Source organism: Notolabrus celidotus, chromosome 11, assembly GCF_009762535.1.
Source record: "Notolabrus celidotus isolate fNotCel1 chromosome 11, fNotCel1.pri, whole genome shotgun sequence".
NCBI classification, from domain to species: domain Eukaryota; kingdom Metazoa; phylum Chordata; class Actinopteri; order Labriformes; family Labridae; genus Notolabrus; species Notolabrus celidotus.
Window position 1 is genome coordinate 4938271 of NC_048282.1, and position 119606 is coordinate 5057876.

The 119606-nt window shown below is 40.3% G+C and overlaps 4 protein-coding genes across 4 annotated transcripts; 3 read left to right on the top strand and 1 right to left on the bottom strand.

Annotated features, from left to right (window-relative positions):
- The first annotated feature begins 3171 nt into the window (after positions 1-3171).
- On the top strand, positions 3172-18792 carry nsfl1c (NSFL1 (p97) cofactor (p47)). Its single transcript, XM_034695873.1, has 9 exons — positions 3172-3339; positions 5500-5600; positions 7596-7673; positions 12063-12222; positions 12321-12416; positions 12595-12704; positions 14025-14162; positions 15520-15690; positions 17559-18792. Exons 1-9 carry the CDS (start codon positions 3229-3231, stop codon positions 17719-17721), a joined length of 1128 nt encoding a protein of 375 aa, XP_034551764.1. The 5' UTR covers positions 3172-3228; the 3' UTR covers positions 17722-18792.
- A 3059-nt stretch (positions 18793-21851) lies between these two features.
- Positions 21852-39241, top strand: fkbp1ab (FKBP prolyl isomerase 1Ab). The gene is made up of 5 exons (XM_034696765.1): positions 21852-22015; positions 22184-22231; positions 29606-29718; positions 31367-31525; positions 37823-39241. Exons 1-4 carry the CDS (start codon positions 21979-21981, stop codon positions 31493-31495), a joined length of 327 nt encoding a protein of 108 aa, XP_034552656.1. The 5' UTR covers positions 21852-21978; the 3' UTR covers positions 31496-31525; positions 37823-39241.
- An 8090-nt stretch (positions 39242-47331) lies between these two features.
- sdcbp2 (syndecan binding protein (syntenin) 2) lies at positions 47332-77639 on the top strand. Its single transcript, XM_034695723.1, has 9 exons — positions 47332-47531; positions 56505-56556; positions 57825-57921; positions 63347-63447; positions 66099-66263; positions 69347-69522; positions 69956-70127; positions 72786-72877; positions 75906-77639. The coding sequence occupies exons 2-9, from the start codon at positions 56506-56508 to the stop codon at positions 75958-75960; spliced, it is 909 nt and encodes a 302-aa protein (XP_034551614.1). The 5' UTR covers positions 47332-47531; position 56505; the 3' UTR covers positions 75961-77639.
- A 7760-nt stretch (positions 77640-85399) lies between these two features.
- On the bottom strand, positions 85400-115513 carry snphb (syntaphilin b). The gene is made up of 5 exons (XM_034696308.1): positions 115413-115513; positions 104706-104837; positions 89880-89987; positions 88216-88365; positions 85400-88048 (listed from the first exon to the last, which is right to left on the bottom strand). The coding sequence occupies exons 2-5, from the start codon at positions 104753-104755 to the stop codon at positions 85996-85998; spliced, it is 2361 nt and encodes a 786-aa protein (XP_034552199.1). The 5' UTR covers positions 104756-104837; positions 115413-115513; the 3' UTR covers positions 85400-85995.
- Positions 115514-119606: the final 4093 nt, after the last annotated feature.

The window sequence follows — 119606 nt, forward strand, 5'->3', positions numbered from 1 at the left end:
TATACTTTCAAGTGTTTTATTTGTCTAATTCCCTTCTTGCTTTATGAATACACAGATTTTCTTGCTCATAATGCATCAATCTCAACGTTTAAACATCTCTCACATTTTGCCTTCTTTGTCTCTTCCTCTCTGTTGCCCTGTAAGTGGGTGCTGTTGCCTCATCGTACAGGCCCTAAAGGTAAAAACATCCAAAGGGGAGAGCAGTACAAGATTAAACCTCTTCAATGTGTTGCACTGTGTTTTCTGGTTTTTGTTAATCTCGTTCTTTGTTTGCGTCTGAGGAGAGGAGGGGGCTGTGCGCACGAGGTGTCGTGACAACACGGTTTTCTCACTTTTCTGCAGATTAATTAGCCTTGGAGATCAAACAACCAGCAGCATATCACGAAAACCTCATCAACCCTTTCCCCCCTAGAAACAATTAAGATGCTCCCATTCTGTCTTATTACGGTGTGCCATCTGACCGACCCACTATCAGACACCTAAACAGGGGTACAAAGGTATGTCCTGTGGGAAAACTCTCTCCATCTGCTCATCACACTTAAAAAGGCACATGTTTACTGGAATATTTTTTGTCTGAGGTGAAGGAACACACACTTCAATCAGCACGTGTTTCATGTTGGTTTTGCACAATGAGACAAACAAGAGCGGGAGCTGAAAGTGTGATAAGAATCTAATTAAGAAGCTCTGTGGTTTCACACTGAGGTGTCATATCTTGATGAGCTGGGTGGGATGATATTAATGAGAGGGGACAAGATAATATCTTAATGTCTCTAAAGAGCATAACACCTTTTTTTACTAATAGAATAACCTAGAAATTGAAATGCATTAGTGGTAAGAGACCCTGTTTATCCCAACAGTAATCTATAAAACAAGTGAATCATTTTTAACATGTGGATTAGCAGCCTTCTCATGTATAACAATCTTGAGACATTGGAGAATATGAGACATTTTAACGGCACATGGCCTAATCAAAGGTTCTTAATAGTGTTTGTAACATATTTTGTAAATATTAAAAAGCCGTAAGTTATAATCAGAGGTGGACAAAGTACATGTCTTCATGGCTTAAGTCAGAGTATAGATCCTCCTGGTCAAACATTACTCCAATACAAGTGAAAGTTGTTCAGTCAGATTCTGACTTGAGTTAAAGTCCTGGAGTACTTGCTTTTAAAAATACTGAAGTATTCAAAGTACTTTTTAAAATATCTCTAATCGTATTTTCACAAAGCATGAGGTCAATCAAGGATACATGGGTGAACATTCTGCTCCGTTCTGTTTATCTAGAAAACATGATTTCATATCTAAAAAGTCTACCATGAAATATAAACTAAGTTACTACAAGCACAGACAAGTTTACAATGTTCCTCTGGAATCAAAGCAGTGTGTTAGCTCCAGACCTCCACATGCTTTCTCAGGTTAGATGCTGATGTTTTGGAGGCTGTGATGAAGTTTGTGTGGTAAACAGATCAGAGATTTACAACAATACAAACAATCATTCTTTATTTCAAAACCTCAAACGTTGGTTTAAAATATGGCCGTGGTGCTCAGGTAGACAATCATCATCCTTCTCAGTCATAGCCATCATCACCACGACTAAATGAACGACTGATCTGAAGAACGTTTGATCTACGCTCAACACAGGTACGGCTACACCACTGAGACAAACCAAACACAAGGACACCAACAGTTTACGTCTTTGGGATCTGATTTCAGAAAAGAAGATTCATCAGCTGACTTCAAAGATAAAGTAGTGAGTAACTAGAGCACTGATAGAAATGTAGAGGAGTCAAAAGTAGGATGTTTGTCTTTCAGATGGAGTAAAAGTAATAAGTTCCCCAAAAAAATAATACTCAAGTAAAGTACAGATACTCAAAACATGTACTTGAGTAACTGCTTACAGATTACAGCTTATTGTTGTCTCTTGATCATCCCTTGTGTGAACTAACTCACAGGACAGGATGTACAGATTCGTTTTTTTAAATTATGTAAGAAAAATTCATGCACGTTTTCCTCCTACAATCATGGATCAGCCCATGAGACTTTTGTTCCAAACCTGTTCAACACTGACAGTCAGTCAGTTTAGTTCTGTGTAACCCAGGGGTGTCAAACATGCGGCCCGCATGCCAAAACCGGCCCGCCAGAGGTTCAAATCCAGCCCGTGGAACAACTTTGCAAAGTAATAAAATTACAGAGAAGACATTAACTGAAATTTTTTAGTAAAAGTAACTACTATTTCAAATTTGTCCTCTGGGGGTAGCATACAATCATAGTGCTGACGGAGCACACTTGAGAAAATAGATTACTTGCTGTTTGCATAATCGGGTTGAGATTCATAAAGACTTTTTAGAGCACCATAAGATGATCCAATTAGCACTACAGTTTACATATACTGTATGTAAATTTGTCACACTAGGAACGGTGGATCCACAATCTTTGAAAGGAGCCACATATTGTACGTGTGCTTACCATACATGTGCATGCGTTACAGGTGAGCTCCGTCACTACTAACACTAGCACTACACCCCTGCATACAACACTGTCCAGCAAGCAAACTGTTCATGCTGGAGCTGAGGGGTCCAAAATAATCAACTTTACCTTCCTCATTATTATAATCTCTCTGTTCTTTTGCAGTAAACATTTCACCCTGTGTCAGGTGACTGAGAAACCTGTGTGTTCGCAGCAGGTTTCAGGGCTTAAAGAATATCATATTCGGCCCACTATGAGACACATCATGTTGAAAAATACAACTGCTGTTTTTGTAGAAAGATAGTTCATGTAATGTGAACATTTAAAGAATGTACTTGTACTTTTTTGCACTAAAATAAAGGGAAACATTTGGAGTTGTCCTTCTCTATCAGTTATTATGTTATGATTTAACGGGTCAGGCCTACTTCAGATCAACTTGGGCTGTATGTGGCCCCTGAACTGAAAAGAGTTTGACACCCCTGGTGTAACCTGTGGAAACGTTTCCACCTAGTGGTCGAAACGATATCAACAGTGCAGCAGATATTTTATTATTTTGAGATTTCAAATATTAAAAACAGATCTAAATTTTTTTTTTAAGTTTATTCATTGAAGCATAATAAAACAAAATGCAAGGATAAGATAACTTTGATTAATTCAAATTGGTACTTATGTCTTTGTCCCCGGGCTGAAACTAGATAGGAACCATAGTGTGTTGCTTGTTTCCTCAGGTGGAGGCGGACCGAGTTGTTGAGGGCGCAAATCAAAATGGCGAGCCAAGAAGAGTCTGTGGAGTCTGTGAGGGAATTCGTCGCTGTTACTGATGTGGACGAGGAGAGGGCCCGGTTTTTCCTGGAGTCCGCCGGTTGGAATTTGCAGGTAGGTGTCCTCGGTGGTTCTCCTTTAGTACCGGCTCTGTTACCGGTTAAAAACCCCGTGATACCGGTGACAGGGCAGGGGACAGGCGCAGAGCTCGCCGGCTAACGTTAGCCTGTGTTGCCGGTAATTTGTGCAAGTCACTCTTTGACAATGGCCCTAACGCTTTCTGTCACCGACTACAGCTCCTTTCATACTCATTAAACTGACTCAGCTCCCGGTAACGGAACATTCACTCCCGGTGTTGGATTTTAAAGCTAATAAAACCGGAACTTTGGGCTAACGCGAATGTTAGTGTACGTTATGTTCAATGAGCTGAGCTAGCTAGTGTTAGCTAAGCTATCGATGGTTCTGTGAAGTTAATCCAGAAAAAGAGAGCTGGAGCTGGGTGTGCTGTTGCTGGGTCAGGTGTCGCTTTAATGAACATTAAATATCTTGAAGTGATTTGTTGTCCTTTTTAGAGTTCAGCACAAAATAAAAGTGAAACTGGAGGAGTGTTGTGGTCGGGTAGTCATTCACAAAGGGCCTTTAGGAGGGCAGTGGAATAAACACTGAACGTGATATATATATATAAAGGTCTACTATGGCCTTAATATTTAAATGTATTGATCTTTCAGACTCATACAAGGTTGGGGACTCTTTTGTATGCAGATCAGTTATCTAGAATCAGATCAAGATAGGGTTGCCAACTTTCTCACTTCTAAACAAGGGACATGTGCACGGTATCATTATGTAACCTCATATGAATACACCTGAAAGAAACCACAGTTTGTCTCTTTACATCTAAAAAACAGGCAAAAGAAAAATGTAATGCAAATAGGAGTCTGACTCACCAAATGTACTTTTTCCATGGATACTTTTTGCTGCTCTTGACTGACTCAAGCAGTCTTTTGTCCTTTTGCACAGAGAGAAGTCCTTACATGACAAGTCACTGTTAACAGATATTTGAAGCTCAATTTTGATCAGCTCTGCATCTGTTTCTTGAGTCTGACCATTTAATGGCCTTCAGAGAGATAATCCTCTCCACTTTTTTTTTGTAGGACTTGGGTATATTTGCTGTATACAGCTGATGTGCGTTAGGGGGCCTGTGATTGGATGACAGGCGGTGTGATCGGCACATAATCTGCCACTGCTGCTTTATCTGATCTAGGATCTGTAGAGCGCAGTCTGCTGTATTTACAAGAGTTGAACAAACCAATTTAGCCCAATATACGTGATGTCCCGGCTAATATGGGACAGTTATCAACCCTAGATCAAGCACTGCTTCAAAGTCAACAGCAACTAATTAGATTTGATTTGATGTCTTTATTTTGAACATATAAAATACACAATCAACAGACAAGTAAAAAGAAAAGATAACAAAAAAGATCAGTTCCATCAGCAAGCACTGAAACTTTTCCATTTACATGCTCGAAAAGGATCTAATCCTACCCTTTATTCACTATTTTCTGGAACTATATGAATACATTCTCTTAAAACACATCTTAATAACTTATCTTAGTATTTACACAAACAATCAAAGCAAACCCTGCATGATTGTCATCGCTTTTCTTCCTCCCTGTACCTAAAGAACTTCATTTCATTATGCTTTTTTTAGTCTGTTCCTCAGTTTTACTCCACAGATTGAAATACAAAACCCCCCTCTCCTTCAAAAACACATTGTTTGGATGTGTCCAGGCAGCAGGTTTTGAAGGTTTTGAAGTTGAGGCACAATGAATTTGTTCTAACAGCGGCTACAGAGAGCTTTTATATGTGTTTCCCCAAACCTCAGCACAGTAGCTTGGATCCGGTGAAATAAGTGAGCAGTAGAGGATGAAGAGTGAGTTATGATCCAGAATGTTCTTTGCTTTGGTCAACACTGAAATGCTTCTAGACAGCTTGGATTGGACGTGTTTTATGTGAGGTTTGTTAGTGTCCTGTCCTGACTCTTGTTAGTTATTCAGATTTTGTTCTTATGGAAATATATTGATTAAAGAAGTGAAAAGCAAATCAAGAAAAATATAAAATGTGTGGGATGTGGTAGAAACCTGTAAGTTGCTACTCTGAAAACTACACTTAAAATAAATTAAATATCAGTTCAGTTATGAAGGGCAGAAATGTAGATATGTGTCAGAAGTTTGTTGTGACATTGCGCCACATTGACTCTGTTTCTCCCTCCCTCAGCTTGCTCTGGCCAGCTTCTTTGAGGATGGAGCTGATGACGACATAGTGACGCTTCCCCAGCCTGAGGGGGGCTCCTCAGTGTCGAGGTCTGCCGGGCCGAGGTAATGTTTGTTTGGTCTTAAGGTTTTAAAAGCCTCAGATGTTTGTTTGTTTTTACATTTACAGCAATGATAACTTGTGGTATTAAAAGTTTGAGAGGGTACTTCGCTGAGAACCAAAGTCTCTGTTTTAAGTGGGGATGTCCCGATCAACTTTTTTGACCCCGATCAGATTTTTACAATATTGAATATTTGCCGATTCCGAGTCCCGATCCGATCCTTGTGTTTGCAGAGATAATAGCTGCACAAGAGATAAGAGAGTTGAGCTGCACGCTGTTTTTGTCCTTTAACACAAATAAGGAATTAAAAAAAAACTAAAATATGTCATTTTATTATTTTCTCATGATGTAAACACAGTTAAGTGAACTCTGAACGCTCAGTGACACTCGCGTGTTAGCCTTCAGCTGCAAATTGTGAGCAGTGACAGCGGACGCAAATGATCGGCTCAAATGTGATCAATTAAAAAACGTCCAGATCGGTGCCGATCCGATAGTTGAGTTTGGGATCAGGACATCCCTAGTTTTCAGTGTATTGGCTTTGTAAGGTAATATATCTCATGACAACAAGAACACTTTTAAAAAGCTCTGGTGATGGGAAATGGAGCAGCTAGGGACCTGATAAAGATGTTCTAGTGGGAAGTTAGTTTTCATGTGCTGCATTTTGTCTGTTATAACTGGATCTTCATGACCCCTCTGAAGAGCCGGAGATCAAATGTTCCTGCAGTCCGCCTCCTCTTCCATCCTTGAGTGCATTTATTGTAGAGCTGGCAGTTTTCAGCTTCACTGAACATGTAACCTATGCAGATGACTTGCAGAGCAAACGTGTTAAATAATGTATATTTTAAGCATCTGAACCTGCAGCACATATAACCCAGCAATGCCCTGGACAGGCTCCAATATGTACAGAACTCAGCTGCCAGGGTTCTCACGCACACTAAGCCCTGGCAGCACATCAACCCCACTCTCATGCACCTCCACTGGCTCCCTGTAAAGTACCGCATCTCCTATAAACTCCTCCTCCTCACTTACAATCCCTGCATGCCCTTGCCCCCCAATACCTGGCTGACCTCCTCCACTGACACACTCCATCCCGGAACCTACGGTCTTCAGACCTGGGTCTCCTCTCCATCCCCCGGATTAAGCTGTGGACTTTTGGAGACAGAACCTTCAGTGTGGCAGCCCCTACTCGGTGGGACTCTCTCCTCCGACATCTGCAGCGCCCCAACCCCGGACAGTTTTAAAAAGGCAGTCAAAACGCACCTTTTCCTCAAGGCCTTTCTCCATTAGATAGTGTTGTCTCCACCTACCCCCCAGACCCCCTACCTGACCCTGTGAAGCAACCTTGGGGTTCTTGAAAGGCGCTATATAAATCCTGGTTGTTATTATTATTAGTATTATTATTATTATTATTAATATGATGTATAGTGCAGGGTTGTGTGAGTCACAGGCAAAGCTTTCTGTTATGGAGTGTTGTGCCAGGTTTTGCATCCATTACAGCTCAGTGAAAGTTCATGTTTGTTATTCTTTGTTTACGTATTAGCATCTTGCTGTAGGGTATGCATGCTGCTCCCAGTGAAATACTTCTAATAATAGAAACTTTAAGTAGTATTTGCCAGTTCGACTAATGTTCCCTGAGTCTACCAGTGAAAGTAAAGACCTACATGATGACTGTACGGTTGGACAGCTTGTGTTGTTGTCTAACCCTCTAATTGCTGCTACAGTAATTGCTGATACCAAAGCCGTTGTCTTTATCTGGAGTAGTAGTAGTAACTGTACTGTATTATCTGTGTATTCCTAGATCATGCACCAAGCAGCACTGCACTTTAATTTACTGGCTCACTTATCAGCCGCTCATTAATCTGAGCAATGTCCAAAAGTCCAGTTTAGTAAACAATCTATAACAATAATTCTGTGAGGTGTGTTTGTAAACTTGGCTCATGTTCATTGTCATTATGATTTCGTGTTATATAACTCAATGCATTATTTTATTTATGAACAGCACCCAGCCCAGAGTGACCTCCTTCAGAGATCTGATGCACGAGGCAGAGGAGGAGAGCGATGAAGAGGATGGCCAAAGGTAGGTTTGATTTCCAGTGTTGTATTCACTGATTGGGTTTAAAGTGCCTGCATTTATCTGCTGATCTGCTGTGATTTAATTGATCAGTCAAAAAAAAGTTCACAGATCAAGACAAAGAGAATTTTTAAAAAATAGTCCCGTTAAAAAAGTACTTCAGAACACGAAAGGTCTTAAAGAGGACTCGTAGATAAGTGAATGAACATGGTCCCTCCCCAGTTGTTTGTCTCATAATGTGTGACCGTTATTGATCCTCATTAATGTTAATGACAGCTGAAATAATCAGTTGACTGGCTGCTTGTCTGAGCTCAGGGTGCTTGGGTGGTAGGGTCACACCTATGAGGTGTTTCCACAATGCACCAAACTATTTTTGGTTTCTCCTCTTTCACTGTGAGCTGTCAGGCTGTTCTGCAGCATCGACACATTCTGCTCTCTGGCTGTGCAGTGGGCGGTTAGTTGAGGGACTGTGTGAGACTGCAAACGTCCTTTTCAGTATGTTTTTATTTCATTCATTGATCTAATGAAAGAATATGGATTGTGTTAGTGTCAGTCAATGTCAAGGCCTTCTTTGTTTAACTTCCTGGTTCAGTTGTGAATGGATGATTTGGTATCCTAGTATTGAGTCATCAATGTTAGATGAATGGAGAAACTAAAGCAAAGAAAAATGTTGAGAGAATACGTTGAGCTGGATCATGATCTAAAGGTAGTTTTCGACACAGTGTTAATTGCTTTTCGAGATGTTCTCAGCCAAATTCCACCAGATCCGTGTCCGGTCCGTCTCTGATCCGTCACAGCACTGGATCTGATAGGTTTCTATTCTAGTCAATTGTTAACTTCCACTGGATCCCCTCCGTTGCGTTCCGGCTGCGTCACTGATCTGGCAGGTCGGAGTCCTCCAGATCAGATACACAAGACTTCTATTTTTGCCGGATGCAGGAGCACGACGCATCAATCTCAACAGAGCAGATGGAGCGGGACAGGAAGTCAAGCACCAAAACAAAATGAAAACATCCGGTTAATTTTCAGAATAAAACACTCGGTGTTATCACCAGATCGTATTTCACTTAACTACAACAACAAACCGTCATGATGAGCGGAGCCAGGCCTGGAGGAGAGGTTAGGAGAATCCTTGATTCAGTGATTACAGCGGGAAAACCTCGGTACCAGGACTACAGTTGTCCGGCAGTCCTGCTCCGTGCTGCGTCCTGAAAACACAACCTGTGGGTGTTTACGGACTGCAGTGGATCTGAGACAGATCGGACACGGATTTGGTGGAAGTCCCGCGTCATACTGTGCTAAACACACAACTTTAATCATTTTACACCTGGACACCTGGCAGAGCTGCTGCAACGTGTCCTTCATCTGACAATGATGTTAACAGGAAATGATTCAAATCTTTGCATTGGCTAACATTAAAAACTATCAAGATGAATTTAAATCGGTGTTATGTTCTCATTTAGAGGACGACTTCTGATTTTGAGTAGAGGTTGAACAAACTAAAAGGTTCATTGTTGTTGAAACTATTGTTAAATGTCAGAACCTGACGAGCGCTTTCCAAAATATCTGACATTTAGCAAACCTGAGGAAGGTTCCCGACAGTTACAGTGAAATAATTTGACATAAATAGACAAAGAAATGATATTTCTGGTGTGCTACATACCAGAACTGTTGTAGTTATCAGAAGGCATTGAGATGTGGAAGAACACATCATCTGTGGTGACACAGCTTAGATAACTGATATATATAAGGCGTAACACCTCAAGCAGATGTACACATTAAGTTTACTCAAACATGAGCAGTAGAAAGGTTAACTGACTTGACTAAAGACCCGTCTACTCTGCAGTGGTGTGCACGCTCTGATGAATGACAAGTTTGAGTAACATGGTCAAATGCTCGGTCGTCAATCAGAAATGTTGGACTGTGAGACGTGAACACCGGCGACTAATCAAAGGCTTCAGTGAGCAAAGGTAGCCAAACTCTGACAGAAAATTAGGACCTAAAATCCAAAACGTCTCCACTGTTACAACCCCTGTTTACAAATCAGCCAATCAGAATGCTTCGTGGTGGGATGCAGATGGAACCAGCGAGCAAGCAGCTGGTCTCTCTTTTCATTTACCTTTTCAAAGACAGCGGCCCAGTCTACCTGGCCCCCCTTTATGCATTTCATTTAATGTATCTATTTGTCTTGGAATAAGGTTGTCAAAATTTTCACTACATCATGCTTTAAAAAGTTACTATGTCTGTCATTTTATAGTGCAATAAAATAAAAAAACCTTTGGAAATAAATCGGACCTCCAGTCGTCCTCTCACCAGGAGCTGCTGAGAGCAAATAAAAGAGAGTGAGCTAACAGCCTCGAACAAAATAAGGATGAGATCGCTGGCAAGTTAAACCAGGGGTTCCCAAGCTTTTTAGGCCACGACCCCCAAAATATAGGTCCCAAAGACTCATGACCCCCACTATCCCTTCATGTAATTAAAGGCGTTCTTCCACCAGATGAACGTTACCCCAGAACTAGGTACGTCTCGACCATAGACTGTATTTAAAATGGACAGCATTGCTCCGCCTCTTCCCGTTGTACGATTATGAAGCCAAAAAACCCTGTTCCAATGTGCAGCCATTGTGCAGCCAGAGTCTGCGCTGTAGAGAATTTCTGTGGTTGCCACGGTAATTTCTGTGTTGCCACGGTAACGAACTCCGCCCTACAGCGTAGCGTCACGAGATCCTATGGAGATTTTCTCTACGGCAGCTGTCAATCAAAGCAAACCCGGAAGTAAAACCCTGTTTTTTAACCTCTAATAACTAATGACAAAGAAACTCTTCAGAAAAAAGAGGCCTTGAACAAAACAGTCAAATAATAACTACATATCACCACAGCATGCGGATGTGAGAAACATTCGTACACCGTGTATTTGTTTTTTAAAGTTTGACCGCAGCCCCATTCAAATGAATGGGGGAGACAGAGTTTTTTACCTATACTGCAGCCAGCCACTAGGGGGAGCAGTTTTTGTGGGAGCTTTACCTCCAGCCAAGCGAGCTGCACCCCTGGTTTCGACCAGTGGACCCAGGGTCTTAATTTAGTTCAGGGGTAGATAATCTCCCACCTAAAAAGCCCCTGCTAGGGGGGTAGTAGTTTTCAAAGGTCCCGGGACTTTCGGGGGGCAGGGCCTGCAATGCTGAATGTGTCTGATTGGTAGATTAACCGCAGTGTTTTTATTCCTCCTGCCATCCACAATATCATCACACACATCTGTGATTCACTTGATTTCTCTTTCTTTCATTAGTTTTTATTTGTTCTATCTTTTTTGTATGCGTGTGTACTTTTCAAAAGAAGAAGCTGTGATTCTCTTGATTTAGCAGCTTGTAACAGTAGTCTTCTCTCAGCCCACTGTGAATGCGTCTCTCCCGGTGTTACGGTTTTAAAAGTGACCCTGTAAACTGGAGACCTTCAGCTGAACATGTCAGTGTTTGTGGAGTTTGACACAGCTGTTGAAACACAGAGGGAGTTCCTGGGAATGCAAACTAGTTTAGTTTTTATTAAGATTTCAAAATATCCTCATCAGATATTTAATGATCGTCTAAAGACGTTTATGAGGGATGCATCTGGCTGAAAGTCTCCAGTTAACAGGGTCGCTGTTTAAACCAAAACACCGGCCGATCTCTGCCACGGCTTTTTGAGTTCAGAAGGATTTTAAAGCTGTGTTGAAACGTCTTTGCTACTAATCCATCTGTGATGAAATATAGCACCATCTAAAACAGCGCCAGCTGAGTCTCTTCATGCTAACAGGCTAACTGTTGTGTTGCTCATAATGATACCTGCCTGTCCGTCTGCTTCTATGGTGTCATCTGTGATGAATGGCATTCCTCTTTGTTTTACTGCCCTCTACTGGTCTGGTGGTGTAGTGCATTTACTTTTTGTTTCCTCCATACGTCACTGGTCTGATTTGCATCTACCCGAGACATCTGCCCGCGGTCGCAACGCATACAACAATGGGGGCAAAGGAACCTTTTAGTTCAGGGTAAAGTAGTTCTGGGGGCTAAAAGACCCCGGAACTCTTGGTCGAAATGCACCTTATGTCCTGCCTTGTGTGTTTCTCTGTTCTTCCCTCTGTCACAGCCACCACACTGCTAACTCTGTTCTTTCTTAGCTCTGCAAATACCAACGCTTTTCTTGGTCCTTTTAACGTTAATTAAAGAGACGGGTTGTAAATGTCCAAAATATGAGACATGCTATCTGTTGTAAGGAAGATGGAGCTCAACTTATCATATTGTGTTAAATTGAGCTCATGTACTGTTGTTTTGTACTCTTATGTGTCTGTTTGTTGTGTTTTTGTGTGCATTTTAATTGTATTAAACGAGAGTTTCATACCATCATTTAAATCACACCCTGTTAGGTTTTTCGCCGGTGGATCACAGCACAGTGGGCAGCAGATAGTTGGACCTCCCAAGAAGAAGAGTCCCAATGAAGTGGTGGAGGATTTGTTCAAGGGAGCCAGAGAACATGGAGCTGTGCCTCTGGACAAAAGTGGTAGAGGACCTGGAGAGCCAAGCAAAGTCAGCGTAGCATCCAACTCACAAGGACAAAGTTCTGTTTTTTCAATATCCTGTTTTTGGATTTCCTCATTTGTTTTTTATTGTCTCCTCTCATATAGCCCTTCCATGGCGGAGGCTACAGGCTAGGCGCAGCTCCTGAGGAGGAGTCAGCCTATGTGGCCGGAGAGAGACGAGCCTCTAACAGCCAACAGGATGTGAGTCCTCGTCAAACACAGCAATGATTAGCATCTCTCTGTGTTCACGCTGAATTTAAATGTTGTGTAACTGGAGCTCAGGAACAGCCTTGTTGGGTTTCTGAAGCAGCACATATTCAGGTCTGTGATATTGTTGCACTAAACTGCATGTCGATAATCATAATCCATATTGTGTTAGGTACACGTGGTGCTGAAGTTGTGGAAATCAGGCTTCAGTCTGGATGAGGGTGAACTCAGAAACTACAATGACCCGGGCAATGCCAACTTCCTCGAGGCAATCAGAAGGGGGTGAGCTTATTCTGTAACATAAATAATCATCCTGGATCCTTTGAATTCATCTAGACGTCACTGTTTATATATGAATACATAAGGTGCATTTCGACCAAGAGTTCCGGGGTCTTTTAGCCCCCAGAACTACTTTCCCCTGAACTAAAAGGTTCCTGTGCCCCCATTGTTGTCTGCGTTTCAACCGCGGGCTGAAGTCCCGGGTAGATTGTGCAAATCAGGCCAGTGACATGGAGAAAAAAAAGTCAATGCACTACACCACCAGACCAGTAGAGGGCAGTAAAACAAAGAGGAATGTCATTCATCACAGATGACACCATAGAAGCAGACAGACAGGCAGGTATCATTATGAGCAACACAACAGTTAGCCTGTTAGCATGAAGAGACTCAGCTGGTGCTGTTTTAGATGGTGCTATATTTCATCACAGATGGATTCACTGAATCAACACGTGAGTGGAGATAAGCGCGAGTAGCAAAGACGTTTCAACACGGCTTTAAAATCCTTTTGAACTCAAAAAGCCGTGGCAGAGATCGGCCAGTGTTTTGGTTTAAACAGCGACCCTGTTAACTGGAGACTTTCAGCCGGATGCATCCCTCATAAACGTCTTTAGACCATCATTAAATATCTGATGAGGATATTTTGAAATCTTAATAAAAACTAAACTAGTTTACATTCCCAGGAACTCCCTCTGTGTTTCAACAGCTGTGGAAACTCCACAAACACTGACACGTTCAACTGAAGGTCTCCAGTTTACAGGGTCACTTTTAAAACCGTAACACCGGGAGAGACGCATTCACGGTGGGCTGAGAGAAGACTACTGTTACAAGCTGTTAAATCAAGAGAATCACAGCTTCTTCTTTTGAAAAGTACACACACATACAAAAAAGACAGAACAAATAAAAACTAATGAAAGAAAGAGAAATCAAGTGAATCACAGATGTGTGTGATGATATTGTGGACGGCAGGAGGAATAAAAACACTGCAGTTAATCTACCAATCAGACACGTTCAGCAGTGCAGGCCCTGCCCCCCGAAAGTCCCAGGACCCTTTGAAAAGTCTTACCCCCCTAGCAGGGGCTTTTTAGGAGGGAGATTAACTACCCCTGAACTAAATTTAGACCCTGCTAGGTCCACCGGTCGAAACACACATACAGTAGTTCAGGGGTAAAGTTCCTCTGGTCGAGAAACACCGTTATGTTGTCATTAAGAGCTCATTTTAGTCCTCTTCATCCTCACACTGTCTACTCGTTAAGCACACAGTAGGAGCACTGACAGCATGTTATTAATGCCCTCTATGTTCTCATGTCGACTCTCTCCTTGCAGGGAGATTCCTCTGGAATTGAGGCAGCGGTCTCGAGGAGGCCAGGTCAACTTGGACATGGAGGATCACAGGGATGAAGACTTCTCTAAACCTAAGGTGGCCTTCAGAGCTTTTGGAGGAGAAGGACAGAAGTTGGGAAGGTGAGACTCATTGTTTCATCTAATGACGTCATTTTCCGTTCAGCACTTTATAACAGATGAAAAGCAGCAGCTGGGAGGCTGGTAAAACAAGTCTCACTTGTTTTCAATGGGAGTGAATCATAGTCTGTGAATGGACTCCGCACAGGGTCAAATGAAATGTTTCCATCAGTCATGTGACACACTGTAATAGATGTGCATTTATAAATTAAAATGTGTCCTCTGCTCTTCAAGGAAAAACTGAGGAATTTGTCAACACTAACCTTTTATTAAAATGACACAAAACTGAACATTCTCTGCAGCTGAATAATCCGATTTCATTAGAATTAAATATTTAAAATATGGAGTGATCCATATTTATGAAGTACCAAAGATTTACACTTAGGAATGCTCTAATGAGCACCGATAAGTTCTGTGCTTGATGTGTAGAATAAAGCACTGTTATTACACTAATGACTCCTACTTAAAGCTAACTGGGGGATTAATCTCAAAGAGCAGCTTAAGATTGATTACATGTTCACCACAGTCAGGAGACGTGGACTTGAAAGACTGAAAAGCAGCTGAATTCAGTTCTACTCAGGACCAAATGGTGGGCCGCAGGCTGTGATGTTGTCCTACACAGACCCGGATCTGATGTTTAATTTTGATGGTTACATCTTTATTTTTATACGACTGAACCCCATCACTGGGGTCTGATTCAATGGGGCAGCTTTTTATCATAATTGAACCCTACTAGCGATATTCGAATATTCATTCACTTTGTAAAAATCGAACAGTAACTTTGAATATTTTCTCATTTTAAAAGTACAATTTTCCATCATTTTCACTGGTGTCTGGTTGTAATAGAGTATTCCTGCCAGACGGTGGCTATAGAGCGTCTTAAAGCTGTTTGCTAACCGCATTAAATAATAGAAGAAGAAGAATTCTAACTGCATTAAATAGCAAAAGAAGAAGAAAATATTAGCGACAGTCACAGTGATTTTCTCACTGAGTTTCTGAATCTCACACTAGATTTCAACAAAGAAGAGAAAGGGAAAATCAAACTGCACCTCACACCTTTTTTTAAAGTGTGTAATATTTATTTTAATTTCCTTCCTCAAAAAGGCTTTTTATGCATTTCACCGTGTTTATGTATGCCTTATTTTACCTTGGTATATCAATCAGTCAGTCCATCTGAATAAATGAAATGTCACAAACTCAAATAAGTTGTTTTTCTTAGATCATGAGGCTCAACATTTTGGATATACAAAAATCAAACTATTTGTATACATGTTGTTACTGCGACATATTTATGACCACAGTTTGGCCAAGAACCATCTCAGAGAAGTGCCTGATCTTTGTTCCTTCTTCCCCCCTCCAGTGCCACTCCAGAGCTGACCACACCTCCAGCCACCTCCCAGCAAGACCAGGCCGCTAACGAGGCCCAGGCCAGCACCTCCGTGAACCTGGACTCCTCTCAGCCCGTCACCAACATTCAGATCAGACTGGCCGACGGCGGCAGGCTGGTTCAAAGGTTTAACCATACCCACAGGTGACTGATTAGACAGCGACGCTTACACAAAGCGACATGTTTGAGACTGAACACTACATACCTACCAGTCTGTGTTTACAGGTTTCTAATCCAAAAAGCATCAAAGATTTAAACACAGTGAGGGAGAAGGTTTCATTTCAAAGTCTCATTTACCAGATTTTATGGTTTATCAAAAGAGACGTATATTTTCTTTCACATTTTGAAGACTCACCTGTTTTGCTCGGTTAGATAGTTGTTTATTTGCCTTTGTTGTTATAGTTCACAGTTGTTAGGCCTTGTTTCAAAGTCAGCTGTAGACTCTTCAACCAAACCACAGACTACTGGATGTGGCAGAGCAAGGTATCCTGTGTTGCATTGTTCTGCAAACAGAGGTTCTTATAGACAAGTTGTTCGTTTGCAGTAATTGACTTCAGCCTTTTAGTTTAACCTCGGCTTGTATGCGATCTCGATTGAGTATCAGATACTGTCAGATGAAAACAGAACTGTTCCAGTCGAGCCCTGCTCTACCAAGCAGTGAAAATGAGGTTAAGAAGTCTTTTACTCTAAGGTAACATCAAGTTTGTCAAAGAAATTCAATATTTGGATACTTTCTGGTACCATGTTCTTTTAGACGATTTGATGTTCATTATTTTTATGTTCAGTTTCATCAAAAAGCACCGAAGCCACTGAAGGAAATCACATCTACATTTATTTATTTATTTATTTATTTATCAGAATCAGAATCAGAATCAGCTTTATTGGCCAGGTATGCTTGAACACACAAGGAATTTGACTTAGGTAAACTGTGCTCTCTTTGTACAAGGCATAAGAATAAGAAATACAAAATAATAATTTTAAAAAATGTAATAACAATAACATCAGCTATAAATACAAAATTTTATTATTTTTATATATATATATTTTGGTGCTTTTACACCTTTTTTTTAATATATATATTGTTGGGGCTTTTACATCTTTTATTATATATATATATATATATATATATATATATATATATAAATATATATATAAATAATAAAAGGTGTGAAAGCCCCAACAATATATATATATATATATATATATATATATATATATATATATATATACACATGTATTGTTGGGGCTTTTACACCTTTATTATTTTTATATGTATTTTGGGGGCTTTTACACCTTTTACTGATAGAGGGAGAGGATAGTGGGTTGTGTAGGAAACTGGGAGACAGTGGGGGACTGACATGCGGGAAAGAAGCCGAAAGAAGTGAGTGCAGATAGTGCAGAGAAGTAATGAATGCAACAAAATGTGAAGTTATGTTCTGATTTTATGGCTCGCTCTTAAGAACTTAGGAACACTTCCATACCTCTGAACAAACTGACAGGAAGTGGCCAGATTTGATTTGCTTGCAGCAGATGTTGCGCTTCTTCCTGCCTGCTGTGTGTCTCTTCTCCTCCTTAAGTTACAGTCACTACTTTACAACCCAAAAACTGTTATCATTCACTAGGATGGGTATTTCAAGTTGAAACTTTTGTAATTGTGACAACCCTTTATTATACATACTGTACATAGGATCTTATTTATATTAACCTTAAGTTATACAAGAACTCAGTAACAAAATGTGGAGCCTGATTATCTGTTTAGTTATCTAGTATAATAACCAGAGATATTAAATTAGATTATATTTATTATTTATTATGTAATCAGTCACTTCATCAACTAAATCGTAAATATATAAACTCAGATCATGTTTTATTTTTCTAGTAACAAACAAGTTAATGATTATACACTCTTGATGTCTTCCTGTAAGCTATATTTATTTTGTATTTTTAATTAAAGGGAATGTTTTTATTATAGAGTAAGTAAACCCATATCTGGTGTCACTTGTCTCCCTCAGGGTGTCCGACCTGCGTCAGTTCTTGGTCGCAGCTCGTCCCACCATGGCTGCCAGAGAGTTTGTTCTCATGACAACCTTCCCCAACAAGGAGCTGTCAGACGAGAGCCAGACGCTGCAGCAGGCCAACCTCCTCAACGCTGTCATCGTCCAGCGACTACAGTGAAGGGGGAGAGTGAGAGCAACCCCCCCCCCCCCGGTGGTGTGGCTGAGTAACTTCAGCCCTGTGAAACCTGCTGCCCCTTCTGAGGGAGGAGAAAACAGACTTATGTATGGACTTCTAATTTCTGATTTTTTGTTTTTCTAAAGTGAATAACATCCTGTTCCCCAGACCCCTATTCCCCCCCTCCCCCCTCTGAGGTCTGTGACGGGCAGTTATGAGGGGGAAACTAAAAATCTTCCAGAATGGAAAAGAGATAAAGAGCTGTTGAAGGCCTAGAGAGATGATTCTGTTGGGCTTCTGATGGGGAAGTTAATCTGACAGCAGCAGATGGTTGAACCCAATAAACACAGCAGCAGTCCAGCTTTCTGAAAACATGTTGAGTCGCAGAGATGTTCCCTGAACCTGGCTCTTTTATCCATTACCGTGCCCCCCACTTTCCTTCTTTATCGTTTTCATTTGGCCCTTCAGCCGTGTTTACTATCGATGCTGAAACCACATCAGAGACACACAGCGGCAGTCCCCCCCCGTTTGTTTCTGTCTCGACAGCACAAACCAGAACCACGTAAAGATTACCAGTTTCATTGAGGTCAAAGTTCTCATTCACAGAGTGGTTTTGTACCGTTGTCCATTTCTCTCCACGTCATCTTTATGAAGAGAGAAGTGTCATAATGTTACAAAACACAGGGTTTCCTTTCTCCAAATCAATCAATACCAGTAGCCTTACGCTCCTTTCTTCACCCCCACACCTCCACCTGTCCCTTTCTTTAAATAAAGATGGAATTATTTTTTTAAACTGCCTTTTTTCCCTTTCTTATTTCCTTTACAGATTGTAGAATCGTCCCAGTGACACAGTTGCATTTTGATATTGTGTAAAATGACAGAAGCAGTTACGTATGGCTTTATTATCGAACCAATGGTTGAGCAGACGAACATATAGATTGTAAACACTGGTTTGTAGTAGTGGAAGTGGATTTCCAATGACACACTGACATCTTCTATGCATCCTGGGACAACACAGAAACATGTTTGGACCTCTGGTAAAATAAATCCATTTTATGGTTGATGTATAAAGAACCTGATGTGTTGTGTTTTTATTGGTGGTGGGGAAAAGGGGGATTTTGCACTTTGAATAAAGCCAGAGCCATGAATTCTAGCTAAACAGTAAAAAGATAACTTTATAATGCGTCTTAGAATAAAATGTGGTTATATTTACATTTGAATGGCTTTCTAAATGTTAATTTCTGACATTAGATTGTATCAGCAGATCTGTTTCCATGTTTCAGTGCTGTAACAAATTGCTGTGCAGTCTTAACATTTCAGTTTTTTTCATCTTCTTACTACAGAAATGTGACGATTATAACAACCCGGTGAATAGTTGTATCAGCTTATATTAGCTGTATCTGTCAGCAGCCACAAGGCTTACAGAAAAGTTGTGCAGTTGTAGAATTACACAACTTTAAGTTCCTGTTTTTCAAAATGAGAACTCAAAAGTTAGTCTTCAAAGCAAAAGAGTTTTAAATTAAGCATTTCTCTCTTTTTATTTTTTTTACAAACCGTATTTGAAACACTCTTTAGTATCTATTATAAAAGAGGTGATATAACACAGAGAGACTAATACATGTTTTTATAACCAGCAGGCTGGACTACTGTAAAGCTCTCCTTTCTGGTCTTCCAAAGAACACAATTAACAAACTGCAATCAATACAAATTGCAGCAGCAAGAGTTTTAATGAAGACCAGGAGGAGAGCACACATTACACCTATTTCAAAATCCTTACATTGGCTACCTGTTTCTTTTTGTATTGACTTTAAAATTATTTTACTTGTTTTTAAGGCACTGCATGGCCTCGCACCAGACTACATATCAGAGATGCTTTTAGTGTATGAACCAGGAAGGCCTCTCAGATCCTGCAGCTCCTCTCTTTTAGCTGTTCCTCAGAGGAGAACAGAAACTTTCAGTGACGCTGCTTTCAGCCACGATGCTCAGAGACGATGGAACAGCCTGCCAGAGGATCTGAGAGGAGCGGATGGAGATATTCAGACTTTTCAACTTCTTTAAAAACAGATTTATTCAGTCTGGATTGTCAAACCGATTTTATGTACGGTTTGACAATTTTTTTCATATATCATTTTATTTTATTGAGTGTGCAAGGGTCTAAATATGTCAGTACATTCTGTCATTCAAATAACTAGTCATCTTAATCCCCCCCCCCAAAAAAAAATATAAAAACACAACAAACAAACAAGAAAAACATAAAGAAAATCTAATTTCATTTCAGAAATCCTGTTTGTGTTATTCATTCATATTACAGTTACATTAAATTGAACTCACAGGTAGTTTGTATCCTTTACTCCCACTCTGACACACAGGGTTTAACAATTATATAACTTTACTTTTTTCTGTTTTATTGTTTTTGATGTTTTATTATTTTATTATAGCTATTTGTTTTCAATGTATCTACTCAGTTGTATTGATATTTCTAGCCTTCATTTTATTTTCAACTCTTATCCTTACCCTTTTTTAATTATTTATTTGAACTATTTATATTATTAATATTAATTTGATGCTTTCACTTATTTTAATTACACATTTTATTATTGTCATGTGCATTAGTCTCTACTTTAAAATCCCTTTCTTTTTTTATGTCTTGCCATTGTTTTATTTCTGCTTCTTTCTTGTTTTAAATCTCTGTAAAGCTCTTTGGGATGCATTTGATTTGCATGAAAGGTGCTCTATAAATAAAGATTGATTGATTGATATTTTTCCAGAAGAAAATTAAAAGTCTTTACGTTTTTATAAATGAATGTGTAATAAAGATAACATGATTTCACTTATGCTAAATCCACATACACTACCAGTCAAAAGTTTGGACACACCTTCTCATTGAAGGGTTTGTATTTATTTTAATGATTGTAAACACTGTAGATTAATACTGAAGACATCAAAACTATGAAAGAACATATGTGGAATTATTGAATGAACAAAAAAGTGTTAAACAAAGCAGAATCTGTTTTATATTTCAGATTCTGTAAAGTAGCCCCCTTTTTCCTTCATGACAGCTTTGCACACTCTTGGTATTCTCTCAGTCTGCTTCATGAAGTGGTCTCCTGGAATGGTTTCTAATGAACATGAGCCTTGTCAAGAGTTCATTTGTAGAATGACTTGCCTTCTTAATGTGTTTGAGACCATCAGTTGTGTTGTTCAGAGGTAGGGTTAGTAAACAATGGATAGTCCTATTTGACTACTGTTGTAATCCAGATTGTGACAAAACCAGATTATTTCATAGTTTTGATGTCTTCAGTATTAAAGCTGCTGTTGGTAGTCATGGAGTAAACATCTTTTCAGAGAGAGAGACTTCGAATGTCAACACTATCCCTCCCAACCAGATTTCCTCTTAGCCCCCAACATAGATAAGGCTAAGTTGATTCTTGAGCCTTGTGGGACAGCTCAGGCAGTTTTAACCCTTTTCTGTCCATTGTTGATCTGTGCTGGAAGGAGGAGAAGGGAGCAGAGGACTCAAGAGGTTACAGGATACTGTGGACCAAGGCACCAAAATAAATACATAAAGAAATAAGAAAGTAGAGAAATAAGGACTGCACACAGATCGGTGTGTGCAGTCATGATAGTGCCAGACTCATAACCAATCGGATGACGTAGTAGGGGCCGCCCATTAACCAATCAGGACAGAGGATTGGAGATTAGCTCTGATTGGTCCGTCATAATGGGAATGAGGGGAATAATAACATTGCTTGATACAAAGGCATTGGAAAACACAGATATTTAGCAATAGTCTCGAATTACTTCACTTACCGATGAGTACCGATGGGTATGATGACCTTTTCTCAAAACCCAGCAAAAAAAGTAACCTTTTTTACACCATTCCTACCAACAGCAGCTTTAATCTACAATGTTGAAAATAATGAAATTAAATAAAAACCATTGAATAAGAATGTGTGTCCAAACTTTTGACAGGTAGTGTAAATATAATATATAAAAATGTCTATTTATTTGTATTTATCGTCTTATTTTATTTTGTTACTTGAGTCCTGTGTGAAGCTGCCCTGTAACTCAGCCCGCTTTTATTTTGAAAGTCCCGGGCGGAAGTGCTGTCTCTGATATGAGTAACTGACGTTGGTCTGCGCGCAGAGATCCAGAGAGCGAGACAGACAGACAGCTGAGAACATCCGCCGGAGGAGCAGACAGACAGACTGCGGGAAGGGAAGAGTGTTGCCGGGTGCAGCTCCAGAAAACACCGCTACAATGGGAGTCGAAATCGAGACCATAACCCCGGGTGACGGTGAGTCGACTCCACGGAGACCACATATGTTTGTGTTTTTGGACCAAGTGCTGGATTGCTCTAATGTGTGTGTGTGTGTGTGTGCACATATCCAACAGAGCCGCAGAAACACCGCCTTAATTGCGTAGTATGCCCGTTATATGAAGCGCCTCTCTGGTTTCTCCACAGGAAGGACTTTCCCCAAAAAAGGACAGACGTGTGTGGTGCATTATGTTGGTGAGTTCAACATGAAACTTATTATCCTGCATGCGTGGACATAATCCTGCACATACAGCGACTCTAGTGGGTTATTTGTACTCATGAAGGCCGTACAAGTGGAGTGATGACTGTAGGCAACTGTCTACTACACCCGTTTGAAAAACAGCCAAGCATTGTAATCCTGTAAGTATCAGACCCTGCAGACCCTCACAGCAGCGGTGTTATCCCCACTATAGTGAGCTCTTTAAAGTGCATGAAACCACGCACAGCAGACATGTTTTCAACCAAAATCTCCCAGGCAATGAATGATTTCTCAGTAGGGCAAAGAGGCATGACTGTCACCGACTGCGCAGCATGAAAATTTAACCCCTTCACTGCATCTTCGCTCCCTGGAAGCACATCCTAACACTCGCATATGATTCTGTTGATATGAGGAGCAGTGGAAGTATGTCCTGGTGACAACATCTTCCAATGCGTAAAATAATGCTCGCTCCAGTTTGGCCCGAGTGGTCCGTGTAAGTCCCCATCGCCATCAGTGCGTAATGTAGTATTTGGCTTGTCGGGGGAATTATCAAAAAAAATCAAAGGAGACGCAGACGGATTCCGCCGCAGGGTTCACACAGAGGCCCAGACAGAGCGAGCAGACAGCGGGGTTTAAATACCGTCTGATTCCAGCGCTTTTAGGTCTTTGTTGGAGTTTTTTGGGGGGGTTGGTGGCGTTTCGTTGAGCCGATTATAACCGTCTGTGCGACTGCAGTAATGGCTTGTAGCCTATTATAACATGTTCCTCACACGCGACACTAAATATGCTTACTCCATCACGGCTATGTTTGGGGATCACTTCATTAATAATGTAGCATAATGTTAATATAACATCCATGTTTCTGAGCATATAGTATCATACCTAAGACTTCAACTTGTGGATGTTTTCATTATAAATTCACATAATGATGCAAAGTAGAACCAATGGTTTCAACAAAACTGATTAACATCCCAAAATGTCTTTTTCTCTGACCAACAGTCAAAAAGAGATAAGAGAAGATATTACTTTATTGATGCCCGGGGGGAGATTCAGTTGTTGCAGCACAATCAAGAAAAAGTTTCAATTAGTAAGATAGAATAAGTAAAAATAAAAATGGATAGAATACAAATTTAGATGTATACAAATGTTACAAATAACCCAACATGCATGTAAAGATCCAACAGTATTCAAATCAGTATCATAAAAGTACAGATACATGTGCCCTGGGGAGTCAGAATCAGTGAGTTTTTCATGACAAAATCGTTGAAATGATTGAATTTGTCACCAAAGTAGTCGCATATCTTTCAGTGAAGGAGTGGTGGATTAAGAGGCTAATCATTTCAGCTGTCTTTTTTCCTCATAAGTCTAAGTTAGGCAGTCACACTGAAGTTCTTAGGCACAGTGGAGCTCTAAGCCAAACACTTATGTCAGTATGCTAACATGTGCACATGGAAATGTGCTTTTCAGCAGTTTTAAGGTGAAGCAGGTTCACTATTTTACTTCAGCAGGTCTGAATGATTATATCTGATAAATGTCTTTAAACACAAAGCAGCAGAGTGATTGTAAACCTGATGATGAAACATTACAGGATTACTTAGTGAGAAATAATCATGTTGGATGTTTCAAATCCAACAGTCTGAAACTCTTGACTCACTAACCCATTCATTTCAGCCTACTGTAAAAATATTCAAAGCATCACCATCTGGATTTATCCTCTGAGGAGCATAAATGTCAGGACTTAATATAATGGCAGCCAGTCTAGTAGTTGTTTTTGGGGTATTTATTTCTGGTGTATGATGGTACAGATGTCGTTGCCAGTCACACTTCGGCTGCTCGTCGGCTTGTGATTGTGCTCAAAGAAGTTACGAATGAAAAACAGCACAAACGATAAAACATTTAGAATCTGCTGCAAAACAGGATATCAGACGGATTTGCCTCCCAGCGTGCTAGACTGCGAATTTGTTTGCACCTGTTCTTGGTTTAGCAGAGCTGCTCTCAGTCTTTCTGCCTGGTAAGACAGACATAACTCACCCTGTAATACAAGCCTCTTTGCTTCAAGATTACGTAACTTGAAGTAAGACCCGATTTGGGCCTTGCACAGTGAAGTATTTTTTTTAGGCATGAGCCTGCATCTTTCTCTTTTTTTTTCTTTTTTCCTCTCACTCAAACTACAGGGTTTTCTCTCTGGGCGGTCCCCTTTCCTGTCAGCCTACAAAGCAGCCTTGAGATGTGACTTGAAACAGGATATTCCATTACACAAGCCTTTTTAAATGTAGACATCCGAGTGAAGATCAAAACATGGATATGCTGCTCTCGGCTTGCAGGAAATGGCTGGCGTGTGAAAATGTCAACACAGTGTTGTTTGGTAGTGCTGGGAAATTCTGTTTATTGGCTGTGATACTTTGATTGGACCATTCAGCGAACAGATCATTTCATTAGTGTGCTTTCTGAATGTCCAGGAGAGGACGAGACACCCACACCACTGCCTGCATCAGAGGCTGCGTTTTGGCAGCCGCCCCCTGATGTGCCCAACAATAAGTGCAATGTTGCACATTCTCCCACAGAACACACACACACCTCACAACAAACCATCACACACAATGCATTGCTAGTGCTAATAACAGTTGTATATATATAGTCTTGCAGGGGTGGTATTGTACTAATGCAAATGTTTTTCCTAATTGTCACACTTAAACCCACTCTGCATTTTCTTAGATATCTGGAATCCCTTTATCGCCAAAATAACAAATCCATACGACAACACAAACTTTATTTAAGCAGAGTTAATCTTTTCTAATAGAAATAATAATAAATTACCTTGTTGTGTCCTAAAATATTGAATTGTCCGTCACTTCAGGAAATTTAAACTCTCCTCCATTAACATCCAGAACACAATAAAAAGCTATAAAAAAAACAAGCTGCAACCTCCAGTCTGAAAAAATGAAGCCCATGCCGAAGTTTTATAAACTGCAGTTCATCGAGAGTCCATTTGAGGCTGGCTGCAGAAACACTGGAAACCACATACACACCCATTCAAAGAAGATGATCTTTACAGCAGAAATAAACATGTTTACAGCCTGGTTCAAAAAACGGCTTGGGTCTATGTACTGTAGCTAATCTCTCTATCGGTACAAACTGTACAGTGGTGAATTTTTTTCTAACGCGACAGTTCAGAAGATATTAAGATTACGAGTTTTGCCCAAATAAGGACATGACAGACTTGATTGACAGGCAGGAACACATAGCTGTTGGCTAGGAGGCTCAAACCCCGCCTCTTTACCTCACACTAAGTTTGGTTGAGTTCAGCATTTCCAATATGGCTGCCACCGCCGATTGGCTTCAACACAGCGCTCAGGAACAGATGGGTGACGTCATGGATACTACTTCCATTATTTATACAGTCTATGTAAAAAACAGACTTTTTGCTTGATTTTTTTTAAAGGTATCAGTTCTGGTCTTAAGCCAGGCGTACAGAGGTGAAAACTTTTAGCACATCATGTTATCTTGGAAAGAAGTGAACAGCTGTCGAGTCAAAACACAACAGAATACTATGTGTATGATAATGATCCTGATAACTGTTGTTCACCATCCAAATTCCACATCAGTCTGTATAAGTCTGGCTTTAGAGCTTATCTCAGCTCATCTGTCAATAAAGGATTTAGTAACTAGACAGTAGCTGAAATTGTATGCCAACATTTACAGATTACACAAAAAACACACAGTTTAAAACCTCAGTGTGTGCAGAGAGGAGGGACTGCCTGAGGTGTGCCACAGGGATCTCTCCTAGGACCCTATCCTGTTTACTGTATATCTGTGTAATTGTCTCTTACCTGCATGAGAGTTATTATTTTCTGTAGAAAGAGGATCATGTTTTATACAGCATTGCTCCTATTCTTACTGTGACATTCTAGCTTTTAACTAGGACTTAGCATGTTTAGTCAAAGTCCAGGACGGGTTTAGATACCGGAAGAGTTCAAGAGAATCAGAATCAGAATCAGAATCATAAATACTTTATTTTTCCCAGGGGGGAAATTCAGTCATTACAGTTGCTCTATACACAATAAGTTATACAAATACAATAATAAGCTCTGTAGAAAATAAATACATGGTTGAAGTCCCCGGAGATGAGGAAGAGGGCACTCTGGTGGTCTGTCTGGAGATGAGGAAGAGGGCACTCTGGTGGTCTGTCTGGAGATGAGGAAGAGGGCACTCTGGTGGTCTGTCTGGAGATGAGGAAGAGGGCACTCTGGTGGTCTGTCTGGAGATCAGGAAGAGGGCACTCTGGTGGTCTGTCTGGAGATCAGGAAGAGGGCACTCTGGTGGTCTGTCTGGAGGTCAAGAAGAGGGCACTCTGGTGGTCTGTCTGGAGATCAGGAAGAGGGCACTCTGGAGGTCAAGAAGAGGGCACTCTGTAGGTCTGTCTGGAGATGAGGAAGAGGGCACTCTGGTGGTCTGTCTGGAGATTAGGAAGAGGGCACTCTGGTGGTCTGTCTGGAGGTCAAGAAGAGGGCACTCTGGTGGTCTGTCTGGAGATGAGGAAGAGGGCACTCTGGTGATCTGTCTGGAGATGAGGAAGAGGGCACTCTGGTGGTCTGTCTGGAGATTAGGAAGAGGGCACTCTGGTGGTCTGTCTGGAGATGAGGAAGAGGGCACTCTGGTGGTCTGTCTGGAGGTCAAGAAGAGGGCACTCTGGTGGTCTGTCTGGAGATCAGGAAGAGGGCACTCTGTTGGTCTGTCTGGAGTCTGGCTATTGCAGCGTTGAGAACGTTGGACGCCGTAGTCGGGTTGGCAGAGGGGGGATGTAAACAGCTACCAGTATGACATGTGAGATCTCCCTGTGCAGATAATATGGTCGGAGGCCCACATTGCTCTTGGTGCTATCCCAGGCTGCTCGGACAGTCTGGAAGCCGTCAATTCGAGACGTTGTGGTCGGGAATATCCTGATGCAGCCACGTTTCTGTGAAACACACCATGCTACATTCCTGAAACTCCGTCTGACTCCTGGCTGGTCCTGTTAGCTCATCCATTTTATTATCCAGAGATCTCACGTTGCCCATGATGAGAGAGGAGAGACACGGCTTCTATCTCCTCTCCATAAACCTCTGTCTTCTTGAACCAGCTCTCCTCCTCGTAGCGTTATGCCTCCTCTGCCTCCATGAGTCCTAAATCTCCAGAGCTCTGCAGGAATATCCAGCGGTTCAGCCGAAGAACCTTCCAACCAGCTGAGCATGAGTAAAAACAAAAATAATCCATAACATCCATCTTATTATGTGACTCAACATGTTCCTGTTTGAGTGCCATAACAGGAGCCACCCAACAATTGTTCGACTTGATTGTTATTTTATTCAATCCAGAAAAACACATTTCTTTTTATTTTTAAGAAGTAGAAGAGCCCATCGTCTACCTGTCACCTCTTAACCAAACTTGGAACCCTTTGTCTGTCATTGTTATCATCTGAAACAAGAGGCGACACACGCCTGTAGCGAACGCTTGCCAACTTTTCAGTAATTGTGGTGTCGTCGGCAGATAGAAAACGACCTTCAGCCAAGACTTCCTTTTCCATGCCGCATTTAAATCTGCAAGGACAGAGCCTGTTCGTCTCTTTCAAGTACCAGTGGTTCTCAGCTCGGCAGTAAACACACGGGCGCTTCACTGTGGCTTAAATCAGCGCTGTGAATCTGAAAAGGAAAACTATTTTCTTGTGGTTTAGTTTAACAGTTTTAACTGGTCTTAAAGCTAGGATTAGTAGTCACAGAAAACTAGCATGAATTTGAATGTAGCATTTCCTCAGGACTCCGTCTAACCCCTCCCCCCTCCCCTCAGAGTTCCTCCAAAACAACACCCCGCTCACATGCACGAGCGCCACTGATTCACAACCATATGATCATGACTGATTCATGATTCATCGTTTGTGTTTTCAACTCATGTCTCAGTCAGCGGTAAGAAAACACCAAAACATTCTCATAGTGAAAGTTAAAAACACAAACAAACATGAAATGTACGCTTTGCAGGAGGCGGGCAGAACGGCAGGACAGGATTTGATTGGTTTCATCATTTGGCTCCTGATGGCAGGGATTGGTTGGTGTTTTCCCAGGTTTACTCCGGCTGTAGATAGCAGCTTATTTTACCTCTTTTTTAAGAACACATTATGTATTGATTACCATCAGGACATAAAGATCATTTTAACCAGTCTAACAAAAAGTGAATCTAAATCTAACTACCAACCCCAGCTTTAAGTTAACAACATCATGCAAACTTTGTCAGGTATTTCCTCAAGAGGAGAAAGAAACACTGTTTAACAAGTGTGTTTGGTGAAGGGAGGTCAGAACGATTGTGCCTGGTACCTTCCAGGTAGTCGTAAATCTAAGTGCTGGTGGGCTTTTCCAACACAGTCGAGCAGATCTGTCGCAGAAGTTGAAATTTGATATAGAATGGATATCTGTTTTTAAGATGAATAAATCTTCATCAGACTACTGCCCATGGGCCAGGAAGTCATCACAGCTGTTTGCGTTCTGCCTGCTTTTGCTCTTCATGCACACCGTTGTGCTGTTGCGGAAACACGATTGGTCAACACCTCTCAGGCTACGAACGTACTACAAATGGAAACGATAACACCTCCACCTACTGAAAATCCACACCCCCATTTGAGATCACTACCTAACTGAATTTGCTTTGTGTAGTTGCACATTCAGTGGTTTAGTAGTAGTTTTATTTAGTCATCATACATTACACAATACTTTCAATAAAGCAACAGTAGTGCATCTAGTGATGACTGAAAAGGCCTTGGCAGAAGCATAATGCTTATTTCAGCCAGGCCTACATTTTCTCAAATGAAGGTAACTGCTTCACAAGTTTAAAGAAACTAAACTAAACTAAACAAAACAGGTAAATCATGAACACTTAAAGCCTTCAAAAACTGCTATGCGAACCATTTTTTTGAAAACTAAAAGTGAATCAAAACTAAGTTTTTAATTTTATACTTGCATCATTCCAAAATGTAACCCCAACAACAGAAACATTTCTTTTTTTTATATCTTTTGTAGCTATTTGTACAGTCAACTTACAGACACCTCCCAAATTGAAAATAACTTTTGTACTGTGTGTGGAAGTGAGTTCGATTTTTCTTTGAACATTATTTGCATTATTTTGTAAAAGAATAAGAACTTGAATTTCAGAATATGAGAGTTTAAAAATAGCGGGTCAGTGTGGGCATATTGTTTGCTCTCGGTTGTGATTTTTATCATCTGTCGTTTAAATCATAATTATTGTAAATGAACGTCACCCTCAGTGGCTGTTTTTAACCTCCATGAAAAGGTCTCTCCTTCCCTTTATGTCTAACTTTGGGCCTCTCTCCATCCTCTTGTTTGCAGGCTCCCTTACAGATGGACGTAAGTTCGACTCATCTCGTGACAGGGACAAGCCTTTCAGATTCAAGATTGGCAAGCAGGAGGTTATCCGAGGCTGGGAGGAGGGTGTGGTGCAGGTAAGCTTCTCAACTTGAAGTATACTTGGCGTATAGAATAACTTTATGTAAGTCAGTGCTTTGCAGAGTGTGTAACTGATACTTATCCTCCTGGTTGCTCTCATTCATTCTTTAATAAAAGAGTCCTCTTGACATGACTCAGCTTCTTAGAGAACACCAAACAACTGAGAAGCTTCAACAGTCATGATTCAGTCAAGTGATTCAGACTAAGAAAGGAAACACACATCGCTGCTGACAATGACAGCAGTTCATCTGCTGAAATACACTATGTTCATTTATTGATATGGTGCCGTTATCAGGCCTTCACTCTCCACAGTTCACATTACCACCACAGACAGTGGAGAATCCTGAGCAGACACACCTCTGTATCTCATCCACCCTGCTGTGCAGCGTTTAGATGAGGTGGCTGGTGAATGGTGATGACTGTGAGCAGGTCTTATGGACTCATTGCACTGTAGTTTAGCATCATGTACACTACCAGTCAAAAGTTTGGAAACACAACCAGAATCTGTTTTATATTTTAGATTCTGTAAAGTAGCCCCCTTTTTCCTTCATGACAGCTTTGCACACTTGATATTCTCTCAGTCTGCTTCATGAAGTGGTCTCCTGGAATGGTTTCTAATGAACATGAGCCTTGTCAAGAGTTCATTTGTAGAACGACTTGCCTTCTTAATGTGTTTGAGACCATCAGTTGTGTTGTTCAGAGGTAGGGTTAGTACACAATGGATAGCCCTATTTGACTACTGTTGTAATCCAGATTATGGTAAAACCAGATTATTTCATAGTTTTGATGTCTTCAGTATTAATCTACAATGTTGAAAATAATTAAAATAAATAAAAACCACTGAATGAGAAGGTGTGTCCAAACTTTTGACTGGTAGTGTATGTGGCTGGGAACATCAGTGTTTGGTATCTCATAAACTTTAATGACTTGAGCTCTGAGCTGATATTTGATTGGCCATGTCTTCACGCAATAACAGCTGAAGTCAGTATTTCCCCCTGAACATGGGAATCAAAAATGGTCAAATTCTGTCCACAAGGTTGAAAAATAAATGCTTTGGCAATGAAAGGAAACTCTTTGAATTGGTTCCTTTTTACTTTTTGCTTGGCACACTTATTTCCAACAAAGGAGTGAAGAAATCTGCCAAGGTTGATGATAAATGGACAAATGGTCTGTGAGTTATGGCCACATTTCTCTCCTAAGCATGACTTTACATTTTCTGATTAATGATAACCAACAATGCCCAGTGCTAATATGATTTTGGACGTCATTCCCACAGAGCTGTTTATCACATTTTCATTGATTTATTTTAAATCCAAAAAGGCTCTTATTGAAGTCTGGTTGTTTTAAAGTGTTCAAAGTGTCTGTAGCTCATTTCAGCTCACAGCAAAATGAGAGATGTCATAAAATTACGAGTAATGAACCGGCACAAACTTGGTTTTTCACAATCAGGGTCTGGGGCCCTCCTAATGAAGCTTTAATGGTAAGAGGGATGTTTTCACTCCCCTGTGCTTTATTATCCAACGTAGACTGCAGACACTGCATTATGGTCTAATTATCTCTCTCTTAGATAAGCACTTCTAAATGACCCTTGTTGTTCCTGTGTCCCTCCTCTGGTTGTATCATCTGTCTTCTCGTTCTTCTCAGATGAGTGTCGGTCAAAGGGCCAAGCTGACCTGCTCACCCGACTTCGCTTACGGAAACAAAGGCCACCCGGGCATCATTCCTCCAAACGCCACCCTCATCTTTGACGTAGAGCTGCTCGGTTTGGAATGAAACATATTCACGGACATTTTTTTGTTTTGTGTAAGTATCCTGCAGTAATTAACAAACAGCCCGTTATCAGTACTGTAGCTTACAATAAGGACCAACATGCTAGGAAGATGCAAACTTACCTGTAGGTCACAAAGGCTCCACAAACATTTTTCTCCACCATGTTTCTGGTGTTTGAGTTGCCTCTGAAACTTCATGTGACAGAGCCATGCCAGACACAATTGGAACCATGTAGCTTAAACCCCTTTCACACACATACACCGCACCCCTGAAAACATCTCGACATTAGCTCAATGGGCTGCATATGTGAGTGCAACTAGCTGAATTTTTTACCCTGACATTATCTGGACTTTTTTCTGCCAGCCTCCCGAGTACAAAGTGCACAAGAAGTTATGTGTGGGCTCAGCAGGTAATAACTTGGAATATGACGCGATGACGTCTGATGGCGTTCAAGCTGATTTTTGCTGCTTCATGCCTTTACAACTCACCTGAACAAACCTCCACCAGCATTATACCTTCTTACTTTGCACCTTGAAACAGTGTAACATAGGCGTTTTTGACCAGAGGAACTTTACCCCGGAACTAGGTGCGTTTCGACCGGTGGACCCAGGGTCTAAATTTAGTTCAGGGGTAGTTAATCTCCCCCCTAAAAAGCCCCTGCTAGGGGGGTAGTACTTTTCAAAGGTCCTGGGATTTTCGGGGGGGCAGGGCCTGCACTGCTGAACGTGTCTGATTGGTGGATTAACAGCAGTGTTTTTATTCCGCCCGCCGTCCACAATAACATCACACACATCTGTGATTCACTTGATTTCTCTTTCTTTCATTAGTTTTTATTTGTTCTATCTTTTTTGTATGTGTGTGTACTTTTCAAAAGAAGAAGCTGTGATTCTCTTGATTTAGCAGCTTGTAACAGTAGTCTTCTCTCAGCCCACCGTGAATGCGTCTCTCCTGGTATTACGGTTTTAAAAGTGACCCTGTAAACTGGAGACCTTCAGCTGAACGTGTCAGTGTTTGTGGAGTTTACACAGCTGTTGAAACACAGAGGGAGTTCCTGGGAATGAAAACTAGTTTAGTTTTTATTAAGATTTCAAAATATACTCATAAGATATCTAATGATCGTCTAAAGACGTTTATGAGGGATGCATCCGGCCGAAAGTCTCCAGTTAACAGGGTCGCTGTTTAAACCAAAACACCGGTCGATCTCTGCCACGGCTTTTTGAGTTCAAAAGGATTTTAAAGCCGTGTTGAAACGTCTTTGCTACTCGCGCTTATCTCCTCTCACGTGTTGATTCAGTGAATCCATCTGTGATGAAATATAACACCATCTAAAACAGCACCAGCTGAGTCTCTTCATGCTAACAGGCTAACTGTTGTGTTGCTCATAATGATACCAGCCTGTCCGTCTGCTTCTATGGGGTCATCTGTGATGAATTGCATGCCTCTTTGTTTTACTGCCCTCTACTGGTCTGGTGGTGTAGTGCATTTACTTTTTTATTCTCCATACGTCACTGGCCTGATTTGCACAATTTACCCAGAACTCGAAACGCAGACAACAATGGGGGCACAGAACCTTTTAGTTAAGGGTAAAGTAGTTCTGGGGGCTAAAAGACCCCGGAACTCTTAGTCGAAATGCACCTATTGGTGTCCCTGTGAGGGATTTTTCATTGCATTACAGTGTTGTGAAAGCGCAAGAGGCCCAGCTTGTAAATACACGGCAGGAGCGCTATATAAACACAGTCAAACATGCACACACATGTAGCGCTGTTCCGCCCTGCCCGCCCGATGCCACACATCCCCACCTTCTTCCACCCTTTTCCACTTCTGTTACTTCCTCAGAGGGAGAACTCTGCCCCACTATTACACCTCTGTACGTTACACACTGCAGACAAGGAGTAACAGCAGCGTAAATATCCCGCCTTGAAATAGCAGAATGTGAGAGCCAACAGGAGCAGTCACTATTACAGGAGACTCCTGTTCCTGCCCAGCTCCCCCCCACCTAAAACAAGAAAAGTATGTCTGCTGAACACAAATAATCTGCTGTGGTTTATATGGGAAGGCAAATTCATGCAGACATCAGAGCCTAGGAGTCCTGATATAATCCAGGAGATGCTCAAAGTGCATGTGTGAAAAAACTCTACCCAGTAATGTTAGGTAGATGGGTCTAATGGACAGGAAGCGTGCATCTATTTCTGGCCTGATGTTTATGTATGTGTAGAAACAAAATACATACACTGGTCAGTCTTATCCCTACCTTTCCATGCTTTCCATGTTATTTTGATATCTCTGTTTGCTTGCTTGTTTGTCAGGTATACGCAGTAGTGGACAAAGTCCAAGTCTTCATTGCTTAAGTCAGAGTATAGATCCTCCTGGTCAAACATTACTCCAATACAAGTGAAAGTTGTTCAGTCAGATTCTGACTTGAGTTAAAGTCCTGGAGTACTTGCTTTTAAAAATACTGAAGTATTCAAAGTACTTTTTAAAATATCTCTAAACGTATTTTCACAAAGCATGAGGTCAATCAAGAATGCATGGGTGAACATTCTGCTCAGCTCTGTTTATCTAGAAAACATGATTTCATATTTAAAAAGTCTACCATGAAATATAAACTAAGTTACTACAAGCACAGACAAGTTTACAATGTTCCTCTGGAATCAAAGCAGTGTGTTAGCTCCAGACCTCCACATGCTCTCTCAGGTTAGATGCTGATGTTTTGGAGGCTGTGATGAAGTTTGTGTGGTAAACAGATCAGAGATTTACAACAATACAAACAATCATTCTTTATTTCTAAACCTCAAACGTGGGTTTAAAATATGGCCGTGGTGCTCAGGTAGAGAATCATCATCCTTCTCAGTCATAGCCATCATCACCACGACTAAATGAACGCACTGATCTGAAGAACGTTTGATCTACGCTCAACCCAGGTACGGCTACACCACTGAGACAAACCAAACACAAGGACACCGACAGTTTACGGTCCTTGGGATCTGATTTCAGAAAAGACGATTCATCAGCTGACTTCAAAGATAAAGTAGAGAGTAACTAGAGCACTGATAGAAATGTAGAGGAGTCAAAAGGATGATATTTGTTTTTAAATCAGCTGAATGCAAACTTTATCTTTTGCCGTGCTAGTGGCCCAGCCTTTAATACTGTCAGCTTGTTTCTAAGCATACAGTGTTTGTTAAATAGTTGCCTTTAGGGAGCCAATGAAGACTACACATGATGTTCAAGCAGAAGCCTTTTTGAAACCTGTCCTTGAAAGATTTGAATTAAAGTCCAAACCTTTTATCGGAGTCTGTCAGCCGTGACCACTGGACCCAAACTTTAAAATAGTCATGTTAGAACATTTAATGGAGTTAACCTGATAAATGTTTTAATCTGGCAAGTTCAAATGATGGTTCAGCTCAGCACTATGTTCTGATATTAGACTCCTGGTGTTGTACCTCCCCTCTTCTGTCCACAGTAAACGCTGACTCACTCCCATTAGAGTTAAGTGGACATGAGAGCAGTGCTTGTTGTGTGTCAGTTTTGGGATTGTGGGGCTGAACTGCCTCTGACTTGGACAGCCAAAAAGAGAAGTCTACAGGTTCTATGAGTCACATCGGCTCCTACTTAACAAGGACACGTCCAGAGGGGGGATAAGTGGGGGCATTAGCCCTACTGAAATCTGATTGGCCAACCCTGGTGCCACTCCAAAACTTTTAGGCGTGATTGGATATCTGTTTCGTTAGAGGCGGGACTTGTGTTTAAGCAACTATTTTAGCTTTGCTGCAGGAGGCTGCTTATAGCTAGAGTATATCCTTAGTTAGTACTTTAATAATAATACGCTACTTTGGCCCTGAAAGGCACTGAGAGGAGTCTTTAACTGATCGTGAAATAGCCTCACTCTTACACTGATTCCTATTCATGATCTACATAGTTAAATTTGATTATCAGCATCAAGATTTTGAATTTTAATATAATGCGTTTACTTGTAACTGGTACTGGAGCAGGATTAGTGAAAAGACACGTTCTCTGTTGAAGGTTTGTTGTAGGCAGATAAACTCTAAACCAGGGTGTTTCCACGTTAAAGAGCAGGAACAGGATTTCATGTTTATGGGGGCACATGAATCCGTCACTGCTCTTTTAGGACTAAAGAGTTAGACCGTGTACATAATCATGTTATTCTGACGTTCATTAGGACAGCAGAGCACACATAATGACACTAGGGCTGTGACGGGTAAAGCCTGGTTTACACTACCGACCGATGTGCGGCTGATGAACGGGGATCCCAGAAGTGCTGTAAATGCGGGAAATACAATCCCGCCGAGCGGACCAATCACAGGGCTTGCGGTCCACGTCGATTCTAAGGGTAGTTACATTTTGAAGGAGGTGCACGTCAGCTACATGTGTAGGCCTCTGCGTAGGTATGGGAGCTACGCAGACCTCCAGCGTAGGCTACTAGAAGTATAAATCAGGCTTAACTACACATCGAATCGAAAGGATATATCCTGACCTGCATTAACAGCAATTACAGATTGTCTGACATCAGCCGTGTATTTCATCTCCTCCTCTGTATTCCTCATGTAATCATGTCTGTATGATAAACAGCAACATGTATCAGCTGTAGATTAGCATAACACGCTCTGAATCTCTGGAAAAGTAAACAGATCGTAGCGGGGCCGGAAGGAGGCGACCAACTATCAGAGAGACCACACTGAATATTGCTGTGTGACACGGACACATCGTCGCACAAGTATGTAGTGCTCACTTCCGGGTCGACCACTGTTCTGTAGGGTCCATGCAGAAGTGTAAACCAGTCACCGTTTGAAAGCTAACACAATAATAAATCAGAGTTAAGTGTTAAAAGCTGCAGATCATCCAGGATCCGCTTGAGGCTGGCTCCGGAAGTACCGGAAGTCACATACACATGAATGGGAAAAAGACGATCTTTGCAGCATTAATAAACATGTTTACAGCCTGGTACAAAAGATGAGTGTAGTCTGAATAGTTCATTTCTCGATGTCCTCTCACTGTGAGTGGGGTGAATTTTTTTCTAATTCAGCAATTTTGAAGATATTGAGATTACTAGTCTTCCAATGAGAGACACAGCTGCCTGCAGGAACACTGTAGCTGTTGGCTAGGAGGCTCAAAGCCCGCCTCTTTACGTCACACTGGCTCGACAGAAGCAATATGGCTGCCGCAGCCGATTGGTCTCAAAACAGCGTTCAGAAACAGATGGGTGACGTCACGGATACTACGTCCATATTTTTTACAGTCTATGGTTACTGCTAATAATTTTGCAAAGCTACAAATCAGTACATGACCTCATCACTCTGTGCCCTGTAAAAAGTTGTCTACAACAAAGAAAAGTAGTATTAAAAGGAAGATCTGGGCTGTTTCCGAAATCGCCTACTATACTAGCAGTACGTACTGATATGTCCAGAATTCAGTATGTAGTAAGTAGTATGTGAACAAGAGCAAAATCTGCAGTAAGCCAAAACTCCCCGGATGTCTACTGATTCGGGAAAATATCTCAGTGTGCATCAGACCAGTCTTCCTCGCGTACTGTTTCCCATAATGCACAGCGTTCGTTCCGCTTTTTCTTTTTCCTTCTTTTTTGACGGGAGGAAATCCGTTTTTGGGTGCTGATAAAGTTATCAAATTACATATAAACCACTTCCTAACTTTTTAAATCATAAATGGATGCTAAATAAGCATTTTATTTATCGGCTTCGCCATTGTTTACTTCCGCTTTCCGAAACGGGAAATCCAGCGAAGTCTGGCTCAGCATGCTGCATGACAGATCGAACAGAACAGTCAGACTACATACTAAATTCAAACGCAGTATATAGTAGGCAATACCTACTGCCTACTACATTAGTAAGTAGTATGTAGCAGGCCGTTTCGGAAACAGCCCTGGTTTCCACTCATTTGCTTCCTCAACAAATGCACGCTTTGTCAGGAGCTACATCTTCACACAGTGGGTGATTGTGCTCATGGGAAATTAAGTCTTAATCTCAGAAAAACACAACAAATGTCATCCAAACAGGTCACCAGAACCAACACATGAAATCTCCTCACAGCGTCTTTAAAGATTTGACCTTCGAAGATTAATACGTCGTTTCTCCGTTGTTTTACTTTTTAAAGTTGGGGAGTGGAGACAGAAAGTTAAAATAAGTGCTATTCATTTTTCACAAACTTCATGCCACCCTTGCATAAATCAGCCCCCTTCAGTTATAAAGATCTGAACACTCCCCTGCTTCTTTAATAAACAAACATAAACATTCAGTGTTTTTTAGTTCACTGTGATTTTCTCTTAACCCTACCTTTCCCTTCTCGATGTCTTCACAGGTGACTTCCTACCTGGGTGACCTGGAGAGAAGCTAGGAGAGTCTGCACTTGATTCTATAAGAGGCTTGAGTCTATAGTTCCACTACTTATTTCATCAGACTATGACAGTTTGTGTTATTTTGTCTCTGTGACTGAGTGAATTATATTTTTCCATCATATTCTTCCTCTAAGACTATGGGCCATAACCTTACAAACCTCCATGTTCTTAATCTTGAGTTTATTTTTGCTCTTTACTTCTCTCTTTACTTACTTTTGATTTGTGTTTTTTGAAGTGTTGGTTGTGCATGGTTTTGCTGAAAAGTACAAAATACCAATGAAACCACTAGCAGGGACATTTATCTCATATGAGTCCATGTGTACTAACATTATGATTTTTGAGACTTGGTGCTTGTTATATTACAGAAACAAAAAAGTGTAGAAAAGAAAATGAAAAGCACACATTTGTATCCCTATAAGGCTTAAAATCATCACATATGAAATGAGTTTCTGTTTTAGAGATGAGGTAGTGTTACATTTAGTGGCTTCCTGCTGTGAAACATCGAGTCATGAAAGGCCTTAATGGTGTTACACAGGAAGTGGGTTCGCTATATGATATATATAGAACTGCTGTGTTTTCTTTTTCCTTTAAACTGTAAAAAGCAGAGTGAGCTGGGCAGAGGTAAAGAGAACCAATCACAGTCACAGATAGTTCTGATGTGTGCCTCAGTAATCGAACCAGACACATGGTTACTACCTTGCACTGTCTGCATGCTCCTGGCCCGATGGAAACCCTAGTATGTACATGTTGAAAGCTTTGCAACGGTTTGTGTTTTATTATGTTCTTTTCTCGCAGTCTTTAAACGCCATTTAAAGCCATACACAGGTCAAACAGTGCAAAGACAGGATTTGTGTCTACACACAGCGATTGGAGTATTTTCTTTCTCTGAAAAACAAACAAACATGGGAAGTGCTTGAAAATTAGAAAAGGGGGCTGAGGAACCAATCAAATTGTGACCTCCCCCTAACCTTATTTTGTGTAACAACTACAATCATGTATTTTCAGATGCCAACTTTCTAACTCTGAGAGTCAACAAAGCTAATGTATAATCTATGATGACTTTTGTTGTTTGTTTTGCTATAGTGTCAGTAAAGTACCACACTGCCTAACTGAAGTCTGTGCTGTGGTAGATAACACCCGGACACACAGGTGTCCTGGTGATTTTGTATCTCAAATAAATAGTTTTAAATGGAGTTTAAATGAAGGAATATGCTGGCCTGGCTGTCAGACATTGACCATGGCTGTTGATGTTACATACTGGCAAAGCTGCAAACTGGTGTGGCAGCAGTCCACCTTTGTACTGTGTAGTAATTTGCTGATACTTTACTGTATGCAGGCTAAACCAATGATGACATATTTAAATAAAGCAAGTGCTCTCCAAACGTTGACTGAAGTTTTTTGTATTTTGATACCACAGCTACGTTAAAGCTGGGGTTGGTAGTCAGATTGAGATACACTTTTTGTTATACTGGTTAAAATGATCTTTTTTAAATGGGTGTGTATGTGGTTTCCGGTACTTCCAGAGCCAACCTCAAGCGGACCCTTGTTGAACTGCAGTTTTTATCACTTCTGCATTGGACTCATGTTTTTAGATCGGAGGTTGCCGCTTGTGCAAAACACAAAAAATGTCCTGAAGACCGGTTTTGAATCAGTCACGATCATATGGTCACGAATCAGCGGCGCTCGTGCATGTGAGCGGGGACATCATTCTGGAGGAGCTCCGAGGGTAAGGGGGGAGGGATTAGACAGAGTCCTGAGGAAACGCTGCATTCAAATTCATGCTAGTTTTCCATGAATACTAACCCTAGCTTTAAATTTGTTTAATGCTTTTAACCTTCTTTCTTCTGCCTCAGTCTTTGGTGTCACGTTGGGGGAAAGACTGAAGGAGGACCCAAGTGCAGCTTTAAGATAAAAAGGTTTTAATAAACAAAAGGTACCAACAAAACGTCCAAGAATAAATCCAAATAATACAGGGATCACAATAAGAGAAACACAGAGAGAACACAGGAAAGACGAACAATATTCCAACAAGGGACAGGGGAAACAGAGGAACTAAATACACAGAGTCATCAACACGTGTGAACACAGGACACAGGTGAAACTAATGGGGGGGGATCACAAGTGGAGGGAAACATACAGGGGCATGACGTAAAACTAAACTGGAGACACAAGGATTCAGAAGTACAAAATTAAAACAGGAAATGAAAGACTAGACTAAGAAAACACAACAAGAGGCATGGATCACTAAACCCTCAAGAGAGACAAAGGAGAACTAATACAGAATAAACACTGGGAGGAACCAAGGCATGAAACACAAGGAACAAACTAAACAAAATAACTCATGACATTTGAACCTTTAATTTATCTCCCTGCGTTGAAATCAATAATCTCTCTTACACGAGTGTCCCGGCCAAGATCAGCAGCAGCACATTCCTGTAAAGTTACAGACATATAACACATAACAATTTCAAACACGTCAACATATTCTAGATCACATAACAGATAGTCATTAATCAAAGCATCTGCAGCCTGATGCCTCTGATTCCCCGTATGCCTTGACCCTGTCCCCTGGGAGGTGTACCTCACCAGGGGACAGGAGACATCAAAGTCAGAAACAAAACAGTGGTCAAACGTATGTAGGGTATATATAATTCAGATTACTTTTTTTCTAATTTATTTTTATGCAAGAAGAATGTAAACTCTGAAAGTAAAAATATCTTTTATACCCAGGAAAGAGAGGGAAAGCTAAGTAGAAGAAATAATGAATGTACTAAAAATACTTGTATAGAGATATGGCTTCACTGGGACGCTGGTTTGGCCGAGTGGTTAAATCACTCTCCTCATGTGCAGAGGCTGTAGTCCTCGAGGCGGGCAGCTCAGGTTCAATTACAACCTGTGGCCCTTTGCCACATGTCATTCCCCGCTCTCTGCTCACTCTATCCGCTGCCCTTTTAAAAAAATAAGACATAAAGGCTGAAAAATAATCTTGATAAAGAAGAAGAAGAAGAAACTATGGCTTCACATATTTTTGAAGCTAATGTTATGAATTTGGACACTTCATTTATTACAGGAGGACAAAATAAACATCTATGTGCTTTCAACCCACAGTATCTTACGAAAATGGGATTTGAAGGGTTGATGTGTTGTACCTATTTTTTCATCTTGGGGGTCCCAAGATGTTTATTTTTTTTTAAGTAATTTTGTCCATTACCTTAAATATATTGTGGAAAAAAGTTATCAAATTTGAAATGAAACACATTTTTTAATCAGCTTTCTGCCTTTCTTTGATCCCACATGACTCTTAAGGTTAGAGTTAGGGTTATTTGAAGATAACAAAGCATCAGTAGCAGCAGTTACTTCATAACAGCACAGGTAACATCCACAAGCTTATGTAGGTGTAGTTTCTGCAAACCAGCTAAATGAAGTATTTATTACCAGTCAAAAGTCTGGACACACCCTCTCATTCAATGGTTTTTATTTATTTAAAAAAAATGTCAACATTGTAGATTAATACTGACGACATCAAAACTATGAAATAATCTGGTTTTACCATAATCTGGATTACAACAGTAGTCAAATAGGGCTATCCATTGTGTACTAACCCTACCTCTGAACAACACAACTGATGGTCTCAAACACATTAAGAAGGCAAGTCATTCTACAAATGAACTCTTGACAAGGCTCATGTTAATTAGAAACCATTCCAGGAGACCACTTCATGAAGCAGACTGAGAGAATACCAAGAGTGTGCAAAGCTGTCATGAAGGAAAAAGGGGGCTACTTTACAGAATCTAAAATATAAAACATATTCTGCTTTGTTTAACACTTTTTTGTTCATTAAATAATTCCATATATGTTCTTTCATGGTTTTGATGTCTTCAGTATTAATCTACAGTGTTTACAATCATTACAATAAATACAAACCCTTGAATGAGAAGGTGTTTCTAAACTGTTAACTGGTAGTGTATATTTTGTGGGTCACAGGCCGAAAAGTTTGGGAACCCCTGATCTATATCATCTGGAGATTGAAATCATTGCAGCTCTACCTTATTTACCTGTTGGTGGAGGGAAACGTTTGTTGATGTAACAAACTGCATCTTCACTCAGTTTGCCAAAGACAGCAGAAAGCCAACTCTGCTCCTCTCCATGAATAATAAACGGCCTCTGGATTTCTGTTTTGTGACCTACCACAGCATGAAGACACTGCTCAGTTGCCTGTTATTAACACTTGGATCTAGTTCTAGTTAAGACATGAGTGTTAGCATTTCTTCCCCGTTGCTGATTAAAGTTATGAGGTTTTCAAGAATGTGCTGTATAATCTTCAAAGTAAGCCCAGTCCACCTAGCACCCTGTTGTTTAAAGGGCCCCAACTGCTTGAGAAATCCAGGTCAGAGTACCCGGCATGATAAGAACTTAAGTTTGTGAAAGCAGTAGCGTAATGTCTTCTGAGGCTCGGGAGGAGTATTTCCCAAGTTAGATAACCTTGATGACATCATAGGCTGGTTGTACAATGTTGAAAGCTGAATCCAGTATTAGTGTTCAGTGTTACAGATGTTAAATCAGGATGTTTCTGCTGTTGGGGCTTCAGTTTTGATCATCCTCTCTCTCTCCCAAGTTTCCCAGAGCTGAACTTCTGGAGTGTAACTCTAAAATGAAAACTTAATAATAATATGATTTATTCTAAGTAACCTAAATCCTGAGATTTTAGTTTAAAGAAAACAATGGGATTAAAGGAGAACATAACTCCCAATAATCCACTGTGAATGGTTCCCACTGTACATGATTTCAGTGATGAAACAAGTAGGACTTCAGATTTTGTATTAAGCTCAGTGCCATCTGATGTTGCACACTGGTATAGGCAGACCTCACTGCTCCACTTTACCCTAGTTTACTCAGGCTGCATGCATCAGCAGTAAAGTGGGCAATTGAAAGGGCAATTTGTGCGAGCCATGTCTTCTCAAGCAGAGATATGATTGCCCAAACAAAAGGCTTCAAGAATTTTTCATCCAGCTCAGCATCGCTGTGCACCAATGATTCCCTCATGAATGACAAGCGGGCCTAAACCATGCAAGCAAGAAGTCCCCAACAGCAGAACAGTCACCTCACTGTCAGGGTCACACAGTGCAGTTATTCCATTAAACATCTCCCTATCTGAACTACAGGGGACAACTACACATTTTGTAATAAGTTATTGATTTATTATTACCTACTTTGGGTTGTGCAGTGGGTAGCCCTTTGCCTCATAGCAAGAAGGTTCCTGGTTTGAATCCCCGGTCAGGCAGGTGCCTTTCTGTGTGAGTTTGCATGTTCTCCGCATGCATGAGTGGGTTCTCTCTGGGTACTCTGGCTTCCTTCCACAGTCCAAAAACATGCTCAACTGGTCACTGTAAATTGCCCGTAGGTGTGAGTGTATGTGGGTGGTTGTCTGTCTCTCTGTGTGATTGGTTGGCGACCTGTCCAGGATGTACCCGGCCTTCCGCCGGATGTCATCTGGGATAGGCTCCAGCTCCCCAACCCAATCCCAAACAGGATGAGTGGTTAAGATACTGGATGGATGGATTACCTACTTATTTATTTTCAGTTGACATTTTAAAGTAACACCCTGCACTCACACACCTAAGCTTTTTGCTGTATACTTATTCAGATTTCTGCTTCATTCTTTAGTTTATTTCGATTCAATGTGCAATATTTCAGTCAATCAATCAATCAATCAATCAATCAATCAATCAATCAATCAATCTTTATTTGTATAGCGCCAAATCACAACAAACGTTATCTCAAGACGCTTTTACAAACATAGGAGGTCTAGACCACTCTATGTCAAATTATGAACAGAGACCCAACACCAAGACAGGGTAAGACTCAGTCTGACCCCACCTTAATCCACCATAAGCATTGCACATCGCAGTATTTAGCTAGTTACAGTGGAGAGGAAAAACTTCCTTTTAACAGGCAGAAACCTCAGGCAGAACCAGACTCATGTTAGACAGCCATCATGCCTCGACCGAGTTGAGTCTGGAAAGACAGATAGAGGGGAGTAAGAGAGAGAAGTGATAGTGATGAGACGAGTAGTAGAAGCTATTGCCTCTGGAGTCAGCACGTCCGTATCAGCTGGAGTCCAGATCGTCCGCAGCAGGAGGACGTCTACGGCAGCTCAGAGGAACCTACGAGACAAGGGAGCTCAGGGACTCTAGAAAGGTCTATGGTTAGTAACTTAAATGGGACAGGCAGAGTTAAAGTAAGTGATGAAGGGGTTGGGGGGAAAGGGGGTGAGCTAGGATCCCAGTGTGTCAGTGTGCCAGTTCCCCCGGCAGTCTAGGCCTATAGCAGCATGACAAAAGCTGGTCCAAGCCTGATCCAGCTCTAACTATAAGCTTTGTCAAAAAGGAAAGTTTTAAGCCTACTCTTAAAAGTAGAGAGGGTGTCTGCCTCCTGGACCCTGACTGGTAGATGATTCCAAAGGAGAGGGGCCTGATAACTGAAGGTTCTACCTCCCATACTACTTTTAGAGATTTTAGGTACAACTAGCAAGCCTGCATGTTGGGAGCGTAGAGTTCTAGAGGGGTAATAGGGCACTATGGGCTCTTTAAGATACGAGGGTGCCTGATTTTTAAGGGCTTTGTAGGTTAAAAGAAGGATTTTAAATTCTATTCTACATTTTATTGGGAGCCAGTGTAGAGAAGCTAGCACTGGAGAAATGTGCTCCTCTTCCTAGTTTTAGTCAATACTCAAGCTTCGGTGTTTTGAACTAGCTGTATACCTAGACTGTTTTTCACCCATTGACCTTCCTGAACTGGTTTCAACAGTTTCTTCAGCTAAACCATCGACCTGTCTTTTAGACCCAATCCCAACTAAGCTGCTAAAAGAAGTAATTCCACTAGTTAGCAGTTCCTTACTAAGTATGATTAATATGTCTTTACTGACAGGCTATGTACCTCAATCATTTAAAGTAGCTGTAATTAAACCTCTCCTTAAAAAGCCCACTCTTGATTCAGGCTCCTTATCTAACTATAGACCAATATCTAACCTCCCCTTTATCTCTAAAATCCTGGAGACAGTCCCATGTATATATTCAGTGCATACTGTATTCATACAACATATGTCCTATAACTATTTAAACCCGTAGACACATGCTGCACCCTGCAATCCTGTTGTATGTTATTTTATTTGCACTACTTCTCTTCTTTTTATCTGTTACTTGATAATTTGCACTACAGCACCTGGTCTGATAGAAATGGCATTTTAGTCAGTTGAGTTAAAACTAAAAGTAATATCACTTACACTTTATAATAAAAGACAAAAACTCATGACACAGAGAACACATGTAAAACACTGTTTTTAAATGTTTTTTTGTTTTTGTTTTCTTCTTTGTTACTACTTCATGCACCTCAACACTTACATATAATACTAAGAAAAAGGTAAGTAGGCCCTCAATACTGCATCAGGACCTATCCACTGAGAGACTCCAGCACTCTGACATTATGGATAAATTCAAGTTCAGTAGTTGATGTGTGAATGGACTTTAAAAATATATCATTAAAGTTAACTTACTGGCACATTTCGCCTTTAAAACCACAGGTTTGCACTTTGGCACACATTAAAAGCTCCACTGCATTAAAACGATGGCTAGCTCTTTGTACACCCGCTGCTAAGATGACTCATAGTACCAGAAGTCCACTGATGACGGCATTTTCCATTCACCACGGTTAGACTTGTTTTACAGTCAATGAACTGGGAGGCATGGGTGTTGTGGTGGAGAGGGAAATGTGACTGACTTATTAGGGCCTTAGGTGTTTTTTTTAAAGACAGTAGCCTACTGAAAGCATGTTTTTAATGTCAAAAGAGATGATTCACTACAGATTCCTGTGTGAAAAAGAAGGAAAGAAAAACTGTAAACTGAGGCAAATTACTCAAATTTTAAGTCAAGACAAGTGTGGCTGAATCAGATGAAGTTATATAAGTGGTAGGTGATTCATTAGTGTCAGGGTTTTTTTATTTGTAAGAATCTAATAAATCCTATCACATGTTAATTTAGTCTTTATGAGTTTTTTTCTTACCTAACTTTTTAGGTATTTTGTCAACATTAAAGTAAACAGAGTCACTCGGCTGTAATAACTTGCTTACATGTAAAGACAGTGTTCAAGTAACATTAGTTAAGGGGACAGGTTAAAAAAAGAGAGAGTTTGAAACAGTCTCTATATTTCACTGAAAAAAGAAGAGTGTGTACTTCTCTATACCTCTAGGTATGTTAATGTGTTAAGTCATTGGTGTATGTAAAACATGTTTGTTTTCAGGGTTACATACAATGTTATAGTTATTAAAAGCTTTAATGGGTCATGAATGTCATAGTGACGGCAGTTGCACAGGGTCAGCTTTGGTGAGGTGGCTGATGCCCACTGTGATATCTTTTCATTGGGCTCAGAATTCCTGATGACGCCCCTGTCCATGGGAGTTTCCAACCCCATGGCTGTTCAGCTCCGAGTTGAGGGTTAAGTTCAGAGTATGTTTTGCATCTTTCTGAAATAAGACTCATCAGAGCACACTAACATAAAAGCAGAATCTAATTTTTATGTCACAATTTCCTCATTTGTTTAGTTAAATCAGAATCAGAATCAGAAATACTTTATTTATCCCGGGGGGGAATTCAGTTGTTACAGAATGCTCTTAAACACAGGATGAAAAAGTCAAAATATTAATTGAAAGAAGGAATAAAATAAGATATAAATACGAATGAAATAATATAAATTGGGTTAATGATAAGTATATAAACGCAGAATAGTTACAGTTTGCTATCTACAAAAGCACTGGGAATAAAGGTATTATATACAGGATGTTGAAGTGGCAGGGATATTGCACAGTGTATTGCACGTTATTGCACAGAGTACAGAATATAATTCAGTGATCAGAGGGAGGAGTTGTACAGTCTGATGGCCACAGGCAGGAATGACTTCCTGTGGCGTTCTGTGGTGCATTTAGGGGGGATCAGTCTTGCACTGAATGTGCTCCTGTGATTCACCAGCACATTGGAGAGAGGGTGGTGGATGTTGTCCATGATGGCATGGAGCTTTCACAGTCTGATTCTAACTAGTCTGTATGGAAGCCCTAAAAGGACATAATTAAATGCACAATTATCTCTGTTTTCTTGGGGTAACGAGAAAAATAAGTTGGAATCTTGAGAAAACTAATAGGAAAAATAGAATGTATTAATCATGTTTTTCTGTATATACTTAATTATTATTTTATTTTATTCTATCTTTATTTGACTTTAATTTACTCACATTTATATCTTATTTCATTCCTTCTTTTTTAATAATATTTTGACTGTCTTACATACTGTGTATTAGAGCAAAGCATGCTGTAATGACAGAATTTCCCCCAGGATAAATAAAGTAATTCTGCTTCTGACGGTCCCGAGCATAATGACGTATGTGTACATTGATCACGTGGTCGTCGATGGGCGTGGCTTACGGCGTCAATATTGATTGACGTCGGATGCTCGACCAGGAAGAAGAAGCCAGCAGTGAGATCACTCTCCAGAAATCCCCTCCAGTGCTGTCTCCACCACGAAGAAGGAGAGCGACGTACACAGACTAAACAACACAGACCACGGGAGTTTGTTGCTGCCTGACATTACGAAGAGTTTGAGCTGATTTTACATCAAAGACATTAAAGGTAAGACTGACCGTTACCGTATTATACACCAAGAGGAACGTTAGGTTTCGTTTACCCGACCAGCTAACGGAATGGCTAGCTGGGTCAACACGACGTGCTCAGAGACAAAAGACACAACTTCTGTGTTTATACCACTTTATATCAGTCTGTGAATGTTACATTAACTTGAACTCGTCTACTCGGATGCTACAACCAGCTAACAGAGGCTGGTACATATTTAATGACCGTGCAGTAAGGCACCGTAACACTAGCTAACGTTGATTTATCTCATATTATGAGCAGTCATGATACTACAGCAGCTGTATTCCTTAACCAAATGTAATCAAACATATCCCTCAGCTGCAGAATTTAGGGAACACCTAATCCAGTATAATTAAGCAATCGTTGTAGTTAAGCCTCCGCATTATCTAGTCTGAGCCGTGTGTAGCTCCAGTGTTGTTACATAGTGTTTATAAAGGATCATGTTAACGCGAGGACATCAATCTAACATTATGTAATGTTTTAATCAAATCAAAATAATAAAGAACCAATATATGTAACATGGTGGACTCAAGGAGTACAGTAAAGAGGGTGTTGGTCAGTCCAGACCTCTGTTCCTCTTCACCGTGGTCAGCCCTCCTCCCTCCTCCTCCTCGTCGTCTTCCTCCTCCTCCTCTGTTTCTTTCCCAGCCATGTCAATAGACCAAAATAAGCTGCCAAGAAGACCACATTCTTTTGGGCAACCGATTAGTTCAAGCTATCTGAAGTTAGTTCTCTTCACCCTCTCCAATTTCCAGCACCGTGCTTTTAGTTTGCTGGCTACATACGAGCCCAACAGAGATGTGAAGGCTGCTCCTGGACAGCTCTCTGTAAGGACACCACTATATACAGTCAATATACAGATACACTCTGTCACACTCAGCTGAGGAAGCACAGAGCGAGTCATCAGTTCTTACCAAGAGCGTTGATCGATACAGGTTGTATTGATCTATACCCCAGGCCTTCTAGTTCTTCATATGTATACAAGTTTGCACACACCTTCTCATTCAATGGTTTTTATTTATTAAAAAAAAATGTCAACATTGTAGATTAATACTGAAGACATCAAAACTATGAAATAATCTGGTTTTGCCATAATCTGGATTACAACAGTAGTCAAATAGGGCTATCCATTGTGTACTAACCCTACCTCTGAACAACACAACTGATGGTCTCAAACACATTAAGAAGGCAAGTCATTCTACAAATGAACTCTTGACAAGGCTCATGTTCATTAGAAACCATTCCATGAGACCACTTCATGAAGCAGACTGAGAGAATACCAAGAGTGTGCAAAGCTGTCATGAAGGAAAAAGGGGGCTACTTTACAGAATCTAAAATATAAAACAGATTCTGCTTTGTTTAACACTTTTTTGTTCATTCAATAATTCCATATATGTTCTTTCATAGTTTTGATGTCTTCAGTATTAATCTACAGTGTTTACAATCAAACATAAATACAAACCCTTGAATGAGAAGGTGTTTCCAAACTTTTGACTGGTAGTGTATATATGCATAGTGAACAATGAAAGAGGGCATTGAAGACAGGATTTGAACCGGGGAGGAAAATAAGGCTGGGAGCACTTGCATTAGAAAAAGCATTGAGAAAGCAGTGTTCACAGCTTTAACCTTCTGAATATATCTGAGAATATTTCACCATTTATTATTCTCACATGATTTGTTGCATTTTTTCAAAATTATATATGAAAAGCATACAAATTGAAAACATGTAAGTACCACGGTTTACCTTATGTTGGCTATATGATTGAATAAAAAATCATAAATACCTCATTCTATATCAATCAATCAATCAAGCTTAATTTATTTGGCACCTTTCATACAAATCAAATACAACCAAAAGTGCTTTACAGTGGTTGAAAAATAGAAAGAAGCAGAAATAAAATAATGAAGGCATATTTAAAAAAAAAAAGATTCTGAAATAGAGACTAATGCACACCAACAACAATAAAATGTGTAATTAAACTTAGTTAAAGCATCAAATGAATATTAAAAAAGGGTAAGGATAAGAGTTGATAATAAAATGAAGGCTAAACATATCAATAAAACTGAGTAGATAAATTAAAATGAATAAACGAATGAATAAATAAATAGAAATAAAATAAGATGAACAGTTAAAAAATGATACAACAATAAAGCAACTTTTAAATCAATATAAAAGTAAAAAGTAAAGTAGTAAAATTGCAAAAGCCAGACTGAATAAATACGTTTTTAGCTTATGTTTAAAAGTCTCAATATCTCCAGCTCCTCTCAGGTCCTCTGGCACGATGTTTCATAGTTTTGGTTATTAAATGAGTATTATACTCTCATTTTCAGGCTTTTAATTGTCCTAGTAGGTTTGTAGTGGCTCAAAAACGTATTTACTTTTCTCCAAAACCCTCATTTCAGCCTCGGTCTGAGCTCCTTAATTTAAGCTACTGTCTCTTTAAGGACCCCCCAACACTCTGGAACCCAGCATTCTTGAAGCTGTTGCTGTGATACGAAGCTCTGTTTCTCTATTTAAAATGGCAAATCATGAAATCTAGCAGTATGTTTTGGATCCCAAATCGGATCTGGAAAGTTTGGAAAGAGACCAAAAACATCCCAAACAAAAAAACAAGAAAAGAGAGCAGGATGTTTCTGTCTGCTGAGTGTTTAGAGAGCTCTTTTAAGGCAGTGGTGGACAAAGTCCACGTCTTCATTACTTCAGTCAAAGTATAGATCCTCCTGGTCAAACATTACTCCAATACAATTGAAAGTTGTTCAGTCAGATTGTGACTTGAGTTAAAGTCCTGGAGTACTTGCTTTTAAAAATACTGAAGTATTCAAAGTACTTTTTAAAATATCTTTATACGTATTTTCACAAAGCATGAGGTCAGTCAAGAATGCATGGGTGAACATTCTGCTCCGTTCTGTTTATCTAGAAAACATGATTTCATATCTAAAAAGTCTACCATGAAATATAAACTAAGTTACTACAAGCACAGACAAGTTTACAATGTTCATCTGGAATCAAAGCAGTGTGTTAGCTCCAGACCTCCACATGCTTTCTCAGGTTAGATGCTGATGTTTTGGAGGCTGTGATGAAGTTTGTGTGGTAAACAGATCAGAGATTTACAACAATACAAACAATCATTCTTTATTTCAAAACCTCAAACGTGGGTTTAAAATATGGCCGTGGTGCTCAGGTAGAGAATCATCATCCTTCTCAGTCATAGCCATCATCACCACGACTACATGAACGCACTGATCTGAAGAACGTTTGATCTACGCTCAACCCAGGTACGGCTACACCACTGAGACAAACCAAACACAAGGACACCAACAGTTCACGGTCTTTGGATCTGATTTCAGAAAAGAAGGTTCATCAGCTGACTTCAAAGATAAAGTAGAGAGTAACTAGAGCACTGATAGAAATGTAGAGGAGTCAAAAGTAGGATGTTTGTCTTTAAATGGAGTAAAAGTAATAAGTTCCCCAAAAAATAATACTCAAGTAAAGTACAGATACTCAAAACATGTACTTGAGATAGATGAGGGACTCGATTTGAGTCCCTCTCTCATAACTCATGTCTGACTTTCTAAACAAGCTGTTCAGAGCAGCCTGCGTCTATTCCTGGGATTACTCCTACACACGTTTACCTCACAATATGAAACATGCCACTATTTAGCATTGACATCCAACCCTTTGAATAGAAGCTGTTTGTAAAATATGAAAAAGCATCTTATTTCCCAAGGTTAAATTTGACCTTTCTCTACTTCAGTCAGTTGCTTGACTACTTTAGAGTCCAAATGTTGTTTTGATGCCAAATGTAATGTCAGTGTAAAACCACAGACCAGTGTCATGGCTCTGTAAGTTCAAATGAGGGAGGAATATTAAATGAGCAAACAAACCCAGCTGAAGAGTAAACACTAGAAGGTATTAAAATGCTCCTCTGTGTCCTCACACACAATGACGCTCTTGTGTGTGAGGACTGAGAATAACTGAGTGGAGTAGTGGCTGGAGTAGAGGGGAGTGGAGATCTTGCAGTGATGAGATCGTGGTCGGAGGAAGTTGGTGGTTATTTTAGGAGCTCTTCCTTTTTGCATACTGGTGTCACAGTGAGAGTGTGTGGTCTCACATCCTGCCAGTCTGCGTTCATGGCACCAACATGAGACTCTAACTCACTCTTTGTGTACTTTTATTTGAATAGACATTTGTGATGGGTCATTTCAGCACAGTACGGTCTTGGTTTTAGTATTCAGTGGGACTTGTGTGTGCTGGGTCCAATATGAAGAATGAGTACTTGTGTTCCTATGTTGTGTACTGTGCCTTTTATTTCTATTAGGGATGTCCCAATCAGCTTTTTTTGCCCCTGATCCAATCCAATGTTTTAATATTGAATATTTTCTGATACCGAGTCCTGGTCCGATGCTTGTGTTTGCCTACATAATAGAAGCACAAAAGGTCAGAGAGTTGAGCTGTGCACTGTTTTTTTTTCCTTTAACAAAAATAAGTAATTAAAAATAACTAAAACATATCTCATGTTTATTCCATTCAACTTAACCCAGCTAGCATTGTTGTAAAACTCATAATCAGTTTTAAGCTCTGCTGTATGAGAACCCCAAACTGGTGTGCTTCATTACAGCATGCTTAAAGGTGACATATCACGCTTTTTTCATCAATATATATTGGTCTAAGAGGTCCCCAAAACATGTCTTTAAAGTTTATGCTCAAAAAACCACTTTGAAATCAGATTTTGGCATGCCTGAAAAGCCCTCTTCTTCATTCCTCATCAGAACAGTCTGTTTTCTCTCTGACCACGCCCCCTCCAGAAGTGGATGTGCCTCGGCTCTCCAGCATGTTGATCTAATGTTTACATGTTGGCTGAATATACACGGCTGCTCAGAGATCGCGTTACTTCAACCCTCTGAATCTGATCCTGACGGAGAGGCGCCTGTAGCAGGACCTTTCTGAACGATTGGTCATAGATTTAGTGTTTCTTGTTGTTTTATTTATCAGTATGTAGACGTGTGTCTTGGTACACAGCTACGAACATGTAGCTATGTGGCTATGCTAACTAGCGCTAGCACTTATCCATGACAAATAAAAATCATCCACTATATCTTCAAATCTGCAGACGTGGGGAGTAAAACCGACCTCTGCCAGAAAGGCAGCAGGACCTTTTATGAAGGATTGGTCACAGATTCTGTGTTTCTTGTTGTTTTATTTGTCAGTATGTCGACGTGTGTCTTGGTACACAGCTACAGCTACAGCTACAGCTATGAACATATAGCTATGTGGCTATGCTAATTAGCGCTAGCACTTATCCATGACAAATAAAAATCATCCACTATATCTTCAAATCTGCAGACGTGGGGAGTAAAACCGACCTTTGTGTTTATTAAGACAGCCTACAACTAGCATGCCTCCCTCCTAAGCTCCTTGTTAGCACACATTTGTGCAGGTAATGAAAAACGGAGGGGGGATTCAGTATTATTTTATACAGTCTATGGGCTGAACAAGCTCCGAGCTCTGACTCCGTGACAGACCGGATATTGTTGTTACGTAACAAAAACACAGAAGTCTGAAACGGCTCGTTTCACACACATTTACAGAAAGGTGGAGAAATCAAAACAGGGGCAGAATGGATTTTTTTCATTCTCGGGGGGTTTGTAGACATGCCAGGGACACATATTTCAGGTAAAGAACCATTAAAAAGTCAATTTTGCATGATATGTCACCTTTAAATCCCAGGTGGCACTGAACACAACTCTCACGCAGCTAGCTACAGCTGGCATGCCTGTATAAAGAATGTTAGCAGCTGCTAGTTTAGGAGCGACATGCCGGTACAGAGAACGGTACCTGCTGCATAACAGAGTCCTGTGTTTGGTTTATGTTTGGCCTTTTTGAACCGTATGTCCCTGCAGAGTTACTGTAGTGTGTGTAGAGCAGATGTTTCTTCTGTGTCTGGCGGTGTACATGTGAGCTCTACAATAAAATGTAAATCAGGTCTTGAGTTCTACATCAATGTCCCATTTATTATTTTCTCATTATGTAAACACAGTTAAGCAAACTCAGCACCCTCAAGTACACTAGCTCATTGGCCTTCAGCTGCAAATTGTGTTCAGTGACAGCAGATCCAATAGTTGAGATCAGAATCCGGACATCCCTAGTTTCAATTAGTAGTTTTTTGTATATTTGTACTTTAGTAGTTGGTCATAAAGTCTCTTTTTTTATTCTGTCATCCTCCACTCTTTGTTTTCTGTTCCTTATTGAATCAGGGATGTGATCATACGTCTTGTGATTGTGATACACGGCTGTCCCAGTATGAGAATGTTGGTGTGAAATCAGAGCTTCCTGTTTTTACACGAGATGTTCACAGTTTGTTAAAGGTCTCAGCTGACTCTGCAACAATCGTGTTTTCACAATTTTTACACTTTACTGACATTACATAGACTAAACCATCAACAGTAATGAAGAAATTGATATATATAATGAGCAAAAACTCCAGCTTTTACCCCTGACAGAGAGAAGAGGACCCTGCCTTCATTTTTTAAGCCACAAAACAAGAGGATAGGGTGATTTTAGGACTCAAAGGCCCCTAACTTGAATCTAACAGGTCATGTTCTATTAACATTGTTTCTGCCCTTAAAGCACTCTGTTTTTAGATTTAACTCTGGTAATAATAGTTGTTCTCTTGAGGCCGCCACCTCGTCTCTTTGTCCCAGATCAGTCCAGACTCCAGGTCACAGGAGGACATGTGAGCATACATGATGATCAAGGCGATTAGAGTCAAGATACTTGGTTTATTACCTGTCATTGTGCACTGTCCTTCTGTCTGGCTCTGGCCTGCTGTACTGTTTGTGTAACAGTCAGCTGACAGACTGGAATCATTCATTTCCTCTTAACCCCATGCTTGTTTTGCATCTATTCTTTCTTATTGTACTTATATTTATTATAAAGGTTCCCAACACTATCCAGCACAGATCAGATTTAACCAATGTCTGTGCTTTGTCACTTATCCTCCTCCTTCTGCGTGCTGCTGCTCTCTGAACTCTGATTCACAGCCATGAGTCCACACCTGTAACTTAATCTCAGCCGGTGGGAGAACAAGATTAGATAAGAGCGACGCCGTGCCACGGTGAAGTCATGTGACGCTGATGTCACTCAGTCATGACACACATCACAATAATTGTAGTCATTATGTTCATTGCGTCGTACACAGCGGTGTCCGTTTGTCCATTAGCTCATTTGTTTCAGCAGTATGTGCTCTTGTTCTATTTTTAGAGTGCTGCTGAAAGTACTTCATTGTTGTTTGGGTACTTCGAGGTTTGACACTAGATCTATTTATCTTTTTATATTTTATACATATTTATCACTCACCTAAATCTGCTGGATGGAGAGTGCCCTACAGGATGCCATATGTCATCTGTGCTTACATCCAGTTAGCAGCATTATAGCAGGACGACAGTAACCATTAACTGGGCTACAGCCAAGGCTCCAGGCTGACTGAGCTACAGCTGAGACACAACATGTGACCGGAACTTTGAGTCTGAAATAATCATAATATCAATAAGCCCTTAAGCAGACTAGTAATTCTGGTGGCGACAAGTGAGGGTGATGATATTTAAATGTATAGCCGACTAAACATACACCTAACTAATCAGGCTACTCAGTGGTCTTTATTTACAGGCGATCATATAGAGTTGTCTCTATTAGTCGAGTGTCCTTCTCATGAACAACTTTCTGATCGTTTTCTAAACTGCATACACTTTTTTATTGTCCTTTTAATGCTTTTACTTACTTATCTATTTATTTGTGCATATTTATTTATTTTTTATTTATGTTTCTATTTATTTATTTTTATTTATTTATTTATTCTATTTACTTATCTGTTTATTTTTCATTTATTTTTATGTATTTATTCTATTTACTTATTTTTATTTATTTATTTTATGTACTTGTCTATTTATTTTTATTTATTTATTTTTCTGTAGTTATTTATTTATTTTTATTTATATATCTATTTATTTGCTTTTATTTAATTCTTCCTTTTTTTTATTTACGTATCTTTTTTTTTATGTATTCATTTTTTTTACTTAATTATTTACTAATTTATTTATATATTTTAAATTTTTTAAACTCAATCTTTTTTTTGGTCCCGTCTCACCACTTCATTCTGTTTAATTTGCCTTTACTTGTTTACAACCACAAACAACAGGTACGACTTCGTTTTTTAAGTATTTAATGTCCCTGCACGTGTGAAGGTATCTGGGGATGTCACCCATTCCTCCTTTATATCCCACTCTCACCCCCTCATGGACTTGCACACTCTCACACTGCAGATCTGCCATAATTTAAGGTCGTGCGTGTTTAGTGCTCAGGCGTTTATGTGGAGATTAGGATTGGGTCATTGTTTGAGAGTTTTTTCCAGGAAAAGAATTATCCTCAGACGTCTCCTCCTTTCAAAAACAACAACTCAACCTGGTGGTGTTTCTCAAATATTACACAAATCATAATCAGTGTTTCTGGTTATTTTTCAAATACTGATTATTTAACACCTTGACCTCAGTCCTCCTGACACACTTTTACATCCTGGATATAATTTGTGTGGTTTTTTTGGAGGAAGTGGGGCTACTGGGAGGCATTGTGTCTGACCCACTTAACTTACAGACGTCTGTATATGAGCTTTATTTAGCCTGAAAGAGACAACCACCTACCACATAAACGTCAAGCATTCTCTGTGATGTGAAGTTGTTTTTTACTTCTAACTTCTAAGCAGAGCTGGTTTTTGTCGTCTTTATAATCATCAGATCAGCATTCCTTTCACATCACACAGCCAGTTTATGCAATGTGAATACAAAATATTGCTTCACACTAATGTTGACATAAAGCTCATTTGAAGTTAGTTGGTATGGTGTTGTTTATCATCTTAAGGTCCTCCACTCACAGCTGTTGTCTCTGTGTTCTCTCTGCAGGATGTCTCTGTATCCATCCCTCGAGGACCTCAAGGTCGACAAGGTCATGAAGGTGAGTGTGTCAGGTTGGAGGGTTTTAGACAGAGACCTCTCTCTGGAGGTACTCAGCTTTGTAGTTTGTTGAAGCCCGGGCCATGTTTCCACTTTTTGAAATATTGCTAAAGTTACAGAGGGAATTTGAGAAACTACAGAAAATAATAAAGGGAATTTGATTTACACTCGAGACTCTCTGTGTTGTAAACTATGACAAGTGATGATTTGTAACTCCACAGGTGTAAGACATTTACCTCTTTTTGATGTCTCAAACTTTGAATAAAAGTGAAATAATAATTTAATCTGTGGTCTGGGCTTGAAACCTTATGGCCAAATTCCACCAGATCCGTGTCCCTGATCCATCACAGCACCTGATTTGATAGGTTTCTATTCTAGTCAGTGTGTTAACTTCCACTGGAGCCGCTCTGTTGCTTTCCTGCTGGGTCGGAGCCCTCCGGATCAGATGCGCAAGACTTCTATTTTTGCTGAACGTATCAATCTCAACAGAGCAGATGGAGAGGGACAGGAAGTCAGGCACCAAAACAAAATGAAAACATCCTGTTAATTTCCAGAATAAAACACTCTGTGTTATCACCAGATTGTATTTCCCTTAACTACAACAACAACAAACCATCACGATGAGCGGAGCCAGGCCTGGAGTCAACAGGTCAGAGGTTTTCAGAGGACCAGAAAGACAACATGGATGAGGAGAGGAGGAGGAGAATCCTTGACTCAGTGATTACTGCGGGAAAACCTCGGTCACATGACTCCAGCTGTCTGGCTGTCCTGCTCCATGCTGCGTTCCGAAAACACAACCTGTGGGTGTTGACGGAAGAGAGAGAGCACGGAGCAGGACAGGACAGGACACGGATCTGGTGGAAGTCCTGTGTTAGATCTTAAAAGAGAGCTTGCTGATGGTGTGAGAAGGAGACTAGGGGGCATCTAAGGGGAATCTAGAGTGCTGAGTTTTGGGGCTTGAACCAAAGTCAACACATGTCCTGTGCCACTTTCACTTTGACCATTTTTACTGGCTGTCTGGTCAGTGTCTGAACTTATTCTAAGACACAAAATAAAAAAACTGCTGAATCATGAAACACTTCTTCAGCTGTTTCACTTTGGCACCACGTTGTCACTTACCAACTTTAACTGCACTGCTTCACTCAGACCAGTTCAATCAGGGTTTGACTGAGTTCACGTTTCCTCAAGATTACTTTTTGTTTTTACTAAAAGAAGCCATATATCTAAATAAACACTTGTGTTTGACTGGTGTCTCTGATTGCTTTCCAGGCTCAGGCCCAGTATGTCCACACGGCCACCACCATGCCAGCCATCTCTGAGGGAGCCTACCAGCCTCAGCCAGCAACTGCTGGGATGCCTTCATCAAGTGAGTCTCTCATGTCCCACTGAGAGTTTTTAAGAGCTTATTTCATCCCTCTATTTTTGTTACAAACCTGTCCATGCACAGAGGAAAAATAAAAATCCTCTCTATCTCTAAATTGTAACAGAAACACACCCACCGTATCTTTATTTATGAATCTGTTTCCTCTTTCTTGTTTATGTTCCTCAACTCTTCAGTATGAGAGAGGGATGAGATAGCGTGAGAATACTGTGAGGCAGGAAGGGTAATAATCTTAGGACCATTATGGGAATAAATGGGACCACAACACCAGCTATGATCTCTCTCTCTCGCTTTGTGTTTGTCACTCTGTCTCTTGTCTCTAATTGTTTCTCCGCTCAGGGGTTTGTGTTGGTCTGAGTCTGTGTCAGAGGAAACATGAACTCGGCAGTAAGCCAGAGGCAGACGTAAGAAAAGAGTTAATCATGGAAAAGAGGCCTTTCGAGTTTCCAGAGCACAACTTTTCTGCCTGTTTTCACTCACTTCTCCCCCTGTTTTCATTCTCCCACTCATTCAGTTCCTCTTTTCTCTGTGTGGATTCAGAGTCCTGTGGGCTTTTGGGCTTTTGTTTTACCTCAGCAGAGCTGGCTGTGAGTCACCATGGAGACTTGCTCTAGCAGTTGTGCTGGGACCGGGCCTAATGGGAGAAAGAGAGAGGAGGAGTTGAAATGAAAGGAGGAAGGGAGAGACCCAGGGGGGTGTAAGGCTGTGCAAAATGAGGGATGAGAGGAGTTTATCCCCCTGGTGTGGAGAGGGGGAACAGAGAGAGAGAGAGAGGTGTAAACGGGTAAAGACTTGATTGACATCAGCGCTGGTCCTCAGCCCAGCCAGATACACTAATGCTGTAAATATGCATTCTGTGCCTTTTAAATCGCTTCAACAACATGACAGCTCTTACTCCTGTCAATGTTTTCATGGATCATATGTGTAGGAAAAACTCAGGAGTTGCATTCAGTGCCACAAAAACTAAGAACTGGGTTTCCTGTTAAGAGTGTCAGTGAAGGGAACTTCCCATTTCAGGAATATCCAAATGAATCCAACAGGAACGTCACATCCTGTTTGTTTCCTAAGTTTAACTCTTGGTTACCTGTTGCCCTTGTAACTTATTTTATTGCTGAAATTAATATTAAATGTATTTTAAAACCAGGAAACTGAAAGCAAAACAAAACTTTTTAAAAAAAGAAATCTGAGCTTGTTGTGACTAGCTATGATTTTTGAATGAAAATTTTGAATACTAGTTTCACCTGTATCTAATAATAATAACAATAATAATAATAATTTAAAAAAAAAAACTAATAATAAAAACAACAATAATAATAACAATATGAATAATACTATGAATAATGGTATGAACAATAATACAAATGTGGAATATTAGTTGCACCTGTATATAATAATAATAATAATAATAAACCGTTTAATAATAATAATAATAATAATAACAACAACAACAATAATAATAATAATTTTAATTATAACAGCAACAACAACAATAATACTGATAATGATAATGAAAAATGTAATAATAACAACAAGAATAATTTTAATGTATAGAGCCCTTTTCAGAAGCCAGATTACAAAGGGCTTTACATGGGTAGCAAAAGAAAACAAGCAAATCATAAAATCACATAAAGTGATATAAAATATATTTTAAGAGGTATAAAATTTCCTAAAAGAACTAAAATTATTATAAAATATATTTTTTAAATGGTTCAAATCAAGTACAATAAAATAAAGTTCAGGTAAAGCCAGGAAAGGCTCTGTGATAAAAGTTTGTTTTAAGAAGGGATATAAAAGCAAACACTCTGTCCTGTTTAGTTTTCATTTTTGTATTTGGAACTCGTAGTTAACGTCTGCCCGAGGATCCCAATGTACGCTTCAGTTGGTATGGTATTAAAAATAAAGGGACGTCTGTTTTTTGGAGCCTCACAGAGGGGATGAGGTTTAACTGTAACCACATCCTGCCAGCTACCTGTATGGTAGTGAAGTTTAGCCTAAGATAACATTGCTAGCTGTGAGTTATGGACCTATGTCGGCTGTTGTTTGCAGCCAATTCACAGAGACTTTCTTATCCACCTGTTCTGACACCTTCTAGGTCGTACAGTCACACTGGTTTGGAGGATGAAGCTCATTTTTTAGATAACAAAAAAAGGTATTAAAAGTGCGTCTTCAACTTAAGCTTTGAATGTTACGGTAATTAAATGAACCTAAATGATCCATAGTCATTAACGCATAGGATTCACAGATGAAGTGATACAATATGCCGTATATTTAGAATGAATTATTATGTTATCAATACATGCAGGTAATTGTTCGTGTCTGCCTTCTGTGAGCTGATAAACCACAGCAGCAAACCACAGCAGCACTTCTCACAGTGGTTCACAGTTCCCTTTGAAACAGAGGGTTTTGATCACATGCTTTGAAATCTTTTTTTTAACCATGCTGAAGCCCCTGTGTAGTCCCCTTCTCAAAGACTTCAAGGGGAACATGAACACACCCTTAAGGAAGAGAAGGGTAGAACAAATGTTCCAGTCTGCATCCCATTCTTAGAGATAGAAGATCATTTCAAACGATAAACACATGATCAACTCGGTCTGATGAACAGGTATTTACCTGATTAAAGGAGAGTGATAATGAGCTGGAGGAGGTTCTCACGGAGCAGGAGTAGAGGGGAATTAATTTTAGTCCCTTATTCAGGTTTAACAGGTTTATGTTCAGTGTCTGTTTCCCTAATACTTTATCTCAAGGGAGACTTCTGAGGCGAGGGAACAGAGGGAAGTGCAAGAACAGTGCAACACTACTGATCTGAAAAAGAAGAACAGAAGTCTTTACCAAGTCAAGAACTGATTTTTAAAACGATCTTTTCTGTGATGTGATCCAGGACCTGTGAGATACTTGTTTTAAAGAGAGGATTACAAAACAGCATGAAATCATAAGTAGAGAGAAAACAAGAGAGAAACAATGACTGAACGTTCTCTGATTTCTACAGTAATGAAAGCAACACTTTTTCTGTGTAGGAGTACCAAATGATAAGAGATATCACCTGTAGCGGCACACACAGTGGTTTCTGTGTGCACAGGTGGAGTGCATGTGTGTGCTTAAAATCTATTACATGTTGACTTAAGACTCGACTCCACCCCGAACAAACATGGTTGAAACAAAGAAAATCAGTGAGTAACAGGATGCAGTGATAGAAGTTATGATAAAGACACAAGCTACCTGTTACTGTATGTACCTGAACAGCTCACACCATCACCTTGTATATTTGATGTACCTCTCATTATAAGGGCTGTGTCTTAAGAATCTGCTAGTAGGACAAGTATCACAATTAGGGATGACCACAATTAATCGATTATCGATTACTTGATTGTTAAGAAATTACTCTAAACACACATTTTTGTTATCAATTTTCCGTCAGGTGGGACAAACATGATGTGGTCTCATATTACACTCAGCTATCAGGGAGGTGTTTGAAGTTTAAAGCATGTTTGGATGTGAATCAGCTGTTAAAGGTGTTGCGCACAGCGGAGACGCTCAGCTGGCGGCTGCGGCTGCGCTTCAGGTCTCCACGGGCGCTTTTTTAAAAGAGGATCAATACAAAACTGCTGCCAACAACAACACAGACACGAAGGTTGACAGCTTTAAACAGGACATTTCCACCTTTGGATACGAAGGCAGCAGACTGGTGGGAAATTCAGGTACGCTATGTTTGCAGAGCAGCAACATCAGAGCCGTCTGAGCTTTTCTGCAGCTGGACTGATTATGACCCGGTTGCGCTCCCGACTGACACCTGATTGAATACACATGTTTATTTTTCTCAATAAGAACGAGTAGACAGAAAACTGGACACTGTGAGTCTGAAGTACTTTTGTGTTAGTATTATGAGCCTTCACTTTTTAAGACTATGTCCGCGTAGAATATTTTTATGAGCCTGTTCGTTGATATTCTGCGTGTCAAACATGTACCCGTATTCAATCCCGTCAGTTATTTGCATTTTCTTGCTGTAGAAAATATTATTTAGGGGGAAAACAACGTATTTGGCCTTGTTTTTGACGTAAGAATAATAATGTTTTTTTTTTATCAATTAATCGATAATTGATCGTTAACATTTCCAAAAATCGATCACGGAAAATACTTAAAATGTACATCCCTAATCACAATACATGGGAGTCGGGTGCAATATATTTCAATATATCTTGGATGAAGTCAGTGTTTCTTTGTGTTAAGCTAGCAGCGTGTGTTTTTCTTCGTTTCAGTTGACTTATTTTTGATAGCTTACATTTTTACTGACACGGTCTTTGACGGGAAGAGACTTTACGCATAACATATGTGATAAAAGACCAAAATATGATCTGTTTCAAATTATCAATCAATCAGTCTTTATTTATATAGCGCCAAATCACAACAAACGTTATCTCAAGACGGTTTTACAAACAGAGCAGGTCTAGACCACTCTATGTCAAATTATGAACAGAGACCCAACACCAAGACAGGATAAGACTCAGTCTGACCCCACCTTAATCTACCATGAGCATTGCACCTCGCAGTATTTAGCTAGTTACAGCGGAGAGGACAAACTTCCTTTAACAGGCAGAAACCTTGAGCAGAACCATGAGGACTAAGAGGTTGATCAGCCTCTTTGATACAGTTTCATACACATTAGTCATGCTGGCAGAATTATTAGGACCAGAGTCTGCTCCACATGCAGCCAAGCTGTTTTGCACGGATCATTTCTGATATCAGCATTATAAATAATCCAAATCACTGTTTTTGTTTTTTATTGTTATTTCTAAACTCATAAATACAAATACCTTTTCACCTTTAACAGTCCTACTGCTAGAACTGATTGAAGAAAATATTGATCTATCTTTGAAAATGAGAGCTCTCTAGCCTAGAGACTCATGTCTGTACTTTGCAGCTATGAGCTTTCACTGTTGCCTATCCTCCCTCCCTTCACCTCCTTCCTCACACGCCCTCTCTTTCACCTTTGCGGGGATGAATGCAGTAATCTGCTGCAAAGGCAGGGGCCGGCGCTTGTCGAAGGCTTTCCGTCATAACAAGGGATTGAATACTGATGCCAGGAAAGTTTTACTGCACTGCAACACAGAGTGCTCATTATTAGCATTCCTCCAATGGAGGCCTCAACCCATGGGATGGACAGCATGAATAAAATATATGGTGTAAGGAAGGAATGAGATCCACTTAAATCACGACTTAGAGACTCGTGTTTGCACATCTGTGAACATTACAGAACTTATAATCATAGAAATCTATAACTGAGATTAAATGACCTCTCTTTTTCTCCTCCTCCTTCCACCCCTCTCTCTCTCTCTCTCTCTCTCTCTCTCTCTCTCTCTCTCTCTCTCTCTCTCTCTCTCTCTCTCTCTCTCTCTCTCTCTCTCCTTCCTCGCAGGCTTGTACCCAAACCTGGAGGAGCTGGGAGACTACATGGGTCTGGCTCTGAACAGCGATGAAGTCCAGAGGAACCTGGCCTTGCTGCCTGTGGGTGACAGTGTAAGTGTTTGAAAGAGTGTCAGGTCATAAAGTGAGGATGCAAAATGAACAGAGGACGGCACAGATTCAGTATCACACTCTCTTTACATTGTTGCTCTCAGGATGTCACCAAACTAATTCACAATAACTTAGGTGATCTTCCATCTGTTAAAAACCTTAGATTAATTTTGATTCAGCCCTCCCTTTTGACTCTCAGGTAAAATCTCAGAACCATCTCAAAGTTAAAACCAGTTCTTTCTCAAAACGACCTTGAAAAAGTCATCCCTGCTTTCGTCTCGTCCCGCCTTGACTATTGTAACTCCCTGTATTCTGGAATCAGTCAGTCGGTCTTGTCCCGCCTGCAGTTGGTCCAAAACGATGCAGCCAGACTTCTGACTGGTTCCAGAAGGAGGGATCACATCAGCTCCGTTTTCGGCTTCCCTCCATTGGGTTCCAATTCGCTTCAGAACTGGTTATAAGGTTTTTCTTTTTGTTGTTAAAGCTCTGAATGGTCTGACCCCACCCTATATAGTGGACCCCCTGAGCCCTTACAAAACCTCCAGGCCTATGAGGTCTTCTAACACGGGTCTCCTGGCAGTTCCCCGGTCAAAAAATAAACTGAAGGGCGACTGCACTTTTAGTGTAAAAGCCCCACGTCTTTGGAACAGCCTCCCCTGTCGACTCTTTTAAGACCCGCCTCAAAACACACTTTGTATTTTAGCATTTGAGTCCTCGAGTCCAGGGGTTCCCAAACTGTTCAGCATGTGACCCCCAAAATATAGGTGCCAAAGACTTGCAACCCCCACTGTCCCTCAAAGTGATTTAATGTCTTCATTTAGTTGGTTTGCAGTAAATTAGCCTACCTATATGAGCATGTGGCTGTGTCATGATTTAACCTCCTGCTACTAATGCTTTTGATAATTAACTGTTCACTAACCCTAAACTGGCATAAAGAAAGGCAGAAAACTCATTACATTTTCTATTTTCAAGGTTTTATTTGAGTTAAGTTACTAGTTTGTCAATATTTTTTATAGTAAACGGGTAAAAAAAGAATTAATTTTTACTTTTGTCACTGAACTTTTTGCATCTTTTCAGTATTTCTTTGTTCACCACAAATTAACAAATTATATGAAAGTAATACAAAACCAACAAAGAGAAGAAAAAAAAAAAATGATAATAATAATAATAGTAGTAATAATAATAATAATAATAGTAATAATAATAATGATAATAAAAATAATAGTAATAATAATAATAATAATAATAATAGCAATAAAAGTAATAATAATACAAATAATAGTAATAGTAATAATAATAATAATAGTAATAATAAAAATTTAAAATAATAGCAATAATAGTAATAATAATAAAAATAATAGTAATAATAAAAAAAAGTAATAATAATAAAATAATAGTAGTAATAATAATAAAAAATAATAGTAATAATAGTAATAATAATAAAAAAAAAAAAAAATAATAAATAAATAAATAAATAATAATAACTAACAGTACAAAAAAGGAAGATAAACATAAGACAACAAGGTAAATAAATAAAAATAAAAAGCAATAATGATAAATATTTTTCAATAACTTTAAAAAAAACATTCTGGAAGACATCTCACAACCCTCGATTTGTGTCTCGCAACCCCCCAAGGGGTCCCGACCCACACTTTGGGGACCCCTGCTCTAGCCCTGAATAAGTTTAAATTCCCAGTGCTGTGCTCTCCTTGTTGTTTGTTTCTCTTTTTTAAATAATTGTTTGGTTTGGTCTCACTTTGTGTTTTTTATGTTGTTTTATTTATTGTTTTAATTCTTTTTTTAATGTATTGTACAACACTTTGGTCAGCTCCTGCTGTGTCTTTAAATGTGCTTTATAAATTCATTTGACTTGTTGGAGTCGGGGCTCCGAGTGCAGCAAGTTACAGACTCTGGAAAGCTCACTTCCTTTAACTCCCCCAGTCTGTTTCCATTTTGAAAGTTGTGGTCTTCAGTCTTGGCCACTTCTGACTCACGTGACCGTTACTTCAGGACTTTTATCTGACTGAACACAGCTTCCTCTGGAGACACAAAGAGCTTCAAATATCTGATCCCCAACACCTTCAAACAGCATCTGACGTGTCAAATCAGAAAGTCTCCTCTGACATGTCAGTTTGGACGAGATGAGATTATTTTTGTACAATTTTTAAATCAAAAACAATAGACCCATTTAACAAAACCACATTAAAGCTCTCAGCTCAAACCCTCACCCCTCAGTGATCAGAATACTGCTTTTAGTGGAACAAACACACAGCAGTACTCTGTTCCTGGATCTCCACATCACTGAGTGACTCACCACAGGCCTGGAGCAGTGTGTGGGAGAGTGTGAGCTCTTCACTCCCCCTCCATCTGTGTGTGAGTGTGTGTGTTCGTCCATGTCCGTGTGTCTGTGTGTCTGTGTGTGTAGAACCTACGAATGTCAAGGCTCTCTTGGCACCCTGGCTTAGTCAGCTGGCATGTAACCATCTGTGTTCTCTGCTGATATCTTCACCTCCAACATGATATTTTCTAATGTTTCTCTTCAGATGAATTTGAATGCTGCGTGGCCCCATCGTCTATTATTCCCCTTGTTCTCTCTCAGCCCACCCTCACTTTCTCTCTCCTCGTACGTTGTGTTTCTTCTCTTCCCTCCGCAGCAAGTGGCTGTGCCCTCCAGCTCCGGTTTTGGGGGGATGGTGCGACCCGTGACGGGGACAGACGTGGGCATTCGGAGGGCAGAGATCCGTCCGGGGCTGCGGGAGATCATTCTCTGTAAGGACCAGGACGGGAAAGTGGGACTGCGGCTCAGGGCCATCGACAACGTGAGTCAGAAACACAAAGTGTTGTCGCATGAATTATTCAGCCCAGACTGACAGTCATAAACAACCCTTTGACAATAAGCTGATGACTAAAGAAATCCACACCCCCTTTTTCTATTTTCACACAAAATCAGGGAGATCTGGGTCAGCTTCACTCGCTGTAAACAATCATGTTCCTCTCCTTGTTCAGAACATCTTGTTATTTGACATGTTGATCAGTGAGGAGTCTCTCTGACTCCTCACTGAGTTCACAACTTTGACATTTTGGATGTAGCTGTTTTGTATCATGATATTTATTTACATCTTAAAACTCATCCAAAGCCAAGTTAAGAGTTCAGCGATCACACTTCCTCAGATAATGAAGGAATCTTCCTACATTATAACATTTTGAACTCAGAGTGGACTTTGTGTCATTGTACCTCTCCTGCAGGACGGAAAGGCACAACCTGTTTTCAGATTTACTGCGTGACAAATGAAGCATCTCTGAGTCAGCGGTGTAGCTTGAATAAAGCTGCATTCCCATTAAGATGAAGTCATTATAAAACACATGCAGCCTCTGCTGTCTAAGTAGCTTTAGCTTTGGATTATCACAGCAAACTGAGCTGTTTTTGATAATTCTCTGGTAAATCGTGGCAAATAAGGCAGTGTGATGCACAGGTACACGGGGAACCAAGGTGCCTGGATCTGACATTCACACCTGCCAAATCCGATAGCAGCACGTTTTCTCAGAAAGGAATCAGATGGAAACTAAAAACTCAAACCTATCAGGCCTTCAAAATGGATTTTCCTAGGAACTCTCCCCTTTCATAATTCACACGTTCCATTTTCTCTCATTGCAATCAGCAAATCTAAAACTCACTGTTTATTGATCTTGACTGTGTCAATAATTAATGTGATACCAATTATCTGATTGTGACTCTATAGTAGAGACAAAGTGCACGCCATGAAGAGAACTTCATTGGTATAAAGACCCGACAGAAATCTTGAGGCAGCAGTTGGTCAAATAACAAGTAGCAGGATTTTTGCAGGGTGAAGACAGACGAAGCTAGTTCCTTTATAAGATAAGATAAGATACTCCTTTATTCATCCCACAACTGGGAAATTCATGGAGTTACAGCAGCAAACAAAAAGGTGTACAGTACAAGAATTTCAACAAGAATATATATATAGAAAAAAAATGTCCATCAGAGACGACAGCTTGGCCATAATTCTCCTGTCAGCCACCACCTCCACAGGGTCCAGGACTGAGCTGGCCTTCTTCACCAGTGTGTTCAGTCTTGCTCTCCTGTATTCTGTCCACCCACAGCAGGTGAAATCCTTCCAATGTGGCATTTGTGTCCGGTGTTAGCTCTGTTAGCATGATGCTACTCTGCCAGTATTCCCTCTGGTGCTGGGTTAGCTCGTCCACCTTATAGTTGATAGATCTTACAGTCCCCATAACGGTGGGTGGAAGGACAGGTTGATGTCGTCTTTTTTAGCTTGCACCTCAGTACCAGGACGTCATCCTTGCCTCATTCTCCTCAGCTCACAGGGACTAGCATCGTTTAGCATCGACATTCGAGGGCAGGGGTGTCCAAAGTACGGCCCGGGGGCCAATTGCGGCCCAAGGTCCATTTAATTATGGCCCCAAGCTTCAATCTTAAATTGTGTTATTATAGCAAAGAAATGAATCACATTCTGAATCATCTGTACATTTGTAGTTTCTTTTAAGCACACTAACAAAACTAAAGTCAATCCAGAAATGTCTCAAAAAGCTTCATATGGACTACTTTTATAAATTCAAAGCTCTGGATATTCTGCAGGAATATAATTAGAAGGAAACACAAGAACTCTTAAAGCTGAAATGTTTTCAAATTAATGTTTTCATCATGATGTGAAAATGTTCTTGATGAACACTAAAAGTTCAAAAGACACAAGAGGACACAAGACAAGATCTAAATTATGAAATTGTGCAGAAAAAGCAAAATTTGGTGGATAAAAAATGTTCAGAATGCAGGACAAGAATTATTTAGTTCTTGATATGTTGTCTGCTGGTCAGAAAAGTCTTAAAAACAACATGAAATAGAAGTGTGATGAAATCCAGATCATGATCCTGCCATAGGAAAATAATGAGACAATATTTTTCCCCACATTGACCCTTATGAAAAACATTCTACACAAGAAGATAAAGTTTGCTAATGTTTACGTGGCTTGTGGAGAACTGAGGACTTCCTAGTTACTGATTTATTGAGAAAAAAAAGTAAAATAATAGTTATTAAATAGAGATTTCATATATAACTTTTATGATTCCTAAGTCTCAGTAGGAGCCACTGGCCCTGAAGTATTCTGACAACATCAAATGTGGCCCTCTTTGAAAAAAGTTTGGACACCCCTGTGCTAGGGGATGCTAACAGCTGATCTCGTATGTAAACAATGCGACCATGGTTACACGCAGGATCTCCGGACACACAGGAACAAAAAGAGTAAAAACACTACTGCAAACGTAACCAGTTTGGTGTTCATGGCCAACAAATGAGTCATTAAAAGTCATGACAGGCTCCAAATACAAAGAGAACTAAACAGATGTGAAAAGAGAACAACGAAGAGAGAGCTGCTGCAACAAGCAGCCACTCGAGCGGAGCTAATCAATGGATAGATTATGTTTGGGTAAATTATGTGGGTCAACAACCAGATTTAAGAACTGCTTGTTAATAAAAATGAAACACCACCTCAACAGATCAGACGTTAGAAAGTCTGCTACAAAGATGGTGTGTGAACTGGACCTAATCTGAGCTCATTCACTGGAGTTTCCATGAATACACACACAGGGTATGGTGGCTCACAACAAACTGTTGACAGAAATCAAAGAGATGATTTTAAAATGCAGAGAAGTAGCGTGGTTAAAAATGATTGTTGTTCTCTTGGTTTGTGAGCATTTTATCGCCTCTTTCCTCTCTGCGTCCTCGCCTCTTTCCTCTCTGCGTCCTCGCCTCTTTCCTCCAGTTGGCCCTTTGTTTTTCCCTCCTCCAGCAGTGGCCATGTCGCCTCTTCCTCTGTTCCTTGGACTCGTTTCTTGTGTTTAATCTGCTTCCTCCTTCCTCTCTCAGGGTATGTTTGTCCAGCTGGTGCAGGCTAACTCCCCTGCGGCCCTGGCCGGGCTGCGTTTCGGCGACCAGGTTCTTCAGATCAACGGGCAGAACAGTGCCGGCTGGAGTGTGGACAAGGCCCACAAGGCTTTGAAGGCTGCTGCTGAGACCCGCATCGAGCTGGTGGTCAGGGACAGGTGAGGCAAACTTTACACATTCAGGTCACAACAACAAAGAGGGTTTGAATCAGCTGTCCCACCTCTCTGAGTTCACCTGAGGAGAAGGGAAGAGGTTTTATCTGATGAGTAATTGACATTACTAATGTGTTATTATAGATATTTGCACTTTAGTGTAAAGAAGCACACATTTTATAGATCTTTTTGATTGAGAAGTTTTAATAAGCAGCTGATATGTTTGGCTCCCTCTGCTGGATGTTTCAGTTACTTTCACTCTCCTGCTTGGATGTCATTATAGGTTGTTTTTCTTTTCTGTAAATATTCTCACATAGAATATTTTGATCACAAAGAAACATTTATATCAATATGATTTGAATTAGTTTTCAATAAAAGTCTTCAGAGATGTTCCCCTGTGTGTTTCTGATCCTTTGGTTCTCCCTCTGTGTCTCTGCAGGCCATTCCAGCGCACTATCACGATGCACAAAGACAGCTCAGGACACGTGGGCTTCATCTACAAGTCTGGAAGAGTCACATCCCTGGTTAAGGACGGATCTGCCGCCCGCAATGGCCTGCTGACCGAACATTACATCTGTGAAATCAATGGCCAGAATGTGATTGGACTCAAGGTCAGACACTGCTTCTTTCAAAAGTCTTTTCATGACATGGTTCGACTGTTTATGTTTGTATAGTGTAGAGTGAACTAGGGATGTAAATTTTAAGTATTTGCCCTGATTGATTTTTGGAAATGTTAACGATCAATTATTGATTCATCCATAAAAGTTTTCTTATATGAAAATAATATCAAATACGTGGTTTTTCCCTTAAATTATATTTTCCACAACAAAATGCATATAACTGACGGAATTAATAACATGTTTAACTCGCTGAATATCAACCAGTATCAACGAGTAGGCTCATAAAAATAATCTCCATCTTCTATAGTCTTTAGGGGTGAGCCCGACTAAGGATTTGCTTAGTCGAATCTGATTCATCAGATTTTGCCCATAGTCGACTAATAGTCAAATGTTTGTTGTTTTTCCTTATTGACCCAAAGTCTGCATGATGGTGACCGCATGACAATATTACACATAACCCTTTACAATTAAGAGACTCATAGCTTAAAGTAAAAGGGACAACAGAATATAATAAGCATAAAACTTAGATTTTTTAAATCTATATTGCAAAAACAACGAGGTGATGAAGGAGAGAAAACTCAAATAAGGCCACCATCAGTTAAACATGGAACAACGCATCGTTATAGAATAAGGAACCAGGAGATATTTAAACAGTGTTCACACAGCAGAGAGCAGCGCTGTGGAGGGTAGTTTGTCCAACTTAAGGCTAAACATTTGTATAATGTTCAAAATCAAACCTGAACCAGCTAAAGGGTTTTTAAATCTCTTAACAGAACCTTTTAAAACAGTCTTTCATCACGTCTTTGTCCGCTTGAGTCTTTTCAAATTGTACATGAGGAAAACCATCGTGTTTACAGGCAGAAGTGCGCTCCTTGCTTTGTTGACTGTAAATCCTGTCTTTGAGAATATCCTCTCTGATGGTGTGGAGGTGGATGGGATGCTGTGGATCGTTATTGAGGCTTCGGACAGCTTTGGGTATCCCTGCTCGTTCTTTTGGCCCCGTACAGTTTTTATGTGGTCCGGTAATCCTTGATCTCACAGCCCTCTTCATGAAGCTGCTCCTCATCTTCATCACTATTTTTTAGGATCAACTGAAGTTTTATTTCTGACATTTTGAGCTACCATGAACGTAGAAAGATTTAAAGACCAGCTGAGGTACGTCTGCTCCACAGGTCCCGCTAAATGGTCCACCTTTGATTACCAGGGGAGATTTAATTACCACTTTAAGGAGATTTAACACTTCAAGAGCTGTTCTCAGAATTACATTAAATAAGTCTATATTTATATCAAAATAGGTTAAATGAGACACTTTTTTTACGGGAAACAGGAAAATAATGTAAAATTAGACATTGAGCACCCCCATGGTTTGAATGGAATGATCCACGTTTCATATGCAAATATTCGACTATGAGATTGGCTGTCGACTAAGGCTCGTTAGAACGAATTGACGAATATTCGACTATTTGGGGTCACCCCTAATAGTCTTAACTACTAACAGAAAAGTTCTTCAGACTCACAGTGTCCAGTTTTTGTCCCACTCCTTCTGATTAATAAAAATTAGCATTTGTATGCGGTCAGGTGTCAGCCAGGAGCGCAACCAGGGCCCGTATATACGTCCAGACATTAGTGATGAAAACGGGCCGTTTGTACTAATAGTGAAAAAACTGGAAAGCCAAACTTTCCGTTTCTCCTTGTTTGTTATCTTTGAGGATTGACTTGGAGATAACAGCTGTTTGTTCATTCTATATTCTTCTAATAAAATGTCCATTTTTTCTTGATCTTCACCGTCACACCGATACCGCTCGCCATGTTTATTGTTGTTTATGCATAGCAGGCATGCACAATTGGAATTTATTAGATCAGGGTTTTCCAGGAGGTTCCCTGGACATATGACGTTTTGCACCAGCCTCACTTTCATGACGCAATTATTAATTGTCCAATTATTTGCAGTCGTGCATGCGGCTAACTCTACGGCCAAATGGGCCGTTCAATAACAGTACGTTAAGACTAATGGAAAGTCTCCGCTGTGCGCAACACCTTTAACCAGCTGATTCACATCGACACATGCTTTAAACTTAAAACACCTCCCTGATAGCTGAGTGTAATATAAGACCACATGATGTTTGTTACATGTTACAGAAAGTTGAAAACAAAAATGCGTGTTTCGAGTAATTTCTTAACAATCAATGAATCGATACGTTTAATTGATAACATCCCTAGTTTGAACTAAACTCAATTAACATGTTTACTGATCTTACACTGGTAGAACAACTAAACATGTTTTTAAAGTAGAATAGATTCAAATATGTGATGCTCATGATGTGTGCTGGCTAATGTGAGTTTTGTATTGCTATAGCTGCTCGCATACTGAATGTAGTATAAGGTGGGATCATGCAGCTTGTTTCAGTAAGTGCAGCCTCCACCAGCTTTATCTGTACACACGTGACGTGAAGAGGTGTGTAGTTTGTATCAGTAATGTGGACTTAGTTCACTGTTAGTCCGGTGTTCCCCTTTGAAGACGTTTAGTAGCATCCCACCCTGTGATCAAGCTTTTGAATGTTGTTAGCCTGAATGTTTGTGTTACTTTAAACCTTAAATGTGATGTCATTCATTTGTTCTCATTTCAATGTTTCTTTATGTAAACTGCAGGACTCTCAGATCAAGGACATCCTGACCACATCTCCGACCGCCATGACCATCACCATCATGCCCAAGTTCATCTACGAGCACATGATTAAGAGGTAAGACTCACACTTATTGATGCATCTGTTGTTACCTGTAAAGCCTGAGTTATATTTCTGGGTTGCATCGATGGCGTAGCCTACGCCGAGGCCTACACACATAGCTGACGTTCACTTCCTCCAAAATGTAACTATGCACAGAATCGACACGGGCCGCAAGCTCTGTGATTGGTCGGCTCGGCGGCATTGCGTTTCCTGCATTTACAGCACTTCCGGGATCCCGCTCATCGTCCGTGTATTTGATCTCCTCCTCTCTATTCTTCATGTAATCATGTCTGTATGATAAACAGCAACATGTATCAGCTGTAGATGAACATAACACGCTCTGAGTCTCTGTGGAAAAGGAAACAGAGATCGTAGTGGGGCGTGTCAGCCCCTGCTGCGTAGGGACGACGCAGAAGTATAAACCAGCCTTAAGGCCATGGAACAGGAAGTGCAGTTCCGTTACATCACAGGGACATGTTTCTACATTTAATGAGCATTTACAAACATTAGTGATGGCTAAATGTATTCCATTAAACATGTAAATGTGTGCCATACTGTTAGATTCTGCACGAAGACCAAGACAGTGATCACATCAGTCCAGTTCTGAGGTCTTTACAGCTGCTCCAGGTCCATCAGAGAATAGATTTTAAAACACTGCTGCTTTATAGAGCTTTGAATGGTTTAGAGCCAGAGTACATTAGTGGTCTCCTAATACAAACCATCCAGACCACTAAGGTAGTCTGGTGCAAGTCTGCTTCCCGCCCCCAGAGTCAGGACCAAACGTGGAGGAGCAGCGCTCAGTTCTCATGCTCTGTGTATCTGAAAGAAACTCTCAGTAATGTGGAGGTCTGTGGAACTCAGGTTTCAAATCAAGACTGAAGACTCGCCTGTTTAGAGCTGCTGTTTATTCAATTATTTTCAAAAAATATTTCAATACTTTAAGATAATATCAAACTGCTTACTTTTACATTTTAATACTGTCCTATTTTGATTTGAACCCTCTTTGTTTTCTGTTTTTAATGGTCTATTTTAATGATTGAAATGTTATTCATTTCTTCTGTCCAAAGTGCTGCAAATATCAACACAGCAGATGAAGAAATGTCTTAATGCTTCATGTGAAGCACTTACAATATTGAATATAGATGAAATGTGTGATATAAATAAACTAGACCTGCCTTTGCAACCTGACTGTTACTTGCAGAGCTATGCTGACGGTGCAAACATCTTATAATGGACATTGCAAGAGAGCAGCTGCTCTTCTGCATTTCAATCCCCCTGTACTTGTTTCTTGATAAATGAGACTTAATATCAGTCAGTTAAAAAACAGTGAACTGTCAGAACACTTAATGTCCTTAGCATTTCATCATTTTGGGACTCCACTTTCTCAGTTTTCCACCCAAACTGACGAGATATGTTTTAGGGATGGCATTTCTAGACAAAATACTATTCGATAATCATTGGCATCTAATCGACCGTCATTTGAATAATCAGCACACACACACGCACGCACACATGCACACACACACGCATGCACACATGCACACACACACACGCACAAACGCACACACACGCATCCCATTAACGACCCGTTGGTGTGGCAGTCTCGTTGTAGCCGGCACTGTAAGCGTCTGTCTGGATCATTATGTTGGTGTTTCTGTGACACAGTGTGTGTTTGCATGTTAGCCATGCTCAGTCTCTGGAAATACGTGTGTAGTAGTGTGAGATTCAGAAACAGAGAAAATCACTGAGGCTGTTTCCGAAATCGCCTACTATACTAGCAGTACGTACTGATATGTCCAAAATTCATTATGTAGTAAGTAGTATGTGAACAAGAGCAAAATCTGCAGTAAGCCAAAACTCCCCGGATGTCTACTGATTCGGGAAAATATCTCAGTATGCATCAGACCAGTCTTCCTCGCGTACTGTTTCCCATAATGCACAGCGCTCGTTCTGCTTTTTCTTTTTCCTCATTTTTTGACAGGAGGAAATCCGTTTTTGGGTGCTGTGAAAGTTATCAAATTAAATAAAAACCACTTCCTAACTTTTTAAATCATAAATGGATGCTAAACAAGCATTTTATTTATCGGCTTCGCCGTTGTTTACTTCCGCTTTCCGAAACCGGAAATCCAGCGAAGTCTGGCTCAGCATGCTGCATGACAGATCGGACAGAACAGTCATACTACATACTAAATTCAAATGCAGTATATAGTAGGCAATACCTACTGCCTACTACATTAGTAAATAGTATGTAGCAGGCCGTTTCGGAAACAGCCTGTGACTGTCGTGAATGTTTTCTTCTTCTTTTGCTATTTAAAGTAGTTAGCATTCTTCTTCTTGTGTTATTTAATGTGGTTAGCAAACAGCTTTAAGACGCTCTATAGCCACCGTCTGGAGGGAATACTGTATTACAACCAGACACCTGTAAAAATGATGAAAAATTGTACTTTTAAAATGAGAAAATATTCAAAAATCATTGCCCATCCCTATTCCTGATGCTTAATGTCCTTAGCATCCATCATTTTGGGATTCCACTTTCTCAGCTAGTTTTCCACACAGACTGAGAAGAGATATGTTTGTCTGTTCAAAATGTTCAAAATGATACATCTCTTATTTCCAGTGTGTTGTTTCTTTTCTTTTTTTTTTAAAGTTATATTTTTGGGGCGTTTTTGCCTTTATTGACAGGACAGCTGTAGATAGACAGGACATGTAGGGAATAGAGTGGGGGAAGACATGCAGCAAATAACTGCGGCAGGGAACCGATCTGGTGATTTCTGCGACGAGGACTATAGCCTCTGTATGTGGGGCGCTTAAACCGTTGGGCCACCAGCGCCTCCAGTATGTTTTTTCTTAATTCAGTGTTTTCATTTCCCATCATTACCTCTACCTCGTTTGAATGTTTACAAACTACCTGAATCTGCTCACCTTCACCGGCCCAGCTGCACCTCTCTCTTCTGTCTGTCGCTGAAGTTGCATCACAATCACTCTGTTTTACAGAATCCCATCTGCAGACGAGCTCACCACTGTGCTTTTGTTTCCCTTCCAGGATGTCCACTGGCCTCCTGCGATCAGCCATGGATCACTCTGTTCCAGAGGTGTGAAGACCAGGAGGAGGAGGAGGAGGAGGACTTTAAACTGTCAGGACGTCTACATACAGAGATATCTTTCTCTCTCTTTCAAACTCTTCTTCTCTCTTTAACTCATCTCTCTCTCTCTCTCTCTCTTTCTGTCTGGCTCTCTCTCTTTCTGTATTCATACCAAACCACCTCTTGCATCACAATCATCCTCTGCTTCATTTTCTCATCCCTAACATCATGTTTAAGATGCCTTTTTTTCTATTCTTTAGTTGCTGATTATATACTTTCCTTTTTTACATTTCCTCACCTTCGTTGACATGTCCAGTACTTTTTATATGTTAACCTTGTATGCTTAGTATTACCCGTTTATCCTTCTTTTGTATTTGAGATCAAGGACAGTACAAATGTTTTTTCTTAAGCCATGCACACTATCATGAGTCCAGAGCTTCCTCCTCATCGTGGAGACGAATCATTGACGTGTAAACATTTCATCCGGTCAAAAGCTGTAAAAGCCAACAGTCCGTTATCAGAGCACTACCACAGAGATAACGGCTGTGCTCCTGTCCCTGCACTTGGCCCCTTAATGTGTGTACATAAAATCTGAGCTGAGATAAAACCCACGGCCTCATATGTAAAAAAAAAAAAAGAAAATAAAAAAGTGGCTGACTTGTTTTTAGATCCCAGTGTACAGTTGTTTTTAAGGGGCCAGTAAAACTAACATTTTAGAATTGTTTTTAGTTCCTATCATTCATCCGTGTCTGTCCGTGTCATTTGGGGCAGAAACATATAATTTGTTTGTCTATTTGTTGATCCCTAACATTTACGGCCCCTGGATTCTAACTTGTAAATGAGGTAACAATTTCTCCATCCGATGGCTAATCATCGTTGAAGCACGTGTTCCTGTCGAGGTGACTCTGACGTGTTGGATTAGTAGGTACATTCCAGGTGTAGGGAAAGGGGCAGCAGCACATGTTTGTTGCTCTATGCAGCTGGGATGGAGTCCTGTCCGTACACACTGTATGAGCCGTGAGACGCTGAAAGGCAAACGTCAGCAGGACCAGAGTGCAGTAGCTATCTGGACTGAAGTTCAAATTGTTGTCGGATACAGTCTTGTGTTTTCAAATAATTTCGAGGGACTCGTTGGCATTTGTTTGAGCGGGATATGTGCTGGACAGACCCACTAAGTGCACTTTCCACTACCTTTTAAAGGGTTGTCTTTCCTGTTTCCATTTCAACAGTGAGGCTCTGTTTTTTTTATTACTGTGTTTGTGGTGCCTCATGTCGATGAGAAAACTCATGAAAACAGACACTTAGCTTTAGAGACTGCATAAATAAATTTGATGCTGAAAATCCTGTGCTCAAATTCTAGTTCAAATTCCTCGTCATGGGTTTAACCAATAAACGGATGCTCCTCTGCTAAGTGTTGCTCAGAGGACGCCCCTCTTCCTCTGTAAATCCCTCCTGGACCGGGGAGCACGGTTAGAGCAGAGCTCACAGGTGTGACTTCTGCTTGTTATGTAAAGTTGCTCCTTTTAGTGCTGTTCATGTTTGTATGCATGTATCTCTTTAATTTTCTAGGTATGCAATCTGATAAAACATCACTGTCATTCTGTAAGAAAATGCTAGAAAAATCTAAAAGTTTATATACGAATGTGACCAAGATAATATTGTAAACAAATAAACAGTCTCTCTGTTCACATAAACTCTGTGGTGCTTCTTTGTACTAACAGGATTAACTCCTCAGTTCTATACAATTATGACATCTCTCATAGCAATGAAATGTTGAATTCTCTGGCAAAAACTAGAAAAGAAACATTTATTTATTAAAAATAATAATTGTATTATTAGTAGTATTATAATCATCATCATTATCATTGTATTATTATAAGTATCGTTGTTTTATTATTATTATTATTATCACTTTTTTAAGTATTATTATGATCAATAGTATTATTATCATTATAATAATAACAATTATCATTATTATAATATTAATTAGTATTGTTATTGAAATTATAAATTTTGTATTATTGTTATTATGATTGACCGTTATTATTATCACTATTATAATTATCATTATTATTATTACCGTTATCATTATCACTATTATAATTATCATTATTATTATTACCGTTATTATTATCACTATTATAATTATCATTATTATTATTACCGTTATTATTATCACCATTATAATTATCATTATTATTATTATACTCACGTATCATTATTTTCATTTTTATCATTATAATTACAATTATTATTACTATTTTTGCTATTAATGTTTATTATTATCACTATTCTTCTTCTTCTTATTATTATTATTGTTATTATGAATTTATTATTATAGCCATTATGATTGTTATCACTATTATTATCCTAATTATTATTATTATACTCATTATCATTTTAAGAATTATAATAATTTTCATTGAATTTATTAATTTTGTATTATTGTTATTATTACTGTTATTATTATCACTATTATAATTATTTATTATTTCATTATTATTATTATACTTAAATTCTCATTATTTTCATTTTTATCATTATAATTATAATAACAATTATTATTGTATTTAATTTATTATTATTATTATCATTATTATAACCGGTATTAATTTTATCATTATTATTATTATTATTATTCTCATTATTATAATTATTTTAATTTGTATCATTATTATAAATTATTAGTTCATTTTTACTATCAGTATTATATTCACAATTATTATTATCATTATTATTATACTTATTATTATCCGTATTATTATAGTTTTTTTATTATCATTATTATCATCATTATTATTATTAAGGAACTTCTGGTGAAATAATGGTTAAATTATTTAAACTAAATATTCCAGTCAATGTTGTTAGAAAAACATGTAAACAATACTGAAACAGTCACATTATCCATACAGTCAACATTGAGAGTTATAATATTGAGACAAACACACACACAGACATCAGACAGGTTTCCTCCATGCTGTTTAATATAGGGGCTTTAGGTCTTTATACAGTGTGGTGGGCGAGTGAATGGAGAAAAAGCCTACTGATGTATCTACTGTACACACTACTATTGCCATTAAAATCATGTACATGACATTATTTGTATACAGCAATGATGTCAGCTGACCTCCTATACAAGGCGTTGGATGTCCTATATGGTAGAGTGTTTTGACGGACATGGTATAACCTCTGTATACATTAAATCTTTATTACATAGGCTTTGAAACACGTACACAGACGAGGATTAAAGCGTATGAGGACAATACACATTCAAATATTGACCAGAACAAAAGTTAAACACCACCCACCTCCTCCTGTCAGCGTAGGAATAACCGCCTCATGGCATTACAATAATCTTGGATTAGATTATGATAAAGTGCAGTATGGTGAAGATAACTGGAGCAAAATCATTAAAATGTCAATAAATGAATAAATCAGTCACACCCTGATGAGTCTCAAGAAACAAGTGGAGTATGCAACCAATGAAAAACTTGGATTCTGAAGATAACTTGTGCGCATTAAGTATTTACTTGTATAGTATGCTGTCAGAACAGAAGTATAAATTGGATGCAAAGGGTGTTCAATGATAACTTTTCAGAAACTATTTGAATCTTTTGTATACCAGTTATTCTTTTACACAAGGAAAAATTGTGGGTTATATTTCTTAATGTTTTAAATATTATCTTTCAGGGTTTTGGAAGGCTCTTATAATAAGTAATAGTTCCCTAAAGTTAAGTATGAACTGATCCACTCACATAATGTAGTGTAAGTATAGAGTGGTGTGCATAGAGGAAAAGAAAGGGGGTTGAGATGATCACTGCTACCCAAAAAAAGCTCCAAACTTTGAGTCTGAACTTCTTGATTAAGCATCACGAGTCCACTTCCCTCATGACTCTGTGTTTAGTTCACTCGCCTGTGTCCAGAGACAGCAGGAGACTTTGATTGACTGTAATGAAAGCATAATGCTGATACACATTATCAATCACATGACTTCTGTTACACATTAACATTGAGAGGAGGAGGCTGCCTCCCACATTCTTACACCTGTTCTCTTACAGGATCATATGGCTTCTGGTAGAACATAAAGTAACGTCAGCCTCCTGATACAGCTTAGCTTCAGCAGTTCATACAGTCAGGAGAAGGGGACACAATGTGGTGGAGGACGGCCGTGTGTGAGCCGAGAATTAAGGAGCCCCTAAAGTGACATGGGCAGAAAAAAAGAATGTGATGTCCTGGAGCGCACCAGAAACTATCCTGTGCTCACGAGAAAATGTATTGAGATCACAAAATATTATTTGGTGCTCATGAGAAACTTTACCGTGCTTTAGTAGTTTCTGGTGAGCACCTAATCATTTCCTGTTATTACGTGCGCACATGAAACAAACTGCATATCCCATTGGGCTAAACACACTTCAGTGAGGCAGAATGGCAGCAGAAGTGGATTTATTTACTTTCCTGAAAACACAAAATATACATGAAGGTGTCATCAACCAGCTTAAGGATGAAAAAGTACTCTAAACAATCCTGTAAGTTAAAAAGCGTAATGCTCTAAAGGCAAAATGTGAACTTGGCCATATAAGATTCGCCTCATTAGCCCATGTTGCAACTTTCTCTACCTGGTATAGAACTGACTGTAGTTTTTAAAGCTGTTTTGACATCTGCCTTGAGTTTTCAGATTGACATCAACATCATAAATGTTATGACTGATGAGGAGTTATAGGACAGTACATCATCAGGTATGGGGACCGACTTGCAGTCTGAGCATTTTGTCAACAAAGAACTGGGATGAATTAAAAGTCGGGAGAAGGAGAGACAGTCAAGTCTGCTCTCATGCAAAGAGTAAGAGACAGACTGACCAGAGAGCAGAAAACTCCTGTTAACCCTTCTGTTATGTTGCGGGTCAAAATGACCCTTTCAAAGTCTATTTTAGGCAATATATGCCTTCAAAACCTGCTAAAAAACAGCTTTTTCCACCAGGCTGTCAGGATGCTGAACTCCTCTCACTACCTCCCCCCTCTGCCCCGTGGACTTTGACTTTAACTAACACACGCGCACACACACACACACACACACACACACACACACACACACACACACACACACACACACACACACACACACACACATGCACACACACACACACGCACACACACACACACACACACACTACATACAATGACTCTACCTCAGCTGCTTTTTGCACATTAACCGGTTACTTAATCTTTTACTTATTCTGAATACTGTCTGCACCTTAAATATCATTTGCACTATTACCTTCTCTCATTTTCATTGTACATTTTTAAACTGTCACTGAAATACCTCCACTGTGCACATAGGTTGTTATTATAGATAGAACTGTATTTATTATATTTTATTGTATTTTTATATTTAAATTTTTAGATATTTAAAGAACTGGAAGAGAGAGAAACAGCATCTCGTTTTTCCTGAATGTCTTGTATACTCAGTGAAAATTGACAATAAAAACCTTTGAATCTTGAATCTTAAATGCAGCTTATAAAACCTGAACAGCATGTGACAGAAGAGATATCGTGTTAATGTATCAACATCACTTCAGTAAAAAATGTATGTAAAATAAAATAAACAAAAATCTATGTCATGTAAAACTATTGTATTTATATTTAAGGCTTTCCAATGTATTTAAAAAAAGTTTCAACATGAATTTTAATGGAAAACGAGTTATTCTCATTGAACCATGATCTGTGAGAATTAAAGAACACCAATGGACTAAATCTTGATTTAAATGGTTCGTAATGGAGTTTAAAATTAGATTTAAAAAAATTTGCATTGGGATTTTTTTGGGGTTCTGACCCTTTTAGATAATTGAATATGCCCCGGGTCAAATTGACCTAGGAACATTATTGCTGTCCGAGAGAAACGAACATAACAGGAGGGTTAACAGTGACACAGCGGGCCATGGTTTTGGCAACAGACATGCAGCCAAAAACAGCAGGCGGGTGGAAATGGGATGGCTGCACTTTGATAAGGATGATTATCATCAGGTTTGAACAAGATATGGAGCGAAACACGGCATGTCTTCTTTCCTGACGTGTAATCCGTTTTCCATGCTTTTTGTGTTCATCCACCTGTACCCATGGAAGTGTCCTGATGTTTGTCATTGTTCATAAATGAAAGTAATCACCTGATCAAAGCTTGTGTATTCCTTATGCCTAAACAGACTGTAAGACTTCAAAATCTATTTTAGGTGCCGTTCTGAGACAATTAAGTGGTGATGGTGTGCAAGCAAGCCGTAATATCCTTATAAAGTATAAGTATATTAAAATATTGAATTTCCCCGTTGTAGGACGAGTAAAGGACTCTCTTATCTTATCTTATCTTATCTTATCTTATCTTATCTTATCTTATCTTATAATGAAGCCCAAGGTTGAAATAAAGCTCAACTAACTCCTGTACTGTCATTTTTAGATTGAAACTGGAAGACAGCGATGCACTGGTTGATCTCCAGTATGCACTTGGTAACTTGGTCACATGGGAAACTTTGTCTTGAGCACGGGCAATTTTCTGGTGAGCATGGCAAATTTTCTCATTAGCACAGAATAATGTTTATTGATCTCAAGAAATTTTCTTATGAGCATGGGATAGTTTCTGGTGAACATGAGGACATATCTAATTATTTTTTTCTGCCCATGTCACTTTAGGGGCTCCGTAGAGAACAGACAGCTCTGTGGCATTTATTCAATCTACAGAACTCTCTATGCACCGTTCATGGCGGCTGTTTTTGGCGATCCGTCAGATCATTGAATGGACAACCAGACGGTTGCATAATCTGACCACATGGCATCAACTCTGCTTATCCTCAGCGAGTGATTTACAGCATTTAGACTCTAACGCGATATACATTATTTAGTATTATATGGTCTGCTGTTACATTCTGCACTGAGGTCAAATGTAAAGAGCTGAGGTCGACAGCTCTTACCAAAGATGAATGGCTTTACAGTATACATAGAAATTATATCATCATATATTATAGTATAACTTTGAAGGATCTTCTGTACCTGCATTAGTGTGATCAAATTAACTGAGACCAACCAAACAATCAGAACTTAGTGGATGAACAATCTCACCTTCAAGTAATTGCTTAAAATTCATAAAGTGAAAAATAGTGCAAAACATGTCGAACAAAAAAAACATAACGCTGCTTATTTCTTCATTGAAGAACTAAACAATTCAGTAGGCATCACAGTATTTGTTTTGGTTGTGTTGGGCTGTTTGTTGTATCCAGGTTTGCTGCTGACTGATTGATTTTGATAGAGTGGTAGGCTGCTTTTTGCTCTTATTACATTTAAAGATAAATATTCGAACAAGATCAGCATTCAGAAAAAAATCTCCATTAGATGCCACCTCCATTAAAGTCATCAAAGAAAATAAATACCCTGATCCTAAATGCCATTACAAGCCGGATAACTTGATTTGCTAACTTGGACTCTCCATGTCTAGAAACACACTGCTGATCAAATAAAGTCGATTCTTACAGTGACTAACTCCTGCATGGTGCCACTTGAAATACACACCACAAGAGTGACAGGTAACTACACCACAAGAGCGTAAAGTTAGCAGAAATATACAGCACAAAGCACGGACTCGGCACAACTCACCTTTCAGATCTACATCAAAGTGTCAAACTGAGCCAGTGAGTATCTACATACACGTGTCTGATCGCTCCTTAACTTCAAGACACTTCCTTTACGTGTTACGTGAAATAACAGTAATTCAGCTCAGCTACTTCATATTCTTCAATAGTTCAGCCGTATGCTTCCCAATGCAGGCTTCAGGACTGTACCATAGAAAACGTGGTACATCCTTTAAGTTCTTCTTTTTCTCTCCATGTGTGAATCAAGACGGCAAAGAAAAAACGACTGAATGTGGATAAATGAAGAAACAGCTCCAGCATTGAGCTCCTTCTAAAACCACAACACATTTTTGACACACTGTGTACAGATTACTGAAGGACCATTAGATTCATTAGGTTTAATAGGCCCTATGGGAGCTGCAGACCCTCTGAGGTTGATTTTTTGAAGGGCTAAGCTCACTGTTTTCTCAGTCCCTTAGTCTTCGTGTTACAATCAGTTCTGCTCTGTGTATGTTGTTGTTTCTTTAAAGGTCCCATATAATGAAAAACACATCCTTCTTGCCCGTACATACATACTTCAGTCATCCTCCTACCTACAGTAGCAACCCCAAGAATAAGGAAGCAGGAAAGCCTCTGCATTGTTTCTGTAGTCCACCTACTGGGAAATCACAAGTTCTCCAGAAGATTTGAATCATCTCCTGTGGAGACGTAACAACAGGAGGGATTGCAAAGGCATGCATGTAAAACCACTCCCACTCCTTGAGGGATTCCGCTTCCTCTTCAGCTATTGTGGTTTTGTTGTGTTGTGTTTCAGAGACAAGATGTCAAAGGTTAGAGCCAGACATGCTGACTACTCTGTTGTTGGTTGCAAAAACCAACACATCTGTATTCTGTCGCAGCACTGGAGGACCACAGAAAACAGTGGTAGCTTTTTATTTTTAACATCAGTCAGGGCTTATTTCTATCTCAGACTGCTGCAACAGCGAGGGCTGACCACAGCGGCAGCCTCCGGTCTCAAAATATGAAGCCCATGCAAAAGTGCTTAAAACTGCAGTTCATAGAGCGTCCACTAGAGGGTGGCTGCAGAAACACCGGAAACCACATACACACCCATTCAAAGAAGACGATCTTTACAGCAGATATAAACCTGTTCACAGCCTGGTTCAAAATCAGTTTAGGTCTGGGTAGCTCATTTCTCGATCAGCACACACTGTACGGGGGTGATTTCTTTCATAACTCGTTATTCTTGAAGATATGTAACTTTCAAGTTTTGCCCAAATAAGGACATAACTGACTTGATTGACAGGCGGGAACACTGTAGCTGTTAGCAAAAAGGCTAAAGCCCCGCCTCTTTACCTCACACTAGCTCAGACATAGGCTGTGTTCAGCATTTCTAATATGGCACCGGCCGACGATTGGCTTCAAAGCAGCGCTACTACGTCCATTTTTTGTACAGTCTATGGGCTGACCACTTAAAGTTACACATGAAAGGCAGAGACATGCTGCTGTAACTGTGGCTATAACACTTCCACAGTTGCCTCCTCCTGTCTGGTGTCATGTTCTGGATCACATGTGTAGTGTACTGGTGTGGGTTCTTCTGGAGCACTTCATTACCACAGCATCCTGCCTACTTGGATCCCTGCATGGATAGAGGATTGAAACTGAGAGGCTGCAGATCCTCTACAGAGGCTGAATTTGTACAGTTTTTTGCCATCTTGCTTTAGAGACGATTAGGACATGTTGCAAACAGTTAAAAAATACCATTATATGGGACCTTTAACAATAAAACACATTTTTTAGTGTCGAAGACGTGAAAGACTCAATCAAAGCCCAAACTTTCTCCATTCACCGAGGAGGTGTAGAATCTAAATAAAAGCTGATATTCCCTCAGTCGTTGGTCAATGAGCAGAGCATGTCTTAATTTCTGCAGACAACAGGATTATTTGGTTATACATAGTGTTATACAAACATACATATCACATTGATGTTGACATTTACCAACATATGATCATTTTTACGTGTCAGATTTGAGCCAAAGATCAACAAATGTTTCACATTTCCCTGCATTTAAAAACTAAACAATCAGCGATAAACATCCAAGCATCCAGTAGATCATTCATGTCAATCAGCTCATTCGGGTTTGCACAAGTCAGTAATGTTAGCAGACATCTTGATAGCAACAGCAAGAACCAGTGGGTGAGGGACACTAAGAAGCAGGACTGAACAGAACAGAGTTTACCAGCCAGAGATTTTTATCATGAGTCCACATTCCCTGTTCATGATGCTCCCCTCAGCTCTAAACCGCAACTGGAAGCAAGACAGGAGGAGTTTTTTTCATCCTCACCTTACTCTGCAAGTATCTTCCAACAACCTGAAAGGCCCGGACCCATACAGCTGTGGTTACACTAAAAGACCAGAGAGGCGCCTGACAGAAACTCGTCCTATATCAACGATCCACCCAGGTCTCCCCCGCCTGCGGGGTAATGCCTCAACCCACCTCCCCTGCGCAGTGAGTGCAGAGCCACAGTGCAACAGCCTCGAAGCAGCGACCCTATATGATACATGGGCTGTCCACCACGGACCGGACCACGGCACAGCCAAGCCACTGTAGGTACAACCGGGATGGCCACTGCTAGCAGATCCACCAGGAAGTGACGACTCCAGTAGCTTTTCTGTATTGTCCCGGGAGCGGCTGGATCTCCCTCTTCTGCCGTGGCGCCCTCTGTGGTGCCTTGTTCTCTAGTTCCATCTTCATCATTGTCCTCATCATGAACCTCCACTACAGTGACACCTGCTATCTCCATGTGGGAAGTAGAACTCCTGGGTTGGGAGGTCTGAGGCTGCTCTACGCCTGCTGATAACCCCGGAGAACTTGGACCTGGCTCTGTTGTCTCTGCCTTGGTCGATCCTTCTGATAGATCGACTTCTTGCTGCTTGTCTTCCGATTTGATGTCTCCTATTGTTGTTCCACTCACTTTGCCCTCTCCACAGCATCCTCCAAATGTGAGCTCACTCTGTGTCTCTGCTGTGTTGCAACTTTTCGCTGGGGCGACCTCCACCACTGCATCCTCAGCTTCCACCTCGGTCCCTCTCTCTGAGCAGGTTTGTGGTGGCTGGCTTTCTTCTGCCACATCGATCACTGTAGTTTCCTCCTGATTCTCTGTTGTTGGAGCTTCCTTCTCTCTGTTCTCTTTCTCCTGCTTTTCCTCTTCCTCCACTTCATCTTTCCCCGCACACAGAGGACTTTCCATGGAGCATGCTACAGTTGCAGATCGGGGCAAGGGAGGGGCAGACGGTGTTCTGGAGAATGGGATTGGCTCTGTAGCTGTACTCATGATGGTTGCTGTTGTCACAGAAGTTGTGGTGGTAATAGAGTCCAGCTCCTCCTCCCCCTCATCAGACATCCAGGTGGAGGTGGGGCTGCAGGCCTGGGAGCGGAAAGTGCGTTGCTCCGCAATAGTGTCCAGATCAGAGGGGTAACCTGCCGTTGCAGGGATGGGGCAACTTTCTGTCTGAATGCCTGCTTCCCGCAGGGCGTGCAGGTAGAGGTGGTGGTGAGACAGGCATGGGTGGCTGATACAGCCCACCCCACTCAGACCACAGCGATATGGGGCCAATCGCTCGCCTGTGCACACATTGTCATAGGTGGCGGAGTGTGGCATGGTGTGGGGCACAGAGTGGGACAAGTTGTGAGGGAAAGAATGTGGTAAGGTATGGGAGAAGGTGTGAGGCAGAGAGTTGGGCATCGAGTGGGGCAGAGAGTTGGGCATTGAGTGGGGCAGAGAGTTGGGCATTGAGTGGGGCATTGAGTTGGGCATTGAGTGGGGCAGAGAGATAGGCAAAGATTGGGAGAAGGTCTGTGTGTACGAGTTGAGTAAAGATGCTGTTTCCTCAGAAAGGAAAGCGGCCTCCAGCAGCAGGTCGGCCCGGCTCGGGACACTGCTCTCTCCGCACACGATGCCGCTGTCCTGGGTACCATCACCTGAAAGACAAGGAAAGTCTTGGCCGCTTCTGTCTGCCAATGCTTGATCACTCAGCTTCGTGTAGGTGGAGCTCCTTGTCAAAGAACGGGCAGGGGAACCATCACAAGAGCACGACCCCCTCCCCCCAACTGCAGGTTTGGGTACTCCACCTGGACTTTCCCCTGATACAGATGCTGGTGCCGAACCGCCAACACGGATACGATGGCCTGCTATTGCTTCCCCCTCTTTGGCTAATCCAGCCTGGGCTAGCTCCATGTTGAGCAAAAGGTTCTCAAGCTTGTGGTTCTGAGTGTTGATGTCCTGAAAGTATTTCTGCACCCCTACGTCCCCACTTAGCCCACCAGCTTCACTGAGCCTGGTACGAACAGTGTCCACAGCCTGTTTGAGCTGCTGGATCTCCTGACGTGCCTCTTTCAGCGCCAGCTGGGCCTCCACACGGTGACATTCTTCCTCTACCCAGTCCTCCTGCATCCTGTAAAGCTGGCCTCTCAGATCATCTATCTCTGTGTCCCTAAGAGAGAGAAAAGAGGGAAACAGGGACAGTGAACAGGAGAAGTAAGAGGATAAAGATATCAGGCTCAGGGGTCAGACCCTGGAAGAATACTTAGGGAAAACCTAAGAAAAGCACTCGCTGACTTTCTGGCCAATATTTCTAACCTCTGCTTGTTGTTATCTCACCTGTCTTGCAGGACGGTGATGGTTTCCTTTAGCCTGGCCCGCAGGTGTCGTATACACACCTCCTTCTGTTGCAGGGGAGTGAGGTACTGCTCTGGTGGAGGGGGTCGGATACCATGGTTTTCCGTACATGACATGTACTTCTTATGACGTCTAGGAGAAAAAAAGTACAAGTTTTATTTACAAACTGATAGGACTTTGAAATATTTTCTTACAACGTACTGTGTCTTCAGTTTGTATCCACATAAACATGGGGACCTATGAGTATGTAGTAATATGGAGAGTTAAACAGCATAGCACAGTGCTTAAGGCAATTTAGGAGTCAAGGACATCCGTTTTATCTTAAAAATACAGAAAATAACATGAAGAGGATAAATATTACAGTAATATGAAAGGAAGGAGAACATTTGCATATATCAGTTATTCTAAAGTCAGGCTGTGACGTTTAAACCCCAACCTGACGTGACAACAACTTCTGCTATGGGTTGCCTCGTTTCCTTGATCGTATGTCCCTAACCAACAGTTTTTACTGAGGTTCTGTTACTTTGGTAAAGGTCCAGGTGGATAAGTGATATTGTTAGCTAACAGGACAGGTAGCTAATGTTTGATTATATGTGAAAAACAACGACAGAATAACAACAGTTGTACTGTAAAGAAATGTACAGTCAAATCCAATACATTGATGATAAAAGGAACATTTAGGGTGGAAACACATGCCAGCTTTAACATTACAGTACTTTATAATATTACATATGTAACACGATTATTTGATCCATCCATCTATCCATTATCTTGACCGCTTAGTTTGGGGTCACGGGGGGCTGGAGCCAATCCCAGCTGACTTCAGGAGGAAGGGTACACCCAACCAGTCACAGGGCAAACATGGAAAGACAGACGACCATTCACACACACTCACACCTATGGGCAATTTAGAGTGACCAATTAACCTGGTGAGCATGTTTTTGTTCATGTTTTTGGACTGTGGGAGGAAGCCAGAGTAACGGGAGAGAACCCACGCATGCACAGGGAGAACATGCAAACTCCACACAGAAAAGCACCTGCCAGACCGGGGACTCGAACCAGGAACCTTCTTGCTGTGAGGCAACAGCACTACTCACTGCATCACTGTGCAGCCTATGATTATTTGATAAAAATCCACAATAAAATGTATTCTATATTTGGAATATCAAAATGCTCCAATTTGGCCAAGGGCAATACCTTGCATCAAATACAGGGGGTACCAGGGCTTTAAATGAAGCAGGCTTATATTAAAGGCATGTCTTTATTTACAAATTCCTGTTAACATTTAATCATATTAGATACATCCTGACATCAACTCTTATATCTGTTTATGACTCACTACTGTTCACACTCTTAGATTAATGAGATTTGCCATATTTCTTTAAAAAAAGAAGAAAATGATATGCTCAAAGGGATTTTCTTGCATTTCAATCTTTCAAAGCTGCATCAATTAATGCCTTTATAATCGCCAATAAGACAGCTGCTGGTTATATGAAAGGTATTGCATGTAGGATCAAGTTACTAAGAAATACCAGCATGATACAGCAGTTTCCTGTGGACCTGTAAAATCAATCACTCTATAAAGACAGCATCACTGACTGAGACAAGCTCTTCATCCATTACTGAAGAGGTAACTGAACCCTTACCCTTTGGTGGGGCTGCAGTCGCTGCCTTTACAAGAGCCTGAGTTGCTGCTGCTGCTGAGGGAGGTGTTGCCATAGGGATCTCTGTTACTGGGCGGGGCCGGTGTCCGCCTAGTTCAAAGTGAGAGGAGACAGGTTCATTTGTTCCTGAACACAACATGAAACCACACATCAGGCAAGGAGGTGACCGTGAATTCTGTGAGCTGTAGAGTGAAACCATCACAACACTTTACCAAACCACAAACTAGAATAGACGTGAATCAACTTAGTATCGACTCAAGTCCATCAACATGCCAACACAACACAGAAATGCACAACACACACATACACAAGTACAAAGACTGAGGCCAAAGTCAGTAATGCTCCCTAACAGATAAGGACACACTCCTTTGGCCACTGACAGTGAGGTTGACTTTTAAAAAGAGCGTGTGCTCTGCAATACAGAAAAACAAACAGAAACAAAACATTAAATCATACAAGTGTCACAAGCATTCCTAAATATAAGAAATTAAAAAGGTGGATAAATGCACAGCTTCACTGAGAAGGAAACATAAAATGTATGAAACAAAGAAATAAGGAAGGGGGTAACGACTGTACTAGAAGTTGTGCTACATGGTGTGTTAGGTGTTGTCAGCTCAGGATGAAAAGCTCAAATAGATTAACCAAAAATAATAAAGAAGTTCTTTGTTTAAGCTTTCAGGTTGTATAACTTAACTTAATCCAACTAGTGTTATCATTTCACTGCTTTAAGATTGATCAGAAACTGAAACGACAATGGAGAGGAGATTTAGCTACTTCCTGGATAACATTACTGTTTTACACGATTAGTTGGAAAGGTGTCAATTCCAAGCCATTTGTATTTTAGCTGGTGGTGTGTGAGACTAGCTAACTACCTACAGTAACTACTTGTCAGATTAAACAGCTAGCTTACTGAAGGTAACTCAGCTAGCTACAGTGGTAGAATCTATAAATAATGGACGTAGTATCCATGACATTACCCATCTGTTACTGAAGCGTTGTTTTGAGGCTGATCATCATCAGGAACCATATTGGAAATGTTGAACTCAACCTAAGTTCTGTTAGAGGTCAAGATGTGGTCTTTGAGCCTCCTCACCAACAGCTACAGTGTTCCCGCCTGTCAGTCAAGTCAGCTGTGCCTCTCATGATGGAAATCTTGTAATCTTAATATAGAGCTGGGCGATAATGAAAAAGACACTATCAGGATAACATTTTTCATATCAGTCGATATCGATCATTTTCACGATAAATATCAAATAATTCATTCATATTGTTTTAAAGGCAGATTTTTTTTCTCCTGAGTTTAAGTTGAAGAAACCAGATGGTTTGTTAGCTTGTATCTGGATTTAGTAGTCTAGTAAATAGCCAAAATCTATTAACTAATGAAGTTTAGTGGCCTTTCTTGTCCAGCATGTTTTCTCTCTGCTTTGAGCTGGGATGTTTTGCATTTTCTTCAGTGTCACTGTTGCTTGTTTCAGCTGTGTTTACATATCACTTCAAACATCTTTAAGCCCGCCTTCCTCTCACCCTGCCACATGATTGGCTGTTCAATGCCGACTTCTTCTTATGTTGAATGTCGGGTGGGAACTAGTGTTTAAGACACACACCCTTTCCAGTGGTTGGGGGGTGTAATTACAGGTTTAAATATATCAATGTTTTATCGTACATTTGTTATATTCATATTAAGAAAAATAACATCCCGATAATTATCTATACCATTTTATCACCCAGCCCTATCTTAATATCTTCGAAATTGCTGCGTTATGAATAAATTCACCCCCCGTACAGTGTGTGCTGATAGAGAAATGAGCTATTCAGACTACACTCGTTTTTTGAACCAGGCTGTAAACATGTTTATTTCTGCTGTAAAGTTTGTCTTCTTTGAATGGGTGTGTATGTGGTATCTGGAGCCAGCCTCAAGTGGACACTCGAGAAACTACAGTTTCTAACACTCCCACATTGGCTTCAATTCTCACGGCCAGAGGTTGCCGCTTGGGTAGAATGCTAATGTTAGCTGTTGTGTATTGGTAACTGAAAGGTCTTGTATTGTTCTCTCCATGTTCGCTTCAGTTCATGATAGATTGAGAAGCTGTGAAATAACAACCAGCAGTATGATGCTGTACGTTTGGCAGCTTCCAACTTGTAGGGTAGTACGTCATTACAACAGCATTTGAGCTTCCCACAGTTAGAATGGCTTCAGAGGGAATTGGTCGCTGGGTGAAGATGGTTAATGGAACATCATGAAACATTGACAACAGTGCAAACGGTCTCTTCATTCCCATGCTTCAGATAATCAACACGGATCAGGAGGAGAGAAGAGGAACCCAGAACAGACCGGGGGTTAGGGGTTGAGGGAGAGTTTGCAGAGCGGCTGTGGCGATCTGGAGACTTGGTGGAAGTGTATCCTTTAGTCGGCGATTTTGTTGATGTAAGGCCTTTAGTGGGGCGCATTGACACCATATAGCCTGTCTCCATGGGGACGTAGTCTAGTTCTATGAACCTGCAGTAGTCAAACCTGACCAGGCAGAGACAAGAAAGTGTTAAATCACAGAGGACACTGCAGGGCAACACCAGAACCATACAGTGTGCAGGCCACACATGTGTGCACACTGTATTATTAAGGTGAGACAAAGCTGTGTGTCAGAAAGCATGTCTTAGGAGTCACCTGGGTCAGTCAGAGCCAGGGCAGGTGAAGCTAAATATCAACAAGCACTCAAACATTAAAGGGGCCGAAGAGAGATGGCTCACTAAAAGCTTTACATAAGGAAACACTGCTCTGACAATTAGAGCTGCTCTCTTTGGCTTTCTAGGCTGAGGCGCTTGTTGGCACAGGACATAATGTAGCACTCTGCTCCCATCAACACCATTTACAATCACAACATGTTCAGCATTGCCAATGATTGATCAACATTTATCAAGGAGTGCCTCACCATCCACAGCATCTGACTTCAAACAACAACCAACACAATCAACCTCTGACACATCTGATACAAAACATCCGGGTTAAATGACAGCACAACAAACCTTTTATTCAGTAAACATATCTCTAACAGCTGAAATCTGAGTAAACTTAAACCAACCCCTTGAGTTCGCCAACACACCTGCTCGTCTTTAGTTTCTTTTTGTACGTTAACCACTGCTTGCTGCTTCCTATGATAAAGCTGCTAACTGCTCCTCAGCCAGTAGACAATCTCAACTAGCACATGAGGGTAAATTAATATGTATGACATCGAACAACATCAGTTTGCTAATTGTAAAGCAAAACCCAGGAGGCAATTAGCTTAGCTTAGCATAAAGACTGAAAGCAGGGGGTAATGGCGAACCAAGCATGTGGAACAGAATCAAAAAACCCCTTTGTATTTTCATATGTTGTTTTTGACATGGATTCTTTGTAATATGGAGTAATTTCGCCAAAATACTTTCTCATTAATGTTTTTAACTTCTGGTATTGAGAGAGTTGCATTGATGGCACTACAGCGCCCTCTGCTGGGGCTCTGTAGACTTGAGGGGTACACTATATTTCAATGCCAGTCTCATGTACCTGTTCTTGAGGTAAGCAGCCTTGTGATAAGCTCCACTAAAACGCGTAAAAATAAGTTTAGTATTTCTTGGTAAAAATGATAAATGTCTTCTGTAATGTTTTTGCTTAGTTGTGAAGCATGTGAAGCCCATCACATTGATGTTTTGCTAGCTAAAACGTTATTAATCCTCATGATGTGGCTTGCTAGCTGATTGGTAGTTTCACGTGTTCTTCCCTTCTGTGTTTTAGCCTTTGCTAAGGGAGTGTGGAGTGGGTTAAAGGAGTGGCTGTGAAACTTATATTTCTTCTGTTATGAACATGTACATATGTAATTTTATTCATGTAGTTTCATGTGTCTTTTAACATATGTATATAGTTATTTCAAGGCCAGTTTCATGTACCTGTTCTTGAGCCTTTGCCGGAGTCTGTTACAGGAGTGACAGTGAAACTTTTATCTCTTCTGTTACTACTATCTCTTCTACTGGGGAGTTCAAAATGTAATTGCAACCATTGCAAAGTGAGGCCCCATGCTCCTGGTCTTTATGCTAAGCTAAGCGCCTGCTAACTCTAGCGCCTTACTTGATGTTTTAACAATACTACAGAAGGATTCGTCCTTTCCTCAACGCGATCCCATTTTCAAGAAGTCAAACTCTTGCTAACATTAACTCACATCACACAACAGACACATTTGTAGAAATGACCAAACAAAAGCATCATGAGGAACATACTCTGGTCTTTCCCTCTGCTACCATCCTGCTAAAGGAAACAATGGTTACACACGGTACAGTTACATCTATGATAGCCAGGAGAAAGGTGGTCTAAGACATTGCTTGTTGATAACAAATAGTGCAATTCAGTGACATTGTATGAAGCAGAGTGCATGTTGCAGTGACCTGCTACTATAACAGGACATCGCTGTTGCCTCATCACCGGCCTCTACAAAGGGAAGAGGAGACAAGCGGGAGACATCTGAGCAGCCAAGGAGGGATTTCACACAGGACATGAGGACATGATGGTTCTAGAGTTGCACAAAACTTAATGTCTTTCTTCTCAAACTGGTAAAAATGGGAAACAAGATTTCCTATTTCTGATATTTCAGGTGACATCATGTGACTTAGGAAAGAATAGATTATTAGGTTTATGTCATTAATGGATAGATCTCCTGAAATTACAGCTGAATGAATAATGTTCAGTTTTTAATGCTTCACAGGAGATGGTTGGCATCTGTTCACTTGTTTGTTTTCACCAGAGAGTAACGTCAAACTAACCCACACTTGTAAGTCTCTACAGTGTTGGATCAATGAGGAAACTCTGAATAAAAAGAGGAAGACAGCAAAGTTGGCCTGGCTCTAAAAGAGTACAAATAAAATTGATCCAACAATGCCGGTGCAGGAATGCAGAGGTTTATTGTTTATATTACAAAAATGTGTGTTGTGACGATCAGCATTATCCTCTGGTATCTTTTATCAGCTGTATACATTTAGAATAAGTAATACAAATGATTTACTGATACTGGCCAAGATACAAATGCCAATATGTGATTGAGAGAAGCACCAGCACTTATTTTTTTCCCACTTAAAGCCTGATGCGAAACACTAAGGTACTATTTCTGTTTTGAAGTCCATTAATGGATGTGCTAAGGCTTCATCAGTCAAGAAATCTCCTGTTATTCATTTCGTATTTCACTCATTTTTATATTCAGTCATCATTTCCTGTTTTACTTTGTCACTCATCTTTCCTCCACGGTGTGAAGCTTTACTTCCTGCCTTTGTGTGTTTTTCCACCTGATTGTTTACACCTATGCCTGATTACCCTGTGCTTCCCAGTCTGTTAAGTCTGGGGCTGTTTTCAGAACTGCCTGCTACATACTACAGTACGTACTGCATACTGCATACTGCACACTGCACACTGCACACTGCACAGTGCATTCTGCATTCTGTATTCTGCATTCTGCAGTCTGCAGTCTGCATTCTGCATTCTGCGTGTGAAAGTAGTAAGTAGAATAACTGTTATGTTGGATCTGTTCTGCAGGATGCTGGATCAGGTGGCGCTGGAATTCCGGGTTCGGAAAGTGGAAGTAAATAACGGCGAAGCTGATAGATAAACTGCATCTTCAGCATCACTTATGATTTAAAAAGTTGAAAAGTGGTTTATATGGAAGGAGAACTTTAGCGCTGTGCATTGTGGGAAATAGTATGCGAGGGAGGCTGGTCCGCTGCATATTGACGGCCAAATTCAGCCAGATCCGTGTCTGGTCCGTCTCCGATCTGTCAAGGCTGATAGGTTTCTATTCCAGTCAACGTGTTAACTTCCGCTGGATCCGCTCCGTTGTGTTCTGGCTGCATCTCTGGTCCAGCAGGTTGGAACACAACGGATCAGATACGCAAGACGTCTGCCGGAGCACGACGCATCAATATGCACACATCAGATGGAGCGGGACAGGAAGTCAGGCACCAAAACAAAATGAAAACATCTGGTTAATTTTCAGAATAAAACACTCTGTGTTATCACCAGATCGTATTTTCACTGTCGGTGGTCCTGCTCTGTGATGCGTTCCGAAAACGCAACCAGTGGGTGTTGAAGGACGAGAGAGCACGGAGCCAGACCACAGTCGGATCGGAGACGGATCGCACACGGATCTGGTGGAAGTCCCGTGTGAGACATGTTCCTGAATCAGTACGACATCCGGGTAGTTTTGGCACACTGCAGATTTTGCTCTTGTTCACATACTACTGAAATTTGGCCAAATCAGTACGTACTGCTAGTATAGTAGGCGGTTTGAAAACAGTCTGTCAGCCTCTGTTTCAGAGCCACTTTGTCTTCAAAGTTTGTTCCTAGTGTTGATGTCTGTCTTGTAGTTTTATCACCTTGTTTTTTTTTCTGGATCCTTGATCTGGATCCCCTCCTGCTCCCCATGGACTCAATTACCGAAAGTCATTTTTGTTCTGCCTTTGTTTGTTTCAAATACTTCTGACAGTCTGCTTCTGGGTCTTCTCTGGTTGAGTTAAAACTAAACAGGTTAACATGCTCATTAATTCATGATAGTTATGGGTGTTATGGTGAAGCTGACAGTGGAAAGGAGAGCTCTTCTCATTAAGAGCTGCACAGATTTTGATGCAAGCTTCTGTTGTTGTTTAGTCGTGACAGCTGAGGTGTTGTATTCTTATTCAGTTGTGACTCGGAGTTATCTTTGTCTGCTTGTTACCTTTGATTGTCAGTCCTGTTTATTCATACTCCAGCTTTTTGTTCTCCATGTACTGAAGATGTTAGGAAACCCTTCATATTGAATGTCTGTGGCTGCATTACTAGTACCTTGGTTCTGAATTTCGAAGCTGAATCCTGCAACTACCTCCCTGCTTTTCTATATTGCAAGTGTGCCTGCCTTCACACCAACAACTGTCTGTCTATGAGCAATCCAAAGCAGAATGAATCGCACAAGTCCTCCTGTGATCATCTGCATTTGCACTTTCCTGCACTCCCAGCCCTAAAAGGAAGCACATTTCTAAATGTGTTGCTGCTGTAGGAATTTTCCAAACTTTTGAAAGCTGATGTAAAACCTTTTTTGTGCAACTCCAAGGCCCAGCAAGGCTTGTGTTGAATACACATACCCTGTGTGACACAACGAGGGAGAAGGCCAGATATTGATGACTGCTCAGTGGCTCCTAAGAGATCAATATATGACAAAGGTGGGAACTGAACAAAAACAGGCAGAGGGAAGCTGAAGCAGTGAGCCCGGAGTGAAAACACAACCATCCAACATCACATCCGTGTTGAGGTGGTTTGTGTCTAGACTGTGAGAGGGAGCTGACTGTCTGGTGGAGGGAGTTGTAGGTGGAGTGTTGGAGCTGAGTGTTGCCCAGGAATCAGGTGTGACTTTGAGTTGGTGGAGAACAGTGATATGAAGTTTGTCCTTGCCACTGTAACTTGCTAAATGCTGCAAAGTGCTCTGCTCATGGTGGATTAAGATGAGATCAGACTGAGTCCTGTCTGTAAGATGGGACTGGATCTGATCCTGTCTTGATGTTGGGTCTTTGTTAATAATAGAACACAGAGTACGGTCTAGACCCGCTCTGTTAAAAGCATCTTGAGATAACGTTTGTTGTAGTTTGGCGCTGTAAGAATAAAGATTGATTGATTGATAGTCACTGATGCTGTGTTTTTAAATAAACAATGGTATATCCTCAATGGAGGTATGGTCCATGTGAAACACTTTCTGGCTCCTGTTGAAATAAGTTTTCAGACCAAAACCAAATATTTACATAAAAAAACATGTGAACACTTGAATAAATGAAAGTTTAAAACGAGAGAAATTGTTTAATTATTCTCCACTGGAGCTAAAAGTTATCCATTCATCTATTCAAAGATAAGAGTTTTTTAATTGTATTTGGCACGCCTCTTTGAGTGGACAGACCTAACAAAAGAATCATGAGCTACTAATCCTTTCAACTAATTTACTATAATTTAATAAATGCATAACTCAGCTCATTTGTCTAGAGCAAATCAAATGACAGCAATCACTTGCTTGATACAGTTAAACTGACACTGACACTGACTTATGAGATGAATAGAACGCAGATAGTTGGTGTCCATCCAAAAATATTGTTGGACTGAGCCAGGACAGTCAGATTTGAGCAAATGGGTCCATCAGCCTCCAGTAGCTGTAGTAAAGCTGAACCCAAGGAGAGATCAGCCAAGCCATGATCAACTCCAGATGGTGTATGACGGAGACAAGACACTTTACCGTGTCTGAATACAGACACAGTCTTATATTCCTATATCACCTTATAAGTAACCACCAATCAGGTTGGAGGAGATCTGGGACCCCTCAGCAGCACAGAGCGGTAAACCTCCTCAGTTGACGAGTCAAAAAGCTAGTGCGTCAGATCTGATTAGGTCCATCTTAAGGATCTGATATGAGACAGTTTGGATCCCTTGGTTCCTCTCTAGTAAGAGCAGAACTCTTTTGATGCTCAGTGTCTGCAGTTTGAGATACAGTATTATGTTTTAGGAGGCTGTGTGATGTGTGTGCATACAGTTAACTGTATGTTTGACAATCTCTGTTTGTACTCAACATACTTAAACAAATTTACCATAAAGTGGTGAATTTATAATTTCTGGACAGGACTTTTTTTTTACTTGATGTCACACCAACTCTCTGCTTTTGACCTGATCCGTATTCTTAAAGGTAATCATAGTGCTGAGTGGCTGTGTTGAACAAAGTATGCTTCCACAGTACAGCATAGATCAGGGTTTCCCTTTTTTCCCTGCCAAGATCCATAGACTCTTAAACTTTAAAGCTGAATATGAACACTGAGAGCTTCAGATGGGATCTCAGTGTTGTCATGTTATAGTTAATTAGCCACAACCCATGAGGATATTTGCTCATTGTACAACTTAATACAAAAAAAGTCGGCAGGTCAGTAGCAGTGAATGACCTTTCACGAAACCCCGCCTTCAAACAGTGATTGGCCAATCATAGTTTAGCGGCTAGAACTTGGTATAGCACAGCTGTCAAGCTTGGGATTACTTTGCAAGCTTGAGAGGCTGCAATCGTTAGCTTGATCCTTCTAACCACATACAAAGCTCTGCATGGCGAGAGCCCCCAATTACATCTCTGAACTTCTCATCCCTTATTCCACCCCTCGTCCTTCAAGCCATCAGGTCTGCTGAGTTTGTTGACAGCTTTAAAAAATTACTCAAACACATTTGTACACACTTCTTAGAACCTCCCATCTAACTTCTACTGTTGTCTGTCTATTGCTTTGTTTGTCTGATTATTTCTGCACATGTATTTTGCTTCTGTCTTGCTTGTTTTTATTGTTTTGTGCTTGTGAAGCACTTTGTAACCGAGTGTTTTAAAAGTGCTATATAAATACATTTTTACTTACTTACTTACTTGTTCTGCTAACAAGTTTACTTAGCTTTGGTCTGTTAGCCTTGAACAAATGCCAAGAAGTATTCTTTTATTTAACTACACAAAAATTGAAACCCACAGTCACTCCATTAGAAGCTTTGTAACGCTCTGTAATGTATTTTTTAAAGTTCACACAACTCCTGTTGGAGATGTTCTTGCGTTTGTGGAACACATTGAGCCTCATCCAAAAGCTTTTACTCTCGTAATGTTCATCAAAGATTATTGATGAAGGATACAAACATGTTAGCTAAGCAGCGAGGTCGTGTTAGAAAGAAACAGCCTCATCATATGTGTTCGTTAGCATCCTTGGACTAGCTAGCTCTGCGCTGTTATATAAATGTCCACACATGGTGGGTGGATCATGAACTGAGGAGATGCTTAGCTATATTTTTGTAGCTTTTAGCTAGGTTTGTTAGCATAAATCTTTGTTATCTAAACCAGCTCATGAAGCTTTGGTTTGATTTATTAGCTAGAAAGCTTTAGCTAATATAATTTTCTGAAAGCTCTCGTTTTTTTGGCTAGCAAAGGCCAGAAAGAGGAACCCTGCTAACCTCTGACTGAAATCATAAACCTGTTTGTGTAAAAACCTACAGAAGGTTTTGGTGGTGATTTTGCCACATCATCTTTGTGAGCAACACATTAGCTATGCCAGAATTTGAAGCTTGAAAAAGCAAATCAGCTGGAACTAAAGTGGGTGGAGTTTGACAAAAAGGGCAATAAGCTAAGAAAGCTACGTCTAGGAGGGACAGGTAGCATCAATTTTGCCGGTGTGCTGTTTTAGTGGCTACAGTGCATGCCGGAGCTACAGCTACGGAGCATGCTGTCTCAGACTGTAACTGAAATGATTCTCACGCAGGGGGCGCGGGCACAGGAATGGCCACTGGCGCCGTGGCCCCTGATGCAGCCGTCCCCGACCCTGACCCCGACGCCGGCTTCGGCACCGGGACGGGCGAGGACGCAAGCATCTGCTGCAAGCGTCGTTTTGGCTGCAGCGCCTTCAGAGGGTTGAATCTGAGAAAAAGACAAGAGAGAGGAAGACACCACAGCTCCAAATTTAACCCACTGTAGCTCCACAGGACTTATACCTAACCCTTTAACCTCTGGGACTAGACACAACACACAAAGCTCAATAGCATGGTCTACCGGCCAAGGCAGTCCATTTGCTGTAAGAGAAAAGACATTAACACACTCATTGAACCGATCAGGGTTCAGTAAACCTGCAGTTTACTGGTGAAGGTGGTAGCTCACTGCTTCAAGTCTATAATCCTACACGCTAATCAATACTCTCCCAGCTCCTCCACAAGGATCATTAGAGGTGATTGAAGTACTACAGACACAAACGGGGGTTAAACGCTGACACAACCTTGAACAACAGAGAGAGGGAGAAAGAGAGAGAGAGCTACATACAGATTTAGGGCACCACTTTCTAATACTGGGCCCTTTTGTAGTGGGTTATGGGCTGTAGATCTTCATTTCATCAGTGAGTTAAAATATGAATTTTAAGCTTACATGAGCAACTTATTAAAACAGCTTGTGGGTTACCAGGTTTAAAAATATCTTGATATAAGTTTTCACTTTTACCTGAACAACAGATGTGCAGGAATTTATGCTGACAAGACATTTTGCAGATTTTCAACCTCACGTCTCTTAATCTGGGGCGCAGCCTGAAGCAGCTGATAATCTGATGTAGGCACTATTAGTATTGTTTTGCATGCATGACAAATGAGCTATCAAAGGAATTAAATGAGGAGTGTATTCCCTAAATTAATTTCTTTTAGCACAAACAATTATTAGACATCTGCAAATACAAGTCAAAAAATCCCTCCAATGAGGCATCAGTTTAAAGGTCACTATTTGTTAATACAGAGCTTAGAACAGAATTATGTATTTTGTCTTGATATTTTTTTCCCAGATATATTTATACAATTTTCAAAAGGCATTAAAACAATCACACACAATCTAAACAACTGGCTCTCCAACACCTGTGAATTCATACAGGTGAGAGGTCAGGATTTACATCGCATACAGATCAGAGATCAGACTTACAGAGACAGTCCCTTTTTTATTTCAAAACTCAAGACACATTTTTACAGGAAAGCTTTTATTGTGTGATTTTATTTAACTCTTGATTTTATTGGTCTGTTTTATAAGTCTGCATGCTTTTAAGTTTTTTATCGCTTCATTTTGCTTTACATTTCTACTTATTTGTATTGCTAATTGTGAAACACTTTACCTGTATTGAAAAGTGCTGTAAAAATAAATTATTATTATTATTATTATTATTATTATTATTATTATTATTATTATTATTATTATTAATGCTATTATTATTGTTAACATTATTATTACTATTATTATTTTCATTGTTATTATTATCATTATTATTATTATTATTATTATTATTATTATCGTTATCATTATTATTATTATTATTATTATCATTATTATTATTGTTATCATTATTATTATTATTATTATTATTATTATTATTATTATCATTATTATTATAGTTATCACTATTATTATTATTAGTTTTGTATTATTATTATTATTATTATTATTATTATCATTAAACATTAAATACAAATAATAAAAGAAAAATAAGATCAATAAGATAAATTAAAGTGGCATTAGAGACATATTTCTCAGGTGTACAACACAAACCTTCTTGTAAGAATAGAGGAAATATTCTTGAAAAATATTTGTGAATTAAGTCTTAAATGTATTAATTTATTCTTGTAAATTAAAAGAATTTAAAACTTTATTCTCAGTCTCAATTTGTTTTCTATAAGGGGCCCAAATACTCTATCATACAGTATTTTTACATTGAAGAAGACCCCTCAAGTAATTGCTGCAAATATGAAATCCCTTTATCTGCCCACATTTAGAAACTACTATGCAATGTGTTGTTTTTAAAGTTTGAATCACTTTTACTAAGATGCTCTGCAGCAGCACTTTCCCAGAAGGTCAAAGATGAGACTGTGCAGTGGAGCAGTAATGAAGTCAGAAGGCTAGAGACGAGGAAACATTTCTCTTCGAGGTGTAAGGCCCACAGCAGCCAGAGACTTTTCACAACCTGGTAACCTCAGATTAATTAAAAATAATCATCACATGCCCCTCATTAGAAAGTGGTGACGGTATGAGAGAGACTTTTTAGAACAGCTGGATCACAGCACAAAGGAACTCATGCTCGTCAAGAGTTAGGACAAGGAATCATTATTCTGTACACATACACATAAACATAATAATCAACAATGCTTTCACACACACTGTACTGTTGTTAGTGAATAAAACCGAGCGACAGCACGATGAAGCAAACCGCCTCAACGAAGGCTGATAAAAGAAAGTATTAACACACTCTGGCATCAGTGCTGCTCCTCGTGGCCGGGTGCTTCTGAAGCAGAGATCTGGGCCTGGATTTATCAAGCATCTCACTAGTCTACTTCAAGCATGTTTCCAAGAAGTGATTCTAACATTCAGTATAAGAGACTCTGGAGACTTCCTCCTGTCTTTCCACAAGAAGGAGGACTACAGAGAAAAGATTGATGTTGATGCTTTAGAGAGCTTGAGAGGAGGTGATGCTTTTAGATGGTTTTAGATATCAGACAATGGGAGAATGTTCTCAAATTATCAAAGCTGCATACAAAAATCTGAAAAAATGATGTCATAGTGATATTTAAGAATGAGCCATTTACACCTGGCAGAAATGACTGAAAAAGAGAAATCTATGTAATGTTTAAAACATGGGGTAACTTGACTAACCTGCCTGACATATCCTTACAGGTCTCATGATCTCTACATTAGCACTTTATATTGCATTTCTTATAGCTTTATTGCATTTTCCATGGGCAGCATCCTCTCTTCACTGTCAAGTCGTCCTTTCAAAAATACTCTGTCACCTTTTGCATTCTACTACAACTACCTGACATATTGTTCTGGTTTTTGAAGCCAAGGCATGCACAAAGGTGATCTTGTTGATGGAGCTGCAGGATTGATGTGACTAACTCTCCCTGTCCCATTAAAGTTACAAACCATAGACCTTTCTGGAGTCTGCGAGCTCATAGGTTCCTCTGGATCTCTGCCGCAGACGGCCTGCTGCTGTGGATGTGCCAGACTTCAGCTGCTACAACTACTACTATCAGTCTCACCACTTTCATCTCTCTCTCTCTTCATCTCCCTCTATCCCTCTCTCCAACACGGTCTCAGCAGATGTGTGTCTAATATGAGTCTGGTCCTGCTGGAGGTTTCTGCCTGTTAAAGGAAGTTTGTCCATGCCACTGTAACTTGCTAAATGCTGCAAAGTGCTCTGCTCATGGTGGATTAAGATGAGATCAGACTGAGTCCTGTCTGGAAGATGGGACTGGATCTTATCCTGTCTTGATGTTGGGTCTTTGTTAATAATAGAACATAGAGTACGGTCTAGACCTGCTCTGTTTGGAAAGAGTCTGAGGATAACATTTGTTGTGATTTGGCGCTATAGAAATAAAGATTGATTGAATCTGTGTATTCTAGAAGAAATTGCTTGATCAAAGCTGATTTATAATTATTATGATAATGGTTGTAAGAGACAAATTTTCACTGCTGCTGCAATGTAGTTTTATTACACTAGGTACACTACCAGTCAAAAGTTTGGACACACCTTCTCATTCAATGGTTTTTATTTATTTGAATTATTTTCAACATTGTAGATTAATACTGAAGACATCAAAACTATGAAATAATCTGGGTTTGCCATAATCTGGATTACAGCAGTAGTCAAATAGGGCTATCCATTGTGTACTAACCCTACCTCTGAACAACACAACTGATGGTCTCAAACACATTAAGAAGGCAAGTCATTCTACAAATGAACTCTTGACAAGGCTCATGTTCATTAGAAACCATTCCAGGAGACCACTTCATGAAGCAGACTGAGAGAATACCAAGAATGTGCAAAGCTGTCATGAAGGAAAAAATATAAAACATATTCTGCTTTGTTTAACACTTTTTTGTTCATTCAATAATTCCATATATGTTCTTTCATAGTTTTGATGTCTTCAGTATTAATCTGCAGTGTTTACAATCATTAAAATAAATACAAACCTTTGAATGAGAAGGTGTTTCAAAGCTTTGACTGGTAGTGTATATCAGCAAAGACAGCAATAACTCTTTCAAATTCAAGAAAATGTGTACAAAGGTAAGTTTTTTAACAAAAAAAAAATGGCACCATTAAGACTTGTCCCTGTCAAAGTTTCTAGACATTTAGTACTGAGATGCCTGCTAAATAGAGGCCCTGCTCCCCTCACCCTTCTTTCTTTATCTTGCACTTAAACCTAATTTTCAGATGTGAACACTGACACAGAATAATGGGAAAAACACATCCCCTTCAGGTACCTACCGGCGAGAGCCCAACCCAGTCCTCCTATTGGCTGGTGCAGGGGCAGACATGGGGCCAGAGAGCCTCTTGCTGAACCTCAAGCTTCTTCTGTCCTCAGTTTGTCTCTGTGTCCTTCAGCTCAACACTGAGAGCCTGGAGGACGAAGCACAGACGAGACCAGGCAGTGAGTGACCACATGCATCCAGAGTAAGAACACAGGAATGAAAAGATAATGATGGTGACAGCTAGAGGTAAAAAACAAAACAGGTTAATTAAGGTCATTGTCATCACTCTCACACACACACACACACACACACACACGCAAGACGAGCTTTGCTGACTGACTGTGTTTGGCTCTTGATGCCTCAGCATTCAGCAGGGTGCTGCAGAATCAAGCTGACACTTAGCTGGCACCGACTGAACATCAAGTTTCAGCAGCCAATCAGAGCCTAGCCATTAAGGAGAACGAACCAATCATCACTCATCTGCCTCATCTCAGGCCAAGTACCAGAGAAAGAGAGGGAGCTGACTTTTGCATCTGCATCTTTACATAAGGGGCCGACCTCAGTGTGCTCTGCAGATTGTGTGTGTTTCTCCACATGTGTGAGAGCTCCCATGAGCCTCCTGGAGTACTCCCTTTGCACGTGGCTGTGTGGACGCAGTGAGGTGAGGACAGAGCGGCTCATGAACATTTAATAATCATCCCTGTCAATGACCTTAGAGGGGAGGAAAGAAAGGGAAAGTTAATTCAGGGGGAAGAGGAGGATTATTTGCTTCAATAACAGATTTCACACAGTTTATAAGCTCTTTAGAGACAGGTCTGTGCGTGTGTACAAATGCACGGCTCCGGCTTAAGGTCACCTTCCTGCATGCTGTGCTGAACCTCTGCCAACCCGACTGACTCCAAAAACCTGTCCTCTCTCACTCTACAGTCTGTGAGTGAGGAGAGCTGGATTAATAGAAATAAAGCTGTATATCTGCATCCATTCACTGCCTCATTTAAATAACAGGTCATTCATTCATATCTTCACTCTTGTGTTACTTTTCAATATCTGAGCTCTTATTCATTCCTTGTTTCCTTGTTTCTCTGCTCTCCTTCATTGATGCTTTGAAGCATCTTTGCTTTGAGCAGCTTCAAAAGAACAGGCAGATGGCAAATGTGTCTTTGCAAGTGTGTGTGTGTGTGTGTGTGTGTGTGTGTGTGTGTGTGTGTGTGTGTGTGTGCGTGTGTTTGTCCACAGGAACATGCAACGTCATATTCACAGTCCTTGTCTTAAAGGGAAACTCCACCAACCACAGGGAGTACCTCTCAGCCTATGGAGGAGATACACACTGTTTCTCACACACCCACAGTTTTCTGCAGAGATGTTCACTGACAACATTTACAGAAAAGTGGAAATAAGAAGTAATTTTTTATTTGCGTGTTTTCTTTTTAGGAGTATAAAGAAGGGATCGATATGACCGTTGGTTACTTTAGCCTGAGTATGAGAGAATGTAAAGTGAGCATGTTGTTCATAATATAGTGGATTAGAAATAACAAAAAAAGCAATCAATCAATCCATTCCATCAGAAAGCACTGAAACATTTAAATATACATGTGCAAAAAGGAGAAGGAAGAAGTAAAAACGTATTTAATCCTACCCCTGTATTCACCATTTTCTGTCATTACATGAATACATTCCCAAAAAACAAATCTTCCTCTTTTAAGATACACTAAGAAGAATAAAGAATGTCCATTTCTATTTGTCCCTTGCTTTCAGTATCTTTAAAAATGTCTTCTCTTTCATGTCTCTCCTTCTTTTCTCCCTTCTTATCCCTCTCATGATTGGTTTTGATTTAATAATGTCAACCCTTAATCCTTCTTCTAGCTTCAGGCACAAACTCGTGCACAGAAACACACAGACCACACAAAGACTGGCAACAACGGTAACCATCTGGACTGGTTAAAGTATAATGATCATGTATTTTTGTGCTTTTATTGATCTTTTTATTTGTAAATTTGGGGTTTTGATGAGTACCGTCTTGCTCTTGTCATTGGTTCAGTTTTTTGCACTCTGCTATGAAGGTGACAGAATATCAGCTATCACATGGATATTATGAAATGCATGCATACAGAGAGACAGAATCAAATCTGTCACGTGTTACTCTTTTCTTCGATCATATGTATTATTGTCATTGCGTGACTGAGAACTAATCACTGTGATGTTCCTTATCTATTGTGTAACACTGTCATCAAAATATTGCTTTTGTTTCCCTGAACTGGGACCACAACATTTACATCACGAGGAGCAGGCAGCATCTTCCTCACTTCTAACCACCGTCACTACAGATCAAACCACATGACGGCACATCATGCAGGATTTATGAAGCTAGGCCTGTTATGTAACACTTCCACCAGCCATACACATGCCCAGTGATGTCATCACCAGGCAGCTTCTGTGCTGACGGGACAGAAACACGCAGCAGGTAGAGAGAGGAGATAAGTGGGGAGAAAGGGGGTTTAAGGGAGTAAAGCGGGGGGGAGATGGAGAGGAGAGGGAGCCAATGAGATGGAAAGAGGAGGCGGTGCAACGTTTTGAAAGTGTAATAATAGGACACACACACAGAACTCAGGAAAGATATTCCCACACACGTGCACACACACACTCATTGTTCATTCCCCTGAGTCTGCAGCAAAGGAAATGCTGCAGTTTGTCCAATGAAAGACAGAGCGCTCTTGCCTTTCACATTAATGTGACCTTAAATTATCCTTGTATACCTAAATAAAGTGTTTGGGTGCATGCGTGTTTTTGGATGAAAGAGGAGAGAGAGCACTGCAGTCAAAAAGCAACTCACGACTGCACTCCAAAGATCAAGACAGGGTGGGGAAGGTGTGTGTGTTAAAAAGCGTGACTCACACCAGCTTCACTCTGGAGTCTTACTGTGCAGTCCCATATGAGAAACAGACAAAAGCTAGCAAACACAGGTTTACAGACTGTTCGACAGCTCAGAGAGCCAACACTGAGTCACTGCTGTTAATCCAGAAAACCCATTCAGCCCTGAGGATGTATGTGGGCCTGTTGGAGGGCTCAGTGTTGCTCATCCAAAGCGCCTCTGGTGCTTCTCTTTTTGACTGTCTGGTGTTTGGACACAGATCAGAAAGAGCTGCTGAATCATGGCTCAGCGTTATTCATTTAAACTACTGTGTGCATGATCAGTCCCTCTGTCTTCATGCTCATCTTTTAACGGGTAGAGTTTAAAATGTGCTGAGTCAGGGTGCTTACACAGCGAGCTAATGGCTAGCTTGAAACCACTGAAAAATCTGCATTAACTTAATCATTGTAACTTTTATTAATACTTTCAAGAGCACTTTTAAAAGTATTTTGCCCAAAAATGTTTCAGTATTTAAGTCATAAGTTTTCAAAGCAAACAATGAAGCCAGTCTCTTTAAGGCACTGTCATATTTTTCAGCTAAATGCTGTGTCCATATTCGTCCCTCTCCCTGAAGTGTTGATGTTTCGAGCTAACGTTTGCCTGTGATAAATAAGTTATTAAGCAGAAGAAGTTCTCTTTCTCTTAAGATAGTTTTCTGTTTTACATGAAGTTTGTCCTCATGTAGATACTGGAGCAGGATTAGCAAAAAGATGTACGTTTTCTGTTGAAGTTCCAGACAGACAAACTCTACAACCAGGGCTTTGCTAGCTAAAAGAGCGAAACGGCTATGAAGAGGATTTAATGTTTATGTTGGCGTGTGAATGCTTCACAGCGCTTTGAGGACTAAAGATTCAAACAGTGTGCAGATTTATGTAAATTGAACATTTATAGGAACAGCTGAGCACACATTGAGACTTGATGTGCCTGTTTTACATCATCTTGTCTCAGATTAAAATCTAAAACCAATGGAAACAAGACCATCAAATCCACTTTCTTTCTTTCTTTCTTTCTTTCTTTCTTTCTTTCTTTCTTTCTTTCTTTCTTTCTTTCTTTCTTTCTTTCTTTCTCCACCCTTTATATCTGGTTGTGGCTGTAAGGAGTAAAAACCATCTCCACTTCTTAAAACTCTGCACTGGTTACCTGTTTCTTTTAGATTTTAAAGTTCTTATTTTTAAAGCTCTTAACAGCCTTGCACCTCCATACATTACTGATCTCCTGTCATTTTATGTTCCAGCTCGATCACTGAGGTCCTCGAATGCTTCCCCCTGTCTTGATGTTGGGTCTTTCTTCATAATAAACAGTCACCACGGGCATCTCTATAAGTTTGGTGAGCAGTCGTGCCGTCCATGTTTTTTTTTTTTTTACAGTTTATAGGTTTGAACTAGCTGCAACTAATCTATGGTGATCTACTACTGATCTAAATCTACTTCTGCCCAACTGAAAGTAGGATAATGTTTTCAAGGCCTCATCAAACTTCACATACTATTAAGAAAGGCTTCAATTAAAACATTTAGCGAGTGCACAGTCTTCCTCTCAAAGCTTAACATGTGACTTCCACCAGATGCTTGTCCGGTCCGTCTCTGATCCGCTACAAGCAGGACCACCGGACAGCTGTGTCATGTGACCGAGGTATCCCACGACCTTTACTGCATTAATTAATATCCTCCTCCTCTCCTCATCCATGTTGTCTTTCTGGTCCTCTGAAAACCTCTGACCTGTTGACTCCAGGCCTGGCTCCGCTCATCATAAATACGATCTGGTGATAACACAGAGGGTTTTATTCTGAAAATTAACTGGATGTTTTCATTTTGTTTTGGTGCCTGACTTCCTGTCCCGCTACAGGAGGGCTACAGGAGGGCTTCCAGAGGGCTCCGACCTGCCGGATCAGAGATGCAGCTGGAACGCAACGGAGCAGATACAGTGGAAGTAAACAGATTGACTAGAATAGAAAACTATCAGATCTGGTGCTGTGACGGATCAGAGACGGGCCGGAGATGGATCTGGTAGAATTTGGCCGTTAGTCTTCCATGCTTGAATGGATTCATTACTGAGCTAAAGGCTGGAGAGCGAAAAAACACCCACTACTGCATGTATGTGAAAAAGTCAGAGAGAGAAACAGTGTGAGGGTCCTTTCCCCCACATCAGCTTAAAGATGCAAGTAATAGCCACAAGTTAAACCTTAAAGTTGGACAAACTTCCAGGGGTCAGATTCATGCTTTTCAAGTTGTATGATTTGGTTTTTCAGCCAATTTCCATATTTCTCTAACTGTTGCTCGTGCAGTGGATGAAGCAGTCTCAAAAAGAGTAGCATCTTGCCTGCCTGGCGCTGTGTGTTTTATAGTACTTTATTATCCAGAGCTGCCAGATGGAGCTGGCTGCTTGTATCTGAGCAACAGTTGCCCACTCAGTCAGTGACTTTCATTGTGGACTTTTACTGAAAAACGAGACTTGAATCTTTCTTTGATTAATCACTTCAGGAACATGAAAGACACAAATAGCACTGTTGTGAATCTTGGCTGGTTACTTTAGTTCTCTGAGCCCTTTAAATATGCAAAACGATGCCATTGTTATGTTTTCTTTGCATATCTGTAGAGTAATAAAAACAGCAATGCATGCTGGTATATTTAGCCACTGCACTGAAGGCTGTCTGTGCTGTCAATCATTCAGCAAGTTGGGACCAAAACCTCTGAAGTGGCTTCACTTTAAATGGAAACATCACAACACAATAATCAACACACTTCCCTTTAACTCATTTGTTAAAGGAATGCATGGAGTCTAATAAAGAACATACGTGTGAAGCAGGGTTTTGCTGAAAAAGTCACATCTCTACTCAGTAAGCGCGGGCTGTAAACAACACTCTGGTTTTCACAGAGTGCACGGATCGGGCCGGTCCTGCAGAGTCACCACAGTGCTGCAGCAGATGCTGACAGGCCAGGCTCGGATCCAGCAGCACACTGCAAAAAAAAGCGACCTCAGTTCCTCCTGGACCTTGAATTAACTCAGCAGAAAGGAAAATGGAAAACAGGGAGGGGTCTGACGCAGCATAATCCCAAATCTTTAAACAGATTCTCTTGACTTTGCCTTATAATCAGCTGTAATTTAATGTTAATTATATTAAAGTTAAACCCAGTAAAGGACTTCTTTTGAACTCTCCTACACCATAATCTGATCATGACATGATGTCAGATCATGGCTTGCTTTTACAAGATGTAGCTGCATGTTCTGAGTAAAATGAAGGAGACTAAATGACTTCATCTGAGATGACTGACAAACTCATAACATTAATCAGGTCAAAAGCTCCAAATATCCATTCCTCCATGGGTTTGTCATTAGTGAGCCGAGCAGCAGCGTTTAAAAAGCACGCCGGAGTGCCGCAGTCTAAGTGATCTTGCTAATAGTCTGAGAGAAATAGTTTACACTGAGGCAAGACAAGGAGAGAGCATTGACTCGAACGGGAAATCAATACCCACAATCACGGTAATACTATGTGGGTGGAAACTGAAGACTGCCCACATTCATCTCTTTATACAGCAGGCTGCATTCAGGAGGGTGATGCAAAGATGACAGCAGCTGTTCTTTTATATTTCTCTTTGAGTCAGATGTTGTACATTATTCTCATGATATGGTGAATATATTAGGAGACAGGTGCTCACACACTGCAGGGACATAAACATTCAAAGCATGATTCAGCATATTGTTTCATGTTTTTGCAGCTTTAAATATTCAGTTCACAATGTGGACATTCAGAATCCATCAAACTGCAGCTATTTGACATACTCTACCCAACCAGCCCTTTAGCACAAAGTCAGTTTTGCTGTCTGGGGGAACTGACGTGTAAATGCCACAGGTGGGCATGTTGACTACGGTGTTATTCTGCAGAGTGTCACTGCTTCTTGCTCTCCTCAGATGCTGGTATATTGTTCTCTACTCTGTTTGTCTTGCAGATATGGCCTTATATATGTGTTGCAGTGATATTGACACAAACAGACAATAAGCTATAGGTTTATGTTGATTTTAGAAATACTGTGCAGCTTAAAACACATGAGGAAAGGACATTTTCGAGGTGATCTGAGATGTGCTTCAGATTGTATTTCTTATGATGTCTTGTGGGCTTGTTCAGACTTCAGATTTGGTTTCATGTCAAACTGTGTTTTTGTGACTCTAACTCTGACGCACCAGCTGATGTAAATCCCAGAGTGACAGAAGTGCATCAAAGAGGCTGAGCAGAGACCACGCTGCTACAGAAGCTCCTCAGCTGATATTTTCAGTGCGACAGAGGAGTTCTGCAGTGTGAAGAGAGAGCATAACTGATCAGAGAGCAAGATGAAGTATCTCCATTTCTCACACTTCTACAGTGAGGAAGTGTCAGCAGCATACAAAGCTACTGATGCCTCTGTCATGACCACAGAAATCAGGGAGATAGGCCAGAGATGTTTGGACACAGAGAGTCTAATATTAATGTCTAATTTATAAAGCTAAACTGCGGCCGGATCTATCACTCAGGAGCTGGTTGTGACCAAAATATTGCCACAAATTAATGCATGAAAAGCCCGCTTCTGCTGGTTTTGTAAATATGAAACTGACAGCTAAGTTCCCTTGTAGTAACAAAAGGTGGTTTATATTTCAGTAGTGTGTTTACAGGTTGTCTCAGCTGACTACCAGAGGCCATAAGTCTGTTAAAGCAAGCGGAAACAGTTTCTACGAGGACTTTTAAGGCATGATGAGGAAAACATTAAGATTCAAATTTATATGCAACCCCAAACAAGTGAAGAGTGAGAGGGTAATTAAAAGAAATGTTGCTGTCCCACAAATGATGTCATTTCTATTTAATTTAACCAGTGGAAAGAGGTCTGCTGTGGACACTAAAGTATAGTGAGCTGTTAGTCTGTATCATAAAGGATAAATTAAGCATCTTAAATACTTGGTGTTACTAAAGCTGCGCAGCTGTGAGAGGAAAAATAACACCATCTCCATTTAATGCATAGTGCAAACAAGTAGATTAAAGGTGACATGTTTTTCCCCCGCTCACACAAGATTAAACCCCTTTGACAGAGATACTGTTCCCTGAGTGCAGCTCGAGCAACTGGTGTCATCAGTCAAACTGCAGTCCAGATGAGAAATGGGGAAAGCGGCGTTCAGTAAACAGGGAGATTTTGACCCCAAAGGAGACTGAAACAAACAGACACATACAGTCATGTAAGACCAGAGACTCACTGATGCACTCTAAAGTAGTGGAAGCAAAGCTCTGGTGGTAATATTGGTTATTGGTCTGTTGGTAACTCAAACTGCTGGATCAGGTATCAGGACAAAGTGGTCAATGCAATTCTAATTTTAGAAACAGCAGACTGTTTTTTGGATCATAAATTAAATAATGCTCATATGCATGGAAGGATAGCTAAACAGGCCTGGAGGTTACAGAGCTGTCATGAGTACTAAAGGCACTAAACAACCACTCAGATACATAAAGCAACTACTGTATATTTCAACAGCTACAAACAGATGAAACTAACGGTGCAGACTTGCTGAAAGCTGCCAATTTGCCTGGAGCTATGCTGCCCACCTCCGCTGGTCCTTCCAGTGTCTTGAGTTTAGGAGTCTTTTCAATAAACCTGCTCTCTACAAGGTTTATTTACCAACCAGTGTATCATAATTTTCTTTAAATGCATGGTTTTAACATAATGAAGTAGAAAAGCTCTTAAGTAGTGGGCGCAATAGCCAGGTCTGCATACGTTTCTCAGCATGCTTTGTGCAGGGAAGCGGCCACTTGTAATACACTACATGCAAACACCACCTGCATTCAGTGGGTCTGTACCATTACACTACAAAGTGACTTTTCTGCTGTGCAACGCATTCAAACACTTCATTTTGACAAAAGTGAAATGTTTAAGAGATCAGACTCAGTAAATTCTGCTAATATTAGTATGTCTTAATAGTTTTCACTGCAAGCTGGGATGTAAAATTAATAAATTGGATGTTAAGAGTTTAAATAATACATGAAGAGAATCTGTAAATTTAATTAACCTTTATTCTCATAGAGTTATGTATTTGCAACATTTGAAACCACATCTAAATGAGTTGTGCGGCTGCAGTGACAATATACTCAGAAACACAGATTCTTTCCCCCATTTCAAATCACAACTCAAAACATATCTGTTCAAAACCGCCTACTCCATCTGACTCCAATTGCACTGTCATTTTTGTTTCTATTCTTTTTCTTACCACTTTGTTAGTTTATATTGTTTTCATTTTGACTTTGATTTTGTTTCCTCTAATGTAAATTTGTGTATGTATATATATATATATATATATATATATATATATATTTATATATATATATATATATATGTGCGGTGTCCTTGAGTGCCGAGAAAGGCGCCTTTAAATAAAATGTATTATTATTATTATTATTATTATTATTATTATTATTATTATTATTATAAGAACTTAAAAATGACTCTGATATTTCCAAGTTATTTCCTTCATGCCCTGAAAAAATGACACCACCAGAGAGCCTCTCTATTAAATCACCCCTTTGTATATTTAAGTCCTATTATTTTAAAAGTGCAGTGAGTAGTAATTAGTGGTATTTAGTAGAACAGATTGGATTAAAATGGAATATAACACCCATAGAAGTATGTTTAAATTAGTGTTCAATCACTACTAAAGACCATTTTGGTTTTGTCACTTAGAATGAGCCTTTTATATCTACACAGGAGCAGGTACCCTTCCATGGAGGCCACCATCTTGCACCGCCATGTTTCTGCAGTAGCACAGAATGGACAAACTAATAACAAGTGCATGTTTAGTGAGTGGCGGTATGAAATGCAATGGCTGGGAGACAAAGAAGACTTGACAAATGGAGGATCATACTTATCATGCATCACAGGAGCTTCATGTCCTTGAAGGCCCTTTACCTCACTTTACCTTTAAGTTATTAATCATTACAAATTGGAATTTACATTCAGATTTTTATCACTTAATTACATTTGGATAGAATAAAATAGCAATTTGCCTATTTCTTACAAAAGTTGCATATAAAAAGGGAAAACTGCAGTATGCAGATTGTTTCAAGCGTGAGTGCAGCCTGTTATGTTTTATAGATCACTGCAGTTAAATATGGGAAAGAAAGAACAGGATAAAAAGAGATTGGCATGCCTGCTACTGTAGGATTACTTGGGTACATTGGGTTCTGGAGGTGTGGTTACAGATATTGGAGAGCCCAGCATGCAGAGAGTTAGTGGCTTGTGGTGGTGGTGATGGTGCCCAATACAATGTTTTCAATGGGCCCAAATCCCTGGTGGCGCCCCTGGCTGCAAGGTCATACTGCAGCGCCAGGCAACCTGTCACGACTGATGTCACTTAGTTTGGGTCTATCACAACAGAGTGTACTTTTACTCCATGCCTGTAATCATAGTAAGTGTGCTGCCTGTCATGACGCTAGTACCAATCAACAACTAATATCTGACGCACAAAGCCCCCCGGGGAGATACACGCTGAAAAATGGGCGCACACGATGACACGGCGTATAAACATCTGCCGGTGCGCACTGCGCAGCATCCCTCCATCAGCTGCACCAAAATAAACACACACAGCTTCTGCCTTAGCCTTAGCCTAAGCCTGCAGAACACAGAAGGCTTCAAATAGCCAGCAAGCTCCACACATTTCCTGCTCGGTTGCTCCATTCATGTATTATTTGTAGTCCTCATGCACACACAACAATCTCTCCACTCCAAAAGGCGCATCCTCTGCAAAATGACAGCTCTGCCGCGGCCAATGACACTGGCGCTTTCAATGACAAGACCAGGCCTCGCTTACCTGAGCCCCCTTCCCCGTGGCGCCGTTAGTCCTTTAGCTTGTCCATCGCCTCGGTTTCAACTCGTTTCCCTGCGTTTCCTTCGCCCAGAGCTCCGCTGGATGGAGCGCTGATCGTGGCTCACACACCCGGGGAGGAGGGGAGGAGAGGAGAGGAGAGAAGGGGGCTGGGCCAGGGGGAGGCAGGAGGTGCGCTGGATGGCTGCATCGTGAGGACAGGCACGAGGGTATATAGATGGAAGCATCTGCGTCACGTTACGTCGTATTTAAAGGGCAACGCCACTCACATAGTTGAAAATAGCTCCTTTAGTCTGATATAAGGCTACTGTAAACCCCTCCTTAATTCTTCCTCTCCTCTTACGCAGAAAACTGAATGACAGAAGTGTCTCTTATCTTTGTGAGGAGGTCAGTCATCAATAGATCATGAACATGTCTACAGTACAGACATGGCGAAACTGTAATAAGGGAAGCCTAAGTTTAATCAGGCCTTAACTAATGGCTTCACTGGGGGTCAGGATTAAGAGCAGGGGTCCACCAATCACAGGGCTGTATGGAAGTGCTGTACAGAAACCATTTGGTTATGGCACTTTAAATTTGTCATCTTTCATACAGCCAGACAGAACTCCCTCCAAGCCTGTTTCCCAAAGAGAGGCAGAGATAGATAACATCCACTTTAAGAATTTATAGACATGTTCATGGACTACTGACACATTTACATTATGCCCACCATCAGACACACAAGAGCACAAATACTAAAGAGAAACTCAAGGACAAGCAGGAAGAAGAAGAATTGATGAAATTAATAGAGAAATCGGATTTTTATTAGATTATCTAATTTAGTCAGGACTTATAATCCCATTTTTTTATTCCATCACATTTCTAAAGAAAGCCTCACAAAGCTGCTGATAAAGCTGTGGGTTCTGTGTCACGGATTCTCTTAAACCAGCAGGTCAGTTAGTAAAGGCTGTGTAACAGACCGAGACAGAGAGGGTCAATTTTTCTGTCTTTAACTTTAACTTCCAAATGCACCCTGTCAGTGTGTCATTTAGTATATCACAGCCATACAGCCGGGGCTTTGAGCTGCAGTGGCCCGTACTTAACTAGTCATGACTTTGCAGGGTGTCCCTGGTCCCCCTTGTGGTGTGGTCTCTTTAGCTTACATGACCTTGTTGTGTTCCCCAGCAGAACTCTGGAGGAGGGCCTTGAAATTGGGAAGAGAAGAGCATATGCATAACAATTCAGGTCAACAAGCAGACCTATGGAATGTCATGGCAAAGTGCAAAGTGCAATTCAAGGGTAACCCTTTGAAAATTAAAAGAGGGTCCTTGTTCCATGCTGGTTTTGTATTAGACTGGAACAACCAGAATATACACGTTTGATTTAACTATAACTTTCAAACAGACTTCAGTTTATCAGAAAGATAATCCAATGTAAGAAAGTTGTTGGTGTGTGCAGACTTCAGCCAAGGCTAAGACCCAGTCTTTAATGATTATCACAAACACAATAGATGTGCTAACACTGCACGTTGTGTGAGTCAGACCAGGATCTTTTTGTAAAGAAATGTAACAGTTCCTCCCTTTTCCTTTTGCAACAGCCTTCAAACAAGTATCATAAAAACAGGCCCAGTAGATTTTCTATAATCTTGCTTATTAATTGTCAAACAAACTGCATTGAAAACATGACCCTCTTGGTGGACTTCTTAACGGAGGACTCCAGTTGTGGCTCCAGAATTTCCTTTTCACTACACCATGGCATGTCCAATCCCAAACTGTAATTCATGTGTGGGAAACTGTCAAGTTTGCACAAAGTTATAGCTGCTTATCATCTCCAGTTTAAAACTGTAACTAAAGACTGATAACAGCTCTCACATTAAAGTCCTTTCAAATGAGCCTGTCTTTGGAAGCTAGAGTGCTCAGGGTAAACCCTCACATGGACAGGGAAAACATGCAAACCCCACATAGAGAGGCTCCTGTTCCACCAGTGAGGACAGTTCTAAGCACTGCACCACCATGCAGCCTGTAGCTTATGGCATTGCACAAATTGCATAAAAATATCGCCTAAGAAAACTGATGGCTGTAGGCTTACCCTCACTGTCTGCAGCTCAGGGTCAACATTGCTTTTTTTTGCAACAGTATAAATATTAAAAAATCAAAATGACCTTGCAGCTATTCACACAGTGTAGTCTACACTATCCAATATTTGATGATCTCTAAATAACTGTTGGTTATTTCTTGAGCCTCACTTGTATAATATTTTATGCCTGAGCTAATAAATACTAACTGTTTACAACCAAACCACAACAACTCCACTGTTATAACTTGTACATTTCTGCATATGGTTGAAAAGTGTATTCCTCTGTGTGCTTTTTTGGGCTCTCATTTTTAATAAATACTACAGAACCTCAGGTGACCCTGCTGTGGCACCTGTGGGAGTGTCGTTTCTGTGTTCTCTCACTAGAGGGCAGGCCTCCATCAAATTCAAAAGGCATGTGTGTGTTCAGTAGAGTAGAAGGCTGTGACGGCTGTATGCTTCATATCCGTGTTAATGACATTATTTGGGTTAAATTTGATTTGCAAGTTTTGTCAACATGCTTCAACTCCCAACAAACAAACATGCACAACAAGATTTATGAACACTTTCTACCCAAAAGCCGTCACCACACTGAACTCTGAACTGAAGACACACCCCTTAAATATAATACAGAAACAATGTGCAATAACTCTGTGATATAACCATGAGCAATATGGACTCTCTTTATCTTTATATCCTTTTTTTAACTGCTTTAGCTGGAAATGCGTGTACAGTTTAATGATGGCATGTTGTGGGTGTGGGTGTGGGTGTGTGTGTGTGTGTGTGTGTGTGTGTGTGTGTGTGTGTGTGTGTGTGTGTGTGTGTGTGAATGTGTATTTATTCATTATCTGTTTATTATCTGTTTTTATATTTGTGATTGAGCCCGGTCTTGAGTGCACCTTAATGACATTGTATGTTTTGTACAATGACATTAAAGAATCTTGAGTCTTGAGTGTATAACTCACACATAGTGCTCCATGCAAAGTTAGAAAAAAACCCTCTCTATTCTTATTCTCCTGCATTTGTGTATTTTGTTGTGTATGCCTATTACAGGGAAATCAAATGCTCCATACGAAGTCAGTTTTTATAACCTCCTAGTGGATTTATCTTTGTCTTGAAACCTTGGTGTAGTCATAGACTCAGACCTTAAATTCAGCAGCCACATTAAGACAATTACAAAGTCAGCCTACCATCACTTTCAGAATATATCAAGGATTAAAGGACTCATGTCTCAGCAGGATGCAGAAAAACTCCTCCATGCATTTATCTTTAGCAGACTAGACTACTGTAACGGGGTCTTTACAGGACTCCCTAAAAAGTCCATCAGACGGCTGCAGCTCTTACAGAATGCTGCTGCTCGAGTCCTAACAAGGACCACAAAAGTAGACCACATCACTCCAGTTCTTAGATCCCTACACTGGCTTCCTGTCTGTCAGAGAATAGACTTTAAAATCCTGCTGATGGTTTATAAAGTACTGAATGGTTTAGGCCCAAAATACATTGCTGATCTGCTACTACTGTATGAACCACCTCGACCTCTGAGGTCATCAGGTACTGGTCTGCTTCCAGTCCCAAGAGTCAGAACGAAACATGGTGAAGCAGCGTTTAGTCATTATGCACCACATATCTGGAACACACTCCCTGAAAGCTGTAGGTCTGCTCCAACTCTCACCTCTTTTAAATCAAAGACTAAGACCTTTTTATTTGACACTGCCTTCCTATCTTAGCTTTTTTTTTAACTTGTTCTAAATGCAAAGTTTATTTTTATATTTTAATATATTATTAATATAATATTCCTTTTCTTTTCTATGTTTTATTATATGTGTCATTTTAATTGTGTTCTTTTATGCTTGTCTGAATGTTTCCAATGCTTTTAATGTTTTAATTTTAATGTAAAGCACATTGAGTTGCCCTTGTGTATGAAATGTGCTATACAAATAAAGCTGCCTTGCCTTGCCTTATCGTTATTCCCAGTATTTACCGTATTCAGATGGAAAAGATAGTATGAACAATTTAGTGCTGGTGATGTTGATGCATAAACATCATGTGAAGCTATAGCCAGGTAGAAGCTAGTCAAATAGAAGTGAAAAAGAAGCAACTGCAGCCAGATTAAAAAGAAAAAAAACT

Coding starts and splice junctions, on each gene's coding strand:
- sdcbp2 (XM_034695723.1), top strand. CDS start 56,506: ATGTCTCTGTATCCATCCCTCGAGGACCTCAAGGTCGACAAGGTCATG. Junction 63,448..66,098: donor TGCTGCCTGTGGGTGACAGT/GTAAGTGTTTGA, acceptor TTCCCTCCGCAG/CAAGTGGCTGTGCCCTCCAG. Junction 69,523..69,955: donor GAGCTGGTGGTCAGGGACAG/GTGAGGCAAACT, acceptor GTGTCTCTGCAG/GCCATTCCAGCGCACTATCA.
- nsfl1c (XM_034695873.1), top strand. CDS start 3,229: ATGGCGAGCCAAGAAGAGTCTGTGGAGTCTGTGAGGGAATTCGTCGCT. Junction 3,340..5,499: donor CCGCCGGTTGGAATTTGCAG/GTAGGTGTCCTC, acceptor TCCCTCCCTCAG/CTTGCTCTGGCCAGCTTCTT. Junction 14,163..15,519: donor GAAGGACAGAAGTTGGGAAG/GTGAGACTCATT, acceptor TCCCCCCTCCAG/TGCCACTCCAGAGCTGACCA.
- snphb (XM_034696308.1), bottom strand. CDS start 104,755: ATGTCTGCCCCTGCACCAGCCAATAGGAGGACTGGGTTGGGCTCTCGC. Junction 88,366..89,879: donor GACTGCAGCCCCACCAAAGG/GTAAGGGTTCAG, acceptor TTTTTCTCCTAG/ACGTCATAAGAAGTACATGT. Junction 88,049..88,215: donor ATCACCGTCCTGCAAGACAG/GTGAGATAACAA, acceptor TCTCTCTCTTAG/GGACACAGAGATAGATGATC.
- fkbp1ab (XM_034696765.1), top strand. CDS start 21,979: ATGGGAGTCGAAATCGAGACCATAACCCCGGGTGACG. Junction 22,016..22,183: donor GACCATAACCCCGGGTGACG/GTGAGTCGACTC, acceptor GTTTCTCCACAG/GAAGGACTTTCCCCAAAAAA. Junction 22,232..29,605: donor GTGTGTGGTGCATTATGTTG/GTGAGTTCAACA, acceptor TCTTGTTTGCAG/GCTCCCTTACAGATGGACGT.